Source organism: Meleagris gallopavo, chromosome 22, assembly GCF_905368555.1.
Source record: "Meleagris gallopavo chromosome 22, MGAL_WU_HG_1.1, whole genome shotgun sequence".
NCBI classification, from domain to species: domain Eukaryota; kingdom Metazoa; phylum Chordata; class Aves; order Galliformes; family Phasianidae; genus Meleagris; species Meleagris gallopavo.
The window spans coordinates 5525442-5641041 of NC_139425.1; the positions used below are offsets into that span (position 1 = coordinate 5525442).

Genomic DNA, 115600 nt, shown 5'->3' on the forward strand with positions numbered 1-115600 from the left:
CTCGATTCTGCTCTATTTTATTTCACAGTCAGCACCAGGAAGCCGGTTTGATTTCTAGGGGAGTATCATTTGACGGAAACTAATCTCTCTGCAGCCCCTTTGGGTCATGCATTATTACTCACTCGATGGTGATGGCTGGGATCTTGCTGCTGGTCCTCTCCAGACACAAAAGATGGGGTGGCTGCAGCCTCGGGGACAGCTCAGCTGCCTCAGAGGAGCTGACGAGTTCTGTGCTCCGTCCAGCTCATACCTGAATGAGATCCAGAAGGATGACACTTGGATCACAGGCTCTAGAGGCCAGATCTTGTGAAATACAAACGCCACCACGCCAGCAATGGTGCAGGCTGCCTTTTCTTGGTGGTTGCATTGCCATGCATGCAGTATGCAGCTAACAGCAAAGCACTTTGGAAATTCAGGAGAGCAGTATGTGGACATTATAGATGAGATATCTACTATTTGTCGTATTCAAACCTCCCAGCCCCGTGCCTGGCCCTGGACATAATCTCAGAGCACTCATCAGGAGCCCCTTCCTCTCCACTCCCTCCCCCCCCCACTGCCTGGCCTCTCCTCCTCTGGGACCACCCCCACAAGGTCTGAATGTTTTGAATGTTTTTGAATGTTTTCCACTGGAAGCAGAAAAATGCATTTGGGGATTAAACTGTGTTTTCTACAGAGCATATCTTTTTTTTTTCCATAGGGGAAAAATAGACCATGAGATGCCAACAATTTTGCAGTTTGCCTGAAATCTTAGGATATTAGGATAAATATTAGGATATATTTAGGAAATATAAATATATATATATAGGAAATATTAGAATAAAGATACATTGTTTTTGATGTATTCGTTCGGGCTCTTTTTAAATGAGAGTTGTCATTTTTATCTGGAAATCTACTCCAGCTCTTGTCTGAAGGTTTCCCATCTCTTGTCCTTTGTACGAGATACCAGAGGCTTTGGCATCAGACACCTGGGATGCTCACTGCAGTAAGAGGTGCCTGGCATGGCCCACTTTGGATGGCAGACTATACTATAGAGTTGAGCAGACCCACCTAAAGCCTCAGCCAGCCTTTTGTGGCTTTCTGTACTTTCCTATGGCTTTTACTCCAGCTGATTTACCTGCTCATCTTGGCGGAGCTTCTTGCTACATCCAGCTGCTGTATGCTGTGCTGGATGTAGCAACTCTGCATGGTCCTGGGCTGGCATTAATGGCATTGCCTTTGCACAGGGGGTTGTTTGGCTTTGCTCTGTTGTACTGGTGCTGGTGGTCTGCACAGGATTGCAGTAATTTTATATTTTTGGCTCTTTGAGGCTCTGCATTGGGGTGGGATGGAGATGGCACTAAGAAGGGGTGGGACTGTGATGCCATGTGGGTACCTATCCACTGCTCTGCAAGCAATTGTCCGTGGGACAGCTCCCAGGAGTTGGACAAAGAGAAATCCCTTGGGCATGACCCAGGATGAACTGAGAGTATCCCTGAGGATTCTTACATAGAAAAAAAACAATCCCCAGAACAGCAATGTGGTGCTGGTCACGCTCTGCATGTCCCAGTGAGGAAAGCCATCAACACAAAGGTCTGCCCAGGGAGCTCCAACCCAAGCACCAAGCTGTCACTGCAGCAGGAGGCTCTGACCTGCTTCTCACCTGACCATTTCGCAGCCTGAGCCCCGTGTCCCTCCTAAGGCAGTGCTGCTGCAGCCCTCCTCCTGCATGGCTGAGCCTCCTTGTGCAAGCACAGCTTTCCATGGTGTTTCCCAGGTGCTGAGCTGTCCGTGTTACTTGATGTCATCGAGATCGCCAGGAAATGGGGAATGGCACAAGTTAGACATGGAAAAAATGTGCGCTGATTTTTTCAAGACTTCCACCCCCAAAAACAAACGCTTTAAATAAACCTTGGACTGAAAAATGCAAGGCATATTCCAACGGTCTGCTGGGCTCTCTCAGGCAAGTGCAGATGTTTCAAGCCATCCAGTTACATCTTGCACTTAGAGTCATGAGAAGAAGAGACACCAGCAGGTGAAGCAGAATCAGTGCCAAGCTCTCTTTTCACTGCCACAGGAAGGACACTTTGCAGTAGATTAAGGCGACCGGGTGTTGCTGTGTCTCAATGAGTTATCCACGTTCAGACCAATTTTGTTGTTACAGAAGTTGTTAACCCAGAAAGGTTCGTCATCAAGAAGTGGGACTCAGAAAAACCTTAACGAGGCCAAGCTCATTAGCGCAGCTCCCCCAGGACCTGGAGCCCAGGCTGGTGCTGGGCAGCGTGGCTGGATGGGGGGCTGCCGTGCCAGCAGGGCAAAGCGTGCTCAAAAACTGTTTTCTTTGAGCTGCAGCTATTTTTGGCTCCAGTAATCTGTGCAGAGATGATAAAGCTTTGCAGTGCAAAGTGAGAGGCTGTGCAGTGCTTCTGGGCAATTTCACTTCATGAGCTGCTCTCAGCCCTTCCCAGCCACTGCAAAATGTTATCTCTGCCCGCTGAGCCAGGCTTCTCTGAGGGCTCACCCCAATGGGATCACAGATTGGACCTGCAGCCCCAGATGACTTTTTTTTTCCCCCTAGGGAATGCATTCTGTTTGGAAAGTGAAAAAAAAACTTTTTTTTTTTTTACTTTTTTTTTCTTCTTTTTTTCCCTGGTCTCCAAAGTTTGTTTAAAAGCCTTTGCAGAAAGCAAATCTTGGCCGAGAGCCTTGAACCACTCATTTCTGCAGAATTCCTTCCAACCAAACGCTCTTGCAAAATAAGTCACTGGATGGTAACCTCCTTACAGCAGCAACAAATACAAGTAGGTCTCAAAGTCAGACTATGCAATGATAGCACCATCCCATACCACGTTTTACCCATGAGGCTCCCCCAGCCCATTGCAGTCTCCCCCATACGCTCTATAGAAGAAGCACTTTACCTGCTGCTAGCAGGAGAAACCATGGCAGCTGTAGCAAACTATAAAACAAGCATAAATCCTGCTTGCTAAGGGATTTGTTTGTCTAAAAGAATCCAGAACCTTCTTCAGTATAAACCCACAAAGGTCATGCATCCAGCACATGCTTCACCAGAAAGTCATACCCCTGGCCAAAGCCTTCTTGTTTGTGACTGGAGTGGATCGCAGTGAAAGGAGAGGGAAACATGCAAGTATTAAATAGGGCTCATTCTGCTTGCCCAGAGAGCGTGGATACACAGAAAGGATAAAAACAACCGATGGGATGAGCAGATACAACTGCCCAGGTGTTACTGCATGGGAAGCAGGTGTCCCTCAGAGGCGTTCCTTCCTTTTGTCCCTCCGTTCCTGCTGCATGGGACAGCTGCATGGGCACAGGCAGCAGGCTGGGTTGGCACCTGCACTTCTAACTTCTGGAGAAAGGGGTGTGCTAAGAGGTGAGAAGTCATCTCTGCCAGCTCTGAAGAAGATTTGTTAAAGGTGCCCAACCATCACATCGTTTCATGGTGTTAGGCAGCCAGACAAAGATTCCTGCTGCAGATGTGCAGAAGGCCTGTAAATGTTTTGATCCTTACTTGTGCTTGCACGTGGTTTTGTTGCAGGGCTCAGAACGGGGTGCTGGCTGGTCCCGTTGTGAGGCAAAGGGCTGCTGACCTCAGGCTTTGCCCTGTGCACCCACACCACACCTCAGGGCAGGAAAAGCTTCAGCTGCTCTCCTGGTGCAGGTCCCTGCATTCTGTCAAATGGAGAAGGGGTGCAGGGGCTGGATGCCTTTTTGTTGAGCAGCAGCTGGTGCAGCTGGCAGGGTGAGCTCAGCAAAGCCATTCCCATGTCCTGACCATCCCCTGCCCTCGGGCAGGGTGGGATTAGCTCCTTTGGAGGCCGCCAGGGCTGGGAGCAGGAGGCACAGTGTCCCTGCGATTTGCTCCAAGAAGGCTCCGTGTTCTGGACAGGGAACAAAATATTCTGTCTGTGCTATGTCATCTTTTAAACATGTGGTATGAAGAGAGATAGGAAAAATTCTAATCATTGTTATTGTCTTAATGTTGTAGCTAAGTATAATGCACAGGTATTTCTTCAAGTCTTACAAGGATGCTGCACTTTTAGGAGAAAATGCATCTTCTAGTTCCTTACCATCAGCTCTGGGTATATTTGCTGTATCTGTTTCAGATCCTTTCCCTCTCCCAGAGTTGGGCTGTTTGGTTTGTTTTTTTTTTCCAGTGGGGTGAAGTTTTCACTTTTATGCAGGACTAGAGCTTTCTGGGCAGAGCGTTTGCTGTTTTCATGCAGTTCCCAGCTGTCACTCGCTTCTGGGGATTCAATCATTTCCTTTCGTGCCAACTCTCAAGTAGTGGTTTTCTGCTTTGTAAAACTTGGCCTGATAAAGCATTGAGTATCTTTATTTAGACTGTCCATTGCAAGCACAGTCTAGCAATGGTGTTTAAATAGACACCAACTTTCTCAAGCCGTACACTCAAACCATATATCCGTTTGTGACCAGGTATGTTGCAACCACAGGTGTGACAGCCATGGTGTTATCTGGGAACTATTTGGCCATGCTGTGAAGGCACATTCAGGGATTCAGCCTGCACAACAGGCTCAGTGTCTGTGAAACACCCTTCCCAGGCTGGATGTGGCTGCTGGAGCCTGACCAGTGCTGAGCACGGGGATGTGGCACCTCACTGCTGCGTGCGTTGCAGAATTACAGCCCCAAATGGCCTCAGCTCTCCTCATTGCTATGGCAACCTGCAGGCATCGTGGTGTTTGGACAGGAGGTGTGTGCTTTCCAGTGGCACTGCATGCCTTCCTGCAGAAATGAGTGTTCAAACAGAGGAACCAGGAGGGAAAATCTTTTTTATTTTGACTAAGATGCCTCATTAGTTATTTATCCAGGTCTCGAGGCACTGTAACATATCATTACTAATACAATTACATCTCAGCAGTCTTTAAGGAATGTGCTGAACAAGAATGCAGGCAGCTGGGCACTTAGAAACATTCCTTCGTGCCTCTTCATCACCATGGGAAGTTCATCCTCAGCTCTGCAGCAGCTCTGCACGCACTGCTCCTGATCTGGATGCAGAAGGCCACAAGCAAGTTTGCAAACTGTTCCCTCACTGGGTAATGAAAAATTGTGCAGTGCTGAGAAAAAGGATAAATGGAATAACAGATCCCATGCTTCATTTGCAGAAAGAGACAAAACAACAACAACAAAACAACAGAACCAACAATTTGCGGTTTACTAGATAAATTTAAAATACAAAATGAGAGACTTCATGAACTTGATATGGAAAAGCTGGAGGAACATATTTGTCATCTTTCTGGCCCTGGGAATGACAGCTTGCTGCATGATGACAGCCTGGCCCAAAGACATGCACATGTGGAAAATTTGGTGTATTGGGGCTGTAAAGGGAGTTATCACACACTGACTGATAGCCACACTGTATGGAGGAACCTCATGCAAAGTAACTCCTAATTTGAAGTAAGCCACTGCATGATCTTTACCCCAAGAATTAATGTGGAGTGGCTTGCGTGCTCTAGATTTATCATAATTTACAACATACCAACTTTGTCATGTAAATGGGTCATTTTGGCAGGGTTTACAGTGTGCTTATCGCTGTTCGTTCATCACTCCTTCAAGCTGGGACTCCACCAGAGACCAAACCATTGAACACTGACTACTGGCTTTGGATACTGCCCAGCAGGAGCCACGACCTGGTGCTGGCATCAGCGCTGCCAGTGATGGCATCCAAACCAGATATGTTTGGGAAGCAGTCAGGAGTCATTTCTCATCAATCAGCTTTTTCAGTTGGGTTCATTTAGTTCCAAGCTGGCTAATTACTGTCTTTTTACAATGAAGAAAAGACTGCAAGCCAGGCAGAATAATTCCTCCTGTTACTGATGCCAAGATGTGATAGCATGTCTGTGCCATACGGAACGTGTCAATTTTATTAACAGTAAACAATGGCTCTTCAGTTAAGCAATACCTTAGCTTTCTCTGGCTCCTAAGCATAAAAAACAAACCAAATTTCAGTCCCTGCAGATAATGAGCAGAGTTCACCACAACCACGGAGAACTCCACATCCACACTGACAGCAGCACACCCAGTTCTGTTTCGCTTTGATGGCTGTTGCATGAAGTTAATCCCAAATACATCTTTGGACAAACAGCTGTGGAGATACCTGTGAGAGCTGCGTTGCTGGCTGTCAAGGCACGGGACTTTGCATGAGTTCCTAAAAACACGGTAATAAATAGAGCTGTATTAACAAATCTTTTAAGCAATTCATAGAGTCTGACCAAAAAAAAAAAAAAAAATCATCTCTCATTACCTCTCAAGAACAGTAAATTTGGAACTGAGCTACTACTTATATTAGAGGAGCACCATTCTGACACTGAAATGCCAGTGGAAGCCAAGACCTGCAAGGTGCCTTGCTCTTGCTTTCTGTGTCCACTGAATGCTGCAGTAACTCACCCTGTAAGCTTGAATTCATGTGAACTTCTAGCGAAGGCCTGGTGTTCCCAAGCATGCTCTGCAGCAGGAGGCCAGTCTTAGGGCTGCCTTGATAAACCAACATGCACCACTCGGTTCCTGCTGTCCCAAGCATTAGGCTGGGTGCTGCTTCTGCACCGAGTGCACGTGGGCTCTGGGAGTGCTGAGCCTTGACAGCTCTTGCCCTGTGCTGCCCGTGGGAAATGGCTTGATTTAGTCTCTCTCAAGCAAAGCCCTATTGAAAGCAACAATGTGACTAGAGATGGGTATTGTATTATTAGATTCCCCTGGGGTATGTATTTTTTAAAATCATCTACAATGGGAAAAACATTTCTATAATGAAGAATGTCATGACTCACTTTCCAAAGCCACGGAGATTCAGAGCAACCAGAAAATAGTTAACAGCAGAGCCACCCCGCCTGTAGTATTCCAGAATTTCTAAATACAGAATTCCTTTTGGATTCGGATGCCCATTTCTGTTATCTTGAAAAGTATTTCTGGAACTCACAGCCTGACTCTTGGCCAGCTTTAAACAAACAAATAGGGAGAAATATTTGCGTAGATAGCGTGGTGTTTGGTTAATGAGTCCAAGCTGAAGGATTTCATTTTTGCATTTCATTTCTTTAATGCTTGTGAACCAAAGGAAAAAAAAAAAAAAAAAAAGCTTTGGATGTTAAATCACAGCCATTCCAGCTATTGGCTTGGAATAACAATCATTCAACTTAGCAAATATCAAACGTGGGAAGGGATTTTATCTGACGCATCTATATGATCATGTGAACTCCTTCCCCAAGGAGAAACAGTCTCTGCTGGAGACTCAAGAGGAAGGAACTTTTTTCTCTTCTTAAAAAAAAAAAAAAAAATTAAAAATGCAACAACATAAGAAGCCACTGTTACATGCTAACTGCATCCTGGCTCAAGTGCAAAAATGCAACCTCTGAAATGTCAGCTGGCATTCTGGGAGGATTCACATGATGTCAAAGATTGATGATAAAGCAACATCTCGCTAGTTTCAGAACCTCATCTTGAAAAGCAGAAACACCGGTGTGGGAAACAGGAGAAAAGGAAGGCAAACACCAGCTAAAAGAAACGTCTGTGGCCGGCATGATCCCACACTGCTCTTTATTGTGAGAAGAGACTGGGTCAGGCACTCATCTGACTTTAAAGGCAACACTCGGGTGGCTAACTCAGCTCAGACCGTGCTGAGGACAGCCCTGGTTAGGCTGTATGCTTCTGCATGCTGGCTCCCAGCCCCACTGCGCAGCTGCTCACACTGTGAGGCTGTGCCCCAAGTAATGTCCCAGCAGCAGCTGCTCATCTGGGCTCTGAGTTCCCTCCCTGGGAAAATGAGCAGGCATGGTGCTGGGATTTGCCTCTTTCTCACATACTGACTCGAATGGTCCTGTAGCTCACCTGAAGCTGCACAGCTCATCGCTGCTATAGGCAGGATTAAACCCAGAAATTCCTGACTTTTCCTGCCCCTGGTGTTTCGCTGGATGTTGTGACACGGCGATCGCTGACCCAATAGGGCTGCCCAGCTGGACTTCAGTGTGGGCTTCGTGCGGGAGATGGGGTCACAGAGAGAGGGAAGTCTTGGTCTAATGAAAATTATACATCAGGAGAGGAAAAATTAAAAAAAAAAATATTTGAAGTGATAAATCAGGCAATGTTGGTAAGCCTGCGTGTGCAGTGCTCAAATAAGAGATCAACTTGTTTTGTGTCTATCCACTTTTGAAATGGCTACTTAAAAGCAGGACCTCTGATGCCCTGCACAGTTCGAGGTGCTCTACCAGCAAAACCAAGCCCAGCTCAGCCCTGCTAGGAGCAGGGAGCTGACACCTGGCTCTGTGTGGCTAACACAGTTTCACTTGCAGGGATGGGACATCAGCCCAGCTCCAGCAGCTGCTCTCTTAGGCTCCTCCTGGGACAGCTGCTAGCAGCAGAGTCGGAGCAGGGCTCTAGCTGCCCCAGAGGGCTTGCAAGAGCTGCGATGGCCCTTCTGTGCAAGATCCTGTTCCCCAAAGGGCAACATCCCATGCTGCTTGCAGGGATATCATGTTCATTTATTACAAAAGGACACCTTTCACTTTGTCCTCCTTTTTACCAGCCATCTGTTGCTAGTCCTTCTCATGGTTCATTCACAGCTGTCACTGCAGATCTTTTGTACAAAATATTCCCTCCAGCATATATATATATATATTTAATAATTACAATAACCTTTCTTTTTTTTTATTGTTGCTGTCATTTAAATGCTTCTCAAAATATTTAAGTTTCACTACTGCTTCCATAAGTAATGAAATAGCTCAGTAATATCACTGGATAAAGATGAACATTTCTCCATCTGTTTTACCAATAACTTAAAGCAGTTTCCAAACCAAAGCACATGATCTGAAGAGAACCGAAGTCAGTGAAAATATTTCTGGGGACATATAAGGACTTGGAACAGAGAGATTGAACGGAGGTGTCCTATAAAATAAATTTCTGGCCAAAGAAAACTGGAAAGGCACAAGGATTACAATTCTTCTATCGTAGCAGGAGTGACTCATACAGTCACATAGTCACTTGGGGTGAAAAAGAAAACAGTTATTCAATCTCTTAGGGATTTAGACACAGAAGAATATATTATGCAAGTTTTAGCAGCGTTACTAATGGCCTTGAAGCACACAGCGTTACTATGACTCTCACTCAGCTCAGCGGATCACAAATAAGATGACTCATGTGTCCATGACATGATAGGAAAATAGTCTAAGAAGAGCAGAGGCAGGTGTTAATGCAGTCACAATGCATTCAGTCAAGAGAAGATGAAAACTATAAAATCGTGAGCAGATGACTGAGGAGAAAAGAAGCCTGCATATTTGAAAGCTCAACAGTGTGGACTAGGTTGACTTTGCTGGTCTCCCACTGCAGGGGCAACTGCAGCAAGTAGCACTTGATGGCCTTTGTGTGTTAGCGATGAATACATACCTGCATCAGTGGTGTGTGATAAAAACATGCCCCATCGAAAGTGGCCTCAGAGCTCCATAAACTTAATGATATTTATACTTGGGACGACTTTCTACCCTGCTAGAATGTAATGACTTTGTAGAACTATTAACTCTATCCAAGTAAAGACTAACTTAACTGCAAGTGGTTTCAGCTGTGACAGTGCTGCACTGTTATCTAATCGCTGACTTCCTCAGAGATGGGGGACTTTGACGGCTACTTTGAAAGTGCAGTTTAAGATCTGTGCTCAACCCAAAGTCTGAACTAAAGAGCTGCAAAAATAGTTCCCCATAAAAAAAAATCTGAAACCCTTCATGCCCTGGAGATCCAATCACAGTTAAAAGCACAGTTCAGAGCACTGTTTAAAGCTAAACATTTCACAGAAGTGCAATAATTAGATGGGTTTTATTAGAAAGCTGACACCAATATCTCAAAACTCCAAAGTTTATGCAGTCCAGTGTGCAGGAAGACATTTAAACCTCTATACAGGTCAAAGCAGCACTACTGCAAAAAACACAGATTACATACATCTCTTTTAAAATCTTACAGATGATTTGACCCAGACATTCTAATTTCAGGTCACTTAGGTAAACACTGCCTGACAGATTCTGGCCAGTCAAAGGATCATTTAATTATAACCTGGATCTGTTGCTTGCAAAAACACATCCCATGCAGAGCAGGAACCCTTGAATACTCCAAGGAGCACCAGGGAAAGTTCAGCATTTTTGTTATCATGAAAGGGAGACCCTTGAGATTAACAAGAATAGCACTAACGCACAAGTTTGAGTGACATTCTCCTATTAGCTCAGCTGCACAAAGAACTGCAGAGAAGTACTTTCAAATGACTCTATCTGACACAGTACTTTTAAATACCACCTAATTTGGAGGGAAAAAAAAAATTCTAGGTACTTCAAACAACAAACATATAGGTATTAATGAGATATAACATATGTAAGGAATTCTTATTCTTTATTCTGCTGTCAGAAGTGATTAATGCACCAGAGCAGGGTATTTTTGTAAAACGAGGATAACCTCCTGCCATATCCTGTCTCGTTCCCATAGCTGACAGCAACCAGGCTGACTTCATCCTTATCTCCTGTTAAAAGTGCACGCTTTGAGATAATGTTACACAGAATCAGAGGGGTATTTTTGTGGGGAGGCAAAACGAGCACTTAGAAACCTTGTTACACTGACAGCCGAAGGAGAGAGCCTTCTATCTGTACTCTCTATCTTTTCTTTGCACAATTCAGTGGAAGATCTCACTGCACTCAACAACTCTACTGGACAGGTATTTCCTGTAAAAAAAACACTATAAGCCTCAGGATTTAGCCAAGCTTCATCCCTGTGCTGGTAATGCACTTAGGAAGTGATCTATCCAAGACAACTGGGAACACAGAATTTTGGACTCCGCCTTTATTATGCACACATTCACGTGCACAGACAGTGAAATATCAGGGATGTGGTAAAAGCCTTCTTACGCATCCAGCTGCTGCACCCAGAAGGGACGATGTGTTAATAATAAGGCTCAATATGATCTGAAGGAAACACAATTTCAGTGATTTACGGCGTGATCTCTTTCTGAAAGAAGCCTGTACGCCTTCACGAGTGAGGCTGACACAGGGGATGGTACTGCTAACACAACTCACACGCTCCAAGCGTTAGAGCCGCTGTGGAAAACAAGCGTCAGTTTTACTGCCTGCTTTCTGCCTTGGCATTTTGGGCGGCAGTAAAGCTGTCATCCTAACTCTTTGTCACGGAGATGGAAGCAGGCTTAGCGACGTGCAGCAGCTGGGATCACAGACATCCTGCAGCCCAGCTGCTCGCTCCAACCCCGACCTCCGCCATTTCGCAACGCTGACACTAATTAAGGACTTCCTGAGGCTTTCCGAAGCTTGAGAGTAAACTTTTGTCACTCTCCCGCTGTTACGCCCTCATAGCCACCTCTCAGCCATGCGCCTTGCTCCCACACCAGGCTGTTTCTCCCCGAGGACCCAGACCCAGCCCGGACCCAGGGCCCAGAGGAGAGCCCCACCGGAAGGCCCGCCGCCATGGCGGCTGCCGTGGCAACCACGGCGAGCCCGAGCGCCCCCTGTGGCCTCAGGGAGAGAGAGGTACTGAATGGCTACGAGAAATGCCAATCACCTTCCTCACGGCGATCAGTCTCTCTCGTTGGTTATTTTGCTAATAGAATCACTCAAAACCTAAGCCTTTCAACCAATCAGCGCCTTGCTCCTTATAGCCTCTCAAGAACGAACAGTTCAAATGCCCCCACCACCACCCCCCCAATTCCTTTTGCCCTTGGCTGGCCGTTCCGATCTTTCCGCCCGCGGCTCCATCCTATTGGCGAGCGGCATGGAGGGCATAGCCAATGAGAGGCGGCGGAGGCACAGGGGGCGGTCACCTGACGCCCGGTCTGAGGGCGGAAGCAGGAAGTGGCCGGCGGGTCCGGTGGTGGCGGCGGCGCCATGGGGGCGGTGCTGGGGGTTTGCTCCTTGGCCAGCTGGGTGAGTGGCGGCGGGGCAGCTCGACCCCGCTCCATTCCGGTCGGTTTTCCTTCCCTCAACTGTAGCTATGGCGGCGGGGGTCTCGAGGTGAAGAGGGTTTGCGGGGCGAGTCTGGTGGGCGGAGGTCTGGCCTCGTCAGGGACCGCGGCCCGGATTTTGCTCCCTGGGGTGGAGCGGACGCCGGGAGGTAGCGAACCGCAGGGCTGTGGGGCAGAGGGAGCCCGGATCGTGTCGTATGGGGCCGTACCAAACGCGGGGTCGCTCAGAACCGCGGACCGAGCGTGACCCCATTGCGAGTGGAGCTGTTCCCGTCCCGGTGTGGTTGCACAGCCGACCCCAGCCCCCAGGCAGCGCGCTCAGCGTTTGTGTTTCTTCAGATTCCCTGTCTGTGCGGCGGTGCCTCCTGCCTGCTGTGCCGATGCTGTCCCAACAGCAAGAACTCCACCGTGACGCGCCTCATCTATGCCCTCCTCCTCCTCCTTAGCACGGCTGTTGCCTGCATTATGCTGGCACCGGGGATGGAGGAACAGCTGAAAAAGGTATGGAGAAGAAAATCTCTTGTTTACTGTTTGCGTATCTGGAGTTTGTGCAAATGGCTGTTGATTGGTTTTACTTGGAATGGAACACAAAGGAGGCACAACACCTAAATGTGCTTCCTGACGTGGGAGGGTCCCTTCATTTATGAAACTGAAACTCAACCAGGCCTGACGCTTCTCAGGCGTTACTGCCAACATCTGCAGCTTTCCATCTTAATCTTTCTGAATGTTTTGAATGCTTGTAGTGGTGACCTGGAGAAAGAAAAATGGCCGTAAGGTCTGTGCAGGGTGGCTGAGCAGAAAGTATTTTGTGACAGATTTTCCAGAGGAGAGCTGACTGGGAACCATAGCTGTTAGAAAGCTTAAAGAATGTAATTGCAAATACAGAAGTGAGTTCACAGCTAAATTTGTCTTTGCTCATTTACTCAGGTACCTGGATTTTGTGATGAGGGGCTTCACACTCGGATCCCACATCTGAATGGCTTTGTCAGCTGTGATGTGTTTGTTGGATACAGAGCTGTCTACCGAATCAGCTTTGCCATGGCGGTGTTTTTCTTTGCCTTCTCTCTGCTCATGATAGCTGTGAAAACAAGTAATGATCCAAGAGCTGCGGTGCACAATGGGTATGTCTGTAAGCTGGCCGTCTGGTCTTCTAACTTCTTTCCTTCTCAAGTTTGCCATTGTATTCAACAAAGAAATTGTTTGAGTATATGTTGATGGTTTGACCTTTCCTTGGAACTGGATAAAGAGTATACTTAAGTCTTTTAAAAGGCTTCCTGTTTGTGTAACTTAATCAGTGTAATGGGAAGCTAAGCATCACTGCTAACACAAAAAGGAGGTGATCATCTTCTCTGTGTTTCAGCAGAGATGCTGGATATTGTTTATTATGTATCCCCTTCCTTGTGCTGTCTGCATTTGCTGGGTTATTCACGGGCCAGTCTGACTCAGTCAGAAGAGTCTGCATGCAGTGCAAGGCCTTAACACCTTTCTTCAGACCGTTGAACGCAATAATTAGATCTTGCTTCTCCCTTCTCCAAACTTAATGGTGCAGAGTTAGCCTTCCTCCCAGTGAGGATGTGCTGCTGACTCATGTCTATTTGGTTGGGGCAGGAGCTCCTGTGCCAGAACCCTTTAGCCTGTGGGCTCCCAGCCCTTCCTGTTGCCCTAGGTGCAATGCTGCATTTACCCTTTTTTCCCCAATTTAGTGAACTTGTTTACTTCTAATCCCACTACACAAAACTTCTTGCTTTATTTCTTAGGCATTCATCTGTGCATAGTGGGCTGCTTGCAGATCTTGTAAAACTTGAATGTTGTATGCAGAGTAATACCCATGCTTTCAACTTTCTTCTTCTAAAGGTTCTGGTTCTTCAAAATAGCTGCCATTGTGGGCATCATGGTCGGAGCATTTTACATTCCTGAAGGGCCTTTCACAAGAGGTACAGTTAAATCAAAATCATAAAATTCTGTTTAGTAAACCCAAACTTTATCACAGGCTTCCTGGGCTCTAGTTGTGATAGTGGAAGTTACGTTGTAGAAAACATAGGTTCTGTCCTACTTCTTAATAATGTTATGGTGATCAACTGAATTAATGGCAGTAAACAATCTCTTCCAAGTGCATAGGTGCTATGTATTACTAATTCAGTACTCTGTTATGTCAGCTTCTGGGAAGAGACTTCTGATGTGGTTTTGATTGGAGGCATCTCAGAATGCTGACTGTGATTAATGCAAAATAATGCCCTAGAGTCTCTGAGAAATCTCTGCAAGATATTTTTACTGTCTGGCCACATTACAGGAACCTCAAGAGAGTTGTTGAGCCTCAGATAAATGTGGCATTACAATGTACACAAACATGTCTCGTGTTAGATCTTAAATTCATTCAACACCTTGGGCTAAACATTTCCATGCCTATCAGCTACTGTAGTCATGCTTGAAATAGCAGTCTCCTTGCATGCTTCTGCAGGACAGAGGCCAAAGTGAATAGGTTAGTATATAGTTTTGGGGTTTTTTGTTAATTGTCTGGAGTAGAAGTAGCTTTTATCCTTTTTCCTGGCTTAGCATGTAAATGATGACAATAAAGCTTGTTTTGTTACTCCTTTTTCTAGCCTGGTTTGCTATTGGTGTTTGCGGAGCCTTCTGCTTCATTCTTATCCAGTTGGTGTTTCTTGTGGACTTTGCTCACTCCTGGAATGAGAGCTGGGTTGGGAGAATGGAGGAGGGAAATTCTAAGTGTTGGTATGCAGGTAGGAATCTTAAACTGGCGGGGATTTGTTTTGGCTGGTCAGGAGTCTGCAGAATATCATGTACTACTTTGCAAACATATCTTAGTATTATACTATACAGTCTTCATGAGTCACTGCTGTAAACATTTGGAATTAATAACCGGAGTTGCCTTTTTTTCATTAAATAAAATGCCAAATATTCTAGGCTTGTGACTAGCAGATCTGACAGTCATAATAAACAATGCTTAACTTGTCCAGTCTGCAGTGTGAGTGCCGAGCTAGCAGCCTGGTTCTCTTCAGTTCTTTGTTTTATCACCTTGTTGACTCAGAAGGTCAGTTATGTCAGTGATTGTGGCTGCAGTGCCTTGGCACGTCGCTAACTTCTCTCCTGAAATTAATGCTAATAGTTGTGGTTCTTTGTTCATAGATGTCAATGCTGTAACAGCATGCTCTAGCTTCATATCAAGAACATACAAGAATGAAAATGTAAACGCTGGCCTTCAGCCCATGGGAAGTGTGCAGAAAGTGCTGTCCTTTTTGACACTCTGGCTTTTGACCAGCTGAACTGCATCCAGAAAACAGATCTTGTTCCCCTGATGAAAGCACTGGCTTTTCTCTGAGCCACGCTGCCTAGAGAACCAAAGCAGGCATCTGGCCACGTTGGCTACATTTAATAAAAATGCCTTCTGCTACTCTAGCTTTCTTAACCAGGTTTGGAAGTGAGGGAGGGGGATGGTCCCTTTACTGATAGTTAACCTTTAAATCACCCTAGATGTACTGTTAAAGCTTTGTCTTTATTCTAATAGTTTTTTTTCCTCCCTCCAGCTCTGCTGTCCTGTACAAGCTTGTTCTATGGCTTGTCAGTGGTTTTTGTTGTGCTCTTTTATGTTTTCTATACAACACCTGAGGATTGCACTGAAAACAAATTCTTCATAAGCTTTAATATGATCCTGTGCTTTGCTGTATCTGTTGTTTCCATCATTCCAAAAGTTCAGGTACTGCTTTTCTTTCTTTTATTCTGGTATACAAAGCAAGAAAGTAAGAAGGGTGTCATACCAATGCAGCCAGGCAGAATTCTAATGCTTGGCTATCATAACAATGCTAGCTGGGGATATTTAAGGAATATAGATTAATTGTGTTTAAAAAAAAAAAAAAAAAAAAAAAGAAGCTCTGAGACCAATGCATTCTGTAGTGATGTGTTTCCTGAAGATAGGCTTTTTTTTTTTTATTATTATTTTTGCTAACGTTGTTTTGAAGTTAAATTTCCATGGGCATCATTGCTGGCATGGCTTTATTGGTGAACGTGCTGGCAGAACAAAGAACCCATAAGGGAAAAAGCAATATAAGAATGGAATAGCTTTCATGTTACTTGATTCTAAACTGGTAGTGCTCCAAATTGCATACTACGTTCATATCCACAAAACTGTTAAGCAAGTTGGGGTTATCTCAGGAAAAATCTGTAACTGAGTCTTGAGCACAGAAGATCTGGGTTTGGTTTCTTTAGTCCTGCTTTGTGTTTGAGTTGCTTGTTCTGTGAATTATATTACTGTAAGTGTTATTACTCCTGTTTTTTTTAAAACTGTATGAAGCCCAAAGCATTTCTGAAAACTGAAATTCATAGGCATTCATTTAACTACAGGTAGAAACTGCCCTTTTTATGTCGGCTTGTCTTTCAACAGGAATATCAGCCTCGATCTGGCCTCCTCCAGTCCTCTATTATTACTCTTTACACCATGTATCTCACTTGGTCAGCCATGTCCAACGAGCCTGGTAAGCAACAGATTTGTTCTGTGTAACATGTATTAGTGTGAAATCATTGGTGTGACTCAGTACAGATCACTGCGTGAGGACTGCTGATCTTCTGTCTAGATAGCTTTACTTTTTCATTAGATTCTATCTTAACTGTGAAATGTCAGTTTGTCTCTTTCTAGAACTAAACTGGTCTTTTTGTGAAGAGAAAGGAAATAAATCAGATATTCTGATTTCTTTATTTAAATAATAAAACATTGCCTAACTCACAAGAAGGGGAAAAGACATTGCGTGCTGTTGTTACCTATAGGGAATCAGAGATGAGCAGTTAAAGGGAATGGTAAACTATAAACTTCTGCCTTAACTGAAGCTGTTGAAGCTCATCTAGTCTTAATTTGCCTCAAAATTCCTTTCAGAACGGAACTGTAACCCAAGTTTGCTGAACATCATTACTCAGATAGCTACACCTACAATTGCTTCAGCAAATACCACTGTCATACCTGCTACTCCAGCTCCACCCAAGTCCCTGCAGTGGTGGGATGCCCAGAGTATTGTTGGATTGGTTATATTTGTCTTCTGCCTCCTGTATTCCAGGTAGGATCTGCACTGCTATCAAATAGTAAACGACTGGGGTTTGTCTGTCTTTCTCATTTGACTGTGGCCCAGTAAAAATACCTGCTTTGTTCATATACTGTGGTCTCAGGCCCAATACAACTAAAAAAACTGCATTCTGTTTTGTGGACGACCATAAGCTTTATTGCCCAGCTCCATAACACAGCAAAATGTAGTACAAGGCCTGGACTAGAACTGCTGTGTTGGTTTTGTTTGTTTTAACAAAAGCTCAGATGTAAGGAGCATCTTTGTGGTTTTCAGATGGACTTCACCAGTGTTATTTGCTAGTTCTGACTTTCACTGCCATCCGCTTCTTGTTTTATTAGCAAACGTAGCTACTTGAAAAGGGAGTTTTTGACCATGTTTTTCTTTGGGTTACGCTGCAGTATTCGCTCTTCAAGTAACAGCCAAGTGAACAAACTGACTCTGTCTGCGAGTGATAGTGCCATTCTGGAGGAGGCTGGGGGAGCAGGCAGCGGGGCTGCAGAGGAAGGAGAAGTGCGCCGTGTCGTGGATAATGAAAAAGATGGTGTTCAGTACAACTATGCCTTCTTTCACTTCATGCTCTTTCTTGCCTCTCTTTACATCATGATGACACTCACAAACTGGTACAGGTAGGAGCAAGACAGAAATTGACAAGTTGCATGCCCTTGCCAGCATTTCTAGGAGGATGGGAAGCTCTTGCTCAGGCTACTCCTGACAAGCTGATTAAGGTGCTGTCCCTGTGCCAGTTACATTAGTTGTGGCTTGTCATTTTTGAGTTGCTGAATTAAGGATATAAAAAAACCTGCATAAAAAGACAAAAAATCATTGTGCTCCTAGTGGAGTGCCTCTTCTGCAAAGGTGTTAAGTGTGCTTACCAAACTCTGCGATGCAAGCAGCAGGAAGGATACATATAAGATAATCTACATACAAGAAAAGTGGTCTCCTGGGAGCCTGTCTCAGGCTAGCCATAAGCCAATCCTACTGGCTCTGTCAGTCTGGGAAAGCTATGCAGGGACATGCTGCTTAAAGAGATGTTTCCCCAGATCTGCTGGGAGTGCTTGGACATCCCCTCAGCTTTTGCAGCTTACAATAACTTTTCCCACAACTGCTACATTGTGTAAATTAACAAATATGCTTGTGGAGCAGCAGCTAGCAAGAGTCCATTGCACAGCTCACTGGAAGACTTTTAAGAACAGCACATCAGTGTATGCAAGCCAATCTAGTTTGAAAGTGGAATAGAGAGCAAAAGGCCCAAGGAGCCATGGGAAACTGCTGGCTGTCTCACCAGTCTGGCACAAAGGCCCTGATACTGGAGTGTCCAGGAGTTCTCTGAATTTCAAGTTGATTTGAGAAATAGAAGGAATAGAGGAAAGCATCTTCTAAATCTAATAACTTATTTCTTTGCTTTTCAGCCCTGATGCGGATTTTAAAACAATGACAAGTAAGTGGCCAGCCGTGTGGGTGAAGATAACCTCCAGCTGGGTTTGTCTCCTTCTCTACCTTTGGACCCTGGTGGCTCCCCTTGTCCTTACTAACAGGGACTTCAGTTAAATAGCTGCATCTGCCTGAGCCTACAGAAGTGGGGAATTCTTTGCTTAAAGCCAAAATGTTTATGTATTGCTTTAGTTATTAAGGCAAATACTGTCTTTTCTTATGTCAATATTAACATGTGGGTGGATGCACAGTTAAGTATTGCACAATGCTTGCTGCAGGATCAAAATTCTCAGTTACCTTTCTATTTTAACCTTATGTCATGGTTATCTTATTACTGCATTTATAAAGCTCACTACTGCTGTGCTGTCAAAGCACAAAAGAAAATTTATGTCCAGTAGCCCCAACCTTAGTATTAAACAAAATAAAATTTATCTAAATATGAAGTAATATATTTTAAAGAACAAATTATGTTCAGCATAGTGCACTGCTGCTAACACTTCTTCCTTGAGGTGTAAGCCACACTGTTTAATTTCTACATTTCACTACACAAGTTTATTTAAAGCAGTTTATTTAAATGATACTTACCTTTCTATGGTGTGGCAAAAGCCCCTAATTCCCCACCAAAACAACCAACCTTTGAGGCTGAAAAGCTGTTAACTCTAACTCCTTTAAGCACAAGCTTGCCCCTTCAAAGAGGCAATTTCCATGATAACTTATTTGGTAGTATGTTTGCCAAATATTAAGCAGTGAGTGTAAGACTAGCTTAAACAACTTAATGATTATGGTGGAAAAATAGAGCTTCTAATTAATTTTCACTGGTCTAATATGCTTTTAAAAGTGTATATGAAATGATTATTATTGGCACTACGGTATTTGCACTGTAAACTCATTTGAATAAAATAGACTAACTACTGGAACTCTCCCAGCTCTGTTGAGAAGTGTTAAGGATTGAGGCAGTTATTCTCTAAGGCAAAGTATTATTTATATGATTAAAATGTTAACTAGCTGTTCAGCTGCTGCAGTCACCATGGGGATGTGACTGGACACTTTCTCCATGTCAACAGTAAATCACAATATATTTCTTTTGAAACAACCTGCATCTTCTCTGAAACTTTTCTGAATGTCACATCCTATTCCTTGAAATTGCTCAGTTATCATTCAAGTAAAAAATTTAGTTCTGCAGTAAAAAGCAGCTTCTCTTGCAATATAATACTCTGGCAGTTATGCTTGGTTGCAGCCATGTTTTAGTGTGGAGTTAAGTGTACAATGCCATTCCCTTTTGCAGTGAAATACCCCAAGATGACACAAGACGACTGTATGGGAAGTAACAAAATTAGCAGCTGTTACAGTAATGTATTTAATCACCCAGTCATGCATCATAAAATTACATATTTTGACCACTCCATTTTTATAAAATGCAATATAAAAATAAGATTTTGTCAAAATAACATGTACACTTGACTATCCAACACCTCTAGGCCCACATACAACAAAAGGCAAAATTATTAGTTTGAGTAACACCGTGATTAATTCATGCCAAAATGACATTTAACAAAAACAACAACCAAAACATCAACCCATGTCCTGAAAATACCTCAGGGTTTATAACACCCACTGCAAGAGTATAAATTCAAGTATTTTTATGTACAGTGTGCAGCTAACTCTTGTCCCATGTCATGCTGAAAGCCATGGTTACCCCATACAGTTTGAGTACAGTTCCTTGTCACGTGTTGGACTTGGCAGGGATGGCTCTCCAGAGGCATATAACCTCTGAAAACAAAGTTCTGTCAAGCAGAATAAAATACCAGATCAGTTCCAGTGCTGTGAAGAAGTGGGCAGGGGGAAGAGGAACCAAACCCCCTAAATTAAACAGTTTTTCCTACCTATTCTCTTCTCTCTACAGTTAAAGCAAGTGATTATTTTCCAAATCTGACATGATACATTTTGAGAACAGATTTTTTTCTTTGCTGGCAAGTGCTAAAGCTCAAAGAATGCTCTCGGTTTTGTAGTCAGGTGCACATAAAACAGCTGTGCTCCCTGAGCACTGGCTTCAAACCTAGAAAGGCTTAGGCAGCTTAAGTAAGTTCTAAAGCCAAGGAAGAACAAATCTAGAAGTAATAGTTAAAGACTTGTGATAAGTGTGGCTTAAGTGATGTATCGTGACATAAAGGATACAGCTTTAAGAAGTTTTGGAGGTGTAACACAAGCTGTTTTCAGCTTGGATAATGTATCATTTTCTATTATGTTGAAGATTTAAAAAAATGATTTCGTTTTTCTGTAAGCACAGGAGAAAAGGGGTAGGTGAGATGGATTTGTTTTACTTACCCTGCAAGAGAATATATGAGCCTGAAAAAGGGATTGGTTCCTTTAAAGGTTCCTCAGGTGCAGCCTTCTGCTGACTGCCCCTTTTTTCATGTGATGGATATTACACTGAATTTTGAATATTCAGCTTCCTTCTCCAGTATTTAAATAAGTGGATAAGTGAAAAATAGCTTTTCTAACAGAGCTGTCAAAACAGCTTTTTTTCTAAAGGTTGTATATTGTGGCTGGAATTTAGAGGCATTCAAAGGCTATAAAGACCAGACCAACCTCTATGTTCTCTCAGGTAAACAGTGTGGGCAGCCACTTACCTTTTTAAGTCATGGCCTGCATACTAATGTCTTGCTACATGGCACAAAGAAATCAAATCTCTGCAAAACATGCATCTCATTTTGGTCAAAAATGAAGAAAAACTTCCTAGCAGTACTTTTTTAACTTTATTTTATGTAGAAGGAAGGGTTTGGTTTTTTTTAAGCCTATGCCTAAGGTCACAACCCTCAAAGAGGAGTAAGACTTATAAAGGTAGGGAAAAAAATGCTATAAATGAGGGAAATTGATTTCTTTATACCTTCTAAAGCAGGTTGAGTGATGAGTTCCTTACTCACACTGAAATTCTGGACTGCCACTGAGGAATAAGCCTCATTGCTCACCCCTTCTCAAAACCTGATCTGCTTTTATAGTGCTTAGACGAGAGGTCTGGCATTTGGCACCCCAAGATTCTGGATGACATCTGCTGCCAGGTCAGCAAGCCATGCCTGTGGTGGCAGAGGAGGTTTCGGCAGTGCAGTCATGCTGTAGGGGGTCTGAGAGGGAAAAAGACATTCAAGACAGAATTTGGCACTTTGAAAAACGAATGTCTGAAATTCTCAAGATATCAGGTTTTTTTCTTACATTTACAGCAACATTGTTGGTGCGTAGGTCACACTTGGCACTAAATAAGGATTTCAGCCAGAGGAAGCACTCTACAGATAAGTCCCCTGGTAGAAGGGATGTTCTTTTTCACCAAGCAGTGAAATATTTCACCTTGAAAAAACTGGGTGTGCTTTCTTGTTTCTAGTGAGGTTACCCATCTCTACACTTCTCGAGTGCAGAAGAACATGTGCAAAGAGTGTGCTGACAGTTCAGCTCTAATTCTAGACCACTTAAACAGATGGAACTTAGAGAGTGGGAACGGGTGATTAAAACGTAGGATACTTTACCCTGATGTGACACTGGAGTGCTGCTTCTAGATGAAGACCTCTAAGCACAGGCATACAAGTTATGGGTAAATATTACAGAGATGAGATTCAAGTTTAGCTTCATACAAGAACATGACAACTAAAGACAAAAGAGATCAACAAAGCAGAAACCAGAGTTGTAACATTTCACAAAAGTGCAGACAAGCACAGTAAAAAAAAATAAAATAATGCTACAATACCAGAAAATTTAAGAATGTGCTTTCAAATAGCCTGTCTGCATTTGGTTTCACAAAGACTTAAATTCAAATTCTGTCCAACATAGCAAGCTCAAGAAGCACCTTGCTTTCCTACGTGGAGTATTGCCTCCTGTACATCATGCCAGCTGCTACAAAGCTGCCTTACAAATTCTGCGTATGAGTTACTGACCAAGAACAACTGATAATGTGGAAAGGTGGGTGACAGTTTTTCACATTTGGTTCCCAAACCTCAGTATCTGAACTTGTATTTAATCAAAAGTCTCATTACCTGATCTGAGAAATTCACCGTCTTCTGAAAGTGAAGATTGCTTCTGTTTATACTAAGCCTTGATATTGCTGTTTTAATAGTTAAGTTCCTTCTGTGAGAAAGTTTCAGAGAATTTCCATACTGCTATTCATAGATAAGAATGCTTTCTGTGTTAATCTGAGCCAAATATTCATTCAGATAGTCCAGAAATGCCAACTCACAACCTGAACCCAGTGATAGGGGACAGGCCAAGTTAAACGCTTATGGTTTTAAGCAATCTCCACTGACAGAACCACATTTCACAGGGTTCAGAAGCAACTGACAGTTGTTTTTCTTGGATTATGGGTGTTTTCAGAAGGAGAAGGGAATGGACAGCCATAAAGCTAGTAAACTGCCACTTTTAACTGGGGTGGGGAGAAGAAACTATCAAAACTTACCAACCTGCGTTTCTGTTTTGATAATTAGAAGAAATTGGCAAGTTTGCATCTTCCCCAAAGGCTGACTAGCTGTAGGTATTCTATGTAACTTGGTAACTGTATGCTCTTTCCCATTATCCTCTGCAAACTCTGCCCTGCTCCCACTGTGCCCTCTTCAGCTTCCTTTGGTTCTACAGTGTAAAGTGCCTCAGCAGTCTGTTCCTAAACTGCAGGTTTAGGAGTAAGGCAGAGTTCACAACATCACCTATGAGAACAGAAGAGGTCTTCACTGCTATAAAGCTTCCCTTCACCTGTTAGTAGCAGTAATAGAGCTGAGGTTTCATGCCTCGCAAGGAATCATCACACTGCTTCTCATCAGCATCCCCACTCACTAGCATGTCATGGGGAGAGCTGTCACACGGGAGAACCAGCTGTGAGAAATCATGCAGGAAATCCTCTTCGGAGGCCAGCAGCAGCTCATTCCATGCTGAGATGTCCAGCTTCCCTGCAGTGCCCCCGTATTCTTCAGGGAGAATCACTGGAGGAATGTTTTGATGAAGAGAATTCAGGTCAGAGCCATGAAGAAAAAACTAAAGAAGAAAGCCAAAAATAATTTTATTAATGCATATCAAATACTTTGTGGCATATTACTATCAGTTAAAGAGCTTGCTTTGAATTAAAGAGCAAATTTTAGAAGGGGTGGCTTTATGTGCAAGTGTCAGCATACAGCAGTGGGCAGGTGCTGTTAGACACACTTGTGAGAAGGCTTGAGATGAACCAAGTCTAGAGCAGCATAAAGCCCAGCAAGAAAGGCTTGAGATGTGTCTGCAGACATTCTAGGTTCAACTAATCCCCAAGTTATTTGTGGGCTGACAGTATTTTTCCTTCATGGAAAGGGCCATCATCCTCTGCAGCTACATCCAGTCGTACAGCACCCACCCAGGGCTGTGCTGGATACTTGGCTAAGGGAGAAAAGCAAGGAGAGGACAACAGCTCCCTGTGACACCACCTTATAAACACACAGCGTTACTGGCCAGGACAATGCAACCCCAGGGCTGGAGTCAATGTCCTAAACATACACAAAGCATCATTAATCTTCTTATACCGATATTACATTCAAGTCCAGTTCAATCAAGTAAATGGCACCATCGTTCTTCAACAGGCTTCACTTGCAGGGGCTGAGCAAGGAACTTACAAACATTAGCATTAGTGTTAAAATGACACAAATCCTTACCCGGTTTGCTATCTTTTCCTTCAGAAAAGGCTTGATGATGGCAAAAATGCCTTTGAATATACGAGGTTCGTTTATTATGTTAACAGCTTTTATTCGAATGGGAAATCCATCCTGAAGGGTAAAGAAGATTTTTATAGTGCAGTTTAAAAAACATTTGTTATTTTCCTCTTTTTTTATATGTCCTGAGACTGCCTGCCAGCACAACCCCCTGGTTTCCAAACTTCCATCTGAGATAAAAACATAAACCATTGAGGAAACAGAAATGCACCTTCTCATAGGGAGCAGTATGAGAGCTGTGGGCATGAAGCCAAGGGATGAGAAAACTGCACACGGTGCCCTTGCACTGGGAAATGTACTGCTGCCAGTAAATCTTCATCCCTACGTCGTTCATCTCCCCTGGAAAACATGCCTGGGCAGTCACTGTCCTTGGGGTGTTCCCAGCCCTGCTGAGGATGCAGTTACAGAGCAACGATCCCAACTTCTCAGGAGGGAGCACGCCGTGCTGGGAGCAATGAATTGGCTCCTTCAGGAGATGCTGCACAGGAAGGCTGATGCAACGTGTTTATTCAGGCCATAGCTTCTGGCCTTCACCTTTGCTCTGTTCATAACTTCCTCTAAAAGAAGGGGACACCCATCACTGCATCTGTGCAAGTTAAATGTGGGCTCAGTTTAATGATAATTTAGATCTTAATTAAAGGACTATGTGACTTCTTATAACGACATTCAAAGCCTCGCTAGTTTCATCTCCATGAACTCCTATTTCCCCCTGTCCTTCCTTATTCCCTTATAGACGCAGCAAAGAACAGAACCAGCCCAGACCAGAATAAAAGCAATGAGGACCCAAACCCATTCAAGTTTGCCTCATCTCAGTCCTTCAGCTAGCAGAGTTGAATGTGAACAAAACTCATCAGAACTTCCTACCACCTTGATGCTTTCACCTTCCTATTTGGTACAACTCTGCCTGCGCTCATACTCTTGCTCTAAATTGCTCTTTGTTGTTTTCCTTCCAAACGTGCAGTCTGAGATCTTTTTATTGCAGTCTCTCTTGCCGCCCCCTGTGCTGAAGCAGCCCTTCCTCTGCCAGGGACTGGATGGAAATCCTCCTCTGCAGCAGGTTTTGGGCATGCACTCACCCAGCACCGAGTGACATGCTCCACTGTGGTTGGAAGAGCCATCTTTAAGCACAAACCACCTGCATACCAACAGCTATTCCTCAGCACTGGGGCAAAAGGCTGTCCTCTGCTAGGCCAAACTGAGTGGCTCTGTTCCCATTGCTTGCTTGCAGCGCTGCCCTCTTCTGTTCCAGTTCTAATGCAAATTTAGTTTTAGGGATGCAGAAGTCAAAACATGAGGGGAAGCTGGAAAGGGTCTGAGAAACCCTGTGTGGGCAGGGACATGTCTTAACTCTCCCAGTAAAATCCAAGGTGCTTCAGTTTCTGGTAATACAGTCAAGAACTCTTTTAGACACAGAAGCATTCATTTACAATGAACAAACTTATTTTCCCACAGGTTCAGGTCTTACCTGAAGAATTCCAATCACTTTTTTGGCTACAAAAGGACCAAAATGAGACGCCTTAGATAAGCTGACTCCTTTGTAGTCTGCCAGGATTACAATTCCATTCACCTGGGTCTCTTCGGACTGAATGAGTTTTTCTAACGTTAAGTATATGGCACGAATGTTCTCAGTAATCGGATAATTACTGGGTGTCCATCTGTCTGAGGTTACAAGACATGGATGGTAAGTCGAAAAGTAAATATAAGCTAACAATACACATTCCAAAAACTGATTTTCTATTTTTCTGGACTTTAAAAGTCTGTAATAGCCACAGTTCTAGTTCAGAGCAGCTTTTCTTAAGCAAGAGATCAATGGCAACTCGTGTTTACTGCAAAAGGAGCAAAGCAGCGGTTTTAGGAACCCCAATCTCCACCCAGCACAGCTGATTGAAGCAGCTTCAGCTCAGAAAGAAAGCAGGTAAATGGAAAAGAGGACAACGAATGAAGTCAAACTTACAGCAAGCCTGGCAGTGCCAAAAGCACATTGAAACCTCTGATTGTTTACACTGGAGTCAAAGTCACAGGCTCCTCTCCACTTATTATCAAAGCAAATTACAAGCTTCTCACTGTAAGCCAGCAGCCCTGTCTTATTCTGAGTTACTAGCCAGTAATTCTTCTGGCATCACCTAACATTTCATCAGCAAACCGCACTGCATTTTGTTTTTTACTCAACTGCAGTTATTGCTGAGACAGGAAAAGGAACCGGTATAACGTCGGCTGATGACAAAAGTCCCTGCACAGGCTGGCTGTTCCAATTTCAGAGAGCACCCACACACTCTGCCTAATTAGCCAGTGCTCACGGGAGAGCAGGACACAGATTTCGGGCCCAGAAACGCCTCGGGGTTAGAGAAGCTACTCATGCATGTCAGTACCTGGACGGATGCAGACAACGTGGCGTCCCTCCGGGTCCAGGCGGGGCAGCACAGTGACAAAACCAGACTCCAGGACAGGCTTTATTGCAGAAGGCTTCAAGTTATTGAAGACCTCAGGCCAGCTCCTCCGACAGCTGTGGTAGTTCACCAGGAGCTGGAGCGCTCGGTCATAATCGAATTTCCTGGCTCTGAGGAACCTGAGCAAAAAGGCATCGTCCAGGCAGGTCCCCAGGGAGGGGTAGTCTTTGCACACCATGTCTCGGAGCGCCTGCACGTCTCGGAGCCGCCATTCGGGTTTCTCTTGGAGCTCCTCCCGGGCTTTGGTAACGAGATCAGGAGACAGCGAGCAAACATACTTCGGCCGATCCGGCAGCAACTCGGTGTCTGACGGAGACCCCGCGGATGGACTGGTCCTCGTGCAGTCGCTGTCCCCTGACATCACGTGGCAGCAATCTGTGAAAAAGCAAACTCACAAGTGACAAGCAATCTGACAGACCGCTACTGCTTAAAGCGCTGCTTAAGGTGGAGAAGGCCTTTGTCACGTATGCATTCGGGATGTGCCGTGTCCCTGCCGAGGAACCGGATCTACACCCGGAGCAGTTCGGGCATTGCCATTCCGTTCCTGGCATTGGGAAGCACGGTGTCTCCCATCTCCTTATCCCGCACTGCAGGTACGGAGCGCCCCTGGGTGCCACCCAGCCAGACAGAGGAGTTATACAAGAATACGAGTTGCACGATTATTACACGGCTTTGCTGCACGGTACAGGGCTTGTCTTAACACGTACTTCCGACAGCGTCCAACTGGAAACCACAGCCAAACGAACGGGACGCTCCTAAACCCAGCAACGAGGGGAGGAGGGCGAGATGAGAAAATCCGGAGCGCGGCGCCTCCTGCAGCCCGGGCCGGGAGGGGAACAATGCGGTTCCATCCCCGAGCGCCGTTCGCTCAGGGCCGGCACCCGTCCGAGCGGCGGGCGCAGGCCTCCGGAGCGCTCACCTGCCGGCTGGGGCCGGACCCCCGCCCGCACTCTGCGCCCGCCCGGCCCCGCTCCCGCCCGCTCCCTCGCCCCGCTCCGCTCCGACCCGCAGCCCCCGCCCAGCGGCATCGCCCCGGCCCCAGTCCCGGCCGTACCGGAGCGGCCCCGCGCGGCAGCGCCGTCTCCAGGCAGCGGCGCCCCGGAACCAGAGCGGCCGCCAGGAAGCGCCGCTCCGCCCCGCCCCGCCGCGCTGCGCGCACACCGCGCACACCCTGCGCACCGGCGCTGTGCGGTCCGCAGCCCGCGAGCGGGAGCCGCGTGCTGAGCTCCGGCAGCTCGGGGTCGCCCCCGCCGCCCTTCGGAGCAGAACGTTCCCCTGGTCCTCCGGCACGACTCCGCGCCGCTGTCAGCGAGGAGCTGCAGCCGCCACGAGGCCTTGCCTCCTGCTCTGCGCCGAGCACACCCAGGGCGCTCAGCCCCTTCCCCGGCCCCGCAGCTCTCCTTCGGGCGCTCCCCGATCCATCGCTCCCGTAACGCGAAGGTCGCTGCCGGCGCTGCCCGCTTCTCGTTCAGCCGGGAGAGGGAGCCCGGGAGCGGAGCCGGAGCCGTTCTGCCTCCTTAGCGCCTGAGGTCGCGCTCTGTTTTATTTTTTACTTCATTTCATTTCATTTTATTATTTAAAGAATGCCAAGAGAAGGGAGCGCGGGTGCTGTCATTTAGGGCCATGTGTCGGTGCTTTGTGCGCCTTCCTTAGGCAGCGGGATGAGGGATGTTCCCAGCTGTTTTGGATTCCGGCTCCGTGCTGAGATCAGAAGCAGGTCGGGTTGGGCTGAGGAGGGGCTTAAAAACGCCAAATGGAGAATGCCGGAGTTGCGAGCTGGGGTTTGTGCTGTAGGTGCAGAGAGTGGGGTGGAATTTGCTTCCCAAAGACAGAAGGGAGATCGGTCGGTCCAAATGGAGCTGGTTAATTGCTGCTGTAGCGGGGAGTAGGTGTGGGTGGCTGACGGATGGATAGGGACAGGCTGGCATAAGACAAAGAGAATAAGGACGGAAAGCAGAAATGAGAACACTGTGTAGTGAAGGACTGGAGATGGAACGTAATTTGGGGTCAGTCCCCAAACACAGCAGCTCCTGTCTGAGCTCTCCTCACATGGAGAGCATTGAACTCCAAGAGCAGCGGGTGGTGAATGGGAGGATCTGAGCCCGGAGCCAAGTCTTGGGGGGAGCTCTGGAGATACTGGCTGTGATACCACAGGAGTGGTGGTGAGAGTTTCTGTAATTAGTACTGTGAGTGCTGTGCTGTCCTGTGGTTAGAAACCAGTAAATGCAAAACACATCTATAAGGAAGTGAGAGCTAAAAAATGGACACAGGCATCCAGGCAGCCCTCCTCTACTTGGGGAGTCCTTTCCTTACCTGTGGCTGCAGGAGGCGGGATGCTCTGCACTGTGTGCATGCACACCTCCCCAGCTGACAGGGGGCTGCACTTAGCTCCTGCCTCGTCGGCTCCGATTCTGCCACGCTTTGCAGGAGCTTCGACCAGCAGTTCAGCACAGCCTGGCCTTGGAGCCATGCCTGGGCCTGTGGGACCCGGCCTTCCTCTCTCCTATTGCCCGGTTGGTGCCTTTCTCAGCTCTGCTGCTGCTGAGTGCTCCTGCCCTGCCGTTGTGTTATAAATGGGTGGCTGTTGGTGTTGGTTGATATTTAATGAAGTCCGTGTAGTACTCTTCACTCATTTACTTATCCAAACAGTCTTAATGCCCAGCCTGGGAAAGTTATCTTGGCTTCTTTAAGCTTTTCCACCATTAGCAATAAACATTTTACAGTCTTGGCAAGCTGAGACCCAATAGTGAGCATGACTTCAAACAGCATTGCTAGCAGAGAAGCCTTTAAACTGATATTAAATCTCTAAACTGAGCAAACATAACAGTCCGGTAATAAAGATAATCTGTGAGCAGTTCGGGCCAAGAGGGGCTCTGATCCCTGGGCTTCAGGCACTGCCTGCTATTGCAGCAGTACCCTCTGCAGGGCTCTGCCTCTGCTCTGCACGTGCTCTGCCGATGCGTGCAGCAGGCCAGAGGTGCGTGCAAAGCAATGGAAACAGGCTGCACTATGCAAATGCATGCAAATCTGTCACATCTGCCATGGGAGCAGTTGTGTGCGGGCAGACACCTCACACCCAGAAGTCATGGGAACAAGTGGTGGTCAGACACACAGTGTGACACAGGCACGCAGCCTCACCCGGGGTTTGAGAAGGCTGCTTTCCTCTTTGGCTTCATTAACTTTGAGACTAGGAATGGTTTTGCAAAGCCTTGGTTAGGAATGTGCTTTGTGGGGCCTCTGAGTGTTTTAAATATTGTGGGATTTCTGTAGTTTAATTTTATTCTGAACTGAGACAGCATTTGCCTGATCTTCTGTTGTGTTTCCCAGTGCCTTTGCACGCCGGAAGGACAGCAGCTGTCTCTGCATGAGGATGTGTGCCTGGCAGGATTGGTGCTTGTGGGGCTGTGAGTGCTGCTCAAGGACCTGTGCTGCACAGGTGAGAGTAGGAGGAGCACGTGGATTTCATCCTGCAAAATCCAGTCTGAAAATGGTGGAGGCCAGATGAAGGAAGCACTGCTTCTCACTGGATTGGACCAGTGCTTTGCTGTTGAGATTTTCAGCCAGGTAGCCATCACAAGCCCTTACATCAGTGGGAAGGCAGTTTGTGTACCTGTGTCATCTCCCACAGCTGAGGTCCTGCAGCATAGCTGGTCTCCGTCCTCAGAGCTGACAGCAGTCACAGCACACCTGGCAAGTCCAAAGCTAGAGGAAGCCTTGCCATCATAGAATCATTAGGATTGGAAAAGACAAGTAAGACCACCAAGTCCAACCCCCTCCCGCCCCACCGTGCCCCCTAGCCTTGTCCCCCAGTGCCACATCCCCACGGTTCCTGAACACCTCTAGGGATGGTGACCCCAGCACTCCCTGAGCAACTGTGCCACTGCATCACCACTCTTTTGGAGAAGAAATTTTCCCTAATATCTAACATCAGAAATAAAATTCCCAAACAGTCCTTCTTTCCAAGACACAGCTTAGATCCAGTGCTCTTCACCTCTTCAGAGCAGCGCACACCATTCACCCCAGCAGCCCCTTACACAGTGAGCTGAAGGAAGTGTCTGCATTCTTGTTTGTGCTGAGCTGTGCTGCTTGTTCCGCATGTAACAAAGCTGACACTATATTGCTGTGTTTATTGGCCTGGCTGGCAATTCTTCAGGTGCTAGGCGTGTTTATGGCTGTCAGGGTCACACCTTAATTAGGAATGGGGAGAGGGATTTTAAACGTACCCACAGCTTACCCTTCCTCCTCCGGTTTCTTGGTGTGGAATGGGGATGTGCAGTGCCTGGCCTGCATCCCCAAACTGGTTGGTGTTTGTTGCGCTCAGCCTTGAAGGAAGCACAGCCTGGCACACGGAATTGCCTGGCTCAGCAGTGCCACGTTGCTGAGCTGTCCCTCCCGCCTCTTGTTTTTCATGGCTATCTGTGCCTGTGTGTGCACTTGCAAGTTTAATAGCAGCAATAGTTGCTTTTGTCAGAGATAAAACTCATTTGCCTTATTTATTTATTTATTCTGTTGTTTGTTTCTTTCCACCGAGATACGAAAGCTGCAGAAAAGGCTCCAAAGCCTGTTGGCTGTTTCAGATGAGGGTTATATAAGGAATATGAAAAGAATGCATTTCTTAGTGGCCAGGGTACCTAAAAATACCACTTCTGCAGATCTTTGCTTGAACATCGTGAAAATATCTTGCAGCTGGAGATTCTGATCCCCAGGATAACGTCCTTAGTTCACATAGCAGTGCTGAAGAGGACAGTAAAAAGCTCTCCTCCCCAAAAGCAATGTCAAATAGTTGTCTTAAAGGCCAGTGCAACTGTCTTTATGGAGGACATCTCCTGTGACATGGGACATTGCCTTTGCAGAGGATAAAACACAGCCCATGCGTGGTAAGGCAGTGCCATGTTGTGATTTTGGGCTGGAGTGACAGGTGGGGTGAGGGCTCTGGCTGAGGATCCCACGTAAGGACAAGGTTGTCTCTGGGGCACATTGTGGGTTTATTTTCAAGTGAGTTGAAACTAGCAGTGAGAAACCTTCTGTAGGGACTGCACTGATTTAAGATTAACCAGGTAAAGGGCAACCTTGATAGAGTAGTTCACAAGAAGGGATCCAGGAGAATTTATTGCTTCAAAGATTTGATATTGCTTACATGATGTTATTAGGGCATAAACCCAACTGTGGTTCACAGGGTTCCTGTGGCAGGCAGGGGAGCCCTGGGTTTAATTTCACATTCATGGTGAGGAACTAACATCTCTTCCTTCTTCTGCCTGGCCCAGCCACTCAGTCACTGTGTTTGCTGCAATGCCACCTGTTCAGCCTTGGCACTGGGGCTCTGCTGCTCAGCCAGGGAAGGGAATGCACGTATTGAGGGAGTGTTATTCAAGGTCTGCACTACTTTGGGGCCTCAGAGTGGAGGTGTACATGAAGTGTTGTCTCCACTCAGTCCTCAAGCATAGCTTTGCATCTCATACCCGCTGGCAGCATTCACTGACACAGCTGTCACCAAAGGTCAGTGCACGGTGCAGGCTGCAGCTCCCCCCAGGGCAGGACTGCCCTGATTTTGCATCGGGGGAGCAGGTGGGGGATGTGCAGGGCATCTCCTGGGGGTCAGAGCTGGATGGTGGTCCTGCCCCCGACCTAATCTGTGCAGCACTCTGGTCTTTCTCCTCTCTTCCCGTTATCTTTCTGGGCATACTGCAGCTGAGAACAGGCTCCTGTGATCAGAGAGCGGGTCATTAAGAGCCTTCTCTAATTGTCAGTGTATTTCTTAACCTTTATGACTGGAGACGAGCTGACTTTCACTTTATTGTCTCATTGTGCCCTGTAGGCTCAGTCTGTCTTTGGCTGCCTGCAGTAGTTGGCTGTGTGTGAGCCAAAGCAGAATCATCACCCAGACTTCTCCAAAATGGCCTTTAAAATACAATGAGGACTTCAAAATGCATGGGTTCAGAATGCTAATAACATATTTTGGCTTCCATTGCTTGGCACTCAGAGTGTGGTTAATTTTTTAAGCTCTCTGGAATCATGGAAGGTAAATATTTATTCTTCATGTGTGTTTTTTTTTTTTTAATGAAAATTGAGTTGGCCATTCAGTCTTATGGTTCCAGCACACATGGCCTCAAGGCCTCAGCCACCAGCTAACATTAAGATTGCCATGAAGCAGTGGCAGCTGGCAGCAGCATCAAACACTTGTTCGAGCTTTTTCCTCAATGCATACACACTTTGTGCTTGTACCAGCAGGGAGGTGAGTACCATGATTTAAAATAAATCTTCCCAGAAGAAAGAAATCCATCTGTCTGGGAAAAGTTAGAAAATATTTTGTGATTTTTTTTTCTTCTTTTTTTTTTTTTTTATGAATACAACTCTAGTGAAGAAATATTCCTCTGTTTCCATTGGAAGGCAGTAAGCAGCACAAATGGATGTACAGCATCGAGGAATGCTTCATGCAAATGATCCAAAAGGGATCCCCACAGAGTATCTCTGCATACAGGAAAAGGGGTTGCTGAGGTTGGAAAAGACAGCCTGGTTGTGAAGTTTTTTTGCATTTAATTTCCCAATTATAAATAATCAATGTGATTTACAAAATAATTTACAGAAAATGATTGGCTTCATCATTGCAATAAATTACTGGGTATAATGCCACCAGCTCTGAGAGACGATACAATACTCAGGATGCCACCAGTGCAAGGCGAGGTGGTTCCTTTTTGCATTGGCGAACGAGGGAGGGATCTGCAGCTCCTCTGGCTCAGCTCAGATCCATCCCAGGGACCTCTCTGGGCCCCTTGGCAGCTGTGGGTGCCCACCACGGGGCAGGGACCATCAGGAACATGGTCTGTGGATGGTTAGATCTGCTGCCCCAGCGCATAACCAGGATTGTTTTCTTCCATGCTGGATTTTCCAGAGCACAGATGCTGCACATCTGCTGCCGAGTCTCTTCCGATGAAAAGCACTCATTCCAGGTTTTCTTGGCACCTCTGCCTCGGTGCTGCCAGCAATGAGTGAGAAGGAAAGCCTGAAGTTGCTGTGTGAGCTCCAGGAAGGCCGCTGGCCTGATTTCGGCTGTAAACCAAAGGTCGTATTGGTGAGGCTGCAGCCCTGGCAGGCCTTAGACAAAAGCACTGGGCAGACAGGAGATCAGGATATTGCTGGGGCAGCGCTACTGGTACAGGCTGCAGGGGTCTGGCTCTGACCTCTGTCACTCCTCACAGCAGGACTTGAAGTGTTCTGCTATGAGGGGACTGTTCCCGAACCCTCTGAGATCTGGAGGAGCCATAAGGAATTCTTATCCTGTTATGAAGCCCTATAAATCTGTTATCAGGCACTCACCCTCTGCAAAGGGAGTGGCACTGAACTGGACACATACCTCAGCTGGCTCTGAACTGAACTACTGGTCACAAATCCCCTGGCATGAGGCAGCCCATGTGTGAGGCTCTCTCCCTTTCACATGTCCTGCCCCTGCTTTTTCTGAACCAGCACCACACAGTTCTCTGGCAGCTCAGAAGCAGCACTGGGCCTGCTGGTTTTTCAAGCAGCACTGCCCACAGCCAGCCTGTGCAGGGCTGGCCCCATCCCGCTAGGTGACACTTCCTGAACCCACAGGCTGCAGCTGCCCTATGTGGGTGGTGAGAAGGCAGCAGTGTGAAGGGCTTGGCAGTGGCTGCCTCTGAGGCCTGGGGTGGGCAGCCCCAGGTGAGGAAACAGCAAAACCCATCCAAAAGCAGAAGAGCCCAAACAGAGGAGAATCTTGGTGGGACAGGCTTTGCCCCTGTATCAGCTGGAAAGATTTGTTAGACCTGGCCGAGGGCTTGGTTTGCTGGAGAGTGACCGAGGAAAGATCTGGGATGGGCTGTGGCTGAGGAGCAGTTCTGACAGTGCTGCTGGGCAAACCCCAGCACGCTTTGATGCAGCAGTGCTCCTGGGGCAGCTCCCACCTCAGTGAAGCTTGGCTGCACCAGGGGCAGCCTGGGGAACCGGCACAGCTGTGGGAATGAAGCCTTTCCTTTCACCCAGCACAGCCTTCTGGTTTGGAGGATCACTTGTTCACAGGGTCTGGTGTACACCGAATGGATGCTGAGAGGTAGCAATGGCAGAACAGCTAGCTGCAGTGTCCCCAGCCAGGCACTGCAGCCTCCCAATTGGGAAGGGCAGCAGTCTGGCCCTTCTTACAAGGAACGTGGTTTCAGTAAGGCTTCAGTCTTAGTTCTGTGACTCAAGGCTCTCCGTGGCATGTGCTGTCTGTAGCTGCAGGAAGACAGCTTTTGGTAGTGGTGGGCTAGTCCGATAAGCAAGTCCGTGTGCTCGTGCCCGAGGACCTTGGGATGGCTTTTTTCACAGTGACGGAGTCTGCTCAGGCTTTTCTCCCACATGGTCTTCTAAATGCGGCCAGCTGCTCTGCGGGCTGCTAGATGACCTCCTGCTTTGTGATGGCAGGCTGTGGGATGGAGGTGGGCTGTTTTGCCACAGTTGCAATGGCTCCGGGCAGCAGCTTGTACTGCTCTGGCCCTGAACCTGCGGGTGGAGATGGCTGAGGTGTTTCTGGAGTAGCTATAGAGAGAAAAGCAAAATTAGAAGAGGGTCAATAGACCTCATGGCACTGGGATTTGTCTTGTCTGTGTGAGGTTCAGGTGTAAGCAAGAAAGAGGCTCTCTAGCTAAACCCTAGCTCCTAATGGCTTGCATGTTGGCTGCCTGGCAGCCCTCACATGCAGACGCAAGTAGGTGTCCTGGAAGAGCCATAATAATGAGCAGTGGATGAAGAGAGCTGCTGCCTTTTAAATCAAAAAGCTGGCCACACTTTTTGGCCAGCTGAGCTCATCTCAGTCCAGATTTCCATGTGGTAGCCCTAAGTGGTGAACCAGATTCTCTTGTGCTTTTGCAGAGGAAGCAGTGCATGTTTGAGGCATTCAGGGGAAGGGGAGCCTTTCCTTTGATTTCATTAGGCACTGGATGGGATCATTCATCCCTGAATTTAAGGGCTATGTAAAAGTTGCAGTCTGACATGGAACATCTTGTTGAATCAGTGAATCTAGTCTAATCTAATCTAACCCACTTCTCTGTTTGTCTTTCCCTCCTTTCTGCATAGGAATTTCTCACACACTTGATCAGAGGCTCTATCTTGCACTGAAATTTCTTTGCAAGGTAGAAACTACCTCCACACACACCGGAAAGCTCCCATCTTCCTGGTGATACTCACACATCTGCCCATTGTGCATCTGAGGAGGCATTGTGTTGGCCACAATGACGTTTGTTCCCAGGTTCTCCTGGATCAGATGAGGATGCAAGGGGTGGTGAGCATGTGGCGTTTCACTTGATGAACCTAAAAACGTGCATATCACTTTTGTTGCCACAGTGGCAGACAGAGACAGCTCAGGAGGGCAGGGACACACTGTCAAGCTGATCTTTCAGACCCTTTAGTTTTGCTGGCTCTCTTCTGACAGAGGAGGACTAGAGAAACAGCTGGCTGGCAGGAGTTTGGGGGTTGCAAAGTAAAGCAGCTCTTCAGGGGAATAGAAATGGAGTAGTCTGTGTTATCATAGCAATTGACGGGAGATATTTTCATGCAAGTCAAGGTGCTGACCTGCTTACAGGCCGAGTCTCCACCTTTTTCAGGTGGAGAACAATGGATATGTGGTCCCCAATGGGATGGTGATTGGGGAGCACTGAGAGTCCTCTTGCAGGACCCTCACATACTCACCTCCCAGCAGCATCTCCTGCAGCAGGTTGTCGATCTTAGCCATGCCAAAGAGCTTGACAAACTGGATCTGCTCTATCATCTGCCAGGTGATGCTCTGCAGCACGGGCAGCAGCAGCAGCAGCTCCCCAAAGCGGCCCCGCGAGTCGTATTGCCTGTCATTGATGTAGTCCTCCAGGCTGACCTGCACCTGGTACCGCATCCGCTTGATCTTGGAGGGATCGCTCAGTCCTTTGGCATCTGAAACAACACACAGAGCAAAGCCATCCAGGCTGCTCCCCCAGTAACTGTCCTTTAATGATAGCATGAGCTCTGGGCACAGGCTGAGGCGAGCTGTCTGATACTGTACTGTCAGCAGCAGCAGGTGTTTTCCTCTTGGACTGACTTCACCCCTCCCTTTAAGAAAGTTTGGGCCTGAGAGGAGATCAGGCAGCATTTCCACAACTTCCAGTTAGTATTAGTGGGCATAACAGACTGTTCCCTGTGCTGGCAACCCTTGCCTGCTGCAATCTGGCTCATACCTGGGTCGAAGAAGATGATGGCTTTCAAGCAGACGTATTCATTGTCGTCTATCTGCAGCTCCTGGAAGGGGAGGACCAACTCATCTAGGATGCGGATGGCCACACGGCTCACCTCTACCAGCTCAGGGCAGTTCCGCGGGATGATGTGGTCATTCCCTTTGGACAAGCAGCACAGAGACCATCACCTTGGCATTGCCCAAGCCTTTATAAGAGTAGCAAGGAGTTCAAAATCCAGGGGACAAATGTTGAGATAATTTTACAATGGAAGCCTTAAGAAGTTTCTGTTTCAGTCCCATCCCTATCATGGCCCACCAGAAATGATGATCTGAGTTGCCAGAGCAACCTATTGGGAATCACTCAAGCAAGAAGAAGCTGCCTGAGGAGCAAGAGCTGTTTTCTCAGCCATACCACTGCCTGCTCATGCTGACCCAAAGGAGCGATGTGGATGTTCACTGTCCTCCGTGTTTGCCACAGCAGCATGTCATTGATGTGAGTGTGAGCCAGGCCTAGCTACACCTAAAGCTTGTGCTTGGCTCCCTAAAACAGAGAAGGGCTCAATCCACCACCCTGCAGAAAGGATGCCCGCAGACACTGAGCCACCCACCCCTTTAGCCTGGCAGGGAAGCTTAGCAGAAGCAGTTGGTGGGGAGCAGAAGTGCACTCTTTACCTAGCAGCAAGACATCCTTGAAAACCATGGACCTCTTGGCAACTCCCAGTAACAGATGTTCACCCGCATGTGCCCGCAGCAGTGCCACCTGTAAGAGTAGGGATGCATTACTTGTGTCAGCCTTGTGTCTGACACAAGGTTGAGCTGTGTTCAGTGGCCCAGGATTGGAGGGCCAGGAATGATTCTTCCCCAAGTGCCCGTGTGAGGGGAGATGATGTTTTGCTTGCGCTTTATCTCTGAGCAGCGCCCACATCCTGCTGAAATCCCACTCGTGGAGACCCATCTGCTGGCTGCTGGGGTCACCCTCTGGTCACCTCGCTCCTTCTGCAGCAACGGGCGTTTGGGCCAGGGAAGCCAAGGGGATGTTTTTCTGCCCCGCTGTTAATGATTGAAGTGTTTCATTTTATACCCTCTGTTGGCTCCTGAGAATGTTCTGAATCTTTTGCTCTCCTTCAGTTAAAAATTTCAGAGATTTGGGCAGAAACAGAAGTTAACAATTGGACAGCCTGACACAGAGGCCTCTTAATGTCCAGCCAGGATCCTCTGCTGAAGAAAACAATCATTAAACATTAAAGGAGAGATTCTGAAAAGTGTGTCCTGTTGGGAATGGTTCCCTTTCTCAGTGTGTTATCTCTCAGCATCTGACAAAGCCGAGCAAAGCCCTACCCTGCTTGAAATGGCTGGAGAGTGTGTCACTTGGGGAAGAAAGCACTGATTAGAAAAGATGCTGATGTCTGAGAGAGGGCTTGTTTTTTTCAGAGGATGTAAAAGAGTTATGCAAAATAAACAGAGTGAAGGTCCTTGCAAAAAGGCTATGCATGCATGATGCTGGGGAGCCTTTATCTGTATGCCAAAATCTAGCTTCTCTCTATCGCTATCCAAACATGGGTGGATGTGTTCGCTGAGCTGCTCGTAATTAGCAGAGCTGCACAAAACTGAGCTTCCCCATCTACCAAAAATTTGAGAAGGTTGAAAATACTGCACTTCTCAATGGGGGAATGGAGCCTCACGGTGAGCTCTCCTGCCTGTTACAAATTCAAGAAAAGCTCAGGAAACAGAAACACTGCTTTGTTTGCATAAAATTTGTGGGTTTTTTTGTTTGAGCAGAGTTCACGTAATTTACTTCAATGTGGCAAAACCCTCTTAAGTGATATTTGTTCTTTTGGTGATCAGCCTGAGGTACATCGGCCTGTTCTCAGCCAGGGTAAACATAGAAGTTGTAACACATCAAAGTAGAACTTTAACGATAAATATAAAAGTTGTAACACAACAATGTAGAACTTTAACTTTGAAATGAAATGGCTTTGCCCCACCAAGCCCAGCGCTTTGACATTTTGGTGCAGAGGAAAAATGAGTTGGGTGTGACCTTTTGTATGTAAGTGCTGGCAGAGATGATTCATTCTCAGGCAGTATTTCAGTGGCAATGTACCAGCGTTTCCCAACATTCAGTGTTCCCAGCAGACATGTCTTGACCAGCTCTCATGCCCCTTGGGGACTGGGCTGGTGTATTTTTGTTCTGCTCCCTGGCATTTCTGTCTTCCCTGCATTCCTCTGAGTATTTGCTGTCTCTGTTCTCACACTCAAACCCTCAAAAGCGTAGATGTCATTAATTCCTTTTGATGCAGCTCGTCTTCCCTCCAAAGCCCTTTGGGAACTGCCTGTTGTAGGAGAAGAGCTCAGGATAACCACAGCAGAAGACCTCCTTCAGTTTGAAGCGCCTCCTCCCCTGTGGGAAGGGCTCGGACGGCCTCCTTAGGTTTTGATTTTACAATGGCGGGGCTGCCACACTTTTCTTCTGTTGAAAAGTCTGACAGCCCCGCAATTGTAAAATGAGCTCATGTGGAAATTGCTGTCGTTTGCAGAGCTGTTAACTGGCTTTACTGCCTCTGTTCCAAATGGCAGAAGGATGCAGGAGGTTATGCAGTGCTGCCCCAGGTCTCTGTGAGGCCACAGCCTCTTTGCTGTGCAAATGTCATTCGCCATTGGGCTCCATTTTGTTTTTCATAATTTTTGAGTTGCATTTGCCGTAGGAGTTTAGTGGACTAGCTGTTGCTTTGAATAATGGAACACTTTCACAGAATGGAGGAAAAAAAAAAAGAAAGAAAGAAAAAAGGGAAGCAAGTGCTGTAAAAAGTCATTGAAGTCCCCAGAGCTGCTGGGTGATTACTGAAGATCTCAGCCTGGGGTTCTGTGACCAGCTGGATCCTTTCACTTCCTGTAACAGGACTGGAGATTGATCCAGGCTGATTTTTTGACTGCACAGTGGCTAAATGGGAATCTCTGAATCCCTTCCTGTGGGAGACACGAACTGTGCTGGCTGCCTCCAGAAGTGATGTTCCTGCCCATCCCCTTCAAACGCCAGGGCACAGCCCTGTCCTGTAAAATCTGCTGCAGACCGCTGACATTTGGGTTTAGCAGCAAAAACCTCCCTGTATCTCTTTGAGGCTGCCTCAGGGCTTGCAGAGTTACTTTACAGAGGAATTCAAACCCACGGTGTTTACCCTGGTTAGGAAACTAGCAAATGTCAATTTATCATTCGTGTTAAATGCAGATATATTCTTGCTTTTTAACTCAGAAAAGAGATTTTCTTATTGCTTTGGGAGCAAAATAGTGTTTAGTTTCAGTAATTCCACAGTAGGAGAATGAGTAGCAACATATCCCCTGTCAAGAAACAGAAAGAATGATAGACAAGTAGTTTGATTTTAAGTGTTGAGCAGACCTTAGGCGAGAATTCCTGCTAAGTCTCACTACCCTAATCATTTTGTATAGCGCTTTAGGTTTTCAAAGCTGCACAAGCCATAATTAATAAACAATTGACTGGCAGATACATACAAAACGCACACCTGATTGTGTACCTAACTTGAGCTCACTGTTATCACCACTGTGCTCATCGGCTGATTATCGCACATCAAGTGGCCTGCGGTGGCATTGTATGGATGCTGCTCCCAATCAGGCCGGCAGTCACGACAGGGGAGCAAACAATGCTCATTTTCTTTGAAGGTCTCAGCCCTCGTTTTGCTTCCCAATGCCATCTCCAGGGCAGAGTGAAGTGGGGGGACAGGGCTCACCTGGTCGTCCAGGGGCAGCTCGCAGAATGCAGGGATGTACTTGGCCCACTCCACCAGCACCAGCAGCTGCTGCTTCATGGACTCGCACACGTCGGCAATGTTGGCGATCTTCTTCCCTCGGATGTCTCCGTTCATCACGAGGACTGGGGATGATATCTGGGAAGAGAGAAAGGATCCCTCAGCAAGAGCACAGACAAATCCCAGACTTGGGAAGGTTTGGGTGCTGTGTTTAGCAGGCCCCAGCAGTGAGATTACTATGTTTTTGCACTGAGAATTATTTGTGATCACAGAGGCAGACGGGGACATTTCACATATTAAGAACAAACCTAAGAGCTCTGCAAGTACCATCACTCCAAGGAAGAACATCTCAAACCTAAGCATCAGCTTCCTACCCCGTTCCCATGCATAGCTGGTCACCCAGCTCATCTGACAATTTGCCCTTCGTCACTACTTTATCCTCATGCTTCTGTAAGCAATTAACTCAACCCCATCACTGCCCTCCGCCTGCCCTCTTTGCTCATGTACAACATCAGCTCTTCCTGTCCTGTTCCTGCCAGCTCAGACCCTGCCACCTCCCTAAGGAAATGGAGTCCAAATGCCACCCGAGGTTTTTTTCAGGTTGCGTTACCTGGAAGCTCTCCAGCTCTAGAGATATTATTGAATAAATAAGATTGTAAAAATCTCACCATGTATTACCCTAATCAGAGAGCCCCGGAAGGCTTAGCAAATAAAACCCTGAGTGAGTGACCCAAGATCTTGGAGAAGACAGCTCCTCAGCAGTATCTTGTTCTAATTAGCCAGGCATACAAAAGTTACCAGTTAGCATGCGGGAGTCTGCCTTGTTTAATGAATGTGTCTGTGCTCTGTGGGAGAGCAACAACTCCCCTACATTTGTCAATAGCTGTAGTTTTATCAGCAGACCCCACTTGAACCCTCCACCTCGTGTACACTACAGGACTCAGGGCCCCAGGAATGCCCGTCCCTTGTAGGTCTCAAGACCCCACGATCTCACCTCTCTGGGAGCAGCACCAATGTTATTTTCAGAGGGCATGTAAATACATTAGGACCTGTGTAGGATGAAGTGAGACACGGGATGAGCTTGGATATACCACTGCTGTAGAGACTTGGCCTGCAGCCCTTCTGGCATATCCCCCCTTGAAGGGGGTGTCCTTCCAGCCATCCCTAGAATGGAGTCCTGTCCTGGGGGCCGTTTGTGCGGCCATGTGAACATGGACCGTCACTCCAGCTTGAACCCATCTTTGTTTCCATCAGGACAAGGGGATGGATTTTTAAATAGTTGTTTTCCATTCAGTGAATGCTCTAGGAAGTAAGCTTTGGCAGTATGTTTGTGGAAATCAGGAATTTCAAGCAAACGCTGGAAAGAATATCTACATTAAAAAAAAAAGAAGCATGAAACTGATTCCTTGTGGAACTGTGCAGGCAACCAAAAACCAGGAGTTTTTGCTGGGGAAGGGAGGTTGCCTGTGCAAGGTCACAGCTCCTTGGATTGCAATCACTGCCCAGTTCTCTTCCAGCAGACTCCCCAACGCAGAACAGACCATTGGCTATTAGTGCAGCACAATTTCAGGAGCACTGAAGGGCTGGTTTCAGGTAACAAATGCCTTTGAAAAACCAGTGTTGAGTTGGCAGATAAATTGCTTAGGAAGGAGGTGGTAATTTGAAGACTCAGCTGTTAACTACTCAGCAGCCCTAGTGCCTGATGCTTTGTATCAGCCGAGGAAGAAAGAAGAGGTACCTGTTGTGCCAGGACTTCTGCCTGCAGTAAGGCGTTGATGGAGGGCAAGCTGCTGTCTTCATAACTTGATCTTCGGGTGCTGATTCGGTCCCGTTCATTTTGTACAGCTGCAAGAGAGGATTTTGGCACAGATGCAGGTTGCTCATGGAAACACACAGCAAAAGCTATCAGAGCCTTATAGCGTTCTCTTTCGCAAGGCTTTGGACCACTTCCTGAGCTGCAGTTTCCCAGCTTCCCTGCCTGCCAAGGCAGAGGTGCAGCTGTGTCTGGCTTGTGACATGATGCCTGCAGGAGTTGACTACATTTGGTCATTCTTTTTCACACTGTCTATACTTGGTTTTGTGGGGACTGGGGTGTTTCAGAACCCCAGCACTTGGCTCAAAACCTGCAGAGCTCAGTGGGAGAGTTTCATCTCAAGGAATCTGTTTCTCGGTATTTTGATTTCAAGGTATAGGATCTGTTTCTTAGGGGAATGTCTGAAAGTCTGGCCATGCTCACACAGGCAGCCCAAAGCTTATGTGTGAAATCAAGTGGCCAGGTATCTGCACGGCTATTTTATCTGTCCATGCAACATCTGTGAGCTGCATTTGAGAAGCTCTTGTGCTGCATATGTGCAGTTTGCAAACTTCTCTCTCAGCTTCAATAAGGGAGGAAATGCAGAATAGCTCCTATGCATCTGTGCAGAGCCACAGAGCGCCTTTATACCTTAATGTAGAGAGTCCCAGGCAGGTATGAGCCCAGCATGCCTCCCTGCTTGGTGTGCTCTAGAGAAGGGCCTGGGCCATGAGTCTGAAGCAGCAGCAATGCTGAAGTGCAGAATTTGCCTCTCTGTGCCACGGGGCTGTGGGCTGGCCGTAACTCACCACGGCCAAGGCAGTCACCCAAAGCCATCTGCTCAAACAAGGTACTGATCGATGGCAGGGGAAACAGAACAGTCTCTTCCTTAGGCCGGCGGCTCTCTGGATTGATACGTTCTCAATGTATAAATCTGCCTGATAAAAAGCAATAATGAGGCTGGGCCAGAAGCAAAGCCCTGCAGTCAGCGGCTGTAAATAGGAGCTCTCAAGGTTATGCTGCTTGTTATCAGTAGCAGGCCCCCGAGTTCAGTCACGCCATGATGTTTTCCAAATGTTTGCTCAGTATTAGCTGGTCATGCACCTAATGTAACTTCTATTGAATATTAACAGACAGCAGCAAAGCTCTGGGCATGGGATGAGCGGGCTTTGCGGGGAGAGGAGGATTCCTGTGTTCTACAAGAAAGTCAAGCCCAGTTCCTCGCAACACCTCATCTACTGTAACAGGGGAGAAGTGTTCCTGCTCAGAGGCCTTTCCACGGGCCGGCATCCTTGGAGCAGGGCTTTTGTCTCTCCTCCAGCAGAGCCACCAGCTGACAGGTCCAGTGGCAGCCCCTGTTGTCCCTGCTATGCTGAGTGCTGCTGTGAGCTGAACAGGGACTGAATTTATCTCCACTGTGTTTGGGTTGTGGGGACCTGAAAGTCTGCAGAGGCAGAGATGCAGGAACGTTAGTGGGGTCACCTGGGCCATGCAAACCCAGGTAGAGTGATAACTGAAATGCTCCACCTTGCTCTGGGTCTTTTCTGTTGTGGCTGATGTATCAGATACAACTCAGCTCTCTGCATAGGGCCCACAAGAACCTACATCCACGTGAGCAAACTGAGAGGCAAAAGGGTTGCTGCGTGTTTTTCTGGAGTCACTTGTCCAGACATGGATTTGTAGGTGACACGGCAGTTTTCCCAAAGTTCTTCTGAATGACTCAGACCTCTTCTGAGCTTCATGCATCATAGTGTGAGCAAGCTGAAAGCTGTGGATGTGACTTGTGGGTACAAGAGGGGGCAGTTCTGGTGCATGGGCATGGCCCTGTGATTCTCTCCTGGCTTTGTCTTTGCTGGCATCTGAATAGGCCCCCTGGAACTGAGTTTGAAAGCACACAAGTCCTGCATGCTTTGCTGGGAACCTTAACCGAGTGCAAGGGCTCTGTATGGCTTGAAGTGGGCAGCTGGGCCTTCACGGGGCTCATGGCAACAGCTAATATCTCCCTGCCCTGCCACGAGGGAGGGCTGGTCTGTGCTGAGGGCAGGGAGGGGAAGGCACCCACCTTCCTTCTTCATCCCTGCTCGGAAGCACTTCTTAAGCCTGCAGTATCGGCACTGGTTTCTTTTGTCTTTGTCTACCACACACTGCCTGTTAAACCTGGGGAGAAACAGAGGTGTGAGAAGCAGTGAGACTGAGCCTGTGGAAAGGAGAGAGGAGAGAGGAGAGGAGAGGAGAGGAGAGGAGAGGAGAGGAGAGGAGAGGAGAGGAGAGGAGAGGAGAGGAGAGGAGAGGAGGAGGAGAGGAGAGGAGAGGAGAGGAGAGGAGAGGAGAGGAGAGGAGAGGAGAGGAGAGGAGAGGAGAGGAGAGGAGAGAGGAGAGGAGAGGGGCAGAAGTGGGCTGAAGTCTCCACATCTCTCCAAGGCAGTGTTGGCTCCAGGAGGTTCCTGCTGACCTCTGGACGGCATCACTGGCACACAAACAGCTCTGAGCTGCCCATGCTTCAGAGAGGAGATGGCAAGCACCCAGCTTCTTCCCTACCCACTTGTATCACCACATCGATTGCAGATGACGGTGCATTACACTGATCTCCTGTATGCAGCATAAACCTGGTAGCCATTTGCAGCATGAATTTCACTTGCAAATATGCTCTAATTTGCTGCTGATTGATCAACCTTGCAAAGACAAAGGCATATAGATCTATGGAAGGGCTTCCAGCCATGGAGAATTCTGTAGCTCTGAAAAGGCTTGTTTGTAACACACTTTTGGAAGCCCTAAGCTAAGATTTGTTCAAATGGATGCCAGAAAGCAGATCTTTAAGCACTGTCATAAAAGATCTGGTGTCAGGAGAACTGGGAGCCTTGGCTTTTCCCACTGTGGGGAGGGGGCTTCCTGGGCAGACATCCTAAACAGCCCTGGGTTGCAAGCAACTGTGTGCTTCACGTACATTGCTAAGTCCGGAGCTTATCGCTCTGATTTTTAGAGTGATCTTGCTACTCACACTCACCAAGTGGCTGTCAGGAGTGGATCACACAAAAAGTCAGAGGATTCTGACACTCTAAGCTGAGGATTCTTGTTTTCCACTGCAAACCTCTCAGTCTCAGCTGCTCAGAGCAGCAAGCAGCATATCACAGCAGAGCCGAGGGCCTTGTGCTAGCAGCATAAGGGACAGTGTGTGAATGGTACGAGCAACATACTTGTCCTATCCTGTCATGGGACACGCAGAGATGGGCATGCTGCATTACCAGCATATTCCCAGAGAAGTGTCAGAGCAAGAGCTGTTCTGTGCATCTGACTCTTTCCAGCCAGAGGATGAGGTCAGGGAAGACAATGGAAGATATGAAGAGATTGAAGGGCCATGCTGCAGAACTCAGCTTTGCTGCACAGTTGTTGGGGCTGTTTTGTCCCCCTCTGTCCTTACCTGCAGGAATACATGTGGTTCTTCCGCACACTCCTCCTGAAGAAGCCTTTGCAGCCATCGCAGCTGGAAGCCCCGTAGTGCTTCCCTGTGGCGCGGTCCCCGCAGATGGCACACAGCGCACTCACCCCAATGCTGTTGGAGGTGTTGAGGTTGGCTGCTTCTGATGGAGATGTGTCTGCTTGGGAAAGGACACAGCAAGAACACAGTGAGACAGACAGCTAACATCTCCTAATTCCTTTTCCAGTGATTTTCCAAAGAACTGGGCAGCTGCAGCAGTTCACAAGCAATGGTGGGTGCTCTGGGTATCCTAAGTCATTGCATCTAGAATGTGCTAATGCTGCTGGTGTGCCAGGGCAAGTAGCTCTTCCCAAAGCTCGACTCCAGCAATGCCTTCAGGCTACGCAGAAACCCATTTGCAGCTGTCACAAAGCACAGCCAAAATTCCTGGGGGATTTGCAGATGCTTTGGGCCTCTGCAGTTTGGCCAGAGAATGAGTTGGTGCAGTTAGAGCTGAGGTTTTACAGCTTGGATCTGCTGGTTTGATAGTGAGGTGATGGTGTTACGGCCCTGAAAGAGGCTTCAAGTGAAAGAGGCTATCGGTGCACAATAATTGCATATGGCTTCAGCTGGAGAACTCGTGGGCAAATACTAACCGTGCAAAGAAGGACTGATTGAGCCAACCCAGAAAGAAAGGACAGCACTATAACATGGAGAGGGCTGTATGCTGCGTATCTTCCAGAGTATGGGACATGAGATGCATCCCGCAGTCCTTACAAGCTGTAAAGGGACTGACATGTGTAGTGTGTTTTTGGGAGGGTGGGGAATAGCAGCAGCCTGTGTAGGAGAGGACACCTGAAAGGCTCAAAACCATACAAGCCCTACACTAAAATCCCTCCAGCAAGCCAAACAAACCTCAAGGCTGAAGGGATCAGCTTGTTATTCAGTTGATCTAATTGTCCCCTCCCAAGCACATTTTCTTGTATCAGCATGGGACTCAGAGGAAATCCCATTTGCAAATGATACCTAGGATCTACAAAGCCATATAAACCTTCTGAGACCTTAATACTGGAGTACATCCATCCCAGCAACCACCTCAAAGGACAGTAGTGGAGATCAGCAGGTCAACAGAGGCTAAGAGCATGACAGAATCATGAAGAGGACCTCTCAGGCACTGCTCATTACCCAGCCTGCATCCTATAGCACAGAGGTGGGCATTGCACAACCAATGGGGCTCCCAGAGAATGTTCACCTTACACTTCTGAGGACCTGGCAGCCACTTTGAGGGGTGAGCACTGACCTCCCCAGGGCTATGTGGAACAGCTCAGTGCTCCTCATCTCCCCTCTCACCTTCTCCCTCCCCACACCCCCCTTGGGTTTGGCAGGGATGCAGTTAACGCTTACCCAGGAGGGCTGCAACTGCTCCCACCTGGCTCCCTTCAGAGAGGGGCTGCAGAAGGATAAATGCTCTGAGAGGGTTGGTCCCAGGATGGTGGGACTGTCTTTGCTGGCTGGGGTCTGTGTGTTGGAGAGGGCTAAGCTGGTACATCAGGTGTAGGGCTTCAACTTTAGTTTCTGCTTAGCAGGAAAGGGGTTGTAGTGGGCTCTGCAGCAAGAGGTACGCAGCCTTCTCATGCTGTCCCTTGATGCAGATGTGTGGGTACAAGTGACTTGAAGTGCATGCTGTGATCCTAGCAGTGAGCTTATGCAGAGCATTCCTCCAGCTCTGGTGGCAGCTCTCATTTCCCTGCCCGCTTTCTTTCTAATTCCTCACATCCCTCCTCTATTGCTCTCCTGAGTCACAGTTTGTTCTCTCTGGGCCTGGCACACCCTGCTGTACTGCAGGGCTGAGGAGCTGTGTTCCTGTGCCAGCTCAGGACACTCCTTCCTCCGCTCCTCAGTGCCGGGCCCATGTGTCCCTCGCTCCTGCAGGGCAGAGCAAGCAGCTTTCCTCTGATTGCATCCAGAGGCCTCAGCTGGATGATGCTTCTTCCAGGAAGAAAGTTAGGTTTTTCAGTTCCATCTAAACGTAGAACTTTGCAACAGAGAGGAAAACAGAGCCAATCCATATCCAGTCACTCTGCTCATCTGTCTGTGACAGTTCACATAAATTCTTCCTAGCAGCTTGTGTTTCATGCTGCAAATAGGTAAAGAAGTTATCAAAGAAATCACACCCTCTTGGTCTAAGAGCTGATCAAAAATGGAATTATTTCTTAATGGATAACTTTCCAATTAAGCTTACTTTTATAATGCCAGAAACATGGGCTCCTGGCTGCTGCGGTGAAGTGAGTTTAATGGCTATTCATTTGGAGTTATAGTTAATTTGTGTGGCACCTGCCCCTGCCAGGCACTGGGCACATGCAGAGCAGAGCCAGTTCCCCATAACCCAGCTGGCTCATCTGCCCATAGGCTGTGGGATGTGGCACTGTGCCTGAGCTAGTCCTGTAGAATCCCCGGACCTAGCGGAGCCCAGCTCACAGCCCCTGTGCAGGGCAGCTCCCCTGGCTTCTCCCTGCTGGGAGCAGAGCTGTGCCTCGTCCTAAAGGTCCTGCTCGCTGGTGGGGCAAAGGGGTGGTGGCTTTGGGGTGGGTACAGCCAGGCCTGGGCAGGGGAATGTGCAGCTTCAGCTCCGTGGGGAGCGGAGTTTCATCCCAGGGAAAGCTGTGCTGCTGGTACTGCCCTATGGGAAAAGGGTGGCATGAAGAGAGGGGGAAAAAGGGCCTGGGGGTCACTTTCTGCAGCATGCTTAGTTTAGTCATTAACTGTGTATTTAGAGAGACTTTAGGGGGACTTGGAGAGGAATCTCCTGTTATCGCTGGGCATCTGATCTAGCAGAATCCTTCGTTCCCTAATGGATGGGCCACTGTTGCAAGTCCTAGTGGGTTCAGTGTGATCCCATCTTGCTGAGGGAGCCCATCTCCCCCTAGCCAGGGCTGCTGTCTTCCTTCCAGCCTGGGCCACCCCCAGCCCTGCAGCACTGTGGCCCCATGCTCCCCCTGCACAGCAGCACTGCAGGGCCGTGGTCTCAGAGCAACCCTGGGGCAGTCCTTGGGTGCATTTTGGAATGATTTGAACCCTGGCCAGGCAGCAAGCAGCTTTCTGCTGTTGGGAAGATCCAGCTACAGCTGCTCCTACATGGACAGGGCTGGCTTTCTGCCTGAAAGCAGATTTTCTGCTGAGCCACGGGTAGCATTTTGTTGGCACTTTCTGGTTCTTTTTTTCCTTTCCATGGGAGCCTGGGAGTGGCAAGATCCCTCTGCCCTCAGCTCAGGCTGAAGGCTGCTGAGGACCACAAATCCCATCCCTAGGCTCCAGGGCACCTCTCAGCCACCTCGCTTTCACTCTGGGGGCAGCAGGACCCCCGCCGTGCCCCCCGCCCTCCCCAAGCCATTCAGTGACTGCCCTGGGGACGTGTCCCCCTGCAGCCCGACTCGCCCCATCACGCCGGAGGGGACTTACCGCTGCCCATGGCCAGCACCTGCATGTTCTCAAACTCCAGGGTGGTGTACGCCGGGTCCAGCGCCGCGCTATAATCGGCCATCTCCATGTCTATCAGGGCTTTGGAAAGGCGCATTATCATCGGCAAACACGGGCCAGATCGTGCCGATTCCCTTGTCCGAGGCTATTGGCCCTACTGCCTCTCTCTGCCTTCACTGTGTCCCCTATCTGTTGTCTTTTATTTCAAATATTTCTCTGAAAGGATTTGCTAGCCTCAAGGCCTATACTTCTCAGAGGGGTGGAGGCAGGGGTTAATCTTTAATCATTTTACCCACTGCTAACACTGCGTGGCTGTTGGCTTTTTTTTTTTTTTTTTTTTTTGGTGGAGCAGCAGTGATTCTTGTTGACTGTTTATGATTGCATCTCGAGGCGCAGTGCTGATCCCAGCTCCCAGGAACGCACGGGGAGAAGCACTCACCACTCAGGGAACACCTTTGTGGGGCTGTTGACCTTGGTGCTGGGCTGTGCCAGTGGTGGGAGGGCTGGAAAAATCCCTGTCTGGGGAACAAGTCTGTACCCCACTCCTGCCTCTGCGTTCCCCTTTGCCTTCGCTCCCGATCCCTCCTTCTCTCACTCCCTCCCTTCCAAAGCATTTCCCTTCCTCTCCCTTTCCCTCCCAGGGAAGGTCAGCACCCGCATTGTGATTTACACGTTGCTATGCAAAGTAACAACGTAGGACTCATTTTACTTCCCTATAAACCCAGTTTTACAGGGGCTGAATGCCCTATAAACAGGTCCCGCTCCTGAGCTGTGCCTAAACAACCTTTGGTGTGAGGGTATGCCTGAGTGCCAGGCACGCAATGGAGGGGACAGTGAAGGGACGAGCGGGGCTGGCATGCTGCACGGGGCACAGCTGGGCTGTGCTGTCCTGGCAATGGGCTGCCCACTGTTGGGCACACCCTGGCCTAGCTTTGGCCTCTTAAAAGTTTCATGGGTGTTTTATGGCGCAGCAGGGCTTGACACTGCAGCATGATTTTTCCTTCTATGAATTCAGCCAAGCAGAGCTCTCTGCTGCATCACATCTACTGGCATCACCAGGTCCTAGTGTCAGAACCGCACTGAGCAGCAGCAAGCAGCAGGGCTCCTGCTTCCTTCCTGCCCGCCCAGGGGCTCTCTGGGCCCCCTGCTTGCCCTCTGCAGGGCTGACAAGTTTCAGTGCAATTTGCACCACATGACAATGCAAGATTTAATTGATTACCCAACGGCGTCGTCTGGATGGCACAGGAAAACAAGCAATTAATGATTCAGCATCAGCTCGCTCTGCATTGAAAACCTCCCCTTGATTTCACAATCAGCACCAGGTGACCGAGGCCACACGCTGCCAATTTGGGCTCCAAACTTGCTTGTGTTTGTGCTTCCCAGTGCACCAGCACAGCCCTAGCTTCCCGAGCCCTCCTAGCCACAGTGTGGCCCTGAGGTCCTTGGCCCCGCAGCGATACGTACTGTTGGTGCAATGATTTGCTTATCACATTTAGGAGCATTGAGGATTGTTCAAGTAGTCCTTGCCTCCCAAAAGCATCATGTACCAAGGGGTACTTTTACCTTAAGGCTACAGATCTGCAGGAGCAAAGCAGAGAGCGAGGGAAAGCTCCTGATTTCTTATTTGGGACTGGCAGTAAGCGATCCTTTTCTGCAGGGAAAATAGCCTCTCTACACTCGTGTGGTCAGTGCTTCTTCCCTTTGGCAGCAACAGCCCTCAGCCAAAATTGTTGTAATGATGTGCGCCAGGGTGGAGGTGCTGAGGCAGAGCACAGCCCCGCAGTGGCCTCATCCCAGGGACCTCCGTCCCAGCCCTGCTCAGGCCATGGTGATCCCTTTGATTAGATAAATGCTACAGACACTTGGTCAAATATGTGCAGGATTTGCCACAGTGTCTAGTAAAATACCATAAAAGCATGGCCCGTTTTTCTCCATTCAGCAAAACAACCCTTTTGCTTCAATAGCCTGCTGACAAAATAAGGCCATTTGCTCCTAGGGAGGAAGGATTAAGAGGGCCAGGAACAGAAGACGGAGAGGCACTGTGTGCAGAAGAGGCAGATAAGGAGCAGGGAAGTTTGGGGAGCATTAGGTGGCTCACGAGGCAGGGACGCAGGGCTTTCTGTCTGTGTGTTTGTGTGGGTTGTCATTTTCTTGCTACTGGTGCCCCCTCACAAAACCCTTGTCTCAGCACTGGGGTGAAGGACATTGTGCACTTCCTTTGCCCCGGGGATGGGCTCATGGCACAGAGACCCTGCCTGCAAACTATGCTGGATGCTGGGAGCCCTCGTCTCTATCCCACATCTCCACACGGTAGCTTTTGGGGACAGCTTGCTGATGTCACCAAGCTATGTAGTAGTTAATAGGACCACGATGTGCCGCAGCTGCTTTGGGATGGAGATGTTTTTTGTACCCTCCAGCTATGCCAGGAGATGGCTGTAGAGGAGCCATTACAGCCCCAGGACGTGCAGCCTTCTGTGCTAAGTGAATATTTGATTTTTATCAGCTGAGCAATAAATCGTTCTGTCTTTTTCCACTATAGCACCTCATGACACTAATTCCACTTTATATCTTTGGCAAATTAATCCAAAGCAAAAGGGAATTCCCTGAAAATAAGATCGGTGCTTATCAGTAGATGAGGATCAGGAATAGATTATTTAATGGAGTGTTTATGGTGATTCCATTCGGTATACCATGCTTGCTAGCTCCTGGTTTCAGATGGGTTAGCCTCTCACAGGGCTCCTCCACAATGGAATGCTGTGGGACCGAAGGACAATTCAGGTTGAAGGGGACCTAAAAGGAGTCTCTACCCACGTATCACACAGGGCCTGCTGAGAGCATCATGGGCTGCTCAGGGCTTTGTCTCATTGGATCTCAAGCATCTCTAGTGCAGGAAAGCTGTGAACAAGGCCAGGGCTTTTCAGGCAGCCCTTTGAGGCCACTGCTGTTCCACCAAGCAAGCAGGTGGGGAAGCACAGAACTGAGGAACCAGACGAGAAACGACAGTCCCAGGGGAACGTCGTGGCACAGTCATCCCCACACATGCAAAGGTCCCTTCTGCTTTTTTTTTTTTTTTTTAAACTCCCCTTTGAAATTTCAAATTCCAGTTTGTGGACAAAGTCCTGCCTATCTGAGAATATAGATCCTCCAACCACTGACCAAACTCCACTCCAAGCAGTCCCGAGGGCTGCGTTTCCCCTTGCCCACGCGTATCTCTGCTCTGCCAGGATCACCCACCACTTTTGCACCAGAGCAGAGCATTCCAATGTGCTGAACGTGGATTTTGTGCCTTTCAGCCCTCACTTCAGCAGCTTCCTTCCTGAAGGCGGAATGGGAACGGCCATCTGTAGCGACCAGGTAGGAGCCTTATCACCTGCAATCCATTTGGGCGACCACAGAAAACAAGAAGGTGAAACAAGGGCTGCCATTGTGCTTATACCAGCAATTTTAGCTCATCATTTAAATTAGAGAAGGGAAAGGTAGGGAGCTTCAGAAGGAGGACACTCTTGGAGGCAGAACCTCTCCATATGGTTAACTGATAACTCCGGTTTGCCTCTTCCCTCTCATCTTTTCCGATTCTCCTGATTAAGCTCAACTTATTCTCATGCTAATCATTTCTTGACCTGTTTATTCTGCATTAAAAAATTAACAGAGAACAGTTTACTGCATGACTTGTTCACACAGAAGTGGCACAGGTTAGCAGGCAGGCTGTAACCCTGCACAGCACTTTTGGATCCAGCACCCATGCACACACCTCGGGGATGAGGTTTGTTCCTGTTTTTAAAGAACAGCTTTTTCTAAAGTCAATATGAATCCCCCTCCCTTCATGCCTTAGGTATATTTGCTTTGTGGCTATTTCCAAATGGAAAAGATAAAGCCAAGGGCTCATGTTTTGTCAGACTTTCTGTAAACAGGGCTACTTAGGCCACACTGTCAAACCCCTTTGCTTTCTGCCTCGGAGCGCTGTGACTTGCGGAGCAGTGTTGGTGTGTTCATAAGCAGCTCCACGGAGCATGCAGGGGGCTGCAGCACTTTATCTCCCTGCTCTACAGCACATGGCTCGTGGTGCTTTATTTTCCCCAGCACTGAAGCTGCAGTGGCTGTGGCTGGGACAGATGCTGGGTGAAGATCAGCACTGCACTGACGGAGTTGGATGGAGACAAGCTCAGGACATTCCTCACCAGTGCTGAAATTGGAAGCGCCCAAACCAACCAGAACAACCCAGGCCATAAAATCACCGGGGGCAGGGGATTACAACTTGATGATCCTTGAGGTCCCTACCAACCCAAGCTATTCTATGATTCTATGATCATCTCACAGTGAATCAAGGCAACATTTGGACATGTGTAACAAACACCTCAAAGGAAGTAAATGGCTCTACTCAAATCCTCTCCCAAAGCGATACATGCTTCAGCTGAAGCTGGGATGGATGTTGGAGCTGGAGGCCATTAAGCTGAAATAAATAGCTGCTATGAACATGGGGACAGACAGAGCAATTCTGCATACACTGCTTCAGCGATAACATTGTGCGTGCCTTTCATCCCAGGAGCAGAAAAGGGTTTATTGTGCTGACTAACAAAGGTCTGAACTTGAGGAAGTAATTGTTGTTACTCGTGGGAGCTGTTGTTCTGCAAGGACAGTAGAAACAAAGAAAGTTTGAGCTGCTCTCAGGATGGCAGCTGCTCTCAGAAACATTGGAACATTTGCTTAGCTGGTTTGTATTTGCAATCGCTCTGGCTGCATTGCAGCCCTTGAGAACAGTGTTGGTGCGCTGGGAGCCACAAGTGTGTACCTGAAAATCTGGCTGCTGTGTTTTTATGCAAAATCGCACCATGAGAACAAGCAAGAGGGACTATTGCATTCATCCTGTCCCATCACGTTGCAGACTGCAGCTCAGCCCAAGTCAAAGCTTCCACCTCTGGTCCCTGCTCCCTCACCTGAAGCCCTGTCAGCTGGGAGCACTGCACTGAATCCCAAACACAACCGAACAGAAACCCAGAAGCTTTCCCAGTAGGCTGCTGCCCATCTGGGAGGAAGTCAAGAGAAGCTCCAGTGTGGAGCTGCTCTGTGGTGTTTCGGATTTGCTGTGTGTCAGCAGGTGCTCAGCTCAAATCTGGCAGTTTCAGCCCCAATCTGTAGGGGAACAGAAGGCGTGGAGAAGAAGCAGTGGTGCTGGAGAGCAAGTTTGCTGCTAGGTTTCCTGCAGCGCTCTGTGCTCTGCAGGGAGCAATGGGCAGCCATGGCCCTCTGTTTCATTGACTTGATACCTGATGTTCTTTATACACGTGTAACGGCCTGGGGTCATTCCAGCTGGTGGAGAAATAGGCTGAGGAGAACAGCCAAAATCAACAAAGGTTACACAGCAAGTTTTACCTTTCTTTTCTGTTTTTTGGATTTTTTTTATCTTTTTGCGAAGGTGAATTTCATCAGCACCTGCTGGTGACCTCCAGGCACTGCTGGGGCTTGCAGGATCGGCCCTTTTTAGCTCATGGAATTAGGGCAAATAGCTGCAGAGCTGCTCTGGGACTGACGGGAGAGCTGCAGGCAGCAGCAGGGCAGTGCAGGGAAGCTCTGACCCCGCATCCTCAGAGGACGGGCATTCCAGCTCAGAGTTCCTCAGGGTGAGAAGCATCGTGCTGAACCCGATGGGCCTGAGTGCTCGAGCTGCCCTCCTAGGGGAACATGTGAGGAAAGGGCCACATGTGTGTGAAGGGAGGCAGTGCTGGAAGGACAAGGGCTGACAGAGGTGGGAGCTGTGGTTGGATTTTAGAAGAGGTATAGGTGGTGGTGAGTTAAAACTTGAGAGCTTCTAGTTTCTGGAGTCAAAAGAAAATGGCTTTTCTCTCTACAAGAGTGTGACTGAATAACCTGGGCAGTCCCTGATGTCCTCAGTCTTCTAGCAGAACAACGGCCAGAGGAGCAAACAGGAGGAACCACCAGCAGGAGCTCTCTGGTGGCACCTGCAGCCCATGGACACCACGGCAGTCACCTCTGCAGCACTCCTGCTTACTGCCACGGAAATGAAAGGCTGCAGCAGCACACAAGGTGTGGCCGTGCCTGAATGCTCTACGTGCAAGTTGTGCACACCGTGGGCAGCCCAGGGGAGGGGACTGCTCATCTCAACAGTCCCCAAAGCCCCTCTGCCAGGACACTGCAGCACCCACTGCTAACAAGCAGCATGACAAACTGCTAATTCTGCTTTAAGTATTTGACCTGTGTCTCCAAGAGAGAATAACGTTATTATTTCTCTCTTAGCACTCCTGCATGGCTCAGTGCCATTGGCCTCTTCAGCCATAAAGAAATTAAAATATATTATGACCATAAACGACATCGTTTGAGGAAACGAACCATTTCTAGTAAACATATCATGGATGCCAAAGCCATAAGCTTTTCTAAATCAATCACCAGCTGATGCAGGTGCAGGTATGTGCTGGGAGCAGCTCCCACTGCGTGCCTCCCCCGGCACGGGAAGCCCATCTCATGGCACAGTGGCTCAGGACATGCAGCTGTTATGAGCACAAACCCTGCTTGCGAGAATTGCCCAAATGACAGCACCCCAGAATAAGCTGCAGGCAACCAGCCACCTCTGCTCTCCCCCCATTCCTCAGCACCAATGTCCCCCTGGATGGTGGGGCACAAAGCACAAGGCCAGCGTGCGGGTGGGTACCTGCTGTTGCCCGGAGTGGGTGGCATCTGCTGCCATTCATCTTCCACCGCTCAGCTCCATGGGCAGAGCTAGAGAGTCTCAGCCTTGCGCAGGGCCGTGCAGCTGGAGACCCTCCGGCGGGCTGCGGGGAGAGAGCCATGCCCGAGTGGGAGCTGGTGTGGGATCGGCTAATCCCTTAATGCTGGTCACAATGAGATTTGATGGGGAGCAGTAGCAGAGCTGCAGGTTTTAAAGGGTTCTGGCCGCTGCCCGGAAGGGAATTATAAGGTGGCTCTGGGTCTGTGCCCCATTCCTGGTGCCCACAGCAGTGCTCAGGGCTCCCAGGGCCACCTTGCAGAGCTGCCCTCGCTCTGGGCTCTGTCCTGCTGCAGCGTCCCTGCGTGCAGGGCTGCCTGATCCTGCATGCAGCTTTGGAGGCTGGACTGCAAATGTGCCTGAGCGCGTTTAACAACAGGAGCGGGTCTGGCCTTGTGGGGAGAGGCTGGGAGCTTTCACTTTAAAGTGTTTCTATATAAATACCCATAACCTGATATCCTTGAGAAACAACCTCTGTGTCAGCTCCCAGTCACACAGGCACGGCGTTACATGGGCCGGCAGGTGGGCGCTGCACGTGGGATGCCCCCTCTCTGGGCAGCCTTCAGCTTTGTGCTTGCAGGGCATTGAATCCTAAGATTCAAACTATCCCTGGTATCAGCACTGCTGGAGCTCTGCTGCCCCGTGCCCCCAGTCCTCTCCTAAAGAACTGGAACCTTGAAAGCTCACGGGGCTGAGGCTTGGAGAGAAGCTCTGCAGATTGGTTCCCCTTGATGGGAATGAGGGACTCCATGTCCCAGACAACCTGAGCCTTCAGTGAGCAAGATCCCCGCTTGTGCCTTGCACCATGGCTGAGCCCACCAGGAAAGAAGGGATTTTCCAACTGCCAAAAGACATAAAAACCTAATCTCTAATCCCTCTCAGTGCCATCTCAAAGGTACAAGTCAAGTTGGCAAAAAATCCTTACTAGATTGTCCCTGTCCCACCTCTGCGAGTCTCTGCTCCCATCCAGGGTTGCCTGGGGCTCATCTGAGTTCGTTGGGATCACACACAGCTGCCAGGAGCTGCCAGAAGGCTCCTGGTGAGTTGTGGACCAGGAGTGACACTTTGCTACGAACAGAAGGCGCTGTCTGGAGATGAGAGGCAGATTCAGTTTGGCTTTGAGGTTTCAGGAGTGCACTCGATAGGAGATGCGGGACCAGAGGGGCGGCCAGAGCCCCTCCAGGGGAGCAGTGAGGTTGGAGATTTAGGTAAATTTATTTTCAGAAAGAGCAGTGATGCAGCGGCACAGCTGCCCAGGGAGGTGCAGGAGTCACCGTCCCTGGATATGTTTAGGAACCATGAAGATGTGGCACTGATGGACATGGGTTAGGGGGCATGGTGGGCTGGGTTGGGGTTGGACTTGAGGATCTTAATGGTCTTTTCCAACCTCTACAATTCTATGACCCCAGCAGGGGTCCCACCCTGCCCCACAGTGACAGACGTGGGCCCAGAGCAGCCACAGACGCTGCCTGGAGGCAGGGCTGGGGCTGAACTGCCTGTAACCCCGTGATACCTCCCTTCACCCATCGGTTTCCACGCCTGGAACAGGGACACACCCGGGTACACAGAGGTTTCTCCCAGCCGGTGGCAGACGCTGGCACACACCTGCGGCAGCACAAACCTCAGCTTCCACCAGGATGTCCTTGTATGGCAAAGCCTCGGCCCCACCACCCCCTGAGCACAGCTGGGACACGAGTTCTGCCACGGGGCACTGAGGTTCTGCCACGGGGCAGAATTCCCAGCATCCCATCAGAGCGAAAGGGAAAGAGATGGCCGAGCGTGGCACATGGAGCTGAGCCCCACAGGCTCCGTTACGACGCTGGGCCATAAATGCTGCTGTGTGTGTGTCAGCAAACATGTTGAGTGGGCTCGACTATTGATTCTGACCACATAAAAAGAGCGTCGTGCCACTTGTTCAGGTTTGCGCAGGTTTTACAGCTCTTGTTCTGAGAAGTGCCCATGTATTTGGTTTTGCTCCTTCCTTCAGGGCTATCTGTTGACATTGGCTCTCTTATACAGAACGTTGAGCCATGCCAGGAAGCTGAGTGTACAGCTCTCCTCGCATTTCCCACTTTCCCAGGGGTTATCACCTATAAAATCTCGCACACACCCATGGCTGGGACAGCTTTGCTGTGCAGAGCCAGGTGAAAGGTACCCACTTGTCCTGTACTGGGGGGTTTGGGTGCCTGTGCTCAGTGCTGGGCGCCAAGCCACACAGCCTACAGGTGAGTTTTGGGGTATATATGTGGTCAAAGCTGTGAGGAAGGTGCTGGGAGAGCTGCGCCCTGGCCAGCTGGGGTGGGATGAGCAAGGTGAGGGGAGAGACCTCAGAGACCTCACAGGGCTGTGATGACAACTGGTATGAAAAACAGCTTGGATGTCTGGAGGAAGTGTCAGAGATCCCGGACCACTGTCATGGAGATGTCCTGTGCATGGTAACCTGTGCTTTCACACGTTCCTCACCTCCGCTCCTCATCCTACGGAAGATGCCAGCACTGGCTGTGCCCATGCTGTGGGCCCCCGAGGGTCCATGGCAATGGTCCCCACCCACCCTGGTACTGGGGCTCCTGGCCCCACAGGATGCAGCTGGAGTCCCTCTAGTGGCTGCAGCGTTTTGGGATGGGAACTCTGGTCTGGCGAACCCACTGGTGCCTTTCCATAGACACAGCTCTGTAGGAAGCTGCTTCTTGTGAAGCTTTGGGGCATCTTCTCGAGCATTATTATTTTCAGGCTTACTTATCCTGAGGGGATTTCCTGGGTGATTTCTGTTGATGCTCAGGCTGAAGCTGGACATGAGCCATTCCTGGCAGTGATTGCTCCTGGCTGAGCTCGGGAGCCCCGGAGGGAATGTGGTGCCTCTGCCCAATACCGGCGAGCTGAGCCATCAGATCTGGGTTCACAATACAGCCAATGCCTTGAAGTTTGCCTTCTATGAAAATCCTGCAACATTTGTTATTTCCACAAATATTTCTGCCAGGAAACTTGTTTGCTTGAATATTTGAGGAAAGCAAACAGAGAAGGAGCCCAAACACAGTTGTCGGTGTTTTTTTTTTTTTTTTTTGCAGCATTTTGCCATGTTCTAACCCTGACACTTCCAGACACTCACTGTGCTCCACAAACCCTCTCTGCCCTATGAACTACCCCAGCACTTCTGGCCCTGCTCCTGCTGCAAATAGAACCATACAGTAGTGCTTCTGTTCTCTTTGCCTCATAGAAAATACTGTCATGTTCTCAAGCAAAGCTGAGGACAAGGTGTGCTGCTGCCCTGGAGCAGAGGAAGTGGCACTTCTTGGTGTGCTGGGAGCATCCCCAGCTCTGCTGTGCCCAGAGGAACTCCACCAGGCTCCAGCAAACAGCTCTCTAGATCCAACCAGGGCAGCTAATTGATCATCCCTTTTCCTTCTTCCCACTGCTTGCTGCAAGATCCTGCTTAGCTGCTTCTGGTCCCTATAAATGCCCCCCCCAGCACCAACATTACGGCCACCAGAAGCCAAAAGCTGTCCCAGCTTCCAGCAGACCCTGCAGCCCTCATGCAATGGACAAGAAATAAACAGAGGTATTGAGAAGTAGCTGACGTGAGTTAAGGGGGAAAACGCTCATTTTGAGTTGTATCTAATGGAAGCTTATGAAAAATGAAATCCATTTTGCAGTGAAAAGTAGTTACTTCACAGGGAAAAGCAAAAATATTTAGAAATTCTGCCTGCTTTTCTGTTCTTCAGCAGAAATTATTCACCACATCTGACCGAAATGCCTGAGCAGCTCTGACGTCTCGCATTTTTCAGCTGGTTTCCAAAGCAGCTTTGCTGAGCTCGCCCCAATTATGCGCTGCTGCCTGCTGAAACCACCAGGGCAAGGCATCCCTGGTGCTGCCAGCTGCTCCCAAAGTATGCTGGAGCGGTGCTGGCCATGCTGGGGTTCAGGGCAATTGCCCTGGTTGCTGCAGTCTCATCAGGAGGAGGATAAAAGCAGAGAGAAGAGCAGCTGCATCCTGAGCACGCCCACACCCCTCTCTGTCCTGCAGCCCCTGGCGGGTGCTAGTGAGGATGCTGAACATGCCCCCGCCCCGCCAGCCCTTCCTCCACCTCTATTTGGATAACTTTTTCACCCGTTTAGTTTATGAGGACTCCCCTCCTTCTGCCAACAGTCTGAGTCTCCTCTTGCTGCAGCCTGGGAGGCCTGTCTTTCTCTTTTATTATTATTTTTCTATCTCCCCCTCGCGAGGCCCCAGCTCGGCAGCCCGGCCCCAGGACAGACGTGTGAGCTGTGCCTGCATGGAGCACGCCTTTGTTTGTGCACCGAAACACATGGGGAGAGGTGCAGGTGGGATGTGCAGCCATCCTTCCCAAGCTGCCCTGCAGCGCCCGGCTCACCCCATGGCCATCCCTCAGTCCGGTCCACAGCACAGTTCACACTGGCAATGTGTACGTGCCCATGCTTGAGATCACCAATGTACCAAGGCTGGCAAACAGCTGCTTGCCCAGAGCAAGAAGCAAACGGATGTCACAGCTTAATTGTAACTGATCCAACAGTTTGTTCAGCTCTTTGAGGATCAGCAGTCTGCAGGGGCCATCTCACTGCAGAAATGTGGATGGCTCTATTCTGCAGGGCAGGTGACAATCCGGTTTGGGGACACTCAGACCCGCCACCTCACACTGTGCTGTCACATCCCACGGCTGTGACATCCATGTCCTTTGTGCCTCCCCTTCTGCTGAAATGAGCATCAGCATCCCATTCCACTGTGACCCCAGGGGCAGAGCCCCTTTCTCTCCCATGGGTACCCAGCCTTTGTTTCTCTCACTCACAGCCTTCATTGTATGTCTCCTCGCACACTGCCAAAGCGGCACCAGCTGGACACATCATCACCAGCTGCACCAACTAGATAGAAAGCTGAGCATTTTTCTGAGCCTGCTTTTATTTGAGAGCTCCCACCCTGCTGCTGGCTCCTGTAGGACGGCAGCAGCCCCAGAGCTCCTGCATGCTGAGGATTTACAAAGACATTAGCAACATGGCAAAAATGAGTAAAGCAAAGGGCTTCATAGATGTTACATTTCTTCTGTTCTCTGTAGTTCTCCATACCATGCTCAGCCCAGTTCAACCCAGGGATGCAATTCCATTGAGATGGGGCATGGACCACTGAACTGCTGATGAGCAATGTGCCACCGTGGAGCTGTGTGTCAAGATGGGAGCATTCTGAACCAAAAAACAAAGCAGTCTGGAAAGTCCTGAATGAAACATGTCCTCCCCTCCACCCCCCTTAATGGGCTCCAGCACGGGACTGAGTTAGGGCTGTCCCTGGAGCAGGGATATCGCCAGTCTTCCCTTTGGAGATAAAGGGAGCAAGGCTAAGCATTCTCAGGCCTGGAACCAGAGGCACCAGCACCCAAAACATGGCCATGAGCAACTCATGGGCAGGTGGCCTGGGAGAACTGCAAGGCCTTTTGAGGCTTCTGCTGCAGCACATCAGGCAGCTGGAGCACAAGCTGGTGGGGCTGTGTGCTTGGGATGGGGCAAGGGAGAAGAGGAGCAGAATGCCAAATTAGACCAAGGAGAGGCATGGTGGTGTGATGGAGAGGCATAGAGATGTGATGGAAAGTTGCGGGGATGTGGTAGAGAGTCACAAGGAAGTGCTAAGAGAGCCACAGAGATGTGATAAGAGAACAGTGGAGATGCGACAGAGAGCACCATAACTATGAGACCTCATGTGCTGGGCCCCTGCTCTGCACCCTGGGGTCTGGGATTCCCAGGTCACACAGGTCTGTACCAGCCCTGGCCCCTAAACTCCCAGAGAAGCTGCAGCACAGGTGCTTTTGAATGCAGTGGGTAACAGCAGAGTGATGACAACCTTGGCAGGGGGTTCTCTCCCCTGGTGTCCACTTGCATTTGGCACGTGGCAGTTGGCAGTTGGCATCCAGCCCACCAATTGAGAGCAGCAACCTGGGGCTGCCCTGGCACCCGGGGCAGAGCGTGCTGCCTGGTGCCTTGCACCACAGAGCCTCGAGGCTGCCATTTGCTCAGGCACTAAAATCCCCTCTGGGAGCCCTCCTCAGCATCACCCCAATCCATCCCCTTGCACCGGCCAGTAGCACTGGTGGGCACCGTCCCTGCTCCCACAGCCAGGGCACACTGCAGAACACACAGCCTTTGCCTCCAGGCTGGCTCTGTGACCTGGGGCAGCACACCAACTGCTTGCAGACTGCATGACTTGTGCCAGAACCCTCTCCCTATCCAATGCAAGCAGCCCCTCTGCAAGCAAGTCAGCCTCGCTCTGCTCCCTCCAGCACCTTCCTTCTTCCTTCTTCCTTCACCCGGCAGAGTGAAAGAAAATATATATATACCTCTATCTATACATACAAACAAGAAAAAAGAACCCTTTTTCTGCCTCCGTCGCAGACTTTGCATGTGGTGGAGCAGTGGGTGGTGGGGCATTGGGGCCGGGTGCCGCCGTCCCCTGGCAGCTCCGCTCCCCGCGAGCAGCCGGGCGGCAGCGCGGGCGGTGGATCGCTGTACTCACCATATGGAGCCTCCATCTTAGCGCTTAGCTGGGTGCTTACATTGACCATGTCTCGCCGGGTACCGCTATGGGGACTTGGGGCGAAAAGCAGAGGAAGTGTAGGAATAAAAAATAAAAATAAAAAAAGTAAAATAAATAAATGAAAATGTATTTCTAAGGAACTAGGTGAAGGCAGGAGAGAGTGCGGAGAGGCAGGGCGAGAAAACCTGCCTCTCTTGTTATCTTATTGATTCGCTTAATCAGGGCTAATGTGGGTGGAGATGTTAAATAGTAACCAAGCTCTTATGGAAACCAATCTGCAAGGTGCTGTCGCTGTAGCTATAGTAACTGCTGCCAAGCTAGAAACTCAAACATGGCTTTTACTGTACTCTTTCGGGGCTCCTGCTTCCAGCCGGTGCCAAGGCTGGGGCAGCAGAGGCTGGGGTTTGCTGCGGGGAGGACGGGATGAGCTGTGGTATTGCTGTGCCTGGACACTGAGAGGTTTGTAGTCACTGAATGCGATGGAGAAGAAAGGCAGGCAGCAGGTGAAACCACGTGGCCCCTGGCTGGGGATGAGCTGAGCTGGTCTGGTGTGTGCTGGGGTACAGCCCAGCCAAGGGACAGGACTCGGGGCTTGTCCTCTCACTGCAAAACCAGGGGGTCACTTAGGGATGTGTAGCAGTGGGATGCAGGGTCGTACTCAGAGCACAAGGCTGGCGTGGGACATTTCCACCTCCCTCCCCATCTCCACTCCCTGAATTCTTCCCCCTGCACTCTCTGTTTCTGATGGTGTCTTTGCATGATAATCTGTTTGTGCTTAGGGAGCAGCGGCGCAAACTGGCTGCATTTGTGGGGTTTGTGGGGGGACCTGCAATGGCCTGCGGTGACCCGGACACAGGTCACCTGGACATCTGTGTTCCCTGCTGGACTGCACAACCAGAAGGATGCCTGATGACCTCCTGCTCGCCAGGTGTGTAGATGCAGACCCCAGATTGGGGCAGATCCCTGCAGAGAGGTTTAAGGGGCTTCCATGGGGGAGCACGCTGCTTGGTGTCTTTCCTCCTGAGATGCACTCTGCAGGAGCAGGGCTGTCTGAGCTCACCAGCATGCCCACCTTGACCTGTCCCTGCCAGTCTAGAGGCATTGCTCTGCCCCCCAGCAGCCCGGGCTGTGTCTGAGCCCCATTGTTTTCTCTATGCCAGACTAAAGACCTTCACAGCAGTGTGGGAAAGGCAAGTCTGGAAGAAATCCAAGCCACTGGCAGATGCGGGTAGGTGGTGGCACCTTGGAGGTCCCTTCCTGCCCCATCTCTTGCCAGTCCCAGCACTGTGGATAGGGCACAGTCCTGAGCCATAACCCTCTGGCATTTTAGCACCAGTGTCCCTGCAGTGCCCGGTGTCACAGCATTGCTGGCTTCTCCCACACGATGGAGCAAAGTGCTCAGCATCTCACATGCTTGCAGCCCTGCTGAGGGCTCCTGGACATTTCTGATATTTGGGGTTACCCCAAAACACAGCACATAGCTCCATGTCACAAGGAAGGACAGACACGAGCACTTGGGTCTCCAGACTGCTTTATTTGGGTGGGGGGGCAGATCTGGGGGGGCACATGCAGGGATGGCACACTGGGTTCCGGTCGCTTGTCCCAAAGGGACAGTTTGGTCACTGCATGGCTCCCACCCAGCCCTGCACAGCAGGGCCTCGCCAGCCCCGTGTGCCCCCAGCACCCGCAGTGCCCCCTAGGTATGAAGCAGCTGCAGACGGCAGCGGTCCCAGGGGCTGTCCAAAAAGAACCCCCAGAGTGGCAGCACTGGGGCCAAAGCAGGCTCTGTGTCCTGCCTAAAGCCTAAAGCAGCACAGGGAGGGCTGGGCTGGGGGGGACAAAAGCATCGTGGTGCCATAAATAATCCTGTTGCCCCTGTCCCCATGGGGTGCAGCAGGGGGACGTGGAGCACTGCCGCCGTCCTAAAACCAGCTCACTTGATTGGATTTGAGTCCTGTGAAACACATGTTGTTGGAGCAGACCCCTCCGTAGGCGGGTGGGCAGGCTGAGCATGGCCTCCCTATCTTGTACGGTGCTTCCCCGATCCAGTTGCCCCTGGGAAGAGAGGAGAGGAGAAGGAGCATCGCCCCTTGCACAGCCCCAAGCACGGCCGGCTGCCCGCGCCCACTTACTTGATGGCGTAGTTGCAGACGAGCAGGACGGCGCGGCGCCACGTGCTGCCCCAAACATGGACGTTGCTGCAGGCCTGTAGGGCGCAGCCCAGCCTGTTGGAGGAGGCCCACACCATCTGTGTGGGACACAGCATGGTCAGCCCCGCTGGGTCTGGGAGGCAAATTCAAGCTGGCCCAAAGCGCCCAGGTGCGGTGCCATGCCCACCCCAGCGCTGCTCAAACACCCACTTCTCGATGTCCCTTTTCTGTGCTGCAGCGTGCTGTGATGCACTGTCTGAGTTAAAGGAGCAGCCAAGTCTGGGTCATGTCTCCAGCTCACCCAATCGCATCCCCAGAGCTGTCCCTGAAGCGCTGCCAGCCTGGACACAGGGAGGTGAAACCCCTCCCGAGGAGACCCGAAGGAGAAAGGCCCCTCCTAAAGCCGCTGGAGGCTGTTTCTCCCTATAAACATGCATTTTGCACATTTGTGGCCCAGACAGCCCCGGGCACAGCTGTGCTCCAGACACTCGTGCAAACACCAGAGGGGTCGGCCCGAGGCAGGGGGGCAGCGGGAGGCTTCCAGCTCTGGCTGGAGGTGCTGTGGGATGAAGGGGGGCATTCATGGGGCCAGGCAGTGCTAAAAAGCCACTCTGTCATGCAGGAGATGATTCATGGCCAGCCAAGGCGGGAAGGGGCTGTTTGTTTTTTTTCTCTTCGCAGCCTCTGAGGTGTTAGTGGGATAATGAGGAGAAACAGAGGGAAAAATGCTCTTGGACCAATCTGCCGGGATCGATCCAGAGGGAAGCAAGATCCCAGGCCTGAGTGTGTGCAGGGAGCAGAGCTGCAGCCCCAAGTGCCATGAGGTCCGGTGTGCGTTTGCCCTGGGGAATCTCATCCTCTTCCACAGGACTGCAGTGCAGATGCCCACCCACTCTAATTAGGGACTCAGACCTCCTGCTTAGCGGGGAGCCAGGGCTCTCACCTGAGTGTAGTGGCTGCAGACAGAGCCGCTGCACTTGGAGGGACAGCGGGGGTTGCACTCACGGGGATGCGGGAAGGAGTAGTGCTGCTGCTCGTGGTGCCACGACCTCACCATGTCCACCACGGAGCGGTACCTGCCATGGGAAGGCTGTGGTGTCATCAGGCATCCCACTGCATGAACACTGTGCCCGCGTCTAAAAGCTGAACGTGGGGGGACCCGGCTCCCCACCCTCTCTTACCTGCCCGAGTGGATGGAGAGGTTCTGCCCCACGTATTTCATCAGCTGGGGGGGGCCATGCTCCCACACGCACCGTGCAGCCCACGCCTCCGCCGCCCTGGCCAGCCGCTCATCCCACACCTGGCAGGGGAAAGGGGAAGGGCAGGAGAGGGTTGGCCTGCTGGGGGGAGGCAAGAGGAGAAATCCGCTCCTTGTGTTCAGAGGGACACCGCGGAGCTGCTCCTGTTCTGCTGCTGGGACAGCTGCTTCCTTCATGCATTATTTAAAGCTTCCTCACCCATCCTGAAGTACGTGGGGAATGAGCCTCAGCCATGCCCGGGAGAGTTATTTGGCAGGCAGGCACTTAGGATGCTCTGGGTGTCTGGCACAGAGCTTGCAGGCAGGAATGCCTCTCTGTGGCTGCTGGTTGTTTTTTTTGTTTGTTTGTTTGTTTTGTTTTGTTTTTTAATGAGATGCTACAAGGAAAGATTCACAGGGATGTGTCCTTCTGCTCATATCTCTCAAAAGATCTGGATATTAAGCTGTGGGCAGCAAATCCTTAAGGCACAGAAGAGTTTTGCCCCAGCAGCACAGTGAGGAGATGAAGGAGGACAAGCTGATGGTGAAGGTGTTCCTTCCTGGAATGGGATGCTGGTGACCCTCTCACTGGAGTGTATTTGTCCCTGGACCAGCAGCTGTGCCAGCTCTGCAGGTCAGGGGCTCCTGAAGCACATCCTGGAGGCATGGAAGCTCCAGGAGATCTCAGGAACTCATGGCCCATGCTAGAGGAAGGGTGGGCGCGCTGGGGTGCTTCAGGCTGCTAGGAGCTGGTCCAGACCCACCCACATGCCCGAGGGCACTGCAGGGATGCCAGCAGCTCTGCTCTCTGCTGCAGGGTCTCCCGGGACACCTGCAGACACGAGTGAGGCCGGTAGCTCCCTGCACTGCTGGGACAGTGGGAAAACCCCACTTCCAGCCCTGGGGCAGAGAGATAAGGGACCCACATCTGCCCCAGCTTTAATATGGCATGCAGCGGGCACACCCAGCATCCACTCCCACCTCTCTCCTGGAGGAAAGCTCTGGGCATGCAGCGCTCTGTCCCACACCTGGGATGCATAATATCTCCAGGACAGGCACTGAGCCTCAACACAACGGGCACGGGCAATGCACACTCACCATGTACTCCATGTTGGCAGCGGGGGGGGACACCTGCGCCCGCACCTGGTTATGGTAGTCCAGGATGGCATTCATGTCACGGGGGGACAGGTACCGGCGGCGGCGGCTCCGGGGCATCCCTGCACCTGGAGCTGGACCCGTCCTTGTGCTGCTAGGAAGGGACAGGAGCTCGGTGGCGTTGGGCAGCACCAAGGAGCTGGACTCGTGGGCCAGCCAGCAGAGCATGCTGGTGAAGCAGAGGTGCAAGTGCAGCAGCGGCATTGCAGCGTGGATCTCCCGTCCCTTCTCCTGGAGCGTGGTGCTGGAAGAGAAAACATGACCTGCACTGCTTCGCTTTGCATTGCTCATGCAAATCCCATTGCTCCAAACAAGAAGGAACTGATAGAATTGTAGAATATTCCAAGTTGGAAGGGACCCAGAAGGATCATCAAGCCCAACTCCTATAGCTTCCTTTGTCCTTTTCAAAATAAGTGTTTTAAATGAAGCTCTGATAACCTGTAGCTCCTGCTGGCTTGGCACAGTAACACTGTGAGCAGCAGGGAGATGTCTGCGGAATTCCTTCTCTTGTTTCTTTTAAGAGACATCAGTGCAGGATCTGTCCCAGTTTTCATCTATCCCACCTACCTGCTGCACAGAGCTCCCGAGGGGCACAGTGAGAGCCTGCCCCGTCCCCCCACAACATTTGTATGGTGAGAAAACCCCCAGAACAAAACAGAAAGCACAGATACAAACAAACAAACAAACAAAACAAAACAACAAAACAAAACAAGAAAACAAACAATTCAGCAAGTTTTAAAACAGAAAGAAATCCTATTGAGTCCCTCTCTTGGGGGAAAGAAAAATAAACCACCACAAAACCAGGATAAAAAATAAAAAGGGAAACGCTGGAATCTGCTCATCCTTCAGCCATCGCATCCCCGCTCTCACCCCACATACCTGAAGCAAGGAGCCGAGCGCAGCCGAGCCCGGCACCGCGCGGGGCCAACCTCTGCAAACAACCTGCACTGGACACGTGTGCCAGAGATTTAACCCAGGCGAGGCGGGCAGCCCACGGCAGCGTGACGCAGAAACTGCATCCTAACTCGTCCCCCCGGGAACGTGCTGAGGTTTGGGGAGAGCTCTGCCGGGCGGTTTATAGCCGGCTCTCGGTGCACGCCTCTTGCACACGCAGCCGCTGCTGAGCCCCACGCGCTGCTGGAGGGAGAAGCCAGCACAGCTCTGCTGGTGCTCTGGCAGGCAGGAAAGCTGCTCGTTTCAGTGGTGTTTGTTGTTGTTGTTGTTTGTTATGAGATAGCTACAAGGAAAGATTTCCTGCGATGTGCCCCCCTGCTCACATCCCCCATTGGGTCTGGATGGGGAGCGATGGTCAGGAAACCCCGCAGGCACAGAGGGGTTCTGCCCCAGCAGAGCAATGAGGGGACCAGGGGAGACCCTGGTGTTGTGCAAGCTGATGGCAGAAGTGTGCCTTCCTGGGGTGGGATGCTGCTCACCTGTCACTGGGGTGCATGTGTCCCTCTGGCAGCTGTCCTGCACGGACCATTCTGCAGCAGCAGGTGTGTTTTCCTACAGCATCCTGAGCATTGTTCCCAAAGGCTGACAGAGTGATCACTGGCTGCCAAAGTGACTCCTCACCCCAGTGCTGGGTGGAAGTGACCCTGGGGTTGCTGCAGCCGCTGGCTGCACTGAGACCACTGTGTACTGGGGGGAAGCTGCTGCTCAGGCAGGAGAAATGGGTAAGAAAAAGATGCTTGCAGGGACCATTGTTTGGTGGCTGTTGTGCTTGTTCACAGCAACATTGGATCCCTGCAATGCAGGATGCTCTAAGCCTTCCCAACGCAGATGCAAACCGCCCATAACCACAGTGGCAGGGCAGGAAGGCAAGAAGCCTGGCACAGTCTGAGCATCCCCAGCAACCACACTGTAACCCTAGGGACACGGGGACTTGAGGAGCACCACAGCCACATGTGGAGTGGGAATAGCACCCCAGCACAGAGGTGTGCTTACCAGTGCAGCCTCTCCTTGCTCTGGGACTCTGCTGGAATATTCTCCTGTGCACATTTTTGCCTCTGCTCAAGTTTTTGTGGAATTTGCTCTCCTGTGGGGTGGTGGGAGATATATGCTGGAGGAATGTTCCAACCTGCACCCTATGGAGCCAACCTCTGCATCTGACAGCAACTAGCCTAAGAAAGGCATTAGGGCTACTTTATGGGGAGGCTTTCTCAGTGATTTATTACTTCACAAAAGACAGAGCCCTGCATAGCGAATGCTCATGCAATGCCATGGGCTGCAAAGCTGTGCATTTGAGGAAATAGCTCTTGTTTCCCTGATTTGATGTGCATTGGTGCAATGGCCTGGGAAGGTGGACCTGCTGTACTCCTGCTGTTGTGCAGGAGCTGAACTGCAAGCAGCCCTGCTTGGGGACAACAGGGGGTTTGCCCTGAGCGCAGAGAGAAAGTGCTGCTTAATCAGCACTCTGCGAGACAATCCGAATTCCAGGAACTGGAGGGGTTTGTGTCCCTGCCAGGCGTAATATCCTGCAGCCCAGACTGGCCTGGCTGCCAAAGCACACGGCATCTGTGGAGAGCAGTGTGCGGGGAGCCAAGAAGCACACGCATTCAGCTGGAGGCAGCAGCAGTGCCGGCAAACTCGTTTTAATGTGCATCAAGGGAAAGAAAAGAGATAAATCACTGGGTTTGCTGTCTCGGCAAGGATGCGCACCGGCAATTTTAGGGCTGATGCGCATAGCAGGGCTCCTCAGGCACGTCCAAGTGTCCCAGGGCTGTGGCTCTGGGAATCCTCCAGCAGCCACATGTAGAGGTAGCAGTGGGGCCACCTCCATGCAGGATGGAGTAGGGTGAGGCTGGGGCTGAGACCTGCCTGGCACCCCTGGGCTCAGAGGAGGGCAATGCAGGGAAGTGGTTCTGCTCTTCACCAGAAAAGCGGCAGCAAAGCAAGGCTGCCCTGGTGCTGACCCTGGCAGAACAGGAAGAAGGACTTTGACAGCTTCTTGCATTTCCAGAGCCATGCAGTGGTCAAACACATCAGAAGCCAGCTTCTTCCTCCTGGGTCATGGAAAGGAGTTTTCCTTCTGACTTAGAGGTTGGAAGATTTGATCTCCATATTTTACATGATAAGAAAACCCAAGCTGATCTCTCACACTTTTATTTGTGAACTTTAGAAGGGAACACACAGCTAAACTGTCACCTAAGTGTTTTCTTCAGGACTGACATTTTAAAAATGGCTCCTCCAAAGCATCCCTATTGTCATTTCCTCTGGCAGGGAGATGTCAGCATCCTGGTAATGCCCAGACCATGCTCCTCAGTTCCTCCAGGCTTTTGTGAAGCCAAGATTTCACACTGAATTGGTCAGCGTGCCCCCTATCTAAGACAGAGATAGATCCCAAAGCCTTAGGACTTCAAAGCTGTCCTTATGGTTAATTAGGAGCATCTCCTTAGAATGTTGGGTCCTTTTGAACCGGGCTGAACCCTGAAGGAGGGGTGCAGAAGGCAACAATCCAGCTGTGGAATGAATTCCCAGCTGCCCTTCATGGCCAGAACACAGGCACATCACACTGGGATGGGCTTCCACCAGGCAGGTGAGGGAAAGGCTGTTCAAATAGTCTACCCAGACTTCAGCAAATTTTTGATACTGTCTTCCACAGCATTCTCCTGGGGAAGCTGGCAGCCCATGCCTGGCACAGATACATTCTTTGCAGGGTAGAAAACTGACTGGAGGAATGAGCCCAGAGAGTGGTGGTGAATGGAGTTAAATCCAACAGGTCACCAGTGGTGTTCCCCAAGAGCTGGTATTGTAGCCAGCCCTGTTTAATATCTTTATTGATGATCTGGATGAGGGAATTGAGTGTACCTTCAGTAAAGAGGTGCAGGTGGCACCGAGAGGGGGAAAGTGTTGATCCACCCGAAGGCTCCACAGAGGGACCTGGGCAGGCTGATTTCTGGGCTGAGGCCAACAGGATGAAGTTCAACAAGACCAAGTGTTGGGTCCTGCACTTTGGTCACAACAACCCCACACATTGCTACAGGCTTGGGGCAGGTGGCTGGAAAGCTGTGTGGAAGAAATGGACCTGGGGATGTTGGTCAGCACTCGGCTGAACGTGAGCCAGCAGTGTGCCTGGGTGGCCAAGAAGACCAACAGCATCCTGATGTGTATCAGAAACAGCACAGCCAGCAGGACAGGGAGGTGATCATCCCCTGTGCTCAGCTCTGGTGGGGCCGCACCTCGAGTGCTGTGCTCAGCTGTGGGCCCCTCACTGCCACACAGACATCGGGGCCTGGAGCGTGTCCAGAATGGGGCAATGGGGCTGTGAGGGGTCTGAGCACAGTGGGGACTGATGGGGAGCAGCTGAGGGAACTGGGATGGTTCAGTCTGGAGAAAAGGAGGCTCAGGGGAGACCTTATTGCTGTCTGCAACTCCCTGAAGGAGGTTGTGTGAGGTGGGGGTCAGCCTCTGCTCCCCAGTAACTGTGATGGAATGAGAGATGATGGCTTTAAGTTGTGCCAGGGGAGGCTGAGGTTGGGAATTGGGAAAAACTTCTCAGGAAGAGTGGTGATGCAGTGGCACAGCTGCCCAGGGAGGTGGTGGAGTCACCATGACTGGGGGTGTTTAGGAAAAGGGTAGATGTGGCATTGATGACACAGTGGGCAGTATTGGTGGTAGGTGAACTGCTGGACTAGATCATGGAGGTCTTTTCCAACTGTAATGATTCTGTGATTTTATGATTCTCCATCAGATATAAAATTTGATAGGTACTGAATCCCTCTGCCTGTTATCTGAGTATACAGAGCACAGAACAAACCATCCCACTGCAATGCCATTTACAGGAAGCAGAGAACGCTTGAAGCAAGACAGCCCATGTGCATTTACCAGAGCTTGTGGGGTGATGTATTAACAGCTCAGGAGTCTTTGTGGAGTAAAGTGCAAACCACTTCTTTGGGGCATTGAGGCAGTGGTGTCCCAGTACCCTCCACCAAAGCGCACACCCTTAGGCTAACAGGATCTGAAGTGATCTCTTCCCTAAATAGGGAGGTTACAGAAACCACCTCCCAGTGAAACCTGGAGCCAAGGTTCCCCCATGCCACGAAGATGGAGCTGGGGAGCTCTGCCAGCCCCAGGGAATAATTGGGGCCTTTGAAAGGTGAGAAATGTTTCCACAGGCTCTAGAAATAAATGTCTCTGAAGTTGAACACTGCGGACGGTAGTTTCTTGCAAAGGTGTAGTTTACAGTAACTGTGCTAAGTTTAGAAATCCACTTACCAGACTGTGCGGATGCTGCTCTCAGCACCACTCAAAAGATAGTTAATTTGCTGTGGATGCCATCAGTCTTGCAAACACAACAGGGGGTATTTCTGTGCAGTGTTTCAATGCGCTTGTTGCTTGGTGTCTGCATGCTCAGCTGTTGGGCTCAGTGGTAGGAAACACATTGGCCCTTTTGTGTAGCCACAATATTCAGCCTCTGTCCCATGATACTGGTGCAAGTGTCCTGGTGGGAGCTCCCCATCCCCTGCCACTATCGGACCCTCCATAGCATGAGCATTTTCTGCTGTTTTCCCCCCAGTGTCTGGTGGCCATGCCACAGCATGGTGTGCCTCCCCCAGCCCCACTGCCTGCAGCTGCTGCACCAATGCTGGGCATGGAAGTATGGGTTGAGCAGCAGCTCCTAGTGCCAGCAGTGCTGCTGTTGGGGGCTACAGTGACTCAGCCCCCAAGGCCCACACCCAGTGAATTCAGGATACCCTGGCAGCCTCACTGTGTAATTTTCTTGCTTGGACAGGTGTATGCCACAACTTGATTGAAGCCCCTGTGTACTCAGCTTGTGCAATTTTTTCTTTCCAAGACCAAAATTAAGATAGAAACGGAGCACCTGGCACTGGCTCACAGGCAGGTTTCTTGGGACTGCACAGGGAGATCTGTTCCTGTTGCTCCTCTGCTGGATTGTCCCTGTGCCCTGGTGGCCCTTGCACCCACCGCCTCTACCCATACATTGAGACCAAGCTGCTCCCAGGGCAGTGGGATTGCTGTGATACCTGCCTGCTTCTGGCACTGAAGATGAATCCACTCCCAGCTATTTTTGCCCACTTTTACTGTACCTGAGCACCTGGAGTCTCCCTGGCTTGTGCCAGCAGGATGGGTGCAGCCTGACGGCCACCTGCTATTGCCAGCCCTCCACTCTCCCATAAAGATTGACTGTGAATCTTTGCCAAGAAATCTCCCTTTTCTCATGGGGCTTCCAAGCTTTCCCACGTCCAGATGGTTGGAGCTGAGCCATCAGATTTCTGCCTGCCTAGACAAGAGATTTCTCAGGTTCAACTGCAGAGGCATAGATGTTTGCAAGGACCGTTTTGCTCAAAGCAGGACAATGGTTGGGAAAGCAGAAAATGAAGGAGGAAATGATCCTTTCTGCTTTATTTCCTTAGTCCTCAACACCTGATGCTGCCATGCTGCCCTGCAAATACAGCTTGGGCAGCTTCTGCCCTGGCGGCCAGGACTGTGATGGCAGTGATGGGGCAGCCCAGGCATCAGCTGCTCCTCCTCTCTCTTGGTCTTCGGTTTATTAACAAAACGTGCACACTGGGGGCTCATGTGCACTTAGCTGGCCAAAAAGCAACCTCCTGCTTTTTGAATTGCTGTGTAATAACCCAAGGCCGAGCCAAGCACATATGTGAGGTATACAGGAATGGAAATCAGAGCTCTCATCCAAAGCATTTGTGGGGAGATGCGGAGACAGGAGCTCTAAGTGACATGAGTCTTAACTAAACACATCCAAAATGGGAAGGATGCATTCCATGTCTCTGCCAGCATGGATCTATCCTCCTTGGGGTCTCTTCTCCTCTGATCAGGGGACACATGGACATGGAAACCCCAGAAAACCCCGGTACTGAGGTTAAATACCTCGCATGGGATGCCCTGGGCATTGGCAGCTGCATTGAGCCCCCACTCCCAGTGTCAGGCTTTGAAGTACAAAATGCTGCACATGGGCAGATTCCTGCAGTTCATCAGCTGTTCTGGGTGTCACTCAGGAGTGGAACAAAGGTTTGTGCCTTATGCCATCGCACCTTGTGCGTGTGGCCTTGTCTGTGCCAGGAGCTGGGGAGGCTGCTGGGTCTTGGACTCTATGCAACTTTGTCCTCCCTCTCAAACAAAACCACATGCAAGTGACCATGGCACAGCCAGCTCTGCTGCTAAAGTGGTACTGCTGAGCTGGCTCTTTGTCATATGAGGCAAAGAGCTCAGAGCCAAATGTGTCCTCATGCAGGAGTTTGTGCTTCTCTGCAACCCGGGACAAATACAAGGGTGGCAGTGCCGCTGGGAATGGAGCCAAGGGAAAGGCACCCTGGGGCTTCCATCTTGTCTCCATTACAGTCTCAGAGCTTCCTCTTCTGTTTGCCTACAGCCTCTGCTTGTCTCCAGCTTGTCTTCACATGACTAAAGGACAGAAGCGTGGCATTGCCCCAGGCCTGTGGCAGAGCATGGGGCTCAGTCACCAGTAGCTGGGTTTGGGCTGCAGAAAGGAGCCTCACTGCACACCTCTGCAGCTTTGTTATCTACCACTCCTCTCATTCTTTTTTCCCCTTCTCTTTGTTCTTATTTAAGCTGGCATTTTAGTGCTGTACTGATCAGAGAGCACCTTTGGGGTGCTCACAGCAGAGCCCTGTTTCCAAACTAGACACCTCAAGACATCAGAAAGTAGAACTTTACCAATTCATGCTAGTTTTATATGATTTTCTGTCTTATGACACCAAGGGCTTGCAGAGCTCACCACCAAAACTTGCAGTGACATGTGGGAGACATGATGTGCTCTCAGCCTCTGTGAGGAGCAGCTGATGCTAATCTGGAGTAACCAGGCTAAGAGGCTTCAAACAGCACCAGCAGCACTAGGAGCAGGGCTGCTCTTCTTCTTCTCTGCTGTGTGTGCAAGGATACTCTCTCTGCCCCATCCAGCAGCTGAAGGAGATGTCTGTGTGAATTTAGCGTGTGCAGAGGGCAAAGCCTCCTGGCCGTGGTGCTTTGTGTCTGTCCACCTCCTGAAGTGGTTCAGCAAACCACTGAGGCTCCGTGCCCGCTGGCTGCTCTGGCCATCCCACACAGATGACTGTTGAGGTGATGAGGAACCTTAATTGCCTCTGACAAATATTTACCTGTTTTCCTAAGTTTACAGAAACCTCGTTCCAGCCACAGCTTTGAAGCAGAACTCAAAGCCGCAGTGATGTTGATGTCCCTGAGGATGAGCACAAGGAATGCTGCTGCAGGACAGGACCCACGCTGCTCATGGCACCCGGCACAGTGCATCCTCTGCCTGGGTCCTGCTTCCTTCTCAACACCAGGGTAAGAATGGTTACACCAGTTCTTTGGAACCTGTGTTAAAGAAATGGCCTGTAGAGGCGTTTTTAAGGCAGGATGCACTTCTTGTGTGTTTATTCCTAGTTCTGAATTGTGTCAATAGAGATTGGGTTGAGTTGCACTTCTGTGCTGGGTTCATGTTTAAGAAGTGTAGCTTCTTTGAACTGTACAAACAAACACTTCTGAAAAGAATCCTACTGCTTTAAGTGAAGCTGGTAAATGCTTGGATTTAAAGTACCAGGATTTGGCTATAATCTTATTCTTTACAGATATTAAAGCTAGGAGGAAAAACATGCTGGAAAGCTGTTTATTCTGAGAACAAGCTGAGACCTAGCAGCTGCTTCTCTGCATGCAGGAGGCATCTCTCAGTGGGGCTGAGCACCTTCCACACCTTCACCCCACCCTGGTGAGGAGCAGACTGGGCCCCAGTGTTCAGGGAGTTGCTCTGTGTTTGGTGGACTGGGATGGGCATCTTCAGTGAGAGCAGCCAGTTTCTGTCACTCGTATCAGGAAACTGGGCCAGAGTGAGTCAGTGATTGCTCTGCTAACATCTCATGCCTGCTAGTAGGATGCCATCAGATGCATTAGGGAAGCTGCAAGGATCACGCCAATCTCTGCACAGCAAGGCAGGCTGAGCTGCACACCACAGACAGGCAAGCACTTGAAAACTCCAGCAGATGCTAAAGGGAAGAGCCCTGTTTGGGAAAACCAGGGGTAAATCATAACTTGGAGTCTGGATTCTGGTATGGCTCTGGCTTCTCCATCAGGCAAGTGCATTCTGTGTGATGTCACTACCATCCCAATCCCAACGATTACTCAGTGCTTCATGCTAATGCTTACTGTCCTTCTACTCTCTTGTCTTTTGGACACCATCTGTGGCTGACTGTCACACAAACCTGCAGCTTTTGGGCAAACTCAATTCCCCTTCTGATGAAGGCTGGGATGTGGGACAGCCCACTGTGTAAGAGCACGAATGAGATGAGCAGGAGGTGCTCAGTTTGGTTAGCATAGGGAATAGATAAGGAACCAAACAAATAATTTGCTATATATATACATATTAATGTAAACAACGGAGATTATGACAATTCTCAGTCCGCTGACTTGTCAACGTACACTTTGATTTTTTTTTTTGTTGGTAATTATTATTTTTATCTATAGAACATTACTGTAGGGATTATTTTCAGGGTAAATTGAAATTTTCAGGGCACATTTCCAGCTGACACTTATATAATTAACCAAACCAGTAAAGCACAGATTAAATATTATGTATGTATATTTTTTAGCTTTGCATTTAATATCTGTAATTATATATCTGACTAAAATAGCCACAGGTTAGCCATAGGTTTGTTGTGCCAGTTATCCAGTCAAGAAAGTGGAACTGGGAGCTGTGGTCCCTGCAGTTAATCAACACAAAGTCAGGTCTAAATTTTACATCTGAATGTAAATATATGAGCTAAAAATGCACTAGTGAAGTTTGAAAAGTTCATATTTGTGAATTTGAATAAGTATAGGCCGTTTTCTTCCTGTATTTGACCAGTTCCAGTAAACTGTAGCTTCTTCCTTTAAAAAAGCAATAATAAAATGCAGCTGGCCTTGCTCAGTAGCTCAGGGGCCACCCTCAAAGGACTTCATGAAAAGTGTTGTGAGTTTTCCATGATGTTTAATCTGTGATTGATAATTACAGAAAGCAAATATATAGAAACAATAAATAACACTTCTCACGTGTGACAAGCAGAAATATGAACCTGACTGGACAGGAGTTGCTTACCAGTAACTGTTTCTTTGAGTGCCATCCATCAAATGTGCAGGGGTAAAAAAATAAAAAAATAATAAAAAATAAATGCACAGCATCTACCACCGAAAGCTGACACAGTGAGAACAAATTAACTCACGTATGCAGGTGTCTGGGAGCAAGGATTTTCTTTGGCAAACACAAAAGGCGAGCATCACGTGCTGTGCAAAAAGGTGAATGCAGCCTAGGTCAAGTATCACCACGAGGTCAGGTAAGATTAGAATGACAAAGAGCACTTTATGCACAAATGCACATATAGTTAATCACACGCACATTTTAGGTGCAATCTCATCCCCATTTTGTCTATGAATGGGCTGTTGAATTCTCACTGTAGAAAGAATACTTCACGCCTTTGTCAGCTCTGCTTATTCTTAAGCTCTTCAGACAGTTATTATCCCTTTCTATAACATCTCTGAAAGAAATTCAGGAAGTGGGAAAACATATCTGCTTCCATTTCCTACACAGGATATGGAAATACAGAGGTTAAGGAACTTGCCCATGGCTGTGGAGGGAGGTTGTCAGAGCTACAAATTAAAACCAGATTCTCTGAATCCATGCTCGGGCCACGGTCATCAGACCATTCTCTTCCATAAATTCAAACCTGTCATTAGTCTGCTCTGTTGAAATCTGTCTGTGCAGAGAAAGAAATATAAATATTTTTAGCAGTAGGTATTAATTTGTAGCACTAGTCGAGTTTGTGCCACTGAAAACTGAATTGGTTCTTTATTACATTTTGCCCCGTATCCCCAAATATTTTGATCTTTGGATATAACCACCAAATATGCTGAAAATTCCCTTCAGCTAAGATCATTCCCTTTCTATTCATTTGAACAGAGTTTGAAGGGAGATGTGTGACCTGTGGAAGCTTTAATGCTGGGTCTGGAGGTAGTGAAGTCTGTATGGAAATTACCTAGGGCTGATTTCCGTAACTTTTTCCAAAATGTCTGGGGTTTCAAGACTGGGGAAGACCTTTCACATTTATTTGAGCAGCCACACAGGTTGTGAATTAGCATTTTCTCTCTTCTGTCTCTTGATTTAACTTTTTCTTGATTTAGCTTTTGTCTAGTAAATAATGCAGCACCTGCTCGCAGGTGAGAAGCCCTTGGTTCTACAGAACAATGATGATGCTCTCATGAAGAGCATCCCTCGCCACCAGAGGCAGGCAGGATCCAGGTCATTGTGATGGGAAGCTGCTGCAGCTCTGTCCTGGCTGTCTTTCAAAGGCATCACTGACACACAAGGGAACAAAGCATACTTTTTTAAGCTGACAGTGAATAGAGGAGGCTGAAGAGTTCAAAGCACTGGAGTTGAAGGATGGTGTCTCAGCGAAGGGCCAAAACTATCTTCAACTTCAAGCTTAATCTTCTATTAGACAAAGAAAATACAGCACAAATTATGCTTATGTAGCACCTCTCATGCAAACATCCCAGCACACTTAACAATCAAATTCAAACACAATCAATCATGGAGATGTGAGCAGCGTTCACCAAGGAAAACAGAGCAAGCAAGGCTTGGAAAGAATGAGTGGCACAGCCACTGAAAGCACATGGCTTCCAAATGGTTTGCATTTGTGTGCACTAAGTGGTGTGGGGATGGTGGCAGATACCACTATGTTGTAGATATTGGTAGACATTGCACTGAGATAGGAGAGCAAGCTGGAAAGAGAGGTCTCCCAGATCCAAATGAGGGATCTCTAGAGGGGTACCTCAGACCCATCAAGTGTGTGAGCACTGGCAGTGTGCTCTGAGGGGCACCTGCTGCCCTCATCTCCTCCGGACTCCAAGTGAGGAGGAACTGCAATCCTACCCATGTGTTGCTGCCTCCATGATGAAGAGACTCAGCCACGTCCACAGGTGAGTTGTGGTGAGCACCAGCATGATCCCTGGTCCAGATGCCTGGTGAGTGCTCCTTGGAGCACAACCTCCCTGAATTACATTAGACAAATCAACCTTATCTGTATTTCTTTTTTTTTTCTTTTTTTTTGAGGTATAACTTTTTTTTTTTTTCCTCTAGGCAATTTTTTAACTGTTGCTAAAGAGTTGTTGCCATAGAAAGATGCCTAGAGGTCCTATTTATCAAATTCAAGAGACCTAAACTGATTGAGCTGTTGTTGAGAAGTTTGTTCAGTCTTTTTGGTATTACTCCACATCAAACTGCCAAACCTTTAACAGTTTATTCCTCAGTGTTGATCAGCTCAGTTGGAACCACTAGGACACTTGTGACGCTGAAGCTCCCATTGGGCTTTATAAAATGGCTGGAACACTAAACCCCATTAACTTGCTCTGTGGTTGGCTTGAAGGCGTAATTAACTTTTCAGTAACAATCTTACCTGCTTGTAACATGTAAACCCAATGTGAGAAGGAAATGCTTGTGAATGGGGCCTCATGCATGTACCTGTGAGGCTGTAATGCTACCGTGGCACATTGAGATCCGCTTACTCAGCATGGAGGTGACAGCAGATCGCAGTGCTACAGCAAGAGTCTGAGGAAAACTTCACTGACTTGCAAGAAGGTCTGAATTTCTCCACGTCTTATTTTAAGTGCCTGAATTAGGCATATATGTGCCTTAGGCTCCTGGCAAGAGCTGCTATAGGTTACAATCTCTTTCCACTTACTGAGATTAGGGTGTGTTTCCAGATGAGAGTTCTCAACTCTGCAGAAGGTACCCATGCTGCAGTCTTGCATCTGCAAGCCAGATTTGCTTGCAGTCATGGTGATTAACAGAATTGCCAGAATTAGATGAATTTTTAAAGTAATAAATTGTTTAAACTAGTAAGAGAACAGTTTTGTGTTCTTGCTCCGATGAATATTGAAACACTGGATAAATCATGGAACTTTATGACCAGGAAAGATTCCTTCCCAAAGTTTCCACAGCTCAGGAGTGAAAATGTTCTTCCAAGGCGTTTTGAAATTCACTTCAAACCTCTGCTCAGGTTGCTGTGATGTCTATGTTGCATATCCAAGTAAGCCCTAAGCTTTGGGTGACTGGGCATGCAGGGACAATGCTTATCAACCACCCTAAAGCAAAATGTAATTTTTCAGTGAAAAAGAAATTGTTTGGAGCCTTGGTTCAAATTAAACTTCTTGTTCAACTAGAAAATAACAACAACAATAACAAAAAAACCCCCACCATTTAATCTTCATTGAATGGGCTGGAAAATTTCAGCTTGAGTCTGCACTTGGTAAGCTTAAGAAAAAAGGTATGAAGGAAGAGAAGGACAGCCAGATCTGCTGTACCTAAACAACTCCATTTAGTGTTGTTTATACCTGACACAAATTGACTTGTTATCTGTGAGGACTCTTTGGGAACCTTCTACAGTCCCTATAGAATAAATCCTCTTCCCTGGTTATGTGTAAAAGCATTTTCTACTGTTTTAAAATGCCTAAATCCTACTTCTCTGCCTTTTTAATAAGGGAGCTACAGATCGGCTCCTCAAAAGGACTGGTGCATGTAGCAGCAAATACATGGCATGAAACTAGAGATTCACTCTAAATCTGCAGGACACCTGGAACCCAGTTGAGCTTTGCTCACTGCATTTGTTGGAATACATGATTTATAGAGATAATCCTCAGACATTTCAAGCTGAGCCGAAGACAGACAAATTTCCAGCCCATGCCATCAATTCCCTTCATCTGGAACAGGTGCCAAGCTTACAAAATCTTCCTGCAATGTGGTAGACACCACGGTATGCTTCATTAGCAACCAACCAAGCAACTTGCCATCTCTAGCTCACAGGCATTGAAAACAATCTGGAGATCAGAGACTCAAACCTGGGAAGCAAAGAAGGAAAAGTTTCAAAGGCAGCTGGACTCCCCCAGGAGGGGATTTAGGCAGACAATGCTGGACTCTGTAAAACCTGCTCTCAGACCCTGTTATACTCACTCATTTGAGTGAACGCAGCTGCCTGTCGTCTCTAATTCAGGGGTACAATGCTGTGGCTAGAAGTGCTAGGCATGGTCATGGCAGTCCTATTAAAAACAACATATAATAAATCGCCAAATGCCATTTACCCTGGATAACCCTCTTAGCTGAAACTATCCGTACGTACTAAAGTTGCTTGTGCATCAGTCGACTTTGATGTATCCTTTTGCTCTTTCAGCCCAGATGTTGTCATAGATTTGCTGATGATGACTGCAAAAAAAAAAACCAAAAAAACAAACACAGAACTTTTAAATGCTCTCTGGCAAGAAACACTTTCCAATCCTGTCTCAGATGGGGTCTGGTTTCCCCTCAGAACATTTTTATTACTGAGACCATTCAGATGAATAAAAGGGCCTTGTTCATTTAGCAATTTCTCTGCTGATTTTTTATTTTTCGTATTTTAAGTTAAATGACAGCAGCAGCAGTTCAACAGACAAAGTAAGTCTCAGACACTGTAATGACAGCAGAATTGCCTGGGCACCACTGCTCTCAGCTGCAAACACGGGTGGCACAGAAGTAAGAGCTCCAGGAATACCCTCTCTGTCTGTTTTAAGGCCCAGAAAAAGGTTCAGAAGTGGAGCAGTGAGGGCAGCCCGCCTCCTGCATGGTGTGTGGTTGTGAGGCTCTGCACAGCTGTTGTGCTCAGTGCTGTGCTCAGCTGTGGGCCCCTCACTGCCACACACACATGGGGGCCTGGAGCGTGTCCAGAATGGGGCAACGGGGCTGTGAGGGGTCTGAGCACAGTGGGGACTGATGGGGAGCAGCTGAGGGAACTGGGATGGTTCAGTCTGGAGAAGATGAGGCTCAGGGGAGACCTTGTTGCTGTCCGCAACTCCCTGAAGGAGGCTGTGTGAGGTGGGGATCGGCCTCTGCTCCCCAGTAACTGTGATAGAATGAGAGGTGATGGCTTTAAGTTGTGCAAGGAGAGGTTCAGGTTGGAAATAAGGAAGAATTTATTCTCAGAAAGAGAGGTGATGCAGTGGCACAGACTGCCCAGGGAGGTGTTGGAGACGCCGTCCCTGGAGGCGTTGAATTACGGCACTTTGGGCCGTGGCTTGCTCAGCGCGGCTCTCCCGCTGCACTCCGTGACCTCGGCGCTCTCTTCTAATCTCAATGACCCCGAGCTAACGTGCCCCCTCAACGCTTTAACGCGGCGGTCCGGCAGGAGGCGCCCGCATGCACTCATCCACTCCGCGCATGCGCACACCCGCTGTTTCCGGCTCCCTCATGGTCAGGGCCCGGCGGGCGCCCTCGGGCGGCGGGCGCGGCTCCGCGTGACGCGTACGGCGGCCGGGAGGAGCCGGGAGGAGCCGGGAGGAGCCGGGGGGAGCGGCGGCCGCTATGGAGCGCTTGGAGCGGTGCGCCCGCTGCCTGCGGGCCCGGCTGGTGACCGCGGCCGTGCGCCGCCGGCTGCCTTGGTTGCTGCTCGGCCTCGTCTTCCTCGGGTCCGCCCTCAAGGACGGCGATCTGGTGCCGGAGACGCCCATGCAGAACAAACGCAACGTGCTCAACGTGTGAGCGGGGCCGGGGCTGTGCGGGCGGGCGCTGTTCCGGGTGGGGAGCCGGGGTCCGTGCTCGTGGTGGGCCGGGACGGGTGGGACAACGCATCAGCTGGCTCCTTCTGGGATTTGGGTGAACTGACGGTTACCGAGATGGCCCAGAAGGAAGCGAACAGGCAGGACGTGTTGTGGCTTCCTGTAGGGGCAGCTCGGTACCGCTGTGCGCTATGCGGGCTGTGTCACGCAGCGGCTGTTCGCAGCTCCGGGCGCGTGGCACCGCGCTCAGCGGGCACAGCGGCACACAGCGCTGCCGGCCGACTCCTTCGTGGCTGTCTTTGTGCTGCTTCGGTTTGAATTTGTCGCTCGGTGACGTCTGGCAGCCTCTGAGTGTGATTGGAAAGAACAGTTGGAGGAACACGGATTGAGTGGGATGGACGGTACGGTAAAACACGCTGCCGTGTCGTGTGCCTTTCAATATGGGAATTTGGCAGCACTGATGGGTTCTGAAGTTGTTTCCCCCCCAGATGTCTTGCTGCTGGTTTGCTGACAGCAGCCCTGTTAGCAGCCTTTTTGGCTTTTGAGTTTCTCAGCCAGACGAGAACTTTATTTTCTGTTGCTATTCCATGCTGGCAGCTGTAATTGCTGCTGCCTTTTCTCTTGTAAAGTGAGGATGGCACTCCCCAAAGCTCTGGGCAAGGCTTTTGTTGGGAGCCTAATGAAAATGCAAAGCTTTGTTAGTGCTCCTTAGATGCAGAAGTAATACGTGAAAACTGTGTCTGTAACTTGCGTGCAGACCTAGTTTATTTTTCAAGAAACAAGAAGGGTATGCAGGGGGGCTGCACAGTTCCTCTTTGCTCCAGTTGGTAGGAAGCAGGCTGCGTTGGAAGGTGCTGGTGGGAGACAGAAGGTTGGAGGCTTTGGTCTCTTTGCTCATTTGTACCCGCTGTGTTGTAAGATCTGAAAAGATTTCTCTTAGTTGGGCAATACTGGCAGAACTAATTAGGCAATGTCTTGCTAAATAGGATAGCTGCACATCGTCAGCTTGTTTCCAACATCTTATAGACGTCACAACAAAAATTGTCAAGGCAGGGAGTGCATTTTGAGGCGTGGGAATTTGTGTATGCCAAGGAGGGCTGAAGAGACAGCGAAGGAGTGGATGCTACTATGAAGTTATGCTACTTCATTGATTTTATGAGGTGAGAGTGGAGGAAAAGTGTCTTAAGCTGATTGGAGAAAAGAGACATCCTTTTTCTGGGGTACCTTACTTAGTATGAAGAGGGTAAGGTTGTGAAAGGTTGTAAAGCAAAGTTTATTTGAGATGGAGGGGGAGGGGAAGACCAAGGGTCAGGGTGGCAAGCCGAGAATATTTTATTTGCAGCTTCTTTTTGAGTAAGGCAAAGTTGAGTGGGTTTGTAGGGTAAAGGCAATTGCAAGAACTGTACTGTGAGTCAGCTGAGAGCCTGAATGAGGCTGTAAGTCTGAAGGAATGCTGCTTGGCAAACAGCTGAAGTGCCTAGTGAAGGAATTATTCAGGTTTGAGACCCAAGAGAAACAATGGGAGGAGGGTTAAAATTTTAGCTGTGCTTGACTTTGAGGGCAGGAATCATAGGTCTAATTTAGACAGCTCTCAGTAGTGACCTTGAAAGGCTGCTAGTTCAAGCACTGCCACACACCCCCAGCTCCCTCCTCCAGGCTCCTATGAAATTTCACACGTGCATGTTTCTCTCTTGGCTTTTCTCTGGCAGATATTTTGTCAAGGTGGCTTGGGCATGGACGTTCTGGCTTCTGCTGCCTTTCATTGGAGTCACCACCTACCTGTTTGCCAAGAGCAAGTTCCTCTACGGCCCCACAAAGAGCGTTCTGGCAGCTCTGCGGCGTCTCAGCACGCTGCTGGTGGGCACTGCTGTCTGGTATGTCTGCACTGAACTCTTCATCTATATCGAGAATCTCACCGGCACGTGCTCTACCTTGACTAAACTCAGTGAGCCTCACCAGCTCTATGCCACCAAGCAGGAGTGCCATCGGAACAACGGGATCTGGAATGGTTTTGATATCTCGGGGCACTGCTTTCTGCTCTCATATTGTACTCTCATGATTGTGGAGGAAATGGCTGTGCTGGAAGGCTTGTCCATAGACCGGAGCTCAAGACTGCGTGTTGTTATCAACGGCCTGTTTGTGTCCTTGTGTTTTCTCACCGTGATCTGGGTGTTCATGTTTCTATGCACTACTGTGTATTTCCACAATTTCAGTCAAAAACTTCTTGGTGCACTGATAGGTTTGGCAGCTTGGTATGCAACATACAGAGTTTGGTACTTGAAACCTTTTTCTCCTGGACTACCTCTCCCAAATATACCTTTGAGTTCAAAGAAATACAGTTATAGCCGATAATTTTTTTTAATTTTGGATTTTTCTTTCAGTGCCAGAGTAGTTCAGTACAGGCATGGTTACAGGCTTATCCACCATAAGGAGCAAGGTAATGGGCTGGAGAAAACAGCCTTTACTGGCTGATGGGAGGTGATAATAAAGTTTGTTCTCATGATAAAAAAAAAATTGGTACTGGAAAAGGTTTGGTCTTGGCTAGGAGTTACTGGCAAAGAAATACAAAGTTGGATTTGTTTCTTGTATTAATAAATAGAGGAACAGATCTTCCAAAACTGACAGAGGCCTTTGCACTTTAAGACCTTAACTGACCTTAAGTTAATTCTCCCTCTTTCTATCTATTTTTATCAAAGTACCAGGGATGATCCAGATGTCTTTTTTTTTTTTTTAATACTCCTACTTATTCTTTCTTAGAGGAGGTCTCTCCTGATGACTGCTGCTAACTATTGCAGGAGACTTTAGCCATCAGTGTTCATTTGGTAAAGTAGTATGAAGCTCAATTGCGAAATGCTAACATCTCATGTTAGCAGGTATTAAATACACCTAACAAGGGTTTGTGGCAGGTATTAAATACACCTCACAAGGGTTTGGTGTATGCGTGTTCTGCAGCAAAGAGAATGAATCTGAGATATAACAGCTTAAGCAGTCTGTGACTTGAAATTGATACCTGTCTTTGGAAAGGGAACTCTTCAGTAACAAGTCTTACCTTTCTCCTTGCATGAAGTAGCTGTAATCATGTTTTGTAACTGTATTCTAGACACAAAAAAATCTCAAGTCTATTGAGAGAGTTGGGTGTTTGTTTTTTTTTTAATCTTACACATTTAGCACCATAAAACTATGAGTACTTTCTGGTATGTTTCTTCCAGAACAGCGAAATTCCGGTGTTATGAACATGTTAGCTTACCTTGCTCAGTAGCCTGCTTGGTATTGAATGAAACTTTATCCTAAGAGCTGCAAAGCAGTTTGCTTGAAGCAGTATTTGTTTTGTTTATCAATGAATGTCAATAAGCTACTTAATTTTGATTGCACACATAGTTGTGGCTGCTTCTGATGCGTTTTGAAACCCACTACTGAATATAACACTAATATAATTCATTGTATAATGAATAGGTATGACATTGGATGGGTTTACTCATTGTATCAAACATTTAGCATAGTTTTTATCTTGCGAAGCTTTTTATTAGGTTTTATAAAGGTTTGCTCGTGTTGCAGTTGCACAAAACTGGTGTGATGGTTGCAGTGTAGAAAAAGACAGTTGAAGAGGTTTGTAGGCACAGCTGTAGTGTGAGAGGGGACAATCTGTCTGCAGCATTTGGCTCCAAATTGATTGTTTTGTTGAACAGAATATGATGCAGCGTAGTCAACCTTGGCACATTTTTGTTGTGGGTTTGTTTTGTTTTGTTTTTACCATCTCTACAATTCTTCTTCAGCAAATGAGTGGAAGTATTTGCAGTAGTTACAGCGGCGTTAATTCCATGTTTGTGGCTTGCCTCTGAGGAAAGCTGAATTCCCTTGACTTCCCACTCTGTTCAGTGCCAAACCTGAGTTGTTTTGCAGCATCAGAAAGTGGAGATGACCATGCAGAAAAGCTTTTTCAGGAGCTGAAGTATTTTCTATCAAGTTCCTCCTTTTGTCTTTGCAGTAAATTGCCTTTAAGCTGACTCTTTGGGAAATTTGCACTGATCAACTCATATTGGGTTTAACTAAAAATATATTTGAACAATGCAGATTCATTTGCAGTCCTTCTTTTGATGTACTGTAAGCCTGCTCCCTCTTGAGTTAAGCTAGGCTGCAAGCCACTTTCATCGTGAAAAAGGATTATATACCCAGAAGGTTTTCTGATTCATTTCATTAGATTTAAGTTTCTATTTTAGGTTATCTTTATGTAACTTTGCTACATAGACTAGGCCTGCTACCAAAAAATGCAGTTTATTTAAGCCGACAGGCTTGCTGATGTTATCTTCAGTTCCACAGATGTTTTGTGCAATCACTGCATCAATGTTTCTCTGTGCTTCGGATTAGTGTCACGCAAACTGGTTATTATGGAAATAATGTGGGCCATGGCTATTCTCAAACTGTATTTAAATGATGATAGAAAAACAGTTAAAATTCCAGTGTTTGTGTCTTTGTGGGTGTTTCTGGAGTCTGTAAAGGTACTTTTGTTGTTCTTCACTTCCCTGAATTATCCAGCCTCCCAGATTTTTTTACTGAGATACAGAATTATCAGTGACAGTCTGAGCACACAGCATTTGAATAGATTAACATGGCACACGTTCTCAAAAATAAAGGGTTTAAAAACAACAAAAACACCTGACAGTATTCCTAACGTGTGCCTTGCAGTTGATTACATAGACGTGAACAGTTGCTCTTTGTAGCAAAGTGAAAGCCTAATCCACTGAAATAGATGGAAAAGTTCCCATGCAGTAATACTCCTTATGAGTTTGGCAATCCTGCACAACGTGTTTCTCAGAGACCACGTGCCAGCTGTTAGCTTACAAGGTTTCCTTGTGCTTCAGGCCTCTTCTTGGTGTCTTTTGGCTTTCAGTTAACTGGAAATCAAAATTGCCAATTTTCTGCTCCTGCATTTCCTCCCTCCCTCCCTCCCTCCCTCCTTCCCCCAAATAAACTTCTATCATTAAAATAAAAACGTGGCCTCTCTATCACAGACTTGCAGCAAAAGAGAAACGGTAGGAACAGCTGGATGTGGTGCTTCCTATCAAACTGCAGATCCTTTATTTCGGCTGCCAACAGTTACTGTTAAATTGTATTCAGAAGAAAGTATAACATTTTAAAGGTAAATGAGGTCTGTAGTGGATTCTAAATGTAAGCAACTGTAGTCATGTGAAACACAGGGGTTGGCTGGTTGGTTTTGGTTGGGTGTTTGTTTTGCTTTTTTTTTCCTTTTCTGCATTATTGTTAATTTCAGATTCTGCTCCCCTTCTTCTGCAAAGCTGTCTTTCCACACCTGTACAATTATTGAGGGGATTTTTCTCTCCAACATATTACTGACATAGCACTGAAATGCACACAATGAAAAATTAGCAAATATACATGAAAGTGTAACTGACGTTTGGCCTGACTGATGTGTGTGAGGCAGTTCCTGCTCTTGGTGCCTTAGACATTCTCCTCTGGTAGGGCTGATAAAGAGGGGAGTTTCATCTAGAATTCATTCATTGGAATGAATTCATTGGAAAGTTTACGGATTCGTTTTGCTCCTGGGACCCGTTCACATGTTTGTGTCACAGGAGGCAAAGCCAGGCAGATGGGAAAGCTCTTCTGTAAGATCCATTGGAGTGTTCAGACTTCAAACGTACCTGAAACTGATGTTTGGATTCTTCATGAGAGTTTTTGCTCAGAGCAGACGTGCTCTGTGAGCGCTTCACTGGTCGTGGAGCAGCTGAAATAATAGAATCTCATTTTCTGTTTTGATGCGTGGCAATTTATGGCAATGTGAGAAACACCCAGTCATACCCTATGGTGCACTTTAATTGAAAAACTGTAGGGGATGCTGTGATATATTAAATGTCTTGGAAAATCAGCAGTTAGTTCCGAATACAAATTTGTGGTCACTTTTCTCAGGAAAATAATGCCCAATAACACTGCTCTGGAGCTCAAAGCAAATCCCTGCAGCTCCTCAGCCTTTTCCAGCTCCTTGCTTATCTCTGTTCACTCAAACCCATTTCCTAGAGTTGTCTTTTCATAGCTTCATCTCCTCTCCTGGACTGCAGAATTAGTAATAGCTCTTTACCTCTGCTTAAAAGCATGCTTTCTCTCTTTTTGTCTTCTCCTCCTTTAACTGTTCTGCCAAAGCTTAAGGTGAAATAGGCTGCTGTGGTTCCCAACTCATAGTGAACCATTGCTAAAGGGAGCTGGTCAATCACTGTGATGGAGTTTAGCTGGGAAAGAGAATATGCCTCACTTATTGAAGCAGGACTGCCTGATGTGTTTGAACTCATGGAAGCAAATAAAGCACCTTAGTGCTTTAGGGATACAGTGAGAATACAGAGATTACAAGTTGGACAACCAGAAATGCAAACGACCATCAGGATGGATTGCAGTCCCTGAAATTTCAGGTAACTGTGTTGTAACATTTGATCCAAGAGGTCTGTTAATGTATCTGCTGGCTGTCACAAAACACAAGCAATATCATGTGCCTTGTAACGACTTGAACAACTTTTCTGTAAAGCTTTGGAGCTGTGATATGGCACAGGGATTAAGATGAAGAGCCTTTCAGGAGAGCTGACTGTTAAGGGAAAGAAGTAGTCATAAAAACGCTCTTTCTCAATCATGCATTTCCTGAAGAAGGTCTGCAGTTGTAGTGCATGTTTTCCTAGTATTGTAAGGCTGAATGAAGAAAAGCTTGGAATAAAAATAAATACAAATGACTTTATTTCTTATTTCTGAAGCATTTTTCTTTGTTCATTCAAGGTCCATTTTGCAGTTTTAGGTCACATTCTTTCCGTGATGCAATTTAATGCATTTAATCTGTGGGAAATGTTGTTGATGTCAGAGCAATAAATAGACATATCCTTATTGTAAATGTCATCTCTCTTCTGAAATCTCTTCCTCAATCCTATTCTGTTCTGTAAGGCGTCCTCTGTGGTGTGAGGACCAGGAGGAGCTGCAGCCCAGAGGTTGCACACAATGCAAGTGTATCAGTGACAGGCTGATGGGATCGTGACTCAGTGTTGGAGAAAAGTCAGCTAAATGGGTTGCGACTCAAAATAGTTGCCTGTGGCAGAAAGAAAGCATGCAAAATTAATTGAAAATAAAGACGATACAAATGCCACAAAGCCTGTTTGGTTTCTGTCCAAATATATGAATGGTTGCACTCAAACCCAGCAGGATTGTGCTGGTTCTGAGTGTCACTCAGGATCTGCCCTGAGTATTTTTGCAGATGATGGAAGCAAGCAGTGATTTAAAATATAGCTTGGTAGACTCAGTGGTTGGGTGTTATTTTAGATCACAGCTTTTCTCACTACTGCACCATTATTCCAGCTTTCTTTTAGTTTTCTTTGAGTCCAAAAATCCTCCATTTTGCTCTTCTGTAGTGATTGGCTCTTAGGTCAGGGAGCGGAAGGAAATCGCTTTTGGTAAGTAAAAATAGAAGACTGTTCTAGGAGGTGTGCAGTGGAGTGACATTACTTTGGGATGCAAAGAGTATCCGTGAAGCAGCTCGGAACTGTGTAAAGTGCTCACCCCTCACCCTATATGAAGTGCCTGCAGAACTCATACACGCCCTCACACCCAGTTACACTCCGTTCTGATTGCAAAGTAGCTTTATTTGGATAACCACTGCAGCTAAAAAGGATTTGGGTCGCAGGAGAGATAAGGTACTGTTAGGAAAGAGCTGAGAGAGCAGGCAGTGAAAGCAGGGGGATGGACAGTGTTATTTTTATCAAAAAGCTTTCAGAGTTGTCAGTTGATCTATGCTGTTAGATTTTTAGCAAGACTTTCTTCTCCATTCCTCTGCTGCTCTTTCTCAGAAGGTGGAAGTGGGAAGTGCTTTGCTGGTGCAGTTCCACAGCCCATGGGCTCCTGACGACAGAACTGTCCCTGTGGATGTGCTTGTGTGCCCTCAGCCCAGTGTCGGGGCAGGGAAATGGGACATCCAGAAGAAAGTGAAGGAGTAGAGTGGTAGAGAGGAGCAGAGAAAAGGAGAACTTAAAGTAGGTCGTTGTGCATAGGAAAAAGACAAGAAAAACAGCACTGCAAGCAGTGAGGGGAGGTTGGTGCATTACTCATCAATACTGTTCAGCACTGCAGCCAAACGGAAATAATTTGCTTAGGCAGTGGCAAATGCCCTGTGCACATACAGCTCTGCCTGCAGCACTCGTGTATCTGCAGCCCCTGCTCTGCCCCACTCCTGCTGCGTGCCTTTGCTGCAGTGACAGACATCTGTGTTCTGACAGAGCGATTGTTCGTCTGAATTATTTATGGCATATGTGGTATTCTTTGTTTCGCCGAGGCATTTAAAGCAGACTGTTTTCTCTGTTTAATCCTTCAGAGGAAAGCGTGTAAAATGGAGAATAAAAGATAATGGTAGTAAATGTCATTTGGGCACATTAAGAAATCAGCATGAGGGGGGAGAAAAGGAAATTTGTTTCTCATGAATGTGCTTTATTTGAGAATACAACTTCAAGGCTTTCTGCTACTGCTTAAAACCTCAGACCCAGTGTTGGAAATGGCTTCTGTCTGAAACCACTAGGATTTAATCAGTGAGGCCTTGCTTTAAGAAATAGTTTAAGGAAGTTATGGGACCATAATGAATGAGTTTGGTTTTGATCTCGATGACAGTGAATATATCAGTGTTTGCACAAACTGCTCTTTTCTGTTTGCCATTCTCAGGTGCAGAAGTCCTTAATTTATTCTAACAGCAGAAATACCTTCCTCTTGCTTGAAGGAGCAGCTCTTACACCAACCTCTCTTCAGCTGGGAGATGAAAGCTCCTAGCCTCCAGTTGGGTGGTAAGGATACTTTTTCATCCAGAAACACAGCAAGACTCAGTAATTAATCGCCTACAGGGCCGCAAGCCGGGCACTAGGTAATCTTAGCCCTTGATCTCGGTTTCTTTGGCAACTTGTGACAGGCAGACTTAGGCTGTGTGCTCTGTTCTTTGTTCTCTGACAAGCTTTGTTTTGAAAACTGATTCTGCATGAAGAGGTCTTCCCCACGCCTTGATAAGCAGAGGGGAAGGCTGTCAGCCAGGCGTAGTACTGACCACATACATTCTAATTTTATTAATTGATTCTTTTGAGCAAAACCTGTAGGAGTAAAACGATTTCAGAAACCATAGTTTTACAAACATGACCACTGAGAGACTATTGAAAAGGAGGCCTGGGAGAGAAGAAGTGATCATTGTATGCTGGGTACCCACAGCTCACTCAGTGTCATGGAGCTCCATCTGAGGTGTTCAGAAGGCTTTGGATTTGACAAATAGTGACTTATCTTTTCCCCTCTTGTAATTACAAGTTCAGCACTTTAGCACATGTTAAGGTTTTTACAGCCTTTAGGAGCCTAAAGCATGATTGCTTCTAAAGCTAAGAGATTTTGAAGGCTAGAAACATCTTCACATACAGGGTGAAGAGGTTCCTCAGTGCTAGGCTGGAACTTGGTGCATGAAAGGGATGGAGGGCTGTGAATGGGGCTGGATCAGATGCACAGGAATGTGGTGCAGGATGATACAGCACAAGTCGTTCGTTCTGTCTCATGCAGCTACGGCAGTGCATCAGTGATAGCAGGCTGCCACAGAATTGGTCAGCAGCAAATTGTAAGGTATCCAACAGCAGGTGTTTGCTGCAAACAAACCCTGTATCTAAAGGTACCTCAGCTTCCAGCCTTACCCCTTGGGTGCTGCTGCCCACCCCTTGCTGAGAGCAGAGCATAAAGTTCTGGAGTAAGAAAATGGAGTTTTGCTATCATTTTCATGTTTTTCTGTATAGAAATTGCCTCAGGCAAAGACCATTGGGCCACTGCCAGGCTTATGGAGTGTACAATGGTTCTCCAATTTTAAATGAAACTAATGGAAAGGAGAAGAATTGATGAGGCTTAGATCAGCTAGAGAGAAAACAACCTTTTATTATGACAGCCTGTAATCACCACAGGGCTACTTCATAGTAAGTCACTAATCTGGATCAATTGGGGTGGTGACATTCATCTCCTGGTTCATTTCAGCATGGTCCTTAACATCAGTCCAGCCTCTGCTGTCACTGTAATTGCCTTTTATCGCCCTTGGAGATTGCTTTTCCCTGGAGAAAACTTGTGATATTTTTTCATTTCCAAGGTAGGGAAACAAGGCTCAGCAAGAGAGAATTACACTGTCTTCACTGATTTTTCTTTTATATGCTCCGAAACAAAGGCTAGTCTGTGAGCAGTACTGATCAGCCTGTACAAAACTCATCACCACAGCATCTGTGGCTTTCCAGCAAAGCATGAAGCAATATAACAGTCAGCTGTCTGAGCTTGGTCTGAGCTGACTCGTGCATTGCTCTAGATATTGGCTTTGCCTGGCATTCTTATAACAGCTGAGTTATAACAGAGTGCTCTGCAACAGAACAAGCACCTATTTTGTCCAGTGTTTTTATTTGCTCGGTGGGAGTATTTGTTCTTGTTCTTTCTGAGTTTTGTAGCTTTTTAGCCCGATTACAATTCCTTTCTACATTTGGTGTGTATATTTAATTGGCTCTTGGAGATCACCAGGGAATGTGTCTGCAGAGCAGCTTACAGAGGGAAAGGGGTGAAGTCCATGGTAAGGGTTTTGTTTTGGTGTACGCAATGTATTTTGGGGAACGTAGTGTCATGGACATCATTATGTTCTTACACCTTTCAGATTAACAAAAGAGATGGCCTCATGGAACCCCGTTTCCCTCTTCAAAAAGAAGCAAAAAACCTATTTTTTCCCTGAAGTCACTGATGCCATGGAGCAAAACGGTAACCATATTTGAGGGAACATGTCTGATGTTTCACTCAATAGCCTTAGTGCTTGCACAGGTGGTGGATTTAGGTTCTCACACACCAGTAGTGTCCCTGGGGATAATTTGTAACACAGTGCTTTTGCAGCTGCAGATTGTGTTCTAGAAGTACATCAGACCAGCCCAATACAATCATGACAAACACAGTTCAAATTTGTGCATTTTGCTTTTGTCTGGTCCCTCCCCACATGTTCAGCTCCCTTAACTCCCACTCAGCATTCACAATTCCATGACTGCCAGCTCGTATCAGGAACCAAAGCTCCTAGGAAATGCTGCAGCTTTCCAGGACAGAAAGATCACTTTTGAGTTGGAGGCATTGCCACGCGTATTGCTTCAGCCACACTTGGCGTACATCCCCAAGCCTACAAATGCAGCGTTACTCGAGGGATCACCAGAACGCTCTGAAAACCAGCCAGAGGAGTGCTTACTGAAACGAGTGCCTTGTCAGATGAATAAGCTTTGTTTCCATGCAACTTTTATACCAATACAACACAAAAGGAAAAGCACAAACCACCTGCACATCCTGCTGCACGTGGGCACGCTCTGAAATTAGACTGGAAGTTTGTTGAACGCATTTAGCAATGTGAAGCAGTTACTCCTCCCATGTGGTTTATTGAAGATCTCAGTTTTCAAAGCATGAGTAGCAGTGAGGCCCATTATTCTTTCCAACATGCAAAAGGCACAAAAAAGTCATAAATGTGATTCTGTGCAAAGTGTCTCTAAGAAAACACACAGCGAGCAAATGACAGAAAGGAGCCCCCAGGAGAAGGGAAAGCCAAAGCGTCTTCAGAAAAGTGCTGACAGTTCTGGAAATGGTGGTCCTTTGTCAGAGTCCAGATATGCTCAGGCGGTGAAAGATGCTTTGCAAATCCATGAAAGGAAACTCAAGGTGGAGGCAAAAGGCTAAAACAAGGATCCCCTTCGTGTGCCAAAGCTCAGGGTGGAAGTCAAAATCATTTATGTCAGGAGAAAAACGTGGCAGTTAAAGACAGGCATCAAATTCTTTTTTAAAAAAAGCCCACCAAAACCAGACGTACAAAGTGGATGTATGCTAAGAGCAGCTCCATAAAAATATTCTTTTTGATGAAAATAATGAGAAAAAAAAAAAAAAAAAGGATAATTGAAGAATGCAAATCCACCTTCACCGTGACCAGCTACTGCACCCTGCCCCAGAAATGCCTTCGAGCACAACACTGGCTTCTAGAAGAAGAAAGTCCCCACTAGTATGTGTGAAATGTGGCCGGTGAACACTCTGGAAACACAAACAGGGCTGAGTATCCAAGTCCCACTGTTAACCTGGGTGTTGGGAGCTCCTCAGGATGCCCATCTCCCCCTGGAATTGCACCGGCAGTGCTTCCCGGCGGGCACGGGGAGCCAGGCCAGCCCCCAAGCCTCCCACTGGAGTGGAATACTTAAACCTAAAAAGGCATTTACAAGTTGATGCATTTTTGTTGTTGTTATTTCCTTGCAGTATACTTTTCTACTTCTAGACTATGGAATGTTACATTAAACAATATTATTATTCATACCTTGCCTCAAATTTCATTACAGTTACTGAGGCTTCGTCATAATTTCACACAGCACAGAGACACCAATCTAAACACCAAGCTGCCAGCATTAGATGTATTTTTTCTTTAAGTACCAATAAGCAAAATATCCCATTCCCCCCAGAGATCCCATCAGGAAGGAGGCTCCGAAGAAGGAGGGAGGTTTCCGCTTGACCAGCCTGAAGGCATTGGGTACCACCGCAGAGAGCAGCGTGGTATGTATGTCTCCCAAGACTTTCCTGAAGGCAAAGCGTTTCTGTATCCTGTCAAAGAAGGACTGTAGGTTAGGTCTGCTGCCATCTTCCCAGTATTTCTTAGAGAGTCCTAGAAACTTGAGGCGATGCAGGGTAGCTCCTAACAAGATATCGGCCAAGGTAAAGACACATCCGCAGAGCCAAAGTTCACACTTCTGCCCTGGAGAAACAAGTGACAGAAGAGGAAGGATGAGAATAGATCCTTGGATGGGTACTTAAAGGCTTGCTCAAAAGTTCCACAAGGGCAGGAGGTTTTGGATTAGACTCCAAATCCTTTTCTGAGCACTGTGATGTCCCAGAAGACCAGACCTTATCTGTCAGGAGGCCACGTGGTGCCAAAATCTGGGAACACGCAACGGGCATTTATAACCTGCACGGAGCCACAAATCAATATCTACAAAATAGCTGCGTTGTGGCACAGTGACCACTTTTCCTGCATTAATGCTCAGAGAAAGCAAGAGCTTTTGTCCTTGGCTGCCGCTGGGCAATGCGAGCTGTTTGAGAGGTGGCATGGTAACACGTCCTATTTTAGGGATGTGAGAAATCCTTGGGAATCAAAACCATTTGCTGGCCCAACCTGGCTGTTCTCCCTGCATGCTGTTGGGGAAGTCCTGACTCTATCCCCTCTCTAGCACTGGGACACCAAATTGCTTCAGTGCCAAGAACCAGGTTTTGGGTACAGGCAGAGCTCGTGTGAGTGCTGGGCACGAGAGAAGGTATCACAGCACTGATAGTCCCTGGTAGTGGTGACCCTGGAAATAACCTCACCCAGGATATGTCCATGAGAAAGCATGCTGGAAGAAGCTGGCTCAGGTCAAGGTAGTGTTAAATGCTCTCCCAATGCCCTTTTGATGCTAACAAGCAGGAAATAAAGGGAGGTACAGGAAAGGAAAAAACTACAGAAGGGGCACAAAACCCAGGTGTCCGCTGCCTAGAGCTGTGCCCTGGATATCCCTGCTTGTCATGCTTTGCAAGCAAGCAGTGGAGCTGGGATGCTGCTCAGCACCTGCCCAGCAAATCTCAGAAGCAGAAGTAAAGCACTGGTAAGTGGTAAGCACTGGTACGTGGTAAGAAATCCAGTTCCTGCTCTCTTCTGGGCTGCAGAGAAACATTATCCTCCCTTGCTGGATCTAAATGAAAAGGAGACCCCAAAATGCTGAGATGTGCTGGGAAGGGAAGGTGGGATCTGCTGCTGGCCATAGATCTGTACTCTGCACCCACCTTAAAACCTGGGATGCTTTGTACCCAATCCTTGATTTTGGCGCTCCTCCACTGCCCTGTGCAGTTAGCATTGTTGTGTGAGGCTCTGCTTAACAGACGGAGTGGAAGGCCAGTGCCTGGTGGCTGTTAAACCAGAGGCAGTGAGAAGCAGCCCTGTGCTCAGGCACAACTGAAGTTCAGCTGCCTACGGGGCCAGGCCATGAGAGTTACTGGTAATTAGCAGGCCTCGTTTGTACCAGTCTGGCAGCCTGCCTAATCCTGCCAGAGGCACAGCCCGAGTGGACAGGTTGCCTGGGCCTAATTAGTCAATAAATATTTTCAGTGGCTAATAAATTGTGGGGGTGCCACAGCTGGAGCCTGCAGGGGGCAGCTTGGCCCTGAGGCTGGCAGGTGCAGGACCTGGAAGTGGAGGGGCATAGCACCTGGCTGGAGCAGCTCTGCAGAGGGCACCTAATGAGGCTGAATCCTGCTGAATCCCCCCACCCCTCAGGTCAGTTAGTGAGGGTGTCTGCTGGATGCAATTAGGCCGCCGCGTTGTGCCGCATTGAGACCTCAGGGCACGCTGCAGCCCTGTGCTGTGCTCGTGGGCCCCATGACGCACGGCTCCCCACATAGGGCCGGCTGTGGGGCTGCCCCTCATTAACACCTCTGGGCTGTGCTCCATCCCTGGCATCACCAGCTGTCCCGGGGTTAGGAGCCCTGCTCCAGAGGGATGCTGAGGTGACGGTGGGACAAGCGATGCACGGCCGTGCCTGCGCTGCCAGGGCTGTGGGGCAGCTCTCAGCGGGTGCTCGGCGGTGTTTGTTTGAGGTCAGAGCAGGCCGCAGACGCTCCAGCCGTCCTGCTGCTGACTGACGCACGAGCTGCCGCCTCACTGGGTTCCCTCAGTGCCACCAGGCTCCCCGCTGTGTGCCACGGCCTGGTGCTAAGAGCTGGGCGCCCGGGGAGGTGGGCAGGCAGAGAGGACTTGCAGGTGGCACACATCTGTGGTGGCACGATGCCGAATCCTCCCTCCCCCATAAGGCAATGGGCACAGAACGGGACCACAAGGTTAGCGGCCGGTTGGTGGGTGATTGGGGAATGTGGGACGTGTCACCATGCTGCAGTGACTGCAGAGCTCCTGCAAAGCAGCCAGGAGGACAGGCGTCCTGTGAGGTGGAGGGGCTACCCGGAGGTCAGCAAGGAAATGACAGCTGCGTGCCCTAAATGGGAGAGCCCTACATGGGAGTGCCCCATTTGTCTGCAGCAGCCCTTCTACTGTCAGTGCAAGCCCCATGGAGCTCAGTGTGGGCTTTCACAGTGTGCAGATCCATTGGCCATCCCCAGAGGAGCACTTTGTCTGAACACCACTCATCACCTACCTTGGTACTCCAGCTTCCTCTTCTCCAGCTCAGCCTCGATCTGGTCCAGCACCATTCCCAGCTCCCCCAGGATTTTCTTCAAGTAATTCACGTTGTCGTGCTCCAGGATCTTGGCCTGGTGGAGAGCAGTGGTGACACGGATGGATGGACAGATGGCTACGCATCCCCACACTCATGCCTCACCACCAAAGAGCCTCATGTGACTCTGGCCTACTCACCATGAGCTTCTTCTGCTTGGAGAGGTATGGCTCTGTCAGCGGCGGCTCCTCCTCGTGGTCCAGCTTCATCAGTTCCGTGCTGGCATTAGCCAAATGCCCTGGGGGGAGACAGATAGAGGGGCTGTAGGGTCTGTCCTCCCACCCGGAGCTTCTGGCTGTGTGTGAGGGCAAGGATGAGCTGAGGGCAGGCAGGAGCTGAGCCTGCTGGAGTGTTCCCTGGTGAGCTGCAGCTTTGCCAACTTTTACAGCAGGAAAATGGTTTGTTCGGTGGGCTCAGCAGGCTGGAAGTGCAGCTTTGGAGCTCTCCCATCCCACAGGTTAGCCTGGGAAGCAGCTGAGCTCCCTTCAGAGAGCTTAATTAAGAGGGATTTGCAGGCACAATCCTGCTGTTTTGTTTGAAAATGAGACTTTTTGATGCATTAAATAGCTTTGAAGTGCTGTTCCTCTGTGTTAAAAAGGAAAAAAGAATAGACTGTGTGGCTCAGCTTCATCTGGAGCAGCTTTTTCCATCTCTGTTGTGAGAAGCATAGATCAGCCCCACTGGGTGGGCTGTGTGATGCAACACCAGGAAGAAAGTGGATGTCTGTCCCAAAGCACTGATGGGAGAGATGACAACAAAACCAAGGATGGGGTCAGATTTAAGCAGCATAGCTGGTGTTCGGTTGAGCCTTGCTGTCTACCAGGCCTTTCCCAGAAGCAAGGCTCGGGGCCAGACAGTAAAATTCAGATCCTAGTTCCCCTGGCATGGGCTACTGCTGAGGTTTAGAGTGTGCAGCAGAGATCAGGTTTTGGTTTATTGCAACAGCTGCTAATTGCTAAACACCAGCAAACGTGTTCACACAAGTCCAGAGCAACAGACTGCCTGCTGCAAGAGCTCCTTGCACAGGGCAGCCTCTTCCCCACTGTGCAGTGCACAGGTGGAGGGATTTGGTAAGAAAAGATACGAGGGAGAGGAAAAGGTAATCAATCTCCATGGATGGGAGTCTTCCAGCACTTCTGCTCTGTGCCCATTGTCAACCTTGAGGTTTTGCCTCTGCCTTCCCAGAGCTACCAAGCTGCTCTTCCCCTATCTTGCACCTCTTACTCTGATTTTTTTCCTGGAAATTATTACAACATCAGCAAGACACAGAACTGGTCTGCACATCAGCGCCTGCCTTCCCCTGTCTCTGTGGTACAGCCAGAGGGAGCCGTGTCCATGTGCAGGGTGCAGCCCCACTGTCAGCCCCACTGGTGAGCCCCATGGAAGGGGTCTGGGAAGGAACCCACAGCACAGGAGCCTGAAGGCCAAGGATGCAGGACAGGGCCACAGGCATCCCTGTGCCTGAGTCAGGGTCCTGGCCTGCCCTGTGTCATTTTAACCCCACAAATCCTAGGTTCAGGCTCTGGCTGCATGCAGAGGATCTGGGGAGTCAAACTGGCTGCTTTAATGTTATGTTTGTAGCCTTGGAGGTCAGAGCCGTGCTGTCACCATGTGCATCCCCACTCCAATGAAAAGGGTCCCTGGGCTCAGCTGTGCTCATCCACCTGCCCAGTTACAGAACCACACAGAATCACAGAATTGTAGGGGTTGGAAGGGACCTCTAGAGACCATCGAGACCAACCCCCCTGCCAAAGCAGGTTCCCTACACCAGGTCGCACAGGTAGGCGTCCAGGCGAGACTTGAATGTCTCCAGAGAAGGAGACTCCACAACCCCCTGGGCAGCCTGTTCCAGCGCTCCATCACCCTCACTGTGAAGAAGTTCTTACACACATTCGAGTGAAACTTCCTATGCTGCAGCTTATGTCCGTTTCCCCTCGTCCTGTCTCCACGTACCACTGAAAAGAGACTGGCCTCACCGCTATGGCTGCCACACCTCAGATATTTATAAACCTGGATCAGGTCCCCTCTCAGTCGTCTTTTCTCAAGGCTAAACAGACCCAGTTCACAACTCTTGGGGCTGTGGAGCAGGAGCAGGGCTGGCCAGGAGGGTGGCTGTGCCTGGGCCGGGAGCGGAGCAGTGGCCGTGCTGGCAGGTTTGGGTTTGTATCAGGTGTGTTTGCTGCCTTTGCAAATCATATCTGTGCTGCCAGCATTACCAGCAGGGAAATTCAGCATTTCATTGCCTTGGCCCCATCAGGGCATCAGAAGGTTGGGAAGGGCCTCATTCAAGGGAGCTAATGGAGGGAAGGGAGCAGGGTAAATGGCAGAAGAGGATACAAAATGCAGAGTAACACTTTAGGGCTGGGATAAATTGCCTGAAGCTGGGCTAACCTCCTCCTGCCAGGCACCATCTGTCTCCATCCTTGTTCTTTCCAACGAGAGCTTGGCTCTGCCAGCGTGGGTGTGGGAGACACCAGGGTGCAGCCAGCAGTGAGCTCTACACTGCCACAAAATTGTGAAACTCCCTGTTTTCCACAAGGAGCCTTCAGTAGCTGTTGGGGTTCTCTGTTCCCACAGAGGTACTCTGAGCCACCTGTCCTCGGCTGGAAACTCTCAGGGGAGCCGGTGTTTATTATGGGAGCTGCCTGCAGATGGAGTCTACCAGGCGGGAGGTGCAGGGCAGGAGTCCTGCCAGCTCCCTGCCCCAGAGGTGACTTACTGCGGATCTCAGCGGTCGCGTACTTTGGGATCATGGAGTCGGTGGTGAGCTCGGGATGCAGGATGCAGCCATGCGTGTAGGCATCCATGGGCAGCGAGTCCAGCAGCTCCCGATACTGCAACACCCGTGAGTGCAGCAGGGTTCCGGGCTCAGGGATCAACTGGGGGACATTCTCTGAAAGGAGCAAATGGAAAATGTGTTAGAGGTGCTGGAACTTTTGGGGACAGGTGCTCATGGTTGCATAGCAGAGACCATTCCATATGGGTAACAAAGGAGTGGATGACAAAACCGAACATATCTTCCCTCAGTGCCAGGACCACCTTCTCCCCAGGGCTCTACACCTCCTCGGTTTGTTGGGTTTTATTCACCTTGGTGGGGTGGCAGTTTGTATCGTGCTCTTTTTTATTACATTTACAGCTCAGAATACACACTGGATGGCACCAGGAGGGAAACACTGCTCTTGTCTCCCCCAAGAACATCAGGAGCATTTCTTTATGGGGTCATAAATGTTTATGACTTCTGTGGATAGTTAACAGGGAGTGAGTGAATTTACTGCTAGGATTCCAAGCTGGGCTGTCTGCAGCACAGGGCTCTCCACTAGCCAGCAGCTGGGGCTAGCAAAGCGCATAGTAGCAGATGGACTTTTGCAGATGTGGCCAATGCTGCTGCTTAATCAAGGAACTGAAATGATAGCTCTGGCCCCACTGCAAGACTGGCCCAGCAGAGTCATCCTTTGCTGTTGGCTGACCTCAGTGTTACCAGCAGAAAAAGTCAGTGCTTCCAGTCCGGGAAACAAAGCTGTGTGAGCATACTTCCTTACACAGGCATCTCCAAGCTCTGAGCATTGCTGCAAGGTAAGTGCTTCCTCCTTGCAAAAATGCAGGCACACCCTGAGGATGCCCTTCCCACTTAACGTGGGTGGATGAAGGCTCTAGAACAGAACAGGTGCAGAAGGGAGCATCCTTCCTCTTCCCAGGTCTTCCCATGTGGCACTTCTCAGCGGAAAGGTGAGGCCATGCACCTGGCTGCAAAACCTCAAGGGCAGGACTTTTTCCAGAGCAATGGGGAGGGAGCAGAGTGTTCTGCTGTGGCAACAAAACACAAGAGACAACGGAAAGATTTTGTTGCCAACTCTTGAAGAGAAATACTTTCAATGTTTTGGAGGGCAAGGGAAGAGGCAGAAGAAATCGAGCCGGTAGCTCTGCTGGCTTCCAGCCACAAGTGCAGGGCACACTGCTGATTGTTAACCCAAAACAGAGCGTAGTGTCTCCTGGTAGAGCCATAAACCCACACCGTGCTCAGAGTTGTTCCCTGCCATCATGTCAGCCCACATCCCCTGTTGGGGACAGCGTGCTGCCAACATATGCCGGGTCAGCTGCTCTCCATAGGGACCGGGCAACAGCACGGAGCAGTGTGAGGACTGCAGCCCCACGCAGCAGTGTGCCCCAAGGATACGGGGCTGCCCCATCCGTGGGGCCACTGCTGTGAGCGCTCCTCTGTGGGGCTCTGGTGTCCGTCTGTCTGTCTGTCTGCCATCCCTGTGGCGAGGAAGTGCCGTGCCTCTGCTGAGCACGATGGCGGCTGGGCCGGGAGAGGACAGCAGCTGAGCTGGCATGGTGCCTGTGCTCGGGGAGCTATTTTAAGATGTTTTTGATGCCTCCGCCGCAAGGCTGATGGATGCTGGGGTGAGCGTCGTGATGCACAGCCAATGCTGGGCTTTGAAGTCTCCCAGCGGAGCATCCCAGTGTGGCAGCCTGCAGATTTGGGATGACATGGACTAAGGGGCTGGAGATGCTACTTGCCACAGCAGCTGCGTGAGGAGCGGCCTCGGAGCTCAGCATCCCAGCTTTGGCCCTGCTCCAGGGAGACACAGGAGTTCCCTCTCAGCCGTCCCTTCTTCTGGATCTCTGTCACATTGTCCCCAGTGTGCAGACCCTGGTGAGATGCCACCACACACCATGGGCTTCCCAAGCCATGGAGATGGGAGGAATGGGTCAGTTTGGGAGCATAGACTCTAAGACACAAGGGCAAACCCAGCTGCAGCTCTCCCAAATCCCCCTTGCAGCATCTCTGAGGGATGTCTGAGGATTTCTGCTGGAAATTGTTCATTCTGCTAGGAAAGCGTGAAAATTGGACGTGAGTGAGCCAAATCTTTGTGGGAGGAAATGGGTGTATTTGGCCACCAACATTCAAATCTGCCCTGCGTTTCTGCTGAGCCTGGCACGCAGCTGTGCCCCCCGTTACCTCCTGTGAAGTTCCTCTCCATGTAGTCAATGATCTGGTTGTAGTCACTGATGATGTTGTCCCGGTGGATGATGACGGGCACCTCCTCGCCCAGGTTGAGCCGCATGAACCAGGGCTCCTTGTGCTCCAGCAGCGGCATGCTGACATCGCGCTCCTCGCAGGGCAGCCCCTTCTCAGCGATGACCAAGCGCACCTGCAGCGGGGCACAGAGGGACAGCTCAGCCCCACAGCCCCACAAGTGCCCTGAGCCCACTGCAACATCCAGGCAGGCAGCTGAGTGAGGATCTGCATCCTGGCAATAGAAGGAACGTCACAAAGGACACCCACAAACGTCCGAACTTCGCAGGGTCACCTCTGTCTGGCCTGTGGTGCCGTGACAGCAGCTGGGGAAAGGGTTCTGGGAGGGCTGAATCCCAGCCCTCAGCCCCCAGGTGTGGGTGATCAGTGATGGGGCTGGGAGTCCCAGCTGGGCTGCGCAGCAGCACAGACCGGAGGAAGAGGAGGAGGCTGAAGTGATGCTGCCCCTTGCTTGCAGTGGGTGCTGCAGCTCGGCTGGAGGAAGCCCACACGATAACTCAGGTATGTCCTTCTCTTGGGGGTGGGCTCTGGTTTTTCTGGGCACGTCTTGAGCAGGAGAAAGGCTTTGCTTTGGGGAGGATTTCAGGCACTTGCTGTGCTCCGGAGAGTCCTGGCAGCAAGGAGAGTTCCATGGGGGATTTTGTTTCCCTTTTCCCTGCTGGTGCCCCGCATTGCCCCTTTGTCCCCATGCATTTCCCCATACAGCAGCCACCCAGGGACATCACCCAGTGCTCTGTAACCCCTTGGTGCCCCAGTGCCTGGTTTCCCCTTACTCTCTGCTGTTCTTCTGTTCTGCATGGGCCCACCCTCGACAGTTGGACTTGATGATTTTAGAGCTCTTTCCCAACCTTAACCATTCTATGAGGCTCAGCTGGCACCAGCCCGTTGTACCGGTGGGAATGCTGACTCCAACCCTGGGCACCTTGGGCATCACATGCAGCCCAGCATCCTCCTCTTGCTGCTCTTCTCTGTGCTCGTTGTGAACGTGCACTCAGGAATCTCACTTCAGGTTTCCGAGTTATTAAAAAAAAATGTGACCATTGTGACCCAAGTGTGTCACACAGGCCAAAAAAAACCTCGGGGGCTCGTCAGAGAGCCGTGTCTTCCGGAAGTGCTGAATGAAGGAAAATCGCCTGTTTTCCTCCAGCTGATGGCAGCTAAAAATGCACCTTAACAAATATAAGCATTTCTATGAGTATGTCAGAGTTCTGGGGGAATTAGTCATTAATTAATAGCTGAGAAAATATTTCTTTCTTTTAAAGTCAAAGAAGGAAAAGCCAGGTTTCACCTGTCGAGATTGTCCCTCAGAGGGCAGGAGGATGCTGGGAGGAGAGCCCAACAAGGGCTATGCATCTCCCCCCGCCCCCCAATCCTTTTCACTACCAGTACCTTGGAAAGTGGTGGCAGGGGCTGAGGGGTCCTGGGGCAGCACAAGAATGAAATCATCCCCGTGGCAGCCCCGGGAGCATGGGCGGATGGGATCGGCGCGGTGGCTCTGCTGCATCAGGCACCTGCGGGTCCTTTGTGCGCAGAGCAGACGGGGACATCCCTGCTCGCTGTGGGGCTCCAGGGGCCTCGTTGGGATGGCTTTGTGCTCCCCGGGGCCCCTCGGCAGCTCACTGCTCACCTGGCGTTGATGGCACGGGAGTGGCAGAAGACCCGGCAGACAGTCGGCTTTATAACACTGCTGCCAAGCTGCAAAATGTGCATTGGGGATCACCAGGAGAAAGTGATTTGGGGACTGCCTGGCTCCCGGGCTTTTCTCAGAGCTGGAGCACCTCTGGAGTGGGATTTCCAGGGCTCTGCTGCAATGCTGGGGCAAATTGCTCCCGGCACGGGGCTATGTCCCGGGGTCGCTCCCTGCGCTGGCTGTGCGAGGTCCCCACAGCTGCAGGGTGGCCCCCTGCTCAGCCTTTGTCTGCGCTTTGCCTGCGTTCGGCTGTGAGCGAGCACAAAGCAGAGGCGTCTCCCGCTGCAAACCCCGGGCTGAAAGCAAAAACAGGGTTTGGCTGAGCCCCCCCTCTCCGGGAAGATGCTGATAAAACACAGAAATACGGGTACAAAAGGGCCAACCGGGTGCGTGCTGCTCCCCTCGCCCACCCTGGGAAACAGCTGCGAGCGGAGCCGTCCTCCCGAGCCAAGGGTATGCCCTGCCCGGAGAGGTGATTCCTCCCGGGAAGCCGGCCGAGCTATTACCTTTTGGGAGCTGAAGGACTGGGTCCAGTGGTACAAAACGAGCCTGTCCTGGGATCTGAGAGCGGGGTCCGTCGGATCCTGATTTTCCTCCCCCTCCTTGGATTTCCCCGCGTCGTTCTCCAGCGCCGAGATGGGCCACCAGCTGCAGTTGGTGGGAGTAACGTTATTGGGAGTCGCCATGACAGCCTGCGAGCGGAGGGGGACGACGGAGGAGCCGCGCTAGGCCAGCATCACATGGGCTCGGCGAGCAGCATCACTCCCGGGGCAGCTCCGTCTCACTGTGCTGGGGCTGGGCAGCGGGCGCGGGGCTGGGAAGGGGGAGCGCGGCCCCGCGGCTCCTGGCGGGGCTCCCTGGGGAGCGGGCATGCTCGTGGCATCGCTGCCGTAGGAGGATGCTGCTCCCACTGCCTGCCCAGCGATCCAGGACAGCCCTGGCCTGAGCTATTTTGCGGCAGGCATTCGGGTTTTGTGCTGCTTTTGATATGGTAGATAGGTAGTGAAGAGCTGCATCAATAGATGCTGGCTTTAAAACGTCCAGAGGGTGTCTTGCTGCCTTGTAACGTTGCACGGGAAAAGCAGCAGTGGTTCTTCAGAGACACGCAGTGATCTGGGGAGGGGGCGGGTTGGTTCCTGCCTTTTGGGTGCTGCGCATTGAGGCTGGAGCCCCGTCCTGCACGAAAGCAGGATTTGCCCTGGGTTACTTTCAGAAGGTCAGGGTGTGGGGACACGTGTACGCACCTGGGGAGCCGCGCTGCCTGCAGCTTTGCCATCTGAGCACTGCAGTGTTACAGCACGGGTTTCCACACCCCTGCACAGCAGCCGGCATATCTCTAGCTGCGCCAGCGGGGAAAAATGCGCTGTGTTCAACGGCCTTGGGGATGCCCATGGGGAAAGGGTGAAAAACCACACCAGGGCTGCAAAACCACTCTGGTGGCACTCATTGCTGCGGAGCGGATCGGTGAGTGGGACGGACTGGCCCCAGCGCCAGACAATGGTTTTTGGGTTCCTTTTGCTGGCAAGGAGCACCTCCGCGTTAGGAAATAGGAATACTAACATTGAATCAGCGGCAGTCTCCTCCCGTGAATCTGTGTCCGGAAAGCTCCATCTAGCGTCCATCCCGGGACGTCTCTATCGGCAACATGGACAGTGGGATACCGTGCACCCTCACCATATTTGCAGTCGATACCAAGCTGAGTGGGGCAGCTGACACAAGAACATGGAGCTGTTGGAGCAGGTCTAGAGGAGGGCCTCGCAGATGATCGGAGGGCTGGAGCACCACCCCTAGGAGGACAGGGTGAGAGAGCTGGGGCTCTTCAGCTGGGGGAAGAGAAGGCTCTGATGAGGCCTTATAGCAGCACTCCAGTACTGAAGGGGGTCTACAGGAAAGCTGGGGGGGAACTTGTTATAAGGGTGGGTAGCGGCAGGACGAGGGGAAATGGCTTTGAACGGGAAGAGTGTAGGCTTAGACCGGGCATTTGGAAGAAATTCCCTACTGTGAGGCTGCTGAGGCACTGGGACAGGTTGCCCAGTGAGGCTGTGAACGTCCCCACCTTGGAGGCCTTCGAGGCCAGGCTGGATGGGGCTGTGAGCAGCCTGGTCTAGAGGGAGGTGTCCCTTCCGGCAGCAGGGGGTTGGAACGAGATGGTCTTAGAGGTCCCTTCCAAAACAAAGCAAACCAAACCATTCTGTGATTGTATGAAACTATGTACAGCGGTTCTTTTTAATACAAAACTAAACTCTATGATTACGTGACTCTCTATGGCTTTCAGTTAGGAATACATCATTTCAGCCATAGGAGACATTTTCTTTGGAATAAATAAATAATGTTCGAGGTATCCTGTTATGTCCTCAACGTTTGTATCGTCCGCGGAAGTGTGGGCCTCCTCAGAGTAGAATGCAGGCGGACTCGAGGAGGCTGTTCCACACGAGGATCTGTTAGGCATGGATAAGGAAAGGAAATCCGAGGAGGTTTGGCTGGTGTGTGAGTTAGAGTGAAGTGCTGAGGGCAGAGCGAGGCAGTTGTCCCGTGACTTCCCCAACGGCCCTTCAGCGCTGGAAGCCTGCAGAGGTTCAGCTGTGGCTCTTCTGTCATGGCTGGCCTCAAAGTGAGAATTCTATCTGTGCTCTGTGCCGTGTTCTGCTGTAGCACAAACACTGGAAGCGATGGGAGTCTTTGCTGTGTCTGAGTGGGTTTTGTGTTTTGTGCTGCAGTGTATAAGCTTGGGAGGATACAGGACAGGAGACCTGGAACGTCTCTGCCGTGAGAGACCGGCCGATCCTCCGGAGGTCCTCTCACACCTGCAGGGTCGTAAGAGGTGAACAGGTAGGTAAATACGGAACCTGTGCCATTGCTCACAGAGCTCTATAGCGCAGCTAATGACATGTCATGTGGTTTTTGGTTTGTTTTTCTTTGCTTAGAGAAGCGAGACGGCTGCTGGTGTACAGACTGTGACAGGAACGGTGTAAGAGTCTGCAGAAAACGGGCTTCTCCCAGAGGAGAGCTACGTGCAAACACTCCTGTTTGAAAGGTACTTCCCCTAGATCTTTGGTGATTAATAAATTGTACTTTACTGAAGGTGCTTTGTGTTGGCCACCGTCATTCCATACTGCACTGCAGCGCACAGCGTGGATATCAGAGCTAGTGGCAGCACGGCACTGAATATCCAGGTACTTCGCAGCACCCCAGAAGGTGGGCAGGGGAGGGTGCAAAGGTGTGAGACTGAAAGGGAGAAGGTTTGCGGTGGAGGGGCGAGGAAAACGTACTCTGAAGCACTTGCGTGAGAACTCTCACTGGCAACAGCGAGCAAGTTTTAAGTGACCGAAAGCAGAACAAACGTGGGGTGCAGCTGACGGTGTGTTTTACCCATTCCGTGCTTCCTGGCAGCAGACGGACGGTTGCTGGGCTCCATCTGCAGCTCTTCTCCTCGGCGCCGTGAGAACCGTCCCGTCGCCCACAGGCTGAGCCGCGATCCATCTGCTGAAAGAGAGAGTGCCGCATTACAGCGGTGCCGCAGCGCACGGTGTCAGCATCCCGATTCGGCCCCGCGGCTTCCGGTGCCGGGCTGCGACGACTCCGTGTGCGGCCCTGAGCTCCTCTGCAGTCAGCGGTGAGAAACGGGACCTGACAGAGATCTGTCAGAGCGCTCTGTCTCTGCTGACCGCGGTACCGACAGCCGCGCACCGCTCCGCGCCACTCACCGCGCCGCGTCCACCCGCAGCTTCTTGAAGGCCGTCCGCAGGCTCGCCTCGGCCTCGTCGTCGTCCTCGTCCCGCTCCTCCTCGTCGTGCCGCCGCTCCTCCGCCGCCGCCGGCTCCGCGACGCGGCGAGCGGGGCCGGCCGTTAGCGGCGATCGCGCGGCCCGCAGGCGGGCGGCGCGGGGCCCGGGGCTTTCCGGCCCCGCACGGCCGGCCCCGCACGGCCCCGAGCCCCGCGTCGCCCCGCCGGCCGCGCCGCCCGAGGCGCGGGGAGGAGCCGCCCGCAGCCAATGGCCGCCGCGCACGGCGGGAAGCGGGGCGAGCGCCGCGCCGGAGGAGCGCGCGTGCGCGGGGCCGGGCCGGGGCCGCTTCCGGCTGAGGGCCCGCATCCGGGCGGCGGAGAGGCGGAGAGCGGTGAGCGGAGAGCGCGGAGAGCTGGCGAGCTGGCGAGCGCGGAGAGCTGGAGAGGCGCAGAGCTGCGAGCGTCCGTTGGGCTCCGTCCGCGTCGGCGTCGCCGGGCGCTGCGGGTTCGGTGCGGGGCGCGCGGAGGTCCGCGAGGGGTCGGGCGGGACGGCGCCGTGGCTCGAGGCGCGGCCCGGTGCTGGGGGCGCCGCTCCGTGAGGCGAGCCTTGCGGCGCGCTTTGATAAACGTCCTGCGGGCCGAGAAGCGCTCCTGCCGCCGTTGTCTTACTGGAGCGAAGGAGAGGTCCGGCTGGGGATCGGCAAAGGGCTCTTCGCTGCGGGGCGGCGGGCGTGGGACGGACTGCCCGGGGCGGCGGTCGCGGCGCTGAGCTGCCGGAGTCGGAGAGGCGTCGGGACGAGGATCTCAGACGGGGGGTCTGAATTGGGGCGTTCTGTGTGCAGCCTGGAGTCGGACTCGATGGTCCTTGTGTGGAAGGACCTTCGTTATGGGGAAGCGTGGGGGAGCGGGGAAGGAGGAGGGTTCCTTTCAGTGCAGAGCGCGGTGCTGAAGTGGTTCGGCAGCCGGACGTGGGGAGGGATCGCACTGCTAGAGCAGAGAGTGCTCTTGGCCGGCGGGATACGTGCAGCTGTGGGCGCGATTGTGAGAGTGTTCCGTAGGCGCCAGGAGCTCCTGACAGCAGGAGTTGGCCGGAGTTACGGGGAGAAGGAGGCATTGGAGCACCCGGAGACTTTCCAGGCCAGGCTGGCCCGGGCCCTGGGCGACTTGATGGAGCTGTGGTGTCCCTCTTCCTTGCGGGGCGGCTGGACGAGATGAGCTCCCGCTCTAACATCTCGGGATGTTATGACGTGTGATGCCCTGCAGAAGAACAGAAGTGCTTCAGAGCGGGCTCGTTAGGCGATGAGAGGCTCGAAGCGCACAGCCACGCTCTCTGGCCCTTCCCTCACATCTGAGCAGGGGAATCGTTCCCCATGGAGCCAGCCACAAATGAGGCAGGCGGCGCTCGAGGGAAGGAGACGCACCTCCTATCCTAAACACTGAACGCCTTCTCGTTCTTCTGCCTGGGGCAGGATGAGGAAGACAGAGCTTGAGCTTGAGCTAGGAAGATTTCTCAGAGCAGTGGGACACGTTAACAGCGAGCTTTGCAAACGCTGCCAGACTTCAGAAGGAAGCCTGGAAGGTGTTTAAAAGCGCCAAATCGCAGTGAAAGCGGCATGGAGGAACTGAATGGCAACAGGAGATACTGAAAGATGGCATGGCGGTTGTTTGAGAGCAAGTGAGTGTGGGGAGAGCAAGTGATGGATGGAGCACGGGCTGGATGAGGAAGTGGCTGGATGATGGTGGCACTCAGAGCTGCAGTCAGCGGCTGAGTGTCCAAGCGGAGCGCGGTGAGGAGTGGCTTCCTCAGGGATGGGTGCTGGGACTGGTGATGGGACCGGTGCCATTGAACGTCTCTATGGGCGGCGTGGACAGTGGGATCGTGTGCACCCTCATCAAGTTTGCAGGCGATACCAAGCTGAGTGGTGCAGGTGACACGTTAGAGGGAAGGGGCGCTATCCAGAGGGACCTGGACACGCTTAGAGGTGGGCCCATGGCGTCCTCGGGAAGTTCACCGAGGCCGAGAGCAAGGTCCTGCATTTGGGTCGGGGCAATCTCGAGCACGGATACGGGTTGGGCGGGGAACGGCTTGAGAGCGGCCCCGTGGAGAAGGATTTGTTAGCGTGAACTGAGGAGAGATTCAGCGTGAGGTGGCAAGGTGTGCTTGCTGCCCAGAAGGCCCACCCAGGCCTGGGTTGCATCAAGAGAAGCGTGGCCAGCAGGTCGAGGCGATTGCGGCCCTCTGCTCTCGTGAGAGCCCACGTAGAGCACTGTCTGGTTGTGGAGCCCTCAGCACAAGGAGGACGTGGAGCTGTTGGAGCAGGTCCTCGCAGATGATCGGAGGGCTGGAGCACCACCCCTAGGAGGACAGGGTGAGAGAGCTGGGGCTCTTCAGCTTGGGGAAGAGAAGGCTCTGATGAGGCCTTATAGCAGCACTCCAGTACTGAAGGGGGTCTACAGGAAAGCTGGGGGGGAACTTGTTATAAGGGTGGGTAGCGGCAGGACGAGGGGAAATGGCTTTGAACGGGAAGAGTGTAGGCTTAGACCGGGCATTTGGAAGAAATTCCCTACTGTGAGGCTGCTGAGGCACTGGGACAGGTTGCCCAGTGAGGCTGTGAACGTCCCCACCTTGGAGGCCTTCGAGGCCAGGCTGGATGGGGCTGTGAGCAGCCTGGTCTAGAGGGAGGTGTCCCTTCCGGCAGCAGGGGGTTGGAACGAGATGGTCTTAGAGGTCCCTTCCAAAACAAAGCAAACCAAACCATTCTGTGATTGTATGAAACTATGTACAGCGGTTCTTTTTAATACAAAACTAAACTCTATGATTACGTGACTCTCTATGGCTTTCAGTTAGGAATGGCGTCCCGGAAATTTCCCCAGGCCGAGGCAAAGGGCCTGCATTTGGGGCGGGGGAATTTGGACGGGTACGGGGTTTGGGGGGGGAACGGCTTGAGAGGGCCCGTGGGGAAGGATTTTTTAGCGGAAAAAGGGGAGATTCAGCGTGAGGTGGGAAGGGGTTTTTGCTGCCCAGAAGGCCCCCCCAGGTGGGTTGCATCAAGAGAAGCGTGGCCGCAGGTCGAGGGGATTGCGGCCCTCTGCTCTGTGAGAGCCCACTAGAGACGTCTGGTTGTGGAGCCCCACACAAGGAGGACGTGGAGCTGTTGGAGCAGGTCCCCGCAGAGATCGGAGGGCTGGAGCACCACCCCTAGGGGGGGGTGGGTGGGGTCTTAGCGGGGACCACAAACCCTTTGGCTTTCTCCCCAACAAGCCAACCCCGGGCCGGCAACGCGACCTTTTTCCCCCTTTTACGCGTTTCGCCCGAGGGCGGAAGGCGCAGGGGAACGCCGGCACCCACCCTTCCCCCCGCGTTCGCCGCCGCGCGTTCCGCGCGGGGCCCGGGGGGCCCCCGCGGCCCCGCCGCAAAAAGCCCCCCCCGCCCGGGCCCTCCGCCCGGCTGCGGGGCGCAGCGCGCGGCCCCGCGCCCCCCCCGCCCCCCCGCCCCGCCCCCCCCCCGGCCCGGCGGACGGCCCCCGCGGGCCCGGCGGGGGGGCGGCCCCGCCGGCCCCCCCGCCCGGCCCGGCCCCGCGCCGCCGCCGCCCCGGCCGGGGGCGGCCGCGGGGCCGCGCCGGGGAGCGGGGGGGCGGCCCGGAGCGCCGCGGGCGGGCGGGGGCCCCGGGCCGCGGGCCGGGCCGCGGGGGGGGGCGCGGCGGGGGGGGCCCGCCCCCGCCGGGGGGGCGAGGCGGGTGGGGGGCGCGCGCGGGAGGGGCGGGGGCGGCCGGCGCCGGGGGGGCCGGGCGGGCCGGCCCGGGGCGGGGGCGGGCGGGACGGCGGCGCGGGGGCGCCGGCGCCGAGCGCGGCGCGGGACGTCCCCGGGCTGGGGCGCCGGGCGGGCCGCTGAGGGGTCCGGGCGGGAGGCGGGTCGGGCCGGCCGGGCGGGGGCGCCGGGCGGAAGGGCCCCTTGGGGGTGGGGCGTGGGGGACCCCGGGGCTTGGGCTTGGCGGAGGCCGGTTTTGGGGGAAGGCTCGGTGGGGGGCGGGGGAGGGGGTTGGGGGCCCGGGGCGAGGGTGCGGAAGGGGGGGGGGATGGAGGGGGGCTGGGGGGTTCTTTGGGGCGGGGGCGATGTGGGTGGTTGGAGGCCGGGGCGGCCGGAGCGGAGTTGGGGGGGAAGGGGGGCCGCGAAGTGGCGGGCCCGGGGCCCGGGAGCGGATTTTGCCGGGTTTTTGGAGAGCTGGCCCGATTAACCGTGGCCCGGGCCCCGAAGGATGCCTTAAAGGGGGTAGGGGGAGGCCGGAAACCCCCCGTCCCCCCCGCTTTGACGGGCTCCTGGGGCCTTCGAGGGCCGCCAAAGGAGGCCCCTTCCTTAAACCCCCCTTTCCGGGCGTGAAGCGGTGAGGAGAGCACTTCCTTAACACGGAAGGTTTTTCCGGGCAAAGGAAGGTTGGAAAAAGCGTTCCAAAAGGGGAGCCGGGTGGAAAAGGGAATTGGAAGCGAGCTGGAGGAAGAAAGTCCAAACAGGAGGGCAGGCGGTTTAAGGGAAAGGGGAATTGAGGAGCGGGGTTTAGTGGCAAGAGGGAAGGGGGGGGCATCGCGGAAAGGGGCTGCGGTGGAGCGGTGCTTAGGCTGTGGGGGGGGAGCGTGGGGTGGTCCCATGGTGCGGATGGTGGGGGTGGCCAAAAGGTTTGGGGGCGAAGGGGGAAGTGGCACCTGAAGGGGGGCGCCCCGGGTACCGGGGTGGGCAGGTGACTGGGGGGCACCATCACCAAGTTTGGGCCCTGCCGCTATGAGGTGACACGTTGAGGGAAGGGGCGCTATGAGGGCGCCCTAGAGGTGGGCATGGCGTTCCCGGGAATCCACAGGCCGGGCAAGGCTGTTGGGCGAGGCAAGAGCGGCCATCGGGTTGGGGGGCGCTGAGAGCGGGCCCGTGAGAAGAGAGGTGGAGCTGAGGAGGATCGCGGGTCGGAGGGGGCCTCCCAGAGGCCGGGAGGCTGGGCTTGCTCAAGGAAGCGTGGGCTCGGTGGGCCTAGCGCCCCTGTCGAGGGGGCCCAGGAGAAAGGGTGGATTTTGGAGCTCTGACGGAGGAGTGGGCTGTTGACGGGCTAGAAAGGGGGCTAGACCAGCATGGAGAAATTGGTTGGAGAGGTGGGCTCTTGCGGGAAAAGGGCTTGAACGGCCATTGGAGACCATACGAGGGGCTGCTGGGGAGCTGGTGGAACCTGGTTAAAGGGTGGGCCCCGGACAGGGGGGCTTTGAACGGGAGGTCTTAGACCACCCCATTGGAAGAATCCCTCTGGAGGTGGTGAGCACTGTACAGGTTCAATGATTTAAATCCCCTTGGGGTTCGGGCCTGTTTAGGGCTTACATCCTAAGAATGTTCTTTCTCCAAGGTTGAACTATGGCCTAGAGTCTTCCCAAAAAGCAAACAAATCGAGGAGTAGTTAGAACTTTCAGCGGATTTTGAAAAAAATAATGAACTGGCTTGTTTCAGTTGATACATGTCAGGCAAAGGACATTTCCGGATTAAATGTTCAGGTAACCTGGGAAATCCAAGTTTTTTCTTTGTCCCCAGGAATTTGGGGCTCTTGCGAGTTGCGTACACAATAGCTGCAGGGATCTTAGCTGGAGAAGGATTTGTGTCGTGCGTTTGGCTGTGTGGATAATGGAAGGCTGAGGGGGGCCCAGCAGTGCCTGCTTCCTCACACCATCAGCTGGAGGAAGAGGTTAAAGGACCTCCTTTTTCATGGCCTAAAGGCAGAATCTCACGGCTTGGGTTTGTGTCCCAAAAAGGAAGCAGGGTGCTGGGTACGTTGGGGTTTGTGCTGCATGATAAGTTGGGTTTCCAAGGAGACCGGAAACCCCTTTGAACGGTCCCCGATCTCGGGTGTTAAATTGGAAGGGTAGGGGATCCACGACTGGCCCTGTCAGAGTTTGCCAGCAAAGATTTGGTTTGTTTGTTTTTATAAGTGAAAAAGGGGGGTGTGGTGTGGGCTGACAGGAAAGGGTTTGCAGTGGAGGGGAAAAAGGCTTCCAGGAGGAACTACTGAAACACTACCAGTTTAAGGACCCCAAAAAAGGTGGTTAATTGTACTTTACTGAAGGTGCGTGTTGGCCCGATCAGACTCTGAGCCTCGTGGAATCGTTGGCAGACGCCTGAATCCAGGTACCCAGCCCAAAGGGGCAGGGGGTCAAAGGTGTCAGACTGGAAGGTGGGTCGGGCAGGCGCTTGAAGCCCTCGGCAGAACTCTCTGGCCAGGCGAGAGTTTAGTACCGAAGAGACAACGGTTGCGTCTGGCGTGTCAACCACCGTGCTTCCCGGGCCGGCCGCGCTCGGGCGGCCCACTGCGCCTCCCTCGGCGCCGGAACCGTCCGCGCAAGCTGCCGCTCCTCCGCTGAAGAGACGGTCGCTCCCGCGCCTGCACAGGCCTCTGGCTCCACAGCTTCCTGCCCGCTGCGCCGTCGTGTGGGCCCGCCCTCCGTCAGGTGGAAAGGGGACTGAAGGATGTAGAGCGTTTTGCGACGCGGTACGGCAGCGCGAGGAAGCCCTCCGCCCGTTCACACCACTTCGAAGCCCCAAGGCTCGCTGCCGCGGCCGGTCCCGCCTCCTGCGGCGTTGCTGCCGGTTTCCGGCGCCTGCACAAAGGGGGAAGGACACTGAGATTCCTCTTGTTGTCGCCGTTGGTGGGCGGGTCTGCCGCCGGGAAGAAGCGTGAGGAATCGACCACGGGGCGATGACTTTGGGGAAGGGGGGGGGAGCGCGGCCCGGGGTTCTGCTTTTCCCGTCCTTTCCCCGCCTTGACCAGCCCTTCTGCCCCGGGGTGCGACGACCTCCGCTTCTGTGCCGCCCCATCGCGCCCCAGCCGTCGGTCCCGGGGCTAGCAGCGCAGGCCGGACCGGCACGCGCCCGTTGCCCGCCTCGGCCGCACCGCCGACGGGCCGAGCGCCGCCGGCCTTACGGCCCCGGCCCGGAGGCGCCCCCGCCCGCCGCCGCCCGCGGGGCGAGCCGGGACGCCGCGCGGCGGGGCGGCCCGGGCCCCGCGCTCCGCCCGCGGCCCCGCACCTGCGGCGCCGCGGCGGCCCCGGGGGCCGCGTGGATCGCCCGCCTGCGGGGCCGCGCCTCGCGCCCCCGGCCCCGCCGGAGCGGCGGCGGGGCGGGCGGGCGGGCGGCCGCAGGGGGCGGCGCGGGCCCCCGGGTCGGGCCCGCCGGGGCGGGGCGAGCCGGTGCCGCGGCGGCCGGGGGCGGGGGAGGGGCCCGAGACGAAGGCCGCGCGCGGGTGGGGGGGGCGAGGTCCGG

General features: G+C 50.4%; 7 protein-coding genes and 4 long non-coding RNA genes across 26 annotated transcripts; 5 read left to right on the plus strand and 6 right to left on the minus strand.

Moving 5' to 3' along the window:
• Positions 1-4764: 4764 nt before the first annotated feature.
• Positions 4765-7587, minus strand: LOC109370731 (uncharacterized). Its single transcript, XR_004161838.2, has 3 exons — positions 6397-7587; positions 6107-6157; positions 4765-5066 (listed from the first exon to the last, which is right to left on the minus strand). It is a non-coding gene; the product is annotated as an uncharacterized LOC109370731 (long non-coding RNA).
• A 4157-nt stretch (positions 7588-11744) lies between these two features.
• Positions 11745-19352, plus strand: SERINC3 (serine incorporator 3). Of its 2 annotated transcripts, none has more exons than XM_003211978.5 (10): positions 11745-11900; positions 12278-12439; positions 12866-13059; positions 13793-13872; positions 14539-14676; positions 15481-15650; positions 16335-16425; positions 16821-16998; positions 17403-17630; positions 18414-19352. In XM_003211978.5, exons 1-10 carry the CDS (start codon positions 11862-11864, stop codon positions 18550-18552), a joined length of 1419 nt encoding a protein of 472 aa, XP_003212026.2. In that variant the 5' UTR covers positions 11745-11861; the 3' UTR covers positions 18553-19352. The 2 variants fall into 2 exon arrangements, with proteins under 2 accessions (XP_003212026.2, XP_085098042.1); XM_085241916.1 differs by having other exon boundaries at positions 11847-11987.
• A 416-nt stretch (positions 19353-19768) lies between these two features.
• TTPAL (alpha tocopherol transfer protein like) lies at positions 19769-27890 on the minus strand. 2 transcript variants are annotated; one of them, XM_085241920.1, is made up of 5 exons: positions 27770-27890; positions 26513-26965; positions 25609-25802; positions 24087-24197; positions 19769-23442 (listed from the first exon to the last, which is right to left on the minus strand). In XM_085241920.1, the coding sequence occupies exons 2-5, from the start codon at positions 26949-26951 to the stop codon at positions 23167-23169; spliced, it is 1020 nt and encodes a 339-aa protein (XP_085098046.1). In that variant the 5' UTR covers positions 26952-26965; positions 27770-27890; the 3' UTR covers positions 19769-23166. The 2 variants fall into 2 exon arrangements, with proteins under 2 accessions (XP_085098046.1, XP_003212027.1); XM_003211979.5 differs by lacking the exon at positions 27770-27890 and adding an exon at positions 27298-27443.
• A 95-nt stretch (positions 27891-27985) lies between these two features.
• Positions 27986-39245, plus strand: LOC146542955 (uncharacterized). Its single transcript, XR_014887808.1, has 2 exons — positions 27986-28119; positions 29918-39245. It is a non-coding gene; the product is annotated as an uncharacterized LOC146542955 (long non-coding RNA).
• HNF4A (hepatocyte nuclear factor 4 alpha) lies at positions 33105-62681 on the minus strand. Of its 5 annotated transcripts, none has more exons than XM_085241919.1 (10): positions 62478-62681; positions 45754-45928; positions 44398-44492; positions 42282-42388; positions 40526-40681; positions 37458-37545; positions 36790-36945; positions 36272-36508; positions 35771-35893; positions 33105-35122 (listed from the first exon to the last, which is right to left on the minus strand). In XM_085241919.1, the coding sequence occupies exons 1-10, from the start codon at positions 62524-62526 to the stop codon at positions 34980-34982; spliced, it is 1329 nt and encodes a 442-aa protein (XP_085098045.1). In that variant the 5' UTR covers positions 62527-62681; the 3' UTR covers positions 33105-34979. The 5 variants fall into 5 exon arrangements, with proteins under 5 accessions (XP_085098045.1, XP_085098044.1, XP_085098043.1 ...); XM_085241918.1 differs by having other exon boundaries at positions 45754-45931; XM_085241917.1 differs by lacking the exon at positions 62478-62681 and adding an exon at positions 55892-61110 and having other exon boundaries at positions 45754-45931.
• Positions 52142-81428, plus strand: LOC116217378 (uncharacterized). The gene is made up of 2 exons (XR_014887807.1): positions 52142-52581; positions 75153-81428. It is a non-coding gene; the product is annotated as an uncharacterized LOC116217378 (long non-coding RNA).
• On the plus strand, positions 62692-71081 carry LOC146542956 (uncharacterized). Of its 4 annotated transcripts, XR_014887806.1 has the most exons (4): positions 62792-62957; positions 63278-63426; positions 63659-63726; positions 63829-71081. It is a non-coding gene; the product is annotated as an uncharacterized LOC146542956 (long non-coding RNA). The 4 variants fall into 4 exon arrangements; XR_014887805.1 differs by having other exon boundaries at positions 62791-62957; positions 63278-63726; XR_014887804.1 differs by having other exon boundaries at positions 62794-62957; positions 63659-71081.
• R3HDML (R3H domain containing like) lies at positions 64413-67244 on the minus strand. The gene is made up of 5 exons (XM_019622150.2): positions 66984-67244; positions 65830-65948; positions 65592-65724; positions 64631-64746; positions 64413-64553 (listed from the first exon to the last, which is right to left on the minus strand). Exons 1-5 carry the CDS (start codon positions 67242-67244, stop codon positions 64421-64423), a joined length of 762 nt encoding a protein of 253 aa, XP_019477695.2. The 3' UTR covers positions 64413-64420.
• An 876-nt stretch (positions 81429-82304) lies between the features above and the next one.
• On the plus strand, positions 82305-89317 carry FITM2 (fat storage inducing transmembrane protein 2). 2 transcript variants are annotated; one of them, XM_019622076.3, is made up of 2 exons: positions 82305-82568; positions 84299-89317. In XM_019622076.3, the coding sequence occupies exons 1-2, from the start codon at positions 82396-82398 to the stop codon at positions 84939-84941; spliced, it is 816 nt and encodes a 271-aa protein (XP_019477621.2). In that variant the 5' UTR covers positions 82305-82395; the 3' UTR covers positions 84942-89317. The 2 variants fall into 2 exon arrangements, with proteins under 2 accessions (XP_019477621.2, XP_085097767.1); XM_085241641.1 differs by lacking the exon at positions 82305-82568 and adding an exon at positions 83021-83749.
• A 5531-nt stretch (positions 89318-94848) lies between these two features.
• On the minus strand, positions 94849-106294 carry GDAP1L1 (ganglioside induced differentiation associated protein 1 like 1). 4 transcript variants are annotated; one of them, XM_085241631.1, is made up of 7 exons: positions 106156-106294; positions 105102-105243; positions 102828-103020; positions 100584-100757; positions 98005-98102; positions 97787-97901; positions 94849-95213 (listed from the first exon to the last, which is right to left on the minus strand). In XM_085241631.1, the coding sequence occupies exons 1-7, from the start codon at positions 106215-106217 to the stop codon at positions 95083-95085; spliced, it is 915 nt and encodes a 304-aa protein (XP_085097757.1). In that variant the 5' UTR covers positions 106218-106294; the 3' UTR covers positions 94849-95082. The 4 variants fall into 4 exon arrangements, with proteins under 4 accessions (XP_085097757.1, XP_010720637.3, XP_085097756.1 ...); XM_010722335.4 differs by having other exon boundaries at positions 94849-95364; XM_085241630.1 differs by lacking the exon at positions 106156-106294 and adding an exon at positions 104295-104891 and having other exon boundaries at positions 94849-95364.
• A 490-nt stretch (positions 106295-106784) lies between these two features.
• LOC104914014 (uncharacterized) lies at positions 106785-111160 on the minus strand. Of its 3 annotated transcripts, XM_085241628.1 has the most exons (4): positions 108300-108700; positions 107965-108078; positions 107334-107399; positions 106785-107033 (listed from the first exon to the last, which is right to left on the minus strand). In XM_085241628.1, the coding sequence occupies exons 1-4, from the start codon at positions 108683-108685 to the stop codon at positions 106871-106873; spliced, it is 729 nt and encodes a 242-aa protein (XP_085097754.1). In that variant the 5' UTR covers positions 108686-108700; the 3' UTR covers positions 106785-106870. The 3 variants fall into 3 exon arrangements, with proteins under 3 accessions (XP_085097754.1, XP_085097753.1, XP_085097752.1); XM_085241627.1 differs by lacking the exons at positions 106785-107033; positions 107334-107399 and adding an exon at positions 107406-107820 and having other exon boundaries at positions 107965-108075; positions 108300-111160; XM_085241626.1 differs by lacking the exons at positions 106785-107033; positions 107334-107399 and adding an exon at positions 107406-107820 and having other exon boundaries at positions 108300-111160.
• Positions 111161-115600: the final 4440 nt, after the last annotated feature.

Coding starts and splice junctions, on each gene's coding strand:
- TTPAL (XM_085241920.1), bottom strand. CDS start 26,951: ATGTCAGGGGACAGCGACTGCACGAGGACCAGTCCATCCGCGGGGTCT. Junction 25,803..26,512: donor CGTTGTCTGCATCCGTCCAG/GTACTGACATGC, acceptor TTGTAACCTCAG/ACAGATGGACACCCAGTAAT. Junction 24,198..25,608: donor AAGTGATTGGAATTCTTCAG/GTAAGACCTGAA, acceptor TTTACCCTTCAG/GATGGATTTCCCATTCGAAT.
- HNF4A (XM_085241917.1), bottom strand. CDS start 56,030: ATGGCTCTCTCCCCGCAGCCCGCCGGAGGGTCTCCAGCTGCACGGCCC. Junction 42,389..44,397: donor AGCAGGGATGAAGAAGGAAG/GTGGGTGCCTTC, acceptor CCTCTCTTGCAG/CTGTACAAAATGAACGGGAC. Junction 36,946..37,457: donor CAAGGATGTCTTGCTGCTAG/GTAAAGAGTGCA, acceptor GCTTGTCCAAAG/GGAATGACCACATCATCCCG.
- SERINC3 (XM_085241916.1), top strand. CDS start 11,862: ATGGGGGCGGTGCTGGGGGTTTGCTCCTTGGCCAGCTGGGTGAGTGGC. Junction 12,440..12,865: donor TGGAGGAACAGCTGAAAAAG/GTATGGAGAAGA, acceptor TCATTTACTCAG/GTACCTGGATTTTGTGATGA. Junction 15,651..16,334: donor CCATCATTCCAAAAGTTCAG/GTACTGCTTTTC, acceptor GTCTTTCAACAG/GAATATCAGCCTCGATCTGG.
- FITM2 (XM_019622076.3), top strand. CDS start 82,396: ATGGAGCGCTTGGAGCGGTGCGCCCGCTGCCTGCGGGCCCGGCTGGTG. Junction 82,569..84,298: donor AAACGCAACGTGCTCAACGT/GTGAGCGGGGCC, acceptor TTTCTCTGGCAG/ATATTTTGTCAAGGTGGCTT.
- GDAP1L1 (XM_010722335.4), bottom strand. CDS start 106,217: ATGGACGCTAGATGGAGCTTTCCGGACACAGATTCACGGGAGGAGACT. Junction 103,021..105,101: donor AGTCCTTCAGCTCCCAAAAG/GTAATAGCTCGG, acceptor GCCCCGCTGCAG/GTGCGCTTGGTCATCGCTGA. Junction 100,758..102,827: donor GGAGAGGAACTTCACAGGAG/GTAACGGGGGGC, acceptor TGCTCCTTTCAG/AGAATGTCCCCCAGTTGATC.
- LOC104914014 (XM_085241626.1), bottom strand. CDS start 109,549: ATGTTAGAGCGGGAGCTCATCTCGTCCAGCCGCCCCGCAAGGAAGAGG. Junction 108,079..108,299: donor CTGCGGGTGGACGCGGCGCG/GTGAGTGGCGCG, acceptor TCTCTCTTTCAG/CAGATGGATCGCGGCTCAGC. Junction 107,821..107,964: donor TGCCAGGAAGCACGGAATGG/GTAAAACACACC, acceptor TCTCCCTTTCAG/TCTCACACCTTTGCACCCTC.
- R3HDML (XM_019622150.2), bottom strand. CDS start 67,244: ATGCCGCTGCTGCACTTGCACCTCTGCTTCACCAGCATGCTCTGCTGG. Junction 65,949..66,983: donor CTGCCAACATGGAGTACATG/GTGAGTGTGCAT, acceptor TTCCCCTGCCAG/GTGTGGGATGAGCGGCTGGC. Junction 65,725..65,829: donor CTCTCCATCCACTCGGGCAG/GTAAGAGAGGGT, acceptor TTCCCATGGCAG/GTACCGCTCCGTGGTGGACA.